Here is a 144,179-nt window from a genome sequence, read left to right as displayed (position 1 = left end):
CAATAGTTAAAGGTATATGAAATACAAATCATAGAGAGAAATAGTCCTATAATTCCTATAATAACTACAACCTAAAACTTCTTACCTGGGAATATTGAAGACTCATGTAAAAAGGAACCACCAGCTTTCATATGTTCTCATGTTCTGAGCACTTTAACTTTCTTCTCCAACACTTTGTTTTTGCATTATCTAAAGCAAATTGTATATGTTTCATTATTTATTTGAGGCTAAATGGATTTTATTGATGTATTATATTAAGTTAAAATAAGTGTTCATTCAGTATTGTTGTAATTGTCATTATTACAAAAAAAATGTAAATTATTTTTTTAAAGAAACAAATCGGCCGATTAATCGGCAGCGACTTTTCAGCCCGCCAATAATCGGTATCGGTATCGGCGTTGAAAAAGCATAATCGGTCGACCTCTATTAGAAATGTCCTTGTTTTAGACATTGTTGATGTTGTAAATGACTATTGTAGCTGGAAATGTCCGATTTTTCATGGAATATCTACATAGGCGTACAAAGGCCTATTATCAGCAACCATCACTCCTGTGTTCCAATGGCTCGTTGTGTTAGCTAATCCAAGTTTATAATTTTAAAAGGCTAATTAATCATTAGAAAACCCTTTTTTAATTATGTTAGCACAGCTGAAAACTGTTGTTCTGGTTAAAGAAGCAATAAAACTGGCCTTCTTTAGATTAGTTGAGTATCTGGAGCATCAGCATTTGTGGGTTCGATTACAGGATCAAAATAGCCAGAAACAAAAACCTTTCTTCTAAAACTCGTCAGTCTATTCTTGTTTTAAGAAATGAAGGCTATTCCATGCAAGAAATTGCCAAGAAATGGAAGATCTCGTACAACGCTGTGTACTACTCCCTTCACAGAAAAGAGCAAACTGGCTCTAACCAGAATAGAAAGAGGAGTGGGAGACCCCGGTGCACAACTGAGCAAGAGGACATGTACATTAGAGTGTCTAGTTTGAGAAACAGACGCCTCACAAGTCCTCAACTGGCAGCTTCATTAAATAGTACCTGCAAAACACCAGTCTCAACGTCAACAGTGAAGAGGCGACTCTGGGATGCTGGCCTTCTAGGCAGAGTTCCTCTGTCCAGTGTCTGTGTTATTTTGCCCAGCTTAATCTTTTCTTTTTATTGGCCAGTCTGAGAAATGTCTTTTTCTTTGCAACTCTGCCTAGAAGGCCAGCATCCCGGATTCGCCTCTTCACTGTTGAAATTGAGACTGGTGTATCCCAAGTGATTCCACACATTAAAACTAGTTAGGTGGAATTTTCCTTTTCCTTCTTCTCTCTTCCTGCAGTCTAGAACTGGAAAGTGGCAAAAATGGGTCACGTGACCTTTCTTTGTGCATAGATAGCTCTGCTCCGTTGTCAGTCAAAGAGCGATTGAGAAATTTGGACAAATTCTTTGTTTTATTGAAAGCATACGGCCAAATGAGCTAATTTTCTCAACAGTACTATCGGTTTTGTCTGAGTTTTTTCCCCATCATTTCCGATTGTATATCTCTTTCGTAGTCATCGTCGATGAAGTGCTTAGGCTACTGCACAAACATAGATTTGCAAGATTGGCTATAGGAGTGTTTAAATCATATTTACAGTTTTTGTATTGCTACTAGCCATCTTTTGCATCTGTCTGTATCTTCCAATGGAAAACAGTAACATGTTGTGCCTTCTTCCCTAGATTTCTTGCAGCCACGTACCGGACACCAGCTTGCTCTTGCTGCCATCTCTTCGGATTTCCACTTTTCAAAACTAACTTTAGGTAACCTGTCTTTCATCTTTTGCACCAGCTCCTTCTCCCTGCCACTAAACTAGCATCTGTGACATCAAGCTCCAAATAAGGGCATATGTCACAGAGTTGCCCCATGAGAGCACACATCCGCAGCTGTTACCCATCTCCGCTGTTGTTGCAGTCGGCCACATAAAATGACATAAATAATCACAATCAAACCGATAGTACTTTTAATAAAAATATCTAATTTGGCCGTATGCTTTCAATTAAGCAAAGAATTTGTCCACAATTCACAGATTTCTCAATTGCTCTTTGACTGACAACATAGCAGAGCTAGTAGCGCACAAAGAAACGTCACAAGTCACATGACCCGTTTTTTCAGCTTTCAAGGTCTAGACTGCAGGGAGAGAGGTGAAGACAAACTACACCTAACTAGTTTCAATGTGTGGAATCACTTGGGAAATCTGGATTTTAGGTAAATTTTCCCTTTAAAGCTAGAATCTTTAATTGAAACAATAACAAAGTGGTCACCACACCTCTGTTTTGGTAAAAAGTTGAGCAATTGTCCAGGAGAAATAGAACCACTCTCAAATGCATTGACAGACCTATGGATGCAAGGACTGACCATCCATGATATCATTTTTTTTTAAGCGAGTAGACAAGATCCTAAGTAATTAAAATGCAACACCACCATTCATTTTTATTCTGTCCATTCTGCAACGTATGACACAATTACTGTTTCTTACAATGTTAGGTGACACAGTTACTGTCTATCTCCTCAACCCCCTTGTCATAAAGACAGGGCACATACTGTATGCTAACTGGTAGAGTGCCTAGGCTATGTCTACATGATATGGTGCAATGGTTACAGCACAATAAGATACACTCAAACTGCTAATTAGTCTACATACCTCTGCACGTTCATAATTTTCTCAAAAGCGCCTCTGTATTTTGGCATGGCACCAGATCCAGTCCACGGGAATACAGAAAGAACAGCTGTGTCTGAGTTTTCAGTGTTTTTTTCTCATATTTTTTTGGTCCCTGACTGTTCGGTCCCTAGCTGCAAGAAACATTTCATGCTTTTAACAACTGTATAGCCTTGAGTGAAATACATGGCCTCAGGAACCTCCTGGGGTAGGCCTATTTGGTTGCATATAGTCTGGTCAATTGTGAATTTGTAACCCCACCTCCACTGTCGATAGTAGCCATGTATCAGGATAAGGTGACAAACTGGCAACAGACAAACAGAGAACACAGGTATAAATACACAGGGGATAATGGGGAAGATGGGCAACACGTGGAGGGGGTGGAGACAATCACAAGGACAGGTGAAACAGATCAGGGTGACACCATGAGCATAAAAAATGTATTACAAATTATAAACATGGTATCACATTATACTTGTGTGTCAGGATGGACGTTTTTCTTTGTCAATACACAAAACAATAATAATTTGGCATATAACTCATACTATATCAACTGTCAATACCTTTCACGTTCAGAATTGTATGTATCAGAAACTCCCATTGTGTCACAAATAACTGTGAGGTCAATTTCCCCATCTCACTTGCAGGTTCTGGCCTCAATAGATTGGTCTTCAAAGTATACTTACAATATAATTACTTTTAGCACAAAGGAGTTAACAAAAACCTGTTTTACAGGTTACTAAACATGGTATCACTTGACATGTGTGTTAGGGTGGAAGTTTGTCTTTGTCAATAGACATAACAATAATAATTTGGCATATAACAATGAAAATATGGGCAGGGAACAAGCTAAAACTGCCTCTGGTACTTGAATAACTTGAATTAACGAATAAACCAAATTGACTGTATATGCAGTACCAGTCAAAAGTTTGGACAAACCTACTCATTCAAGGGATTTTCTACATTGTAGAATAATAGACATCAAATACGAAATAACACATATAGAATCATGTAATAACCAATAGTGTTAAACAAATAAAAAACATATTTTATATTCTTCAAAGTAGCCACCTATTGCCTTGATGACAGCTTTGAACACGCTTGGCATTTTCTCAACCAGCTTCACCTGGAATGCTTTTCCAACAGTCTTGAAGGAGTTCCCACATATGCTGAGCACTTGTTGGCTGCTTTTCCTTCACTCGGTCCAACTCATCCCAAACCATCTCAATTGGGTTGAGGTCGGATGAATGTGGAGGCCAGGTCATCTGATGCAGCACTCCATCACTCCATTCTTGGGACTCCATTCTTGGTCAAATAGTAGCCGTTACACAGCCTGTAGGTGTGTTGGGTCATTGTCCTGTTAAAAAACAAATGATAGTCCCACTAAGCGCAAAACAGATTGCATGGCGCATCGCTGCAGAATGCTGTGCCACCAGGAGAAAATTATTCAGTCACACAAAGCATTGCACAACCAGCAGCTGACCTCCAAACACACAGCATATTGTATTTCAAGGGCCTATATATTTCCCCTTCAGTTGTTATTTTAATAATGTAAAACAATACTACAATGATATCAATTGCAGAATGCAGCACTTGGTCAAAACTACATGCAGTGTATCAGCTATACATAAAGGTTATCATGCGTCTAAATGCCAAGGGTAGCAACAGCCAATGTTGTGAGAAATGTATTTACCATACAACACTGCCCTCTTCTGACAAAAAGGTTGAAAAACATAATTTGTCCACCATGACATCATACAGATCCATATCAGCCACATTGTAAGGCCTACTGTAGTGTTGTAATTGCAAGTTGTGGATAGGATTACAGGACAGAATATCTCTGACTAAATATCCTGATTGAGTGACGACATACAGAAAGGTTGGGACTGTGTTGACATCCCATCTTTAGTGAGTCATGTTTTATTTAACTAGGCAAGTCAGTTAAGAACAAATTCTTATTTACAATGACGGCCTTCCCCAGCCAAACAAAGCTGGTCCAATTGTGTGTCACCCTATGGGACTCCCAATCACAGCCAGATGTGATACAGCCTGGATTTGAACTTGCACTGAGATGCAGTGCCTTACACCACTGCACCACTCAGGAGCCTAATGTTTAGAACATAACCATTTATCCAATCTGGTCTCAGAGCATTTTATATTATTCTGTATGTAAATCCGAGACATTCTATATAGTATGATACAGTATGTTACATTTCATATGGTATGTATTAATTTGTGAATACCCATTAGCTATTTCGTATGATATGTTACAAATTACAATTCGTATTATATGTTATGAATTTGCAAAACGTACAATATGTTACAAATTTGCAAAGCATACAATATGTTAAGAATTTGATAAACCTATAATATGTTACAAATTCTAGCTAGTTGGCTAACGTTAGCTAGGCTAGGGGTTAAGGGTTATTGTTAAGGTTAGGTTGAGGAATTAGGTTAAAGGGTTAAGGTTAGGGTTAGGGTTGGCTAAAAGGGTTAAGGTCATGGGAAGGGTTAGCTAACATGCTAAGTAGTTGCAAAGTAGCTTAAAAGTAGTAAATAGTTGAAAAGTTGCTAATTAGCTAAAATGCTAAAGTTGTTATACATGTGTAACGTTTGCGTTATACATGTGCCCATCCACCATGACCAACCATATCATACTAACTTCAATGTCCCAGATTTACATTTACTCTGTTAAGTCTAGTCTGAGACCAGACTGATCAAATCAATGAGGCAAAACCACTGTAGGCATTATGGCATCTTTGATAAGGAAGAGCGTGACAATCTCTAACCTTGTGCCGACGTTTGAATCGTACCAGATGGAAATGTGACATTTGCACGGCATGTTAACACCAAATGGGCTCCACCCAGTGTTATCATTATCTGCCTGTAGCATTTTGTATCACATCATAGTCTTCAACGCCTTGACTAACTGTATTAGAGAAACCCATGTGCATATCAGAGAATAACCATGTATTTGCTGTGGTTGGGTGTGTTTGTTGGTTAATTGGTCGGATTGTTGTTTGAAAGTTCAGGCCAACTGTGGTGCTGTGGTCCCCGGGCAGTATCAAATCAAATCAAATGTATTTATATAGCCCTTCTTACATCAGCTGATATCACAAAGTGCTGTACAGAAACCCAGCCTAAAACCCCAAACAGCAAGCAATGCAGGTGTAGAAGCACGGTGGCTAGAAAAAACTCCCTAGCAAGGCCAAAACCTAGGAAGAAACCTAGAGAGGAACCAGGCTATGAGGGGTGGCCAGTCCTCTTCTGGCTGTGCCGGGTGGAGATTATAACAGCACATGGCCTAGATGTTCAAATGTTCATAAATGACCAGCATTGTCAAATAATAATAATCATAGTAGTTGTCGAGGGTGCAACAAGTCAGTAACACAAAAGTAAGTGTCAGTTGGCTTTTTCATAGCCGATCTTTGAGAGTATCTCTACCGCTCCTGCTGTCTCTAGAGAGTGCATATCAGTACACTACAGTAGTCAAGGATGACTAGTGTAAGAGCAAATAGTGAGGTGGAATGATCGGCATCATAGTATCCGAGGCCTGACACAGGCACGTGTGCACACGCACACACCATGAAGACACACGTTTGAGCACACAGTACATTACATTCCACCAACACAAATTGTCAAGCAGATAGCACAACACACCAAAACCATTAACACACTCTCACGCAGAGTACATGACAGTCTTTCAAACTCCCAGCCCCCCCTGCATGTCTCTCTCATTTAGCCAGTCTTCCAATTACAGCAGTAACAGAGATGATTAGTGTTGTTGAGAAATCAGTACCATGGACAGCCACATCATATTTAGCTTACGTTGATTGGACTAAATAGTTTTTGGTATATTTTAGTTGTCACTGTATTAGACTAAACATAGGTGATTAGATGATGTTGAAATGGTGCCAGAATAGTGAAGGCAACACCTGTTTTCTTTCCAACTTGAGTTAACTCTCTGTAGTTCTAAATCAATAGTTGTTAATTAAGTAGTCAGAAAATATCTGAAACATTAACTTGCTTGACCATTCTGTAGGTCGTGTAACTGTTTGTTACATGCAATATGGTTTTTGAACTTCACCAGACAGATGTTGCTGTCCGGTTTTGTGATGAAACACAAAATGTTTTCTGCCACTGTCTTCTTATTGTCTTGGCCTTAGGCCTCTATATCATGGTGGCAAGGCATATGAACTAATAGGTTATAGAGCAAACAACGCAATTATATAGGTTGTAATATGCCTTTATTTTCCTGGCTTGGCTTCCCCCTGTGATTTTACACACGCACCGCTACTGATGAGCTTTGCAGGGCTGAGAGTTCTGCTCCTCTCCCTGCTCTGTAGACTACAGACAACCCCAAGGGTAGGTCTCACATAAGATTCATGCTTCTCACTGTCGACTGTGTGCTGTGCGTGTGTGTGGACAAGAACGAGGTGTGTGTGTGTGTGTGTGTGTGTGTGTGTGTGTGTGTGTGTGTGTGTGTGTGTGTGTGTGTGTGTGTGTGTGTGTGTGTGTGTGAATGAGGGAGGGAGAGAGAGAGAGCGAAAGAGAGAGTGGGTGTGCGCATGGATGTCAGTTTGTGTGTGCATACATTTTGTGTGTGCACACATTTTGTGTAAGGTTGAGGAACAGTGTCTCTGAACAGCAAGGCAGCAGAGAAATCGAACAGCTTCCCGTATCCGTCTCACAACCTCTCCGCCTCAAAAAGCATCCCGTCAAGCAGCTCTCTGTTTCTGCTGAAGTGTACAAGTTGTAAATTCTCTCTTTTCGCACTTCATTCATATCCTTCTCAACTGCTGCAGTGCAGAATTCAGAATACTGCCACCTTGTTCCATGTCCTCTGTGCAGCAATTCTTAAAGAATAATGGAATGGAGATGGTGTTTGAAGAGGTGCAACCTGTTGACCTGTTTTGGAAAGATGGTGTATGTGTGCTGAGCTCAAAATGGGTCTTGAAATTAGGTGTTATAGCGATTGTGATTGTTTTTTTTCAAGTGAAAACAGAATGTGGCTCTGCAGTCAAACCACAATAAAAAAAATGCAGTGTTGAGGATAGAGGACACTCAGGACAGTGACTGGATGAATTGTGAATTCCCGCGCTTCCAGTTGTTTACTTTGTATTCTGGTGCTTCGGTTCCGGCGTGATTTGATCTGTGCCAATACAAAGAAAAGCCCAGACAGGCAAGATTCTAAAGACACATCTCTCTGCCAAACTGCAGATAAGATTGCAAGATCTTTTTCCTTATTGGACATTTGACACATTCTTTGAATGCTGGATGGTCTAGGGGTTGAACGTGAGGTTTGATTCCCACATGGGCCACATACAGGGCTCCCGAGTGGCGCAGTGGTCTAAGGCACTGCATCTCAGTGCTAGAGGCGTCACTACAGACCCTGGTTTAATTCCAGGCTGTATCACAACCAGCCGTGATTGTCATGGGGTGAGTGTAGCTGGTGCATGGAAGTCAGGCGCAGGAGAGCAGAGATGAGTGGACAAAGCACTTTACTTAGGCAATCATAATGAACAGTACGCAACCGTGTCACAAAACAAATGCCCAACGAACAAGTAAGGCAGCACAAAGTACAAAACCCAAGTACAACGTACCGGCTGCCACGAAGCACGGGTATAAAAACAAAACTCGGCGCAAACCAGCCGGAAGCGTGCCAACCTTGACAATAAACTATTTCACATACAGACATGGGGGGAACAGAAGGTTAAATACACAATAAGTAATGAGGGAAATGTAAACCAGGTGTGTGGGAAAACAAGACAAAACAAATGGAAAATGAAAGGTGGATCGGCGATGGCTAGAAGACCGGTACCGCCGAACGCCGCCCGAACAAGGAGAGGAACCGACTTCGGCGGAAGTCGTGACAGTGATTGGTAGTCCCATAGGGCAGTGCACAATTGGCCCAGCATCGTCCAGGTTAGGGTTTGGCCGGGGTAGGCCATCATTGTAAATAAGAATTTGTTCATAACTGTCTTGCCTAGTTAAATAAAAAATATAGTACATGTACACCACAGATAATGTTTCACTATGAATTGTAAATACTCACTTTGGATCACTTTGTATAAAAGTGTCTATTAACATGTTAGAACCACCTCTAAGACACAGGCGTTGATTTTTTTCTTTCTGTACTTTCCAGAGCCAAGAGGCTCAAGTGTGACAAATGTAAAACACCTCTCAAATCATCCTATGTTTGGTGGGAAAATGCACTTACACTTTATCTATTGATTGAAGAGTAAATCTCCAACTGCCCTAAAGATTCCCAAATGCCAAGAACATAATACAGATGTATGATCTAAATTGGATCACTCTTTTGTTCCTGAGAATTCTCCTGCAAAGCAGGAAATGCAAACTTGTAGTGTATTTGAGTTTTTAAAAAGCTTCTAAAGTTTGTAATTTCCAATCTGAAACTTCAGACTTGATTTACCCTAACGAAAAAGGTATCAACCCTTACAAAGAATTACATTAATTATAATCCACATAATAATTCACATTTCCTGTTACTGCAGGATTATTTTCCTGCTGTAGAAAACTGGCTAACGAGTGATATACATTTTTACTGACTATTTTACTGGTTTTATTACACTAGGCAAGTTCAATCAAGGGCAGCTAAAGTATCAAAGAAACAAATACTATTTGAACCCAGGTCTGTTACACACACCACATATCGTCTCTTCACATCTGAACCCTAATAGAAAATATGGCATTCAGGAGAGTGCTTTGCGGCATTCGGTGGTGGCCAGGGTTGAATAGGAAACATGGCCGTCCATAATGTGTGCCGACACAGCAGTAACTCAGCACCCCCAGCCTCTCAGTCTAAAATTGTGAAGTCTGATTATCACCCCGGTGAGTGGGAGAGAACATGAATTGCGCTTGACAGGACCATTTCCTCTCCCTGTCATTCACAATGATGCAGCCTCAGGCGCCAGACACTGCTGCATAACGTCAAAACAAAAACAAGAGGGAATGCTTAAAGGAGCGAATGCATAATGAGCCTGCTCTGTCAGGGTTGGGTGTTAAGAGGAAATAAAATGTACCATTTCATCAGAAGACTGTCATGTCTTCTGATGATTTCTCGTCTCCCTGAGAGACCAATGTTGCTACAGTGTATACTAAATCCAATGGAGCGCTATTGTGACTTGCCTGACTCCATTGCAACATTGCCCCTGGTCAATAACAGCAGTAGATATCTGATATGCTAAAATACTGTTTTTGGCCTTTCTACATAAAATAAAATGTTTTCAGCTCTCTGAATGGGAAACACAAAGTTCCACCATCACTTTGAAGTTACTAGAGTCCATGCACCTCCTACATCTGAATCTGTGTGCCCTTGCTGAAGCAGGTGCTCAGCAGTGCCATCATCTCTCCCAGCGTGAGAGATAACTCCCTGTGGCAACCCAACTAGTCAACCAATTAGGACGATAATCTCACATTTCGGCATGGAAGAGAAAATATTATTCTGTTAATATATGTTTATTTGAGACACAATTTCAACACAGTTGATAAGAATCCATTCTTTATAGTATACATGGTGTCACTGCCACTCCTACCCATGCTTTTCCAGACTTAACCTCAGTTGTGCAAAAGTCCCTAACTTCATTGTCCTCTGTGTCTGTCACGTCCTGACCAGTAAAGGGGTTATTTGTTATTGTAGTTTGGTCAGGACGTGGCAGGGGGTGTTTGTTTTATGTGTTTCGTTTTTTTGGGGTTACTGTTCTATGTTAGTATATTTCTATGTTCGTTCTAGTTTTTCTATTTCTATGTTTAGTTTATTGGGTTGACCTTCAATTGGAGACAGCTGTTCCTCGTTGCCTCTAATTGAAGGTCCTATTTAGTAGGGGTGTTTTTCCATGGGTTTTTGTGGGTAGTTGTTCCATGTGTAGCTGTGTGCCTTACAGGACTGTTTCTCGTCGTTGTTTTTGTTTAAGTGTTTATTTTGGTTTTCTTCATAAAGAAGATGAGTATTCACATTCCCACTGCGCCTTGGTCCCATCTTTACGACGAACGTGACAGTGTCATACTGCGACATTTGCTGCCCCTCTACCCATACTGGTTATTCTAATCCACCATCTGTGTGAGGGAATAAAGCCTACATTTTATTGCATATAATCTATCTGCTTCCTCGTGGAGAAAAGTATACGTGATGATGATTTGTCTAGATGGGAGAGTTTGGGTGCCTGAGGGGAGGATTTAGAGGCAGGGAAGTGGAGGATTAGGCCTGGGATTGACACTGACAGAGTGAGCCCTGCAATCACATGCTTTCAGGGCTTCTTCCACCTTCCTCCACAGATAACAACAAACAGCCAACACCCGGGCCAAATATAGACATGAAAAACAACAGCAGCCCAGCGAAGAGAATGAACGTCATACACTGGAGAGATCACACAGACTGGAAGACAATCGCTACAACCCCGATTTAGGAGGACAAGATCCGTCAGAAGACCATTTTTTAAAAATGTTTTCTATGAAGCCTTGTGAACTACAGCATAAAGATGATGACCAAGTTTATAAGTAAATGCTGCAGCGCTCAATGTAAAAGTTAGGTTCATGCTGTCACGTCCTGACCATAGTAAGATGTTATTTTCTATGGTAGAGTAGGTCAGGGCGTGACAGGGGGTGTTTTGTGTTTTTCTATGTTTTATATATCTATGTTTAGTTCTAGTTTTCTATTTCTATGTTGATGTTTTTTGTGATGATCTCCAATTAGAGGCAGCTGGTCCTCGTCTCTAATTGGAGATCATATTTAAGTAGGGTTTTTTTCCACCTGTGTTTGTGGGTAGTTATTTTCTGTTTAGTTATCTGTTACCTGACAGAACTGTTGGCTGTTCATTTGTTATTTTGTCTTTAGTGTTCTGAGTTTAATAAATATTAATTATGACCACTAAACACGCTGCGCTTTGGTCCCCTCTCTACGACAGCCGTTACACATGCGGCTTAATTTGTAATTAAAGCGGGTAAAACAGACAGGTTCTGGAATGCATCCATCAAGTTGGCTTTAATTCTGATTCTTATTAGCATTAACCTCTACAGCATGAAACTCCGCAGCTCTCCTTGCTTATCCAAAGTCCGATCAAGGATATCCTCACTCAACCTGTGCAACCAACTCACTGATCACAAGCATATTTTTGGCTACTATAGTCCTATCTCCATTGTTAATGATGACCTGAATCTATATCCCCGAAAATCCCTTTGGAAAGAGAGCACACTGAAAACTGTATTCACAATGACCCCTCTGTCTGGGAGCTCATCTGGTATTGGTGTTTGTATTAGAGTTTGGCCTCAGTGGAGGACATAGAGAGGATACCTGCACAAGTCTGACATGGTCCTCTGTCTTTGGTCGCGGTAAATTGGCGGAGTGCTCACTCATAGGATGGAAGAGCTCGTACAAGAAGAGCCATTGTGAATTCTTCAAGGGCAATAAATGTCCAAGCCCATTTATTTAATCGAAACCAAAAATGTGTAATGGATTCAAAATCAAACAGACGTCGCATAAAGCTTACTTCATTATTAAATTGTTTTTATTATTTTCACTGCATCAGGGTTAGCGTACTTTTACACACCAGCCAAGCTTCTGGCAGAGCGTGATTGTTCTTTTAATTTTTTGGTTTAATCGAAACCACAAAATTGCCCTGATAGCAGTTTCCTCTAGAATAAATTTTCTTCTTGTCCACTCCTAATTTGCTATTTATGGCCCAAAAATTGCCTACTTTTTCTTATCTACTTACGGGGTCATAACATAAACTACTAGTCAAACGTTTTAGAACACCTACTCATTCAAGGGTTTTTCTTTATTTCTACATTGTAGAATAATAGTGAAGACATCAAAACTATGAAATAACACATGGAATCATGTAGTAACCAAAAAAGTGTTAAACAAATATATTTCATATTCTTCAAATAGCCAACCTTTGCCTTGATGACAGCTTTGCACACTCTTGGCATTCTCTCAACCAGCTTCATAATGTAGTCACCTGGAATGCATTTCAATTAACAGGTGTACCTTCTTAAAAGTTAATTTGTGGAATTTCTTTCCCTCTTAATGCGTTTGAGCCAATCAGCTGTGTTGTGACAAGTTGTGTGGGGGGGTATACAGAAGATAGCCATATTTGGTAAAAGACAAAGTCCATATTATGGCAAGTACAGCTCAAATAAGCAAAGAGAAATGACAGTCCATCATTACTTTAAGACATGAAGGTCAGTCAATGAGGAAAATTTCAAGAACTTTGAAAGTTTCTTCAAGCTCTCATGAGGACCGCCATGAGGCCCAGAGTTACCTCTGCTGCGGAGGATAAGTTCATTGGAGTTACCAGCCTCAGAAATTGCAGCCCAAATAAATGCTTCACGGAGTTCAAGTAACAGACACATCTCAACATCAACTGTTCAGAGGAGACTACGTGAATCAGGCCTTCATGGTCGAATTGCTGCAAAGAAACCCCTACTAAAGGACACCAATAAGAAGAAGAGACTTGCTTGGGCCAAGAAACACGAGCAATGGGCATTAGACCGGTGCAAATGTGTCCTTCGGTCTGGAGTCCAAATTTGAGATTTTTGGTATCTTTGTGAGACTAGTTGTGGGTAAATGGATGATCTATGTGTATTTCGCACCATAAAACATGGAGGAGGAGGTGTTATGGTGTGGGGGTGCTTTGCTGGTGACACTGTCTGTGATTTGTTTAGAATTCACACTTAACCAGCATGGCTACCGCAGCATTCTGTAGTGAAACGCCATCCCATCTGATTTTGGCTTAGTGGGACTATCATTTGTTTTTCACAGGACAATGACCAGGCTGTGTAAGGGTTATTTGACTAAGAAGGAGAGTGATGGAGTGCTGCATCAGATGACCTGGAAAAGCAGCCACCAAGTGCTCACCATATGTGGGAACTCCTTCAAGACTGTTGGAAAAGTATTCAAGGTGAAGCTGGTTGAGAGAATGCCAAGAGTGTGCAAGCTGTCATCAAGGCAAAGGGTGGCTATTTTAAGAATCTCAAATATAAAATATATTTGTTCAACACTTTTTTGGTTACTACATGATTCCATATGTGTTATTTCATAGTTTTGATGTCTTCACTATTATTCTACAATGTAGAAAATAGTAAAAATAAAGAAAAACCCTTGAATGAGTAGGTGTGTCTAAACTTTTGATTGGTACTGTAGTTACTCTTGTATTTTCTCTCAGGGCTTTTCAAAGAGATCTTCAACTGTTTTTAGGGAATTTCATAGACATTGTTCCATTCTGAACCAATTTTTGTTCGACTAACAGATTGTCAACAACATGGTGTGCTAATGACATCCTCCCTCACCTGACAAACTGTTAGAGGTGTTTTGTTTATTCCATCACCCTCTTCAGAGGCTCTGACTCACGTGGTGCAAATTATGTTACGCTGCAGCACACACTGCCGACAACCAGTACAGATGAGCGTTAATCATTCTTCTTGAATAGCGACACAAAAAGCATGAAGCTAATCTTCTACAATCTCAGGAAAGCCCACTGGGGATGTCAAGTGTGCTAGGACCAAACAAGACGCACTAACGCAGAGGGGAATTAAGCTAATTATGGAGGACACATGAAAAAGTCGAAAACATGGTTTATACCTGCAGCGTCCACTAGCTTAAAGCTTCTATTCACTTCTCGTAAACAGGGATTCACTGAGGGCTCTAAGGAATTATGGAATAAGGTATAATGATATTCATACAAAGGTTACAGGTCAAAAGTATTTAGGAGTTTAGGGATAGATAATCTCTAACCTTTTGTTATACAAAGGCTCTTTCCCAATACTGTCCGTTGTCCCTTCCCCTCATTTTTACGTGCCCTTCAGTGGGGGAGTCGCACTCGAAAACAGAGCAAAAGTGGTAGGGAGAGATAAATGGCCCTACGAATAGGGACATCACCATATCACTCGTGAACATCAGAAACCGCAAAAACAGATACCACGCAATTCATTGATGATGAGCCTTGTGTTTTTCCACAATGACTGTACTGGCGGCAGTAATAGCTTTCCTTATATTTCATGCAACAAATACGTACTTACCATATGAGCAACAAATGAGAACAGCAGAACAACAATGTACCCGTAATGAACCCATCCTCTGGCTGTGGTTCAATGTGGAGTTGGAACTGAATCAGGACTTTCATTCCATAATAGCAGTTTCACATGTAAGAGTCACATTCAGTAATTTTCTGCAATTTCTTGGAGATTAATTATTAACTAGTGGAAGCATTATAGAACAACTCAAACCTCTGTTCTGAACAAATTTTTATACCAAATGTTTAGGGTCCATACACAAATCGGCTACATACAGTGCATTTGGAACGTATTCAAACCCTTTTACTTTCTCAAGATTTTGTAACATTACAGCCTTGTTAGAAAATTGATTTAAAAAAAAAATCCTCATCAATCTACACACAATACCCCATAATGACAAAGCAAAAACCTATAAAAATTGAAATATTACATTCAGACCGTTTACTCAGTACTTTGTTGAAGCACCTTTGGAAGCCTGGAGTCTTCTTGGGTATGACACTACAAGCTTGGCACAACTGTATTTGGGGAGTTTCTCCAATTATTCTCTGCAGATCCTCTCAAGCTCTGTCAGGTTGGATGGGGAGCATCGCTGCACATCTATTTTCTCCTCTGATAACCGATCAGGTTTAAGTCCGGGTTATGGCTGGGCCACTCAGAAACTTGTCCCGAAACCCCTCCTGCGTTGCCACCACCATGCTTCACCGTAGGGATGGTGCCTGGTTTCCTCCAGATGTGACACTTGCCATTCAGGCCAAAGTTCAATCTTGATTTCATCAGACCAGAGAATCTTGTTTCACATGGTCTGAGAGTCCTTTAGATGCCTTTTGGCAAACTCCAAACAGGCTGTCATGTGTATTTTACTGTGGAGTGGCTTCCGTCTGGCCACTCTACCATAAAGGCCTGATTGGTGAAGCGCTGCAGAGATGATTGTCCTTCTGGAAGGTTCTCCCATGTCCACAGAGGAACTCTGGAGCTCTCTCAGAGTGACCATCGGGTTCTTGTTCACCTTCCTGACCCTTCTCCCCCGATTGCTCAGTTTGACCGGGCGGCCAGCTCTAGGAAGAGTCTTGGTGGTTCCAAACTTCTTCCATTTAAGAATGATGGAGGCCACTATGTTCTTGGGGACCTTCAATGCTGCATAAATGTTTTGTTAACCTTCCACAGATCTGTGCCTCAACACAATCCTGTCTCTTAGCTCTATGGACAATTCCTTCAACCTTAACGGCTTGGTTTTTTCTCAAACATGCACTGTCAAATGTGGGACCTTATATAGACAGGTGTGTGGCTTTTCAAATCATGTCCAATCAATTTACCACAGGTGGACTCCAATCAAGTTGTAAAAACATCTCAAGGATGATCGATGGAAACAGGATGCCCCTGATGTCATGCTCTGACCTAGGAGAGCTGTGTTTTCTCTGTTTAGCTAGGCCAGGGTGTGATAGGTGGGTGGGCATTCTATGTTTTGTTTTCTATGATTTGGCCGGGTATGGTTTCCAATCAGAGGCAGGTGTCTATCGTTCTCTCTGATTGGAAGCCATACTTAGGCAGCCTTTTTTCCACCTGTGTTTGTGGGATCTTATTTTTGTATTGCTTTGTGTGCCTACAGAACGTGACAGTCGTATTTTCTTTGTTCATTACTTTTTATCGTGTTCTGAGTAAATAAATCAAAAGATGAACATATTCCACGCTGCACCTTGATCTACTCATTTTGACACCTGTGACAGAACTACCCACCACAAGAAGACCAAGCAGCATGCACTCTCCAGGAGGAGGAGCGGGACCAAGCAGTATGGCTCAGAGGAGTGGACCTGGGAGGAGATCCTAGATGGGGCAGGACCCTGGACAAGGCCTGGGGAGTATCGACGTCCGCAATGGGAGATAGAGGCAGTGAAGGCGGAACGACGATACTGGGAGGAACGGCTAGGCAAGCAACAGGAGGCCGAGAGGCAGCGGCAAAAAAAAAAATGGGGGGGGGGGGGCACACGGGTAGATTGGCGAAGGCGAGGTTAAGACCTGAGCCAACTCCCCGTGCTTACCGTGGGGAGCGAGTGACCGAGCAAGCATCATGTTATGCGGTGATACACACTGTGTCGCCAGTGCATACTCACAGCCCGGTGCGCTCGGTGAAAGCTCCTCACCGTTGTCGTGCTAGAGTTGGCCGGCAGCCAGGGAGAAGTGCACCGGCTCAACGTATCTGGTCTCCAGTGCCTCTCTTCGGCCCAGGTTATCCTGCGCCTGCTCTACGCACGGTACCCCTCATTCACCAGCACAGCCCAGTTCGTCCTGTACCAGTGCTCCGCCCTTGCCGGGCTATAGTCAACATCGAGCCAGGACGGGTTGTGCCAGCCCTCAGCGCCAGACCTCCAGTAAGCCTCCAAGGCCCAGTATACCCTGTGCCTGCTCTGCACACTCTCCCTCCAGTGCGCCACCATAGCCCAGTAAGTCATGTGCCTGCTCCGCAAACTCTCCCTCCATGCGCCACCATAGCCCAGTATGGCCGGTGCCTGCTCTGAGCACGCGGTCCTCAGTGCGTCTCCCCAGTCTGGTGAGACCGGTTCCAGCTCCCCGTAGGAAGCCTCCAGTGATAATCAATTGTCCGAAGCCTCCAGTGATAATCCATGGCACGAAGCCTCCAGTGATGATCCATGGCACGAAGCCTCCAGTGATGATCCATGGCCCGGAGCCTGTAGTGATAATCCATGGCACGAAGCCTCCAGTGATAATGCATGGCCCGGAGCCTCCAGTGATGATCCATGGCACAAAGCCTCCAGTGATGATCCATGGCACGGAACCAGTAGTGATGATCCATGGCACGGAGCCTGCAGCGAAGGTCCCCAGTCCGGAACCTACAAAGACGCTCCTCAGCCCGGAGCCTCCAGCGACGCTCCTCAGCCCGGAGCCTCCAGCGACGCTCCTCAGCCCGGAGCCTCCAGCGACACTCCCCAGTCCGGAGCCTCCAGCGACACTCCCCAGTCTGGAGCCTCCAGCGACGCTCCCCAGTCCGGAGCCTTCAGCAACGGTCCTCAGCCCGGAGCCTCCAGCGACGCTCCTCAGCCCAGAGCCTCCAGCGACGCTCCCCAGTCCGGAGCCTCCAGCGACGCTCCCCAGTCCGGAGCCTTCAGCGACGGTCTGCAGCCCAGAGTCTTCAGCGACGGTCTGCAGCCCAGAGTCTTCAGCGACGGCCTGCAGCCCAGAGTCTTCAGCGACGGCCTGCAGCCCAGAGTCTTCAGCGGTGGTCTGCATTTCAGCGGGCTGTGTGGGGGCTACGCCTCGAACCAGAGCCGCCACCAATTATAGATGCCCACCAGGACCCTCCCCAATAGGTTCAGGTTTGCGGCCGGGAGTCCGCACCTTTGGGGTGGGGGGGTACTGTCACGCTCTGACCTAGGAGAGCTGTGTTTTCTCTGTTTAGCTAGGCCAGGGTGTGATAGATGAGTGGGCATTCTATGTTTTGTTTTCAATGATTTGGCCGGGTATGGTTTCCAATCAGAGGCAGGTGTCTATTGTTGTCTCTGATTGGAAGCCATTCTTAGGCAGCCTTTTTTCCACCTGTGTGGAAAAAAGACCAGAGGACATTTCTCCAAAAAGTATGATCTTTGTCCCCATGTGCAGTTGCAAACCGTAGTCTCGCTTTTTATGGTGGTTTTGGAGCAGTGGCTTCTTCCTTGCTGAGCAGCCTTTCAGGTTATGTCGATATAGGACTCGTTTTACTGTGGATATAGATACTTTTGTACCTGTTTCCTTCAGAATCTTCACAAGGTCCTTTGCTGTTGTTCAGGGATTGATTTGCACTTTTCGCAACAAAATACGTTCATCTCTAAGATTGACTCAAATGATGTCAAATAGCCTCACAGAAGCTTCTAAAGCCATGACATCATTTTCTGGAATTTTCCAAGCTGTTTAAAGGCACAGTCAACTTAGTGTTTGCAAACTTCTGACCCACTGGAATTGTGATACAGTGAATTATAAGTGAAATAATCTGTCTGTAAACAATTGTTGGAAAAATTACTTGTTTCATGCACAAAGTAGACCGACTTGCCAAAACTAGAGTTTGTTAACAAGAAATTTGTGGAGTGGTTGGAAAACGAGTTTTAATGACTTCAACCTAAGTGTATGTAAACGTCCAACTTCAACTGTAAATATACAGCTAGTTAGCTAGCTAGCCTGTTAGCTAATGTTAACTATTCATCCAGCATGCTAAATAGCCATTTTCATAAAATGAATATGCATAATCGTGTTCCTCTGCATTAACTAACATATTCCTCTTAACTGTAAAATGTTTGCATGATTTGATATGAAGTTGTAATTACTTACATTTGGATCCATCCTATTATTTTTGGCAGCCATCTTTCCTGCAGAGACTTTCCAGCCTGGGTCGCAGAGCTTCATGGGTAGTTTGATTACAACTCGCTCGGAAGTCTGCAACTCGATTCGCTTCATTTGGAGGGCCAACTAGAGGGCTGAAAATGCACTATACCTAGTTTAAAGTTGAATCGAGACATCACTCCCACTTCAGACGGCTCACAGGATTGCGCAAAATGGAGGGGAGGGGCTAAGGGGGAGGGGCTAATACAGCCCGTTACCAAAGACTGTGGGTTCTCCTTCAACATGGCCGACGTGAGTAAAACATTTAAATGTGTTAACTCGCAAGGCTGCCGGCCCAGACGGCATCCCTAGCCGTGTCCTCAGAGCATGCGCAGACCAGCTGGCTGGTGTGTTTACGGACATATTCAATCAATCCCTATCCCAGTCTGCTGTCCCCACATGCTTCAAGATGGCCACCCAAAAAAGCTAAGGTAACTGAACTGTGAGCTTTGAGAGACTAGTGAATGATCATATCACTTCCACCCTACCTGTTACCCTAGACCCACTCCAATTTGCTTACCGCCCCAATAGGTTCACAGATGATGCAGTCACCATCACACTGCGCACTGCCCTATCCCATCTGGACAAGAGGAATACCTATGTAAGAATGTTTTTCATTGACTACAGCTCAGCATTCAACACCATACTACCCTCCAAACTCATCATTAAGCTTGAGACCCTGGGTCTCGACCCCGCCCTGTGCAACTGGGTCCTGGACTTAATGACGGTCCGCCCCCAGGTGGTGAAGGTAGGAAACAACATCTCCACTCCGCTGATCCTCAACACTAGGGCCCCACAAGGGTGCATTCTCAGCCCTTTCCTGTACTCCCTGTTCACCCATGACTGCGTGGCCATGCACGCCTCCAACTCAATCATCAAGTTTGCAGACGACACTACAGTGGTAGGCTTGATTATCAACAGCAATGAGATGACCTACAGGGAGGAGGTGAGGGCCCTCGGAGTGTGGTGTCAGGAAAATAACCTCTCACTCAATGTCAGTAAAACAAAAGAGATGATCGTGGACTTCAGGAAACAGCAAAGGGAGCACCCCTCTGTCAACATCGACGGGACAGCGGTGGAGAAGGTGGAAAGTTTTAAGTTCCTCTGTGTACATTTCATTAACAAACTGAAATGATCCACGCACACAGACAGTGTTGTGAAGGAGGCTGAATTTTCTTTACTTGTCACCGAAAACCCTCACTAACTTTTACAGGTGCACAATTGAGAGCATCCTGTTGGGCTGTATCACCGCCTGGTACAGCAACTGCACCGCCCCTACAACCGCAGGGCTCTCCAGAGGGTAGTGAGGTCTGCACAACGCATCACCGGGGGCAAACTACTGCCCTCCAGGACACCTACAACACCCGATGTAACAGGAAGGCAAAAAGATCATCAAGGACAATAACCACCCGAGCCACTACCTGTTCACCCCCCTTCCATCCAGAAGGTGAGGTCAGTAGAGATGCATCAAAGCTGGGACAGAGAGATTGAAAAACAGCTTCCATCTCAAGGCCATCAGATTGTTAAACAGCCACCACTAGCACAGAGAGGCGGCTGCCCACCTACAGACTTGATATTATTGGCCACTTTAATAAATGGAACACTTGTCACTTTAATAATACCACTTTAAGAATGTTTACATATCTCGCATTACTCATCTCATCTGTATATACTACATACTGTATCCTTCACTATCTATTGCATCTTAGCTGCTCTGTCACTGCTCATCCATATATTTTATTCTTATATATTCTCATCCCGTTCCTTTACTAGATTGTCTGTATTAGGTTTTGTTATGGAATTTGTTAGATATTAGGTTTTGTTGTGGAATTGTTAGATATTACCTGTTAGATACTGCTGCTCTGTCGGATGTCGAAGCATAAGCATTTCCCTACACTCGCAATAACATCTGCTAACCATGTGTATGTGACCAATAAAATTAGATTTCATTTTAATACACGTGGATGATTTAGTTCCTGTTCTGTTAGTTAATACCCTGATAAATTGACTGATAACCTGAACCAGATTTCAGGCGTTGGTTACAGATTGAAGCTTCTTTTTGAGTACATAGCTTGATGACAACCGGTCAATATTTAGGTCACCCAGAAAATATACCTCTCTGTTGATATCACATACATTATTGAGCATTTCACACATATTGTCCAAATACAGACTTTTAGCACACAGTAGTCTGTAGCAACGTCCTATGAGAATAAGCTTTAGGTGAGGCAGATGAACCTGTAGCCATTTGACATGAGATCCTTTCTCAGCCTAACAGGAATAAGACATGCATAGCAACACCTCCTATATTTGCATTTCTATCTTTCCTGTATATTCTATAACCATGTATAGCTACTAGTGCATAATCAAAGGAATTATCTAAGTGTGTTTCAGAGATGGCCAAGATATGAATGTTTTCTGATGTTAGTAGGTTGTCAATTTCATGGACTTTGTTTCTCAGGCTACATATTTTAATATGGGCTATTTATTGTTCTTTTCTGGGTTGCTTGTTTGTTTTAGATACTCTTCTGAGAGGCTGATCCAAGGTAGTGACATTTGTAAATGTAAATGTCAGTGACATTTAAAAAATAGAAAATAAAAGTAACAAATAATTAAACAGCAGCAGTAAAATATCAAAAGCGAGGCTATTTACAGGGGGTGCCGGTACAGAGTCAAGAAAAGAGTGTTGGTTGCTCTCACAGCAAGTCAAAATTGTCACAAAAGGAGACATTCCTGTCTTTGCAACAACAAAAAAATCAGGAACTTGTTTAGGGAAGTGAGGCAGCTGTAACGTTCCGAACCCCCTCTATAGCACGGTAGGGGGCCAGAGATTATATTTTCTTCCCTGTGTCACTTTCAGCATTAATGTTCAAGTCATTGTGCGTAACACCTACATTATACATTATTTTCTCCTTTCTGCTGTAGCAGCAGCAGACCTGGTGCACAGGAACTTCTGATCCCATGATGGGTGATAGCTAAAGATGAAAACGTTAATTACTGTTCAGACATTACCAGGCAGCGCAACTGTGGATTATTCCACCAGGCGACTGTGTCGACGCATGTGAGGGGGATGGAAAAAATCATCTCTTATTAAAAGAGTTTGCCTTTATCCCAGTCTCTCTTCCGCTCTCTCTCTAAGCTCCGATACAGATATGTAGCAAAGTCTTCAAAGAACACGGATAGAGCAGAGATGCTGTGTTTACAAAGTCAGCCCAATTCTGATATTTTTCCACAAATTGGTGTTTTGACCAATCAGATCAGCTTTTTTGCCAATATTTGTGTAAACGCAGCCACTTGAGACTCACTCAATCACAGTAATGGGAAACTACGTAGAGAATGATGTCACACTCACTTTGGCTGCTTTTACACAGGCAGCCCAATTCTGATTTTTTTATTCACTAATTGGTCTTTTAACGAATCAGATCAGTTCCCGAAAAGACCTGATGTGAAAAGATCTAATGTAATTGGTTAAAAGACCAATTAGTGGGAAAGAAAGATCAAAATTGGGCTGCCTGTGTAAATGCAGCCTAACACAGACAGACACTCAGGCTTACTGCACCAAACACTGGTCGCGTTCCCCTGCTCAGACGTTGCATGCATCAACCAATGGTTGCATGATACGTCATTGACTGTGCCGTCTGGCACCAGATTGTTATAACATGATGTGGTTAGCTGATAGGTAAAATACTTATCCAGGCGTTGTAAGATCTGGCGTGCGTTAGCAATGCCCACTGAGTGATGGGAGATAGGCATTGGAAATTAACCCTGTAAACGCATTTGTTTATTATAAAAGCTAAACATTTTATACAAACCCCTGTCATTTAAATAACAAAATAATATGTGGAATATTAGGTTTCTACATTGTGTAAAACGCACTGTTTCCTATGGAGAAGCATTACTTAGAAAATGGTATACTTTCTCTTTAAGAATGTCAGCGAAGTTCTGAGTGATGACATGCGAATCTGTCTATCATTCATTGCTATGAACATTGATTGAAGCAATCCCTTCTCCATTCTTTCTGTGCCCCCAAATGTTTGTTAGCTAGCTAAGTAATGAGGTAACGTCACTGAACAAGGTGTTAACGGCGTTAACGGCCCAAGAGTAGTTTTAGAACAACAAGCTCTCACAGTCTCACGTCAAAATTAGACGTTCATCCATTTTCTCAAACGTCAAATTTCAAAATTGTTACAAACATCAAATTTCTAAGTGTTTGGTTACTTCTCTGTATCGTTCAAGGTTAAGTTTAGGCATTAACTCAGAATTCTTAAGGTTAGGCATTAACTTCTTATTCTTAAGGTTATGCATTAACTCTGAGCAGTTAAGGTAAGGGTTAAGGTTTGGGATAGGCTTAGAACAAAAAATAACTTTTTATTGCTGGATTTGAATATGAAACCTTTGGAACCTTAGCAAAACCAAAGCCTACTTGAAGGCAACAGCACTCACTGTTGTCTCTAATAGCCGATTGCCAAGTGGCCTGCCAATGGATATGCATCCAGCTGCAGCACCAATGTGCAATTGAACGAAGAAAACGTTGAGCCGGTAATATGGGTCTAGAGACAATGCGTGACTACACTATACGCAAATAAATAACAACAAATAAAATAAGACAAAAGAGGGGGATGTTGTCCTGAGGACAAGCAAACATCAGAATCAAAATATACCTGTGAAAACTCATATGCCACCATAGTCACAGGCAGGTCAGCCATGACCCAGGAACCTGTATGTGTTAGAGGGTTTGTGACAATGTATGACAAAGTTCTGTGGACAGACTTACCCATTCAAGAGGAGTTGACCTAATAAAAACCACTCTGGGGATACAAAACTAAACCAGCAGCATCCCATTATTAGAAGCATGTGCCCACGCACACATAAACACACACACCCACACACCTGACATGTTGTGAAAACAGCACCTCTAACTATCAACACTCCACTAAACCTGTGTCCAAAAAGGTTTTATTCAAGTACTGTGGTGTGGCCTTGAGGTAAAATTTTGCTCCAACAAAATCTGCTTGAAGGAGAGCCTCTTCCCTGTAGTTACTGTAAACAACTGCTATACTTCTTCACAACTGAAAATTGAAAATTTAGAGATGGGTGTCATAAAGATGGCCTGCTTGATGGCATTTTGAACAGACACTCAAAGTGGTGTGCTATTTAAACTGAACAAAAATATAAACACAACATTCAACAATTTTAAATATTTTACTGAGTTATAGTTCATGTAAGGAAATCAGTCAATTGAAATAAATAAATTAGGCCCTAATCTATGGATTTCACATGACTTGGAATACAGATATGCATCTGCATCTGGACGGTTACGCTAACGTGCGCTAATGTGATTAGCATGAGGTTTTTTCCAGGACATAGACATATCTGATATGGCATAAAGCTTCAATTCTTGTTAATCTAACTGCACTGTCCAATTTACAATAGCTATTACAGTGAAATAATATCATGCTATTGTTTGAGGAAAGTGCACAGCTATGAACTTGAAAATGTATTAATTAACCAAGTAGGCACATTTGGGCAGTCTTGATTAAACATTTTGAACAGAAATACAATGGTTCATTGGATCAGTCTAAAACTTTTAACATACACTGCTGCCATCTAGTGGCCAAAATCTAAATTGCACTTAACCTGCAATACTACATTGTGACCTTTCTCTTGCATTTCAAAGATGATGAAAAAAACAAAAAAAATGTTTTGATCTTTTACCAGATCTAATGTGTTATATTCTCCTACATTACTTTCACATTTCCAAAAATTTCAAAAAGGGTTTCCTTTCAAATGGTTTATAGAATATGCATATGCTTGCATCAGGTCCTGAGCTACAGGCAGTTAGATTTGGGTATGTCATTTTAGGTGAAAATGTAAAGAAATTGTCAGATTCTTACATGGGGCCAACACTTTAAATTTTTGTTCACTATACATAAGATGTACAGTGCCTTCAGAAAGTATTCATACCGCTTGACTTATTTCACATTTTGTTGTGTTACCACCTGAATTCAAAATGGATTAAATGGATTTACACATAATACCCCATAATGACAAAGTGAAAATGTATTTTCAGATTTGTTTGCGAATTTATTGAAAATTAAATACAGAAATATCTCATTCATATAAATATTCACCCTCCTGAGTCAATACATGTTAGAATCACCTTTGGGAACGATTACAGCTGTGACTCTTTCTGGGTAAGTCTCTAAGAGCTTTGCACACCTGGATTGTACAAGGTTTGCACATTATTATTTAAAGAATTCTTCAAGTTCTGTCAAGTTCATTGTTGATCATTGCTAGACAGCCATTTTCAAGTCTTGCCATAGATTTTCAAGCCAATTTAAGTCACAACTGTAACTAGGCCACACAGGAACATTCAATGTTGTCTTGGTAAGCAACTCCAGTATAGATTTGGCTGTGTGTTTTAGGTCCTGCTGAAATGTGAATTGGTCTCCCAGTGTCTGTTGGAAAGCAGACTGAACCAGGTTTTCCTCTGGGATTTTGCCTGTCCTTATAGCTGTATTCCGTTTCTTTTCATCCCAAAAAACTCCCTAGTCCTTGCGGATGACAAGCATACCCATAACTTGATGCAGCCACCACCATGCTTGAAAATATGAAGAGGGGTACACAGTGATGTGCTATGTTGGATTTGCCCCAACATAACTCTTTGTATTGAGGACAATAACTTAATTTCTTTACCACATTTTTTCCAGTATTTCTTAAGTGCCTTGTTGCAAACAGAATGCATGTTTTTGAATAATTGTATTCTCTACAGGCTTCCTTCTAGGTTAGTATTGTGAAGTAACTACAATACCATTTTGTTGATCCATCCTCAGTTTTCTCATATCACAACCATTCAACTCTGTAAATGTTTTAAAATCTTTAATGGCTTCATGGTGAAATCCCTGAGCAGTTTCCGTCTTCTCTGGCAACTCAGTTAGGAAGGACCCCTGTATCTTTGTAATGACTGGGTGTATTGATACACCATCCAAAGACTAATTAATAACTTCCCTATGCTCAAGGTTATATTATTATTGTTTGTTTTTTTACACATCTACCAATCTTATTTGCGAGGCATTGAAAAACCTCCCTGGTCAAGTGGTTGAATCTGTGCTTGAAATTCACTACTCGATTGTGTGGGGTACGGAGATGGGGCAATCATTAAAAAATCATATTAACCACTATTATTGAACATGGAAGGAGTCCATGCAGCTTATTACGAGAATTGTTAAGCACATTTTTACTCCTGAACTTATTTAGGCTTGCCAAAACAAAGGGTTAGAATACTTATTGACTCAAGACATTTCAGCTTTTAATTTTTTATTAATTTGGAAACATTTCTAAAAACATAATTCCACTTTGACATTATGGGGTATTGTGTGTAAGCCAGTGACACAAAATCTCAATTTAATCGATTTTAAATTCAGGCTGTAACACACTAAAATGTGGAAAAAGTAAAGTGGTGTGAATACTTTCTGAAGGCATTGTACATGACACATCCATACTGAGGAAAAAAATCACGTTTTGAGAGGACAGGTTTTTCTCTATGTGAATAAAAATCATGGAGACTGATTCGAAGGGGCACATTCTATAGAACACAATCTGAAATCTGTTTCACTGACTAATTTGTATAACTTTGCCTCAGGCTTGTAATTTTCTCTAAGGTTAATTAATTAACACTGTTCCGGTGTCTGATTACTTTTGGTATCTTGTCATATTTTGGTGTCCTTGTTAAAACCGACACCCATTAAAAGGATGAAACAAAAACCAGACAATTTGCAATGTGAGGTTTGCCAGGTTTACAGTGCATTGTTGTACATGATAGCATAACAGTTTTGAAAATTGCAACATTTATATATTTTTGTGTAAACATTGACCCTGCTTTGTAATTTCAAATTACCTGAGGTGTTTTCGAATGGATACGAGAATTATATGACAAGAAAAGGTTGAAAATAAATCCCACTAATTAGTTTAAGTGAAAAAGAACATAGCATTCCTACTGTGTACCATGTTGCCCCTAATGTTGTTGCATTCCGCAGCACATTCCAGCATCAAATCTCATATGTATCTGTATCCACTTCACTAAATAAAGCTTCAGAGTTGCGTCTGGCCATAGACTCACAACAACAATATACAAAAACTCATAACAACAAAAAAACAGCACAGGATCATTAGCATCTCCAATGATTTCTCAACAGCTATTCCATGCTACGCAGACCAGTAAATTATGCATTAAACCTAATTTATACAAAAAAATGACTATAGTCTACATTGCTTGTCATTACTCACAGATAATCCCATCATCTCCCATCAAGAAACACTTCTATGAGTCATTTTTAATACCTTCAAACTAGACAAAAAATGTGAGCGGAAAAAAAAAGTCTGAGTCAGACCTGAGTAAAGCTGAGAGAATGTGTGTGTGTGTGGGGGGTTGATGAAGGCATAACAACCGAAACGTTGATGTAATGTAACAGTGAAATAAATCACACCGCAGTAAAGAATCAGAGTACGACTTTCATGTTTTCATGTGGAGTTTGATACTCACTGGCTTGCATAAGTTGCCCCTGGCGACCAAACACCTGGGAGAAGGTGGTGCTGCTGAGGGTGAGTATGTCCTCCATGGCTCAGGTCTTCAGGGGATGGTCCTCCCGCTGTACCCAGGGAGGGTGTGCCGTAGGTGAGCCTGAGATGCAGGGTGAAAGTGGGTCACGACAGAGCTCCTTTCTTTCACTGCTTTCACACTGGGGTCTGAGAGACACGGGCTCCCGTCTGGTTTACAGCTGCTTCGGACTGGTCTGAAATCAGTGCTGTTTCGCTGTGCACCTGCTGCTGTGTGAAGTACCGCTTTTCTTCATCTGGTCTGAGATCTCTGCCGTCCTGCTCTCATTCCTCGTTTGTACCTCTATAAGCCGCTGCTTCAGAGTGAGTGCACAGCTAAGAAGGCATGAAGAGAGAGAGACTAGAGAACCCTGCTGCAGTCAGCAGACAAACACTCCTCTCTATGGTCTCTGCTGAGAGAAACTCAAAGAACATGTATAAGGAGAGAAAATATGAGTGTGTGTGTGTGTGTGTGTGTGTGTGCGTGCGTGTGTGTGTGATCGGCTCTAATGTTTATGCTGCTGCTGCTGTTATTTATCTCTGTCTCATCTTCATTTATTACTCTTCTTCTGACAGTCTCTCGAGCTGAGCTGAGCAGAAATACTGACTGGCATCCTATATACATAGCGATGGCTACTCCTGTCTCAATCCACATAGCCAATATCTCCCTTTCATTCTCTCTCAACATATAGAGGCACTCAATATTAGCTACAAGTAGTTAGCGCAAATATATATGAGAAAACAATTGACATTTTATAAATACCTATATTTACAGAGCCTTCAGAAAGTATTCATACCCCTTGACATTTTCCAAATTTTGTTGTTTTACAAAATGGGATTAAAATGGATTTAATTGTAATTTTATGTCAACAATCTCCTCAAAATATTCTGTAATGTCAAAGTGTAAGAAAAATGTTAACATTTTTTAAATTACGTATGGAAAATAAAACACTATAATATCTTGATTATATCCTGAGTCAAACAATGTTAGAATCACCTTTGGCAGCGATTACATCTGTGAGTCTTTCTGGGCTTTGCACAAAGTCTTAAAGAGCTTTGCACATCTGGATTGTACAATATTATCCCATTATAATTTTTTTAATTCTCCAAGCTCTGTCAAATTGGTTGTTGATCATTACTAGACAGCCATTTTCAAGTCTTGCCATAGATTTTCAAGACAATTGTGTAACACAGCAAAATTATGAATAAGTATACGGTTGTGAATACTTTCTGAAGGCACTGTATGTCTGTTACATAGGCAGGAGACACATTTTATTTTCATCACACAGAAAGTCAACAAAGTCTGTGTTTTTTTTACATCCGTTGCAAATGACAACAGTTCCTCTCTCAATTCGAAAAATCTTTGAAACATTCTTTCCCTTGATAAGCACCAAGCCTCGGTGTGAAATAGCAAATGATCATGCTCTGATCCCATATCTCCACACAGTTTTGCAAACAGGTAGTTTGCCTTCTGCAGTAGACCTATATTTCCGAGTTCTGTGCTCAGCTGTTTTACCACCAGTTGCTCTCCGTGTATCATACAATGTGTCCATGTGGCAGAGGGAGGAAGACACATTCATAACTACGTAGTGGGGAGGAGGCCTGCCCGCCGTCCCGCCATAGATGGAGCCCCATCTGTGTGACAGCCATTAGATTCCATGGAATATGTTTTTCGTCAATATAGCCACACAGCACACTGAACGGGATGTTCAGGAATCATGTGCGGTTTCATCCTCGGGAATCGTGAGATAGAACAATATGTCCTCGTAAATAGCATCCCCCGACATGTATAGCGAACAAAAGTCAATGCATGGGCATCTCAGCCCTCACAGCTAACGTCCATTTGGAGAGCATAAGCTGGGGAGTTTTTGAGTAGTTCGGTCAGAGTTTTTTCTTGATTGCTAGCAATGGCATCAATTCTTATTTTCGCAGTGTTATCTGACAAAGATATTGTTTAAGTTTATATGTCTTTGTCTCCCCACACTTTTTTTCACCATATAAATTGCGGCCAGTAATATTAAGGCACATTCATTCTACAGTCTTCTGCTGTGTGTGTGTTTTGGTAAGATGAGCAAGATGTTAAAAAAAAAATGTATTATCATGAATTACTTTATTTTCAAACATGAAGTTTAGGAGTCAGGGTTTGGGGCAGCCACCTCTCAATAGAAATAGGTGTATAAACAATACCTTTGTACTATATTAATTAATTAACAATATGTTTGTTATTGCCTTAGATTAAATTAGAACATATCATGATGCAAATACATTTCCTAAGTTTGGAGACTTAACTATTTTTTGTAACCGTTTTCTGGGAGATGGGACTATAATTTGCACCACTTCTGTAGAAAAATAACCGCGAAAAATGTATTTCCAGTCACTGTGACCTTGACCTTCTGCCAAGGACATATTCTTTAGACATTTGGAGTCGGCCCAATGGCCTTGCTTCTTTGTGCCAAATATCATCAAAATACCTTCTGTAAATTCTGAGATAAATAACCACTTATTCAACTGAGAAATGTGTTTTCGGTGATTCACTATTCAATAATGATTCAATATATCAGTGGGTCCGAGGCCATATAGTCTAATGTTACATATTTTAACCAATCATTATAAAATAAAATGCAATTCGGGCTGCTGTAATATTCACAAAAGGTCAAGGCCATAGTGAATGAACATATTTAGGAAGACGCTGAAATAATCAGCATTTCTACTTTATAATAAGCCTTTGTGCCAAATTTGATTGAAATGGGTTCAGTGTGTATTGAGGAAATATCAGGTTGAGGTAACATAGATTGAGGGAAGATAGGGCTGAGAAAAGTAACTGTGAAAAGTGCATACACCACCACCTGAAACAAATGTTTTGGTCCACCAGCCACTGTGGCAGGTACACTGACCAAAAATATCAACACAACATGTTTCATGAGCTGAAAAAAAAGAAGCTTATTTAGCTCAAATTCTGTGCATAAATTTGTTTACATCTCTGTTATTGAGCATTTCTCCTTTGCCAAGATAATCCATCCACCTGACAGTTGTGGCATAACAAGAAACTGATTAAACAGCATGATCATTACACAGGTGCACCTTGTGTTAAGGGACAATACAAGGCCACTCAAAACATTGCAGTTTTGTCACACAACACAATGCCAGTGATGTCTCAAATGTGTAAGGAGCTGCAATTGGCATGCTGACTGCAGGAATGTCCACCAGAGCTGTTGTCAGAGAATTTAATGTTAATTTCTCAATCATAAGCCACCTCCAATGTTGTTTTAGAGAATTTGGCAGTACGTCCAACCGGCCTCACAACTGCAGACCATGTGTATGGCATCGTGTGGACGAGCGGTTTGCGTGATCATAGTGCCCCATGGTGGTGGTGGGGTTATGGTATAGGCAGGCATAAGCTACGGACAGCGAACACAATTGCATGTTCTCGATGGCAATTTGAATGGACAGAGTTTGGGATGCTCTGGATCGACATGTACGACAGCGTGTTCTAGTTCCCACCAATATCCAGCAACTTCGCACAGCCATTGAAGAGGAGTGGGACAACATTCCACAGGCCACAATCAACATCCTGATCAACTCTATGCGAAGGAGATTTGTTGCGCTGCAAGAGGCAAATGGTGGTCACACCAGATACTGACTGGTTTTCTGATCCACACCCTTACCTTTTTTTAAGGTATCTGTGACCAACAGATGCATATCTGTATTCCCAGTCATGTGAAATCCATAGATTAGGCCGTAATTGTAACGTTCGGCGTCAGGTAACGAGGAAGCGGACCAAAACGCAGCTGGGAGCGAACACATGTTTATTCTTTTACACCGAAATAAACACGTACACAAAATCAAGAAAATACCGATACGTTAGCTGCTCAAAATCAAAGAGACAACAACCCACAAACATCGTGGGGGGAAAAGGAACTTAAATATGATTCCCCAATCAGAGGCAACTAGCGACAGCTGTCTCTGATTGGGAATCGACAGAACCCAACATAGAAATACGCCCCAAAGCAAGGCTATACCAAAAACATAGAAAATAAACTATAGAAATGCCACACCCTGACCAAAATAGAAGAGTTCACCTGGTCAGGGCGTGACAGTACCCCCCCTCCAACGGTGCGTACTCCCGGCGCACCAACCTAAAGTCTATTTGGGGGGGGACCCGGGTGGGCGCCTCACCCTCGGTGGAGGCTCTGGCCCCGGGCGTGTTTCTCCCCCTGCCTCCACCCTAGCCCTACCCCTCTGGCCCGGACTGGACCACGGTGTAGCGGCATGCTCAGGCTCCGGAGCGGAGCCGCCGACCGGAACAGGACTGGTCACCGGTGGACCGGACACCGGCCGTGCCGGACTGTGGACACGCGCCGTGGGCCTGGTGCGGGGAACAGGGACGGGCCGGACAGGACCGGGGACACGCACCACCAACCTGGTGCGGGGAGCAGGGACGGGCCGGACTGGCCTGGGGACACGCACCACCAACCTGGTGCGGGGAGCAGGGACGGGCCGGACTGGACTGGGGCCACGCACCACTGGCTTGGTGCGGGGAGCAGGGATGGGCCGGACAGGACTGTGGACACGCACCACTAACCTGGTGCAGGGAGCAGGGACGGGCCGGACAGGACCGGGGACACGCACCACTAACCTGGTGCGGGGAGCAGGAATGGGCCGGACAGGACTGGGGACACGCACCACTAACCTGGTGCGGGGAGCAGGGACGGGCCGGACTGGACTGGGGACACGCACCACTGGCTTGGTGCGGGGAGCAGGGACGGGCCGGACTGGACTGGGGACACGCACCACTGGCTTGGTGCGGGGAGCAGGGATGGGCCGGACAGGACTGTGGACACGCACCACTAACCTGGTGCGGGGAGCAGGGACGGGCCGGACAGGACCGGGGACACGCACCACCAACCTGGTGCGGGGAGCAGGGACGGGCCGGACTGGCCTGGGGACACGCACCACCAACCTGGTGCGGGGAGCAGGGACGGGCCGGACAGGACTGTGGACACGCACCACTAACCTGGTGCGGGGAGCAGGAATGGGCCGGACAGGACTGGGGACACGCACCACTAACCTGGTGCGGGGAGCAGGGACGGGCCGGACTGGACTGGGGACGTCTGGCAGTTCGGGACAGTCTGGGCAGTCTGGCCACTCCGGCAGTTCAGCGCAGTCTGGCCACTCCGGCAGTTCAGCGCAGTCTGGCCACTCCGGCGACTGTTGACTGGCGGGCAGCTCCGACGACTGTTGACTGGCGGGCAGCTCCGACGACTGTTGACTGGCGGGCAGCTCCGACGACTGTTGACTGGCGGGCAGCTCCGACGACTGTTGACTGGCGGGCAGCTCCGACGACTGTTGACTGGCGGGCAGCTCCGACGATTGTTGACTGGCGGGCAGCTCCGACGACTGTTGACTGGCGGGCAGCTCTGACGACTGTCGACAGGCGGACAGCTCTGACGACTGTTGACTGGCGAGGCTGGGTTCACGCACTTGAAGCCTGGTGCGTGGTGCTGGTACCGGATATATAGGACCATGGAGGCTTACTGGCGGTCTCGAGCTTAACCCTGGCATTGCCCTTTCTGGCTGAATGCCTACTACCCCCTGGTAACTGCGGGGCGCTGGTATAGCGCGTACTGGCCTAAAAACACTTGGCCTCGCCATAACACCCATTACCCCGAAGCGTAAGCCCTGTCCATTAACTGGCCTCCCAGAAACAGTCCGGGGATTTGGCCTGGGGCTCCAAACTTGCCCCGCAAAACTCCCCTTGTGCCCCCCGCCCCAAAAAAAATTATTGGGGAGGCCTCTCGAGTTTCCTCAACTCCTCGTTCCTCTGCTGCTTGGTCCTGGTTTAGTGGGTTGTTCTGTAACGTTCGGCGTCAGGTAACGAGGAAGCGGACCAAAACGCAGCTGGGAGCGAACACATGTTTATTCTTTTACACCGAAATAAACACGTACACAAAATCAAGAAAATACCGATACGTTAGCTGCTCAAAATCAAAGAGACAACAACCCACAAACATCGTGGGGGGAAAAGGAACTTAAATATGATTCCCCAATCAGAGGCAACTAGCGACAGCTGTCTCTGATTTGGAATCGACAGAACCCAACATAGAAATACGCCCCAAAGCAAGGCTATACCAAAAACATAGAAAATAAACTATAGAAATGCCACACCCTGACCAAAATAGAAGAGTTCACCTGGTCAGGGCGTGACAGTAATGAATATATTTCCATTGAATGGTTTCCTTATATGAACTGTAACTTAGTAAACTCTTTGAAATTGTTGCATGTTACGTTTATATTTTTGTTCAGTGTATGATTGAAGCCTAGTTTGTCAATCCAATGTAATGTTGAGAACTATCAAAATGTGAAGACAAACACTTATGCAGGGAAGAGGGTCCATAGCTAACAAGCTCTGATTATTTTCTTATCTCCACTTAACTAGGTTGGGTTGACTTTATACCTTTGTTTTTTCCCCAATTATTTTGCAAGCATTGCAAACTGCATTGTGAAACCCAGTGTTGGTGTTCATAATCAGAGTTGAGTGTGACTAAGTCATTTTTATAAAAACACTTAAAATCATGCCCCTCATTTTCATATTTCCATGCTCTATGGCAGGTTGATTTTTAGAATTGATTGTTGCAATATCTGTGTTTTTGCATGTACAGTTGAAGTCGGAAGTTAACATACACTTAGGTTGGAGTCATTAAACTCATTTTTCAACAACTCCACACATTTCTTGTTAACAAACTATAGTTTTGGCAAGTCGGTTAGGACATCTACTTTGGGCATGACACAAGTCATTTTTCCAACAATTGTTTACAGACAGATTATTTCACTTATAATTCACTGTATCATAATTCCAGTGGGTCAGAAGTTTACAAACACTAAATTGACTGTGCCTTTAAACAGCTTGGAATATTCCAGAAAATGATGTCATGGCTTTAGAAGCTTCTGATAGGTTAATTCACATAATTTGAGTCAATTGGAGGTGTACCTGTGGATGTATTTCAAGGACTACCTTCAAACTCAGTGCCTCTTTGCTTGACAACATGGGAAAATCAAAAGAAATCAGCCAAGACCTCAGAAAAAAAACTGTAGACCTCCACAAATCTGATTCATCCTTGGGAAGAATTTCCAAACGCCTGAAGGTGCCACATTCATCTGTACAAACAATAGTATACAAGTATAAACACCATGGGACCACACAGCCGTCATACCGCTCAGGAAGTAGACACGTTCTGTCTCCTAGAGATGAACGTACTTTGGTGCGAAAAGTGCAAATCAATCCCAGAACAACAGCAAAGGACCTTGTGAAGATGCTGGAGGAAACAGGTACAAAAGTATCTATACCCACAGTAAAACGAGTCCTATATTGACATAAACTGAAAGGCCGCTCAGCAAGGAAGAAGCCACTGCTCCAAAACCGGCATAAAAAAGCGAGACTACGGTTTGCAACTGCACATGGTGTCAAGTGTCAATGTGCAGCGGGAAGGACAGAGTCAGGCGCAGGACACAGAACTGAGTAAAAAACGTACTTAACTCAAATAAACCAACAAAAATAATTCCACAAAGGGAAAATACTCCAGCTCACAGAAATAGCGAACATTTAACAACGAACAAACACGCACAAAACCATGTTGGAACCAGAAGGTTAAATAGGGAATAAATAATAATGTAATGGAAACCAGGTGTGTACAATAAAGACAAAACAAATGGACAAGGAAACGTAGATCGGTGGCGGCTAGAAAGCCGGTGATGTCGACCGCCAAACGACGCCCGAACAAGGAGAGGCACCAACTTCGGCGGAAGTCGTGACACATGGGAACAAAGATCGTACTTTTTGGAGAAATGTCCTCTGGTCTGATGAAACAAAAATAGAACTGTTTGGCCATAATGACCATCGTTATGTTTGGAGGAAAAAGGGGGACGCTTGCAAGTCGAAGAATACCATCCCAACCGTGAAGCACGGGTTGGCAGCATCATGTTGTGGGGGTGCTTTGCTGCAGGAGGGACTGGTGCACTTCACAAAATAGATGGCATTGTGAGGAAGGAAAATGATGCGGATATATTGAAGCAACGTCTCAAGACATCAGTCAGGAAGTTCAAGCTTGGTCGCAAATGGGTCTTCAAAATGGACAATGACCCCAAGCATACTTCCAAAGTTGTGGCAAAATGGCTTAAAGACAACAAAGTCAAGGTATTGGAGTGGCCATCACAAAGCCCTGACCTCATTCCTATAGAACATTTGTGGGAAGAACTTAAAAAGCATGTGCGAGCAAGGAGGCCTACAAACCTGACAGTTACTTTAGCTCTGTCAGAAGGAATGGGACAAAATTCACCCAACTTATTGTGGGAAGCTTGTGGAAGGCTACCCAAAACTTTTGACCCAAGTTAAACAATTTAAAGGCAACGCTACCAAATACTAATTGAGTGTATGTAAACTTCTGACCCACTGGGAATGTGATGAAATAAATAAAAGCTGAAATAAATCATTCTCTCTACTATTATTCTGACATTTCACATTCTTAAAATACAGTGGTGATCCTAACTGACCTAAGACAGGGAATTTTTACTAGGATTAAATGTCAGGAATTGTGAAAATCTGAGTTTAAATGTATTCGGCTAAGGTGTATGTAAACTTCTGACTTTAACTGTATATTGATTGATTGATTGATTGAAAAATGACACAGTCACACTCAACTCTGATTATGGACACCAACACTGGGTTTCTTTTACACTCTACTTAAAAACTGATCTGGGACGTTTGTTTTTACACTGCTGCTACTCGCGGTTTATTATCTGTGTATAGTCACTTTACCCCTACCTACATGTACAAAATAACTCGACTAACCTATTGACATTGACATTGACTCAGTACCGGTACCCCCTGTATATAGCCTTGTTATTTTTATTTTGTTACTTTTTATTTAAATTGGACTATTTTTACTTTAGTTTATTTAGTACATTTGTTGTTAACTCTTTCTTGAACTGCATTGTTGGTTAAGGGCTTGTAAGTAAGCATTTCACGGTAAGGTCACCTGCTCTATTCGGAGCATGTGACAAATAAAATGTGATTTTAATTTGATTGATTGATCTTATGCTACACACAAATTAATTGTAAAAAAAAGTATAATATAATCAATTCTGTTAGTAGTTGGATTTATTGCACCCGTTACTGAGATGGTTGTTCCTGTTTCGATGGTTTGAGAACTCAGTTGGAGTCTCAATTTACTGTTGAGAGTTAGAATAGTAGAATACACAAGGTACAATTGGTTGTGCAACAGCAGTTTTCTTTTGTAATTTCACCTTTATTTAACTAGGCAAGTCACTTTAAGAACAAATTCTTATTTACAATGACAACCTACCCCAGCCAAACCCTAAACCAGACGATGCTGGGCCAATCGTGCGCCACCCTATGGGACTCCCAATCACAGCCGGTTGTGATACAGCCTCGAATCGAACCAGGGTATAAAGTCATGCCTCTAGCACTGCCTTAGACCGCTGCGCCACTCGGGAGCTCAATTAGCCATGTCAACAATTTTTTATTGGCAAATTAGTCTAGCCAACTGTCTAAACTTGTAGAAATCATGGCCGAATACCTACCAGGCATGTAGAGCATTGCATACTATGTCACATATGTGCAGATATGTGCACCACGTCATTGTCCTCTCTCTCGCTCTGCTGTGTATGCATCTTGCAAGCCGTCACCCCAATGGGGAGGGGCTGTAGCTCATTGGCTAGAACTCGAATTGCTAGGGGGCTGGCCCACATCGGGGAACATTTTGGGAAAATTGAGCCACAGCTTCCAGAAAAACAGTCACTTTCAATCTAGGGATTTCGTGGCTAATTGAGGTAAAACAGTAATTCAGCTAATAGATTATGCATGTATGAACTTCACATTGACACATCCAGCCCAAAGCGGAGGTTTAAAAAATAATTAGTAGTTGCCACATTTCCAGAGCATGTCTTTGACTTTAAAACGTACATTTTTCTTTCCACTGTCAAGATGGGGGCATCAAAATGATTTGCCCGCAAGGTGGGGGGGTCCCCCAATCAAATCTCTCTTTGGGCCTGCAAAAGGCTAGGCTCAGCCTTGGCTACTGGTATAAAGCATTTCCTTAATAGAGTTAAGTAGTTTAACTGCACAAATGCATAGATTGCACAAATCAGTTGACTGCATGTGTGGGTATGGATGTTCTTACGCAGACCTGCAAGCCACTGCACCCCCTCATGATGACTTCAGATTTTTTTTGTGGCTCCCATCCCCATCAAAGTTGCCCATCCCTGGTTTAGGTAGTCTCATGTATCACTCTTCCCTACCTTGAAAGTCATTCTGAATGTGGGTGGCAGGTGATTAAAAGTTCCAATTGTTGGATATCCTCACTCTATATGCAGGCTACATCAGGTGTGACTTAGCCTGTATTGTTATAAAGAGTTTAAATGTAATGATAACATATTCACTTAGGCACTCACTTGATGAAGGTTACAGGATTGAAAGCCACTGAATGCAACAACCAAGTCTCTGTCACTAACAAACACAGTCATGGGTGGTACAGTAACTCTACAATTCACTCGAAATACACACAGGGAAATATACAAATAAGGCTTTACACCCTTCATAGAGGGCCCTAGAAAAAACCTTCAGAAGATAGAGGGTTCTAGGAAGAACCTTTCATGGGGGGGTCTATGAAGAATCCTTCATAAAGGGTTCTAGGTCTAGGTAGAATCCTCTGCAAAAGGTTCTACCTAGCACCAAAAAGGGCTCCCCTATGGGGACAAACTAAAGCACCTTTTGTTCTAAGAGTGCAGATTTGATACTGAATGTTATGAATTATTCTAATTTCTGTTGATCGTGATTGAGGCCAGACTGGAGGTACAAGGGCCAAGGACACACTGATTATTCACTGTTATATTGCATTGATGACATTCTGTGAACACTGTGTGACTCTGTAGCAGCTGACAGTCACTGCCTTTTTGTTTTGACTTCCTACTCCAGCCTACTCCAGCCTCTCGGGCAAAACATGTACTGCTGTCTGATTAAGACATAAAGGGCATGTCTCCAAGAATAGAATACAACTTTGTTTTCCATGTGTTACAGCGAACAATAGAAATGTGTCTTCTGCTCCGTTCTCATCTCAGAATGATTTTAGATGTATATAGTTTTTTAAAATCTCTTTAAAGCTATAGACTGGGATCTGGGAATCTGTATAATGGTATTTTAAATTCTCTGTATATACCTACTGACATACACCATAAGCCCACAGGTCATATCTCAACATCATACACATAAAACATTTAATTAAATAAAAATAAAGAAAGGGAGGGAGGGAGGGAAAAATCATTGAAAGTCAATTGAAGTTCTTGAACGAAACACACCGTGGCATTGTTTGAACAGGGAACAAATACAAATGGCGGAAGACTAGGGAAAAAACATGTGTTTATCTATATTATACCTTAACGCAGAGCTTTCCATGATTCTAGATTGTCTTTAGCCAAAAGTGTTTAATTTTGAGTAGACTTCGTTGCCAGGTACAGGTGTAGGGCCTAGCCCTCCTTCATTTAAACCGCAATGTCTTTACATATGTTTCATAACAGCCACATTTAGGGCCACTGGTTTACAGTCATTCAAATACAGTTAGAAATTGACCCCAACCCTAGTGGGTACAGAATAACATTCAGACAAGGCTGCCTTTGTTGTGCAATACACAGTATTATGTCACTAGATGGCGCTCTAGACTAATAATTATTATTTCCGTATAAGACATTTTTACAGACACTTTTCCAAGACCTGTTTAGTCACTATTAGTTCATCACCCATTTCACCAAAATAATTAAGATAGTAAGATATGACATCTGGTGGAACCCGCCCATGATAGTCTTCTATGAATCACAAAAGAAAAACAGTCAAATCTAAATCAAATCAACAACAACAAAAAAATGTATATAACTGAATTGTTACAACAACAACACATATTGGGGTTTCTCACAAAAGAAACAAAAATGATTTAGTTCATATGTAGCTTATAAATCTTTAACACTTAATCTTTAACTCATTGGTTAAAATAGTGTGGTTTTGATGCAATGTAATCCATTATTGCTGTTATTATACAGTGACATATTAGCTCACTATTTGGCATGCACCAAAATGGTCATTCCACAATTTGTATGACTTATGTTTGAGTTAAAACTATTAATCAATTATTATAAACGTCATGTTGACTAAAACTGTTTATTGACTAGTCTAGGATAAAACCATAACAATACCCTTAGGGTCCCCCTAGGGATAAAGTAACATCTAACATTTATTGCAGCCATGAGCTTTACGGCTTTATGAAGCACAATTAAAGGGGCATGACCTTTCATTTCATGTCTTACAATCAAATTAACTTCAAAGGGCACACACACTTTTAAAAAGTGTCTTGTGTATCTTACAATATTTACAACAGAAGTCTAATCAGGGCATCTCAGTGATTCACAGTTGTTAGTCTATTTTGCAGAACTTGAATGTAACAAATATCATCATTCCATTCAGCAGCGTCTTGCTGTGCTCACATTGAAGGATGAATGTGTTCCTCCTCGGAAGTCTGATTGGTCAGTGGAGCTGGCCAGGCTGTTTTGTCCATGATGGATGTGATTCAGCTGGAAGAGGGTAGTGCTATTGAACGAAGGCGAGAAAGATGTGTTTGTCTGTCTTGTGATTGGTTTTGGTACAACTGACCTGGCTTGGTTCTTACATTGGTCTATTCATTCTGCAGTTCCACTTGTGTGCCTGTTCAGTCTAGAACTTCATCATCCATTTTCAGAATTCTAGAAGAAACAAATCTCACATTATAAGATACCCAGAAATGCCCTAAAAGTAATATTTAGAAATCCTAAAGTACTTCAAAATGGGGGGGTCAGGAGTGCTAGGGGTGTCATATTGGTTGTGAACAATCAATAGTGTTGTCCTTATAAAGTCTGAATAAGGCTATTGTCTGAAAAACAATACATATCCAAATTCATTGAACACGGCCTGCAATAGCTCTCCACTCCCTCCCTTTCTCGGAAATAGCTCATTGCGAAGGCATAATTTCGCCCGTGATGATCACATGTGTTTTGAATCCGCGGTGCACAGCAGCCAGTCACACACAAACCTATACGACCAGTCGATTGATAGACCATTTGTATTCTGTAAAATAAAGCTCATAACAGAGCATTTTAGATCTGTTTGTTTTTAAGCGTCGATAATAGCCTACAAAAAATTGTATCGTTGAAATTGTTAGAAAAGGCCTACAAACTAACGACTCTGACGTCCTCTACCAGCAAAACTATGCGAGATCTTGTTTCTTGAAATCATATACACTATTGACGTCCTCTACCAGCAAAACTATGCGAGATCTTGTTTCTTGAAATCATATACACTATTGCTTTTGCGAGGATAAATAAACTTCGGACCGTTACAGCAAAGATTACTGGTAACTAACCCAAGATATTTAATCAGGGTCGTTTCTAATGAGAGCAAACGAAGGCAAGCAAGCATAGTGGGGAGAACAAGCAAGGAGGTGGAGAGAGTTAAGCACGAGCTAGCGAGATCCTATTGGCGTAATTTAGCATGTAATTGCATATTTTCGTTAGGGACCGCCTTCTCCGTGAAGCAAAGGCGTTCTCTCGATTCGCCCTTGAAATCCTTCTAAACAACAACATTTCTTGAAACTTTGGCAAAAGGTCGAGTCTACAAACCTTAGTGCAATCTGTTCGTAACAGAATATAGTTTTGGGAACCGAAAATTCCATTGAGATCGAATGTTTAATCGATGAGAAAATTAGTTTCCCGCCACTGGACTTCCTTTCATCACCATATTTGGTGGTGAGTTGATGCTCTAAACGGATGCTTCAGATGTATACATCCTGTGAGACATCTGGCTTCTTTCTATTTTTGTTTATAAACTGTCGGCCAGAACTAAAGTCTCGCATAATTGGTCAAATGCTAGTCTGTCCGGCAGATATTTGCTGTCGATCAACGTTTCGATTAGGCTACAGCTAGCTAAGAAAAACAGTTTGACCATCCGATTGTTGAAGCTATGTTATAATTCCTTACATTTCAGCATCACAACATGGAGACAGAGGCGTTAGTATTCACCAAACCTCCCAGCACCCGGTCTGAACCGGTTCGGGTGATGCGCAAACTCGTGATTCTGAGTCCCCCCCTCTGTGCTGTAGCTTGTATGACATGCACTAAATCACAGCATTAGCGCGCCCACGTTGGCCACACCCCTGTGTTAATTCACGCATTGTCATTGGCTCACTTGTCTTGCGAGCCTCCACAGCGTCGGCATCCTGATTGGACAATAAAACCGATTGCACTCGTTCTCGTCCGGTGCCTCGGATTTCACTTTAGAACCAATAAAATTGTATAAAATACGCAAACTCCGCCCATAGAGCTTAAACGAAAGCACATACTTCAGTGACCGTTGGTTTATAAACTGCGATTGGTCGATATTATGGCATAAACTCGATTATCATTGGCCATATATTGTCCGGGAACGAGGAAAATTGAGTCGTAAACGAGGCGCGTGCTTGAAAGAAAACGCAGGACTGAAAACAAGCGTGCACCTTTTCAGCACCGATCCTCGTGGATAGCGGTACAGGGCCATTCCACCAATTAATCAGACCAGACAAGCGTGGGGATACGAGCAGCATCGGTTTCTTCGATAATCATAGAGCTACCACAATTGTGTTATTCAGCCAAGCGGCTGCCGTGTTCACTGGATAGTAGCTGTTGAGTTCCATGAGCGGTGGATTCGAAGCAAAACGGCACAAGCTTTGTTTGCCCTAAGGGCTGCAAGAGCAAGGAGTCATAGCTAATACTGCTACCAGTATTGTTTTTAGAAGGGAATAATCTGTGGTGCTCATTGTGATTCAGCGGGTTCTTGGATCGAAAGGGACCAGGAATAACGGCCTGCAAATGAAGGGAAGCAAGTGGAAATCGAGTAATTAATCGACCATTAAAAGAACAGCCTTAATCGTGGTGTTTGATTTTTTTAGCCACATTGCTTGTTCGTGTAGCTGCACTCTATTGTGTGAGCATCTTTGTATTATTCGCGTCAATCTCTGACTAGGATCCCGCGCTCTCGTTCGCCCGCCCGCCACCCTCTCGGCCACAGCGGTGTGTATTCGGTACTATTTTCAATCGGCACGACACAGTTTGATATAAATATGTGTTCTCGGGTTTGGTTTGTGACCGACCGGCGTATCCACCAGGAGTATCCGCAAGTCCAAATCCTTCGGGCTCTGAAACAGCGATGCGCCGAGGAGGATGTTGAATTCCGCTCTCTTCTCATGGACCAAATCGTGCTCACCATCAGCGAGGGACAATTAGGCAAGTATCACTAGATTTGAAGTGGCACATCTACCACCGTACTAATAGTCATGTCATTTTTCAACTGTTTTGAATTTGGGTTTAATCGTGTATTCTTGTTGTCTATGGTGGGGTGTATTTCAGTGTAGTATTATAGCACTAGCGAGCCTAGCAATAGCAGGTATTGTTCCGCACTGAAACACACACACAACTTGCTAGCGCGAGCTGCTGGCTAGCTAGCTAACTCTGTGACGTGACCGCCTAAACCTAGGTAAAATGTGTTTACATTGGATTTGTGGCTTTCTTTCGTCAATAGCTATTGAACCAAGCATGCAATGACTATTAGAATTGTATATTATGAACCAGGGAAGGATGGAAAACAATATTACATTTTTTGAATAATAATAAAAAGTAAGTTTCAGATTTAAATCTTCAATAGCTCTTAAACAAAGCGTACCATGACTATGAAAAGTATATATTCTGTATCAGGGGAGGATGGAGAACAATCCACACATTTTATTTTGGGGGAATATCTTGATTCAGAATATATGGTTGTCATAGTGATAGTACACTTAGTTTAAGAGCTATTGAAAGATTGCAATCGTATAATAAAATGTGTGGATTGTTGTTTAAGAGCTACTTAAGATTTAAATCTGAAACCTTACCCATGTTTTATACAAAATAAAATGTTTTGATGGTTCTCCATCCTCCCATGATTCAGAATATACTACCTTTTTCATAGTCATGACATGCTTGGTTCAATAGCTATTGACGAGTGAACCGAATATTCACTATCAAAACCGAATATCCAATATAAAACTAACTTCACTTGGGTATAGCACCAACCCAGTTTCCAGACACCCTCGAATAGTCAGACAGAGATACTCCATGATGCCAAGGCAAAAAAATTGCTAAATCGAATAGCTACTTTATTATATGCCTATGTGGAAAATATTGTCTACATTATGGAAACGTATAATAACTAGCTAGCTAACGTTATGCTGGATAGCTTTTGTGAACAAGTCACGTTTTATTGGTCATATACACATATTTAGCAGATGTTATTGCGCTACACCCGCATCGTAATACAAAGAGAGTGGGTAGCTAGTAGCTAACGTTAGTAGGTTATGGGGTATTCTTCATGGGCCAGCACAGCTATGCTAGCTAACATTAATTCAATAGAAGTATCTAATGACGTTAAGCAATAGAAGAAGATGTAATGCAATTTTCATTGATTTGACTTGTAATTAGCTAAGTGAAGTGTGTAGTGGGTTTAGCTATCTAGCTATATTGATTCACTTTTAGCTGTCTTCTCTTTTTTTTAACTTGAGTCAACACGAGTACAACAATTGCGAATACATAGGAGATATTGGAATTCTCACGAGGCACTTGCATGCAGGGACAACAGACACAGGCATCAGAACACAGACTTTAGCACTGATGGCTGGTGGGACAAGTCCAACAATAGCTACTATAAGTTTATCACTAAACTGTTTATCACATTTTAATATCCTTGGTTGCTTGATTTGAAGAACGTGAGGACCCTTGTGTGGAATTTGGTAGTCAGGCATGAGCTTGTGTAATAGGGGGTGCATTTAGCTCAATGAGGTGGCAGGCTGTCTTATAGCACATCTTACATGATGGCATTGACTGAAGGGAGGGGGCAAGCTGACTCAGACCAGGAGGTGGGGATGGAGCTGTCTCTTTGACATGTGGCAGTGAGATTGGGAACGGCTTCCGAATCCAGTAGCTTCCTCACGTGGGATGGAGCACGTACGATCTAGAAACCAGTGTACATTCTCCTCATCCTTCACGTAGGCTACATGTTGAATCTGTTACTCTACAGCAGTTGGGGGGAAAAACGTATCTTACGAAATGACTTGCCTTACAAAATGGTGGTAAAGTCCAAGCCAGTCAGACAACCACTTTAACAATGGCCTCTTGGTAGATAGCCTAGTCTTCAATGCTGAATAATCTGTGACACACCCAGGAGGAAGAGAGGGTAGGACTATTGGCTAAAGCCATAACTGGAGCACTGCTGTGTGTTGTGTGGCCTGCCTTCTTTTTTCTCACAGGGAGTCATACATGCTCGTGACATGACAGGCCTTACAATGCATTGTAACCACATCATAATGCATTAGGCCTATACCTGCAGTGCTATCTAATAAACAGTATGAAATGACAGCAGGCTTGAAGTGGTTCAGCATGTATCAGCCCTGTATTGTTTAAATAACTTTTGTAGCAACAGACCACGGGGCAAAGTCCATTGTCATAGCCTGTTCCATGCAAAAGGGTTTAATGGATGCTCCATGTCCTCTGAACAGGCTATGTGCTCACTAGCTTGTCTGGAATACCAAAGATGGACCTTCACGTAAGAGGCCAAACCCAGTGATCAGCCAAAGGAATCTCACATCCCATCATTCAGAGATATAGAGTTGTGCAAGAGGTTACACAGGTTACGAATCGACGCCGGATTCTTTGGCCTTCCACGTAGAGGCGACACACACACTTTTCACCGCTAGATGACAAATATAACACGTCCATAATATTATCGAAGGCAACAGGACACAGGAACTCTCGAGCCATGGCCAATTGAGCACATTGTGATTTTCCACCACCGCCAGTAATATGATGCGAGACGCATCAGTAATAGACCAAGGGCTCAGTTCCCTGTCTTTCCTTAATCATAGTCTTGGCACCGGAACACTGAGGAAAGACTCCCCATTGACGAACCATGCTGATCCATCAGTTTCAAGTTTTATTGTCACATGCACAGGATACCGCAGGTGTAAATCAGTACAGTGAAATGCTTACTTGCGAGCTCTTTCCAACAATGCAGAATAAAAGTAATAATATAGTTAATAAAAAAAGAAATACAAGAGAAGAAAAAATAAACACAAGAATGTAAGTTATATACAGGTCAGTGCCAGTACTATTATTACAGTGTGCAGGGATACTGGAGTTATTCAGGTAGGTATATACAGTGGGGTCTATAATTACTGGCACCCTTGATAAATACTGAGCTATGTTGTTTGTTAAAAAAGGAAGGGGAAATTGTATTTTGTACTAATAGAATTGGTCAGAGAAAGATATTTTGTTTAACAAGTAATACAAAAAAATCTCAAAACATGGGGGGCAAGATTACCCATTTTCATAATGACACTGAGCCTTTTTCTAAAATGTTTTATGAGATTGCAGAACACATTGGGAGGGATCTTAGACCATTCCTCCATACAGAATCTTTCCAGATCTGTGATATCCTTCACCTGCCCTCTTCAATTCTTCACAGGTTTTCAATGGGGTTCATGTCTTGAGACTGAAAAGGCCATTGCAAAATGTTGATTTTGTGGTCAATTAACCATTTCATTTTTGATTAGTGATTAGGGTTATTGTCTTGCTGGAAGATAAACTTGGGGCCAAGTGTCAGACTCCTGGCAGAGGCTACCGAGTTTTTGGCTAAATGTCCTGGCTCAGATGCCACTGACCTTAACAAGGGCCCCAGGACCAGTGGAAGCAAAATAGGCCATAACATCAACGATGTTGACTATAGCACCGGTTCCGATCCAAGTGCCAATGCCTCCAGGCGGAGCTATGGTCAGAAAACGTGAAAATAGACGTGAAAATAGAGCGCTTTGGCCGTGCACACCAGTGGTGGGTTTGAAGCATATGCAGAAAAGTACCTCATACCTACGGTAAAATATTGTGGTGCATCATCGATGTTATGGAGCTATTTAGCTTCCACTGGGCCTGTGGCCCATGTTAAAGAGTAACTAGCATGGGAATTTTTTTAGGGATAAACAGATGTTTTCGGCTTAGTTATAGTGAATCGCGTCGATTCTGCTTTTCATTTTGACAGTTAGTTGCAAAAGTGATATATTTTGGGCTTTAAGTTGTAAATCTAGCTCGTTTTGCCCCTAGCGGTTTGACTCTACAATTTAAAAAGTGATGTAGAGGCACCTTGAGAAAGTTCGTCTAGTCTATGTCATCTCAAGGGAGTGATTCGGTATGATATACACTCCCTTCTAGATCTGCTGGGTGGTACCACTTCAAGGCTTACTATTAAAACAGGTGACAGCTCGCTTTACTTGGCAATGGTCTTGGTAAGTGGAGTGTGCCAATAATATATACTAAACGCAACATGTAAAGTGTTTGTGCCCATGTTTCATGAGCTCAAATAAAATATCCCCGAAATGTTCAATACACAAAGAGGTTATTTCTCTCAAATGTTCTGCACAAATTTGTTTACATCCCTGTTAGTGAGCATTTCTCCTTTGCCAGAATAATCCATCCACATGACAGGTGTGGCATATCAAGAAGCTGATTAAACAACATAATCATTACACAGGTGCACCTCTGTGACATTGTGTTGTCACACAACACAATGCCACAGATGTCTCAAGTTTTGAGGGAGTGTGCGTTTCAAATCAAAATCAAATTGTATTTGTCACATGCGCCGAATACAACAGGTGTAGACTTTACAGTGAAACACTTACTTACAAGCCCTAACCCAACAATGCAGTTTTATTTTTTTTTAAATAATAAAACATGTTATGATAAGAAATAAAGTAACAAATAATTAAAGAGCAGCAGTAAAATAACAATAGCGTGGCTATATACAGGGGGTACAGGTACAGAGTCAATGTGTGGGGGCACCGGTTAGTTGAGATAATGAGGTAATATGAGTTATTAAAGTGACTATGCAAAGATAATAAGAGAGAGTAGCAGCAGTGTAAAAGGGGGGGTGGATCTGAGGACCCATGCCAAATCTTTTCACTCTCCTGGGGGGGAATAGGTTTTGTCGTGCCCTCTTCACGACTGTCTTGGTGTGCATGGACCATGTCAGTTTGGTGATGTGGACACCAAGGAACTTGAAGTTCTCAACCTGCTCCACTACAGCCCCGTCGATGAGAATGGGAGCGTGCTCGGTCCTCCTTTTCCTGTATTACACAATCATCTCCTTTGTCTTGATCTCGTTGAGGGAGAGGTTGTTGTCCTTGCACCACACGGCCAGGTCTCTGACCTCCTCGCTATAGGCTGTCTTGTCAGTGATCATGTCTACAACAGTTGTGTCATCGGCAAACTTAATGATGGTGTTGGAGTCGTGCCTGGCCATGCAGTCATGAGTGAATAAGGAGTACAGGAGGGGACTGAGCACGCACACCTGAGGGTCCCCCGTGTTGAGGATCAGCGTGGCGGATGTGTTGTTACCTACCTTTAGCACCTGGGGGCGGCCCATCAGGAAGTCCAGGATCCACTTGCAGAGGGAGGTGTTTAGTCCCAGGGTCCTTAGCTTAGTGATGAGCTTTGAGGGCACTATGGTGTTGAATGCTGAGCTGTAGTCAATGAATAGCATTCTCACATAGGTGTTCCTTTTGTCCAGGTGGGAAAGGGCAGTGTGGCGTGCAATAGAGATTGCATAATCTGTGGATCTGTTGGGGCGGTATGCAAATTGGAGTGGGTCTAGGGTTTCTGGGATGATGTTGTTGATGTGAGCCATGACCAGCCTTTCAAAACACTTCATGGCTACAGACGTGAGTGCTACAGGTCAGTAGTTATTTAGACAGGTTACCTTGGTGTTCTTGGGCACAGGGACTATGGTGGTCTGCTTGAAACATGTTGGTATTACAGACTCAGACAGGGAGAGGTTGACAATTTGGCATGCTGACTGCAGGAATGTCCACCAGAGCTGTTGCCAGATAATTTAATGTTTATTTCTCTACCAAAGCCACCTCCAATGTCGTTTTAGAGAATTTGGCAGTGCGTCCTGTGTTGGCGTGCTACACATCCGTCTTCTTCACCTGCGGGATCGTCTGAGACCAGCCACCCGGACAGTACTTTTGTGGGGGGAAACTCATTTCTATGCCCTCTCAGGCCCCCATGGCTGCACTCCTGCACAGTCATGTGAAATCCATAGATTAGGGCCTAATTAATTTATTTCAATTGACTGATTTCCTTGTATAAACTGTAACTCAGTAAAATCGGTGACATTTTTGCATGTTGTGTTTATATTTTTGTTCAGTATACTTTGCATGATGCTTCCTTAACTAGACTACTGACTTTCTGCATATGACCTACCGTTTCATACACATCTATGTGCTTTTACGGAAAGGAAATGTAGGCTATGCGGATTACACGTTCATATTAATCATAAATATAAATAGATGACAATGGTGGTCATGTCAACTTGTTGTATTTTATCCCAACTGCTATGATTGGTGGTGCAGTCCGTTAAGACAGTTCAATGGTGGTGAGTTCTAAACCCAGATGGGCAGATATGCAGTACCAGTCAAAAGTTTGGACACACCTACTCATTCAAGGGTTTTTCTACATTGTAGAATAATAGACATCAAAAATACGAAATAACACATATAGAATCATGTAGTAACCAATAGTGTTAAAGAAATCAAAATATTTTATATTTGACATTCTTCAAAGTTTCTACCCTTTGCCTTGATGACAGCTTTGCACACTCTTGGCATTCTCTCAACCAGCTTCACCTGGAATGCTTTTCCAACAGTCTTGGAGTTCCCACATATGCTGCGCACTTGTTGGCTGCTTTTCCTTCACTCTGCGATCCAACTCATCCCAAACCATCTCATTTGGGTTGAAGTTGGGTGATTGTGGAGGCCAGGTCATCTGATGCAGCACTCCATCACTCTACTTGGTCAAATATCCCTTACACAGCCTGGAGGTGTGTTGGGTCATTGTCCTGTTGAAAAACCAATGATAGTCCCACTAAGCCTAAACCAGATGGGATGGTGTATCGCTGTGGTAGCCATGCTGGTTAAGTGTGCCTTGAATTCTCAATAAATCACTGACGGTGTCACCAGCAAAGCACCATCACACCTCCTCCTCCATGCTACTCTGCGTCTCACAAAGACACAGCGGTTGGAACCAAAAATCTCAAATTTGGACTCATCAGACCAAAGGACAGATTTCCACCGGTCTAATGTTCATTGGTTGTGTTTCTTGGCACAAGCAAGTCCTTTAGTTGGGGTTTCTTTGCAGCAATTCGACCATGAAGCCTGATTCACGCAGTCTCTTCTGAACAGTTGATGTTGAGATGTGTCTGTTACTTGAACTCCGTGAAGCATTTGTTTGGGCTGCAATTTCTGAGGCTGGTAACTCTAATGAACTTATCCTCTGCAGCAGAGGTAACTCTGGGTCTTCCATTCCTATGTCGGTCCTCATGAGAGCTAGTTTCATCACAGCGCTTGATGGTTTTGCGACTGCACTTGAAGAAACTTTCAAAGTTCTTTACATTTTGACCTTTGCTTATTTGAGCTGTTCTTGCCCTATTATGGACTTGGTCTTTTACCAAATAGGGCTATCTTCTGTATACCACCCCTACCTTGTCACAACACAACTGATTGGCTCAAACGCATTAAGAAGGAAAGAAATTCAATAAATTCACTTTTTAAGACGTTACACCTGTTACTTGTGCAAAACTGTCATCAAGGCAAAGGGTGGCTACTTTGAAGAATCTCAAATATAAAATATATTTTGATTTGTTTAACACTTTGTTGGTTACTACATGATTCCATATGTGTTATTTCATAGTTTGGCGTCTTCACTATTATTCTACAATGTAGAAAATAGTAAAAATAAAGAAAAACCCTTAAATAAGTAGGTGTGCCCAAACTTTTGACTGGTACTGTATGTATTTTTTCTTCTTCAAATATTTAATTTACAATTTTCATCCCGCGCCCACACACTTCTACTTTTTAAAAGTGAAAGCATACCTGTAAGAGGGGTCACCCTGGTAGTACAGTAGATGTAGGTTACCCAAGACCGATCTGTGAGTTAAGTTGACCATTGGAAAAAGAACCACTGTGGAAAGCAGTCTCACAACAACTAATTTGCAAATTTGAGTGGGTCTGAGGTGTCTTGGATGATGAAGTTTATGTGTGCCGTGACCAGCCTTTCAAAAGCACTTCATGATTAAAGATGTGAGCACTACAGGCCGGTAGTCATTGTGGCAGTTTTCCTTCTTTTTTGAGAACAGGATTGGTGGTAGTCCGGTTGAAACATGTGTGGATTACAGACTGGACAAGGAGCGGTTGAAAATGCCTGTGAAGACGCCTGCCAGCTGGTCTGCACATTTTGTGATGACGCGCCCTAGAACTCCGTCTGGCCCCGCGGCCTTACGTGTGTTAACCCGTTTAAAAGACTTAGGCCTACTCACGTCGGCTTCAGAGAGAGTGAGATCACTCAGTCCTCCGGAACAGCAGGGGATATATATATATTTATATATATATATATATATATATATATATATATATATATATATATATATATATATATATATATATATACTGAACAAAACTATAAACACAACATGTAAAGTGTTGGTCCCATGTTTCTTGAGCTGAAGTAAAAGATCAGACATTTTCCATACGCACAAAAAGCTTATATCTCTCAAATTTTGTGCACACATTTGTTTACCTCCCTTTTGGTGAGCATTTCTCCTTTGCCAAGATTATCCATCCACCTGACGGGTGTGGCATATCAAGAAGCTGGTGCACCTTGTGCTGGGCACAATAAAAGGCCACTCTAAAATGTGCAGTTTTGTCACACAACACAATGCCACAGATGTCTCAAGTTTTGAGGGAGCATACAGTTGGCATGCTGACTGCAGGAATGTCCACCAGAGCTGTTGCCAGAGAATTTAATGTTCATTTCTCTACCATAAACCACCTCCAACATCGTTTTAGAGAAATCCATTTACATTGACTGATTTCCTTATATGATCTGTTGTTCTGACAAGAGGACTGGAAGGTTATATGAACGTTTTCTGAATGTTCACATGGTACTATAAGTGCACCCACTCACCCCAAATGAATGAACGGATTCATTGAGGTTTTCAATGTGCTCTGTGTAGTTCCCTTGGAAACTGAGACAAGTGATGTGGACACTGTCTTGGCCGGTGTCCTTTAATACTTGTAGCATGGCTCGCTTAACGGCTGCACAATCAAAAGTGTGATTGGGGAGAAAAGGGTGTGTATGAATTCTCCCTCGATTTGAATACTGAGAGTGAGGGGAGGGCTGACAGACTGTGCTATTCCCAAACAAACGCTTTCCACTTCTGAGTCATCCCCCGCCACACACTCACACACTTTTTCCCCACCGCCCCTGCAGTTCTTTATGCATACATATCCAGCCTTTTTCCATTTTTTATTTCTCTGACCATCGTTTGAATCAAAAATGACCTATGTCCTTCCCTTTTTCTGTGCGCTCCTTTTTAGCATCAGGAGCCAGTATTTGAGAAGCCCGTCACCTATCCTTTGTTTGTGTGCCTCAGTCACTGCGACCTCTGTCGATCCAGCGTTGACGCTGTCGCTTTGGTGAGTGGAGATCTTAAGATGGCTGAAAAGCAGGTCACGGTGGATTGAAGAGTGCTGCGTCAGTGACAAGCCTCTCTCCTCCCTCCCTCCTTCCCCCGCTCCACCTCGCGTACCATCATCACCCCATCTGCCTCTCCTTATTGTTCTTTCTTCCCGAATTAAAATGACTGGTAGTAGGCCAAAATGGACTGTTAGTTGCCAGTTCAAATCTCACAGTGAGTAACCTCGTGCACAACAAAACGTTCAAACACACAAACATATGTGTATTTATGTTGACAATCTATAGATAGGCTATATACATAGCTATCTCTTGTATACTTTCTCAAACATGTGGTGCAACATCATTCAGAGAATTGGTGCTGGTGGTACATCTTGTGTGCATGATCGTAGAAATCTCTTATGTGTATTTAGGTTCAATCTCCCCTATTTGTGCTGATACCTTCCTATATTGGCAGCACGCAATGAACTGTAAGCTGTATTAAGTACACTGCTGGGGATCGGTGCTCCTCCAGGGGCGACGAATCTTGGCCCTGAGGCCAGAGAAGTTGGCAGTGCCACGGGGGAGCATGAGGATGTGGGCAGGGTGTGATGTGAGTGAGCGATGCAGGTAGGACCCAGTCCAAATGAAGCACTTACACCACTATGCTACAGTACCCTACCTGGACCCACGCCTCTGCTACTCACAGCCAGCTCAGAACTCGCACGTCCAGAGCAGCTCCATAATGACGAGCTGCGTACACAAACACAGTAGTAACCGATCGCAGCTAGACTGCCCTACGTTTTTGGTGCAGTGGGAACAGATGTATGGGCGTGGCCTGAATGTTCCAAATGGGCACTAGCTACTCCTAGGTTGTCTGGGCTTCTGTTGTGTGATACAGACAAAGCCAAGCCACTGTCGCCACCTGAGTTGCTCAGAAAAATGTTGATATCGTTAAATGTGTTGTTTCCTTTGGCGTTCGTGAGTGAAAGTGTAGCCTGCATTTCCGTATCTGTAGAAGATTGCGAAACCTGTCTATGTCATCAATCAATAATTGCCAAAGCTGTCTATATGAAGCTATGTGACATTGGGAATATTTTAAGATAGAGGCCTCTCTTTTCTCTCTCCCTCCCTCCTTTCATCCCCAGGTCTGCGGGTGGAGCAGGAGGTGGTGACGTCCTACCCTCAGGTGGCGGTGGTGCGGGTGCCCACCCCCTGGGTGCAGTCGGACAGTGACATCACGGTTCTGCGCCACCTGGAGAAGATGGGCTGCAGGCTGGTCAACCGGCCCCAGGCTATCCTCAACTGCGTCAACAAGTTCTGGACCTTCCAGGAGCTGGCCGGCCACGGGGTCCCCCTCCCGGACACCTTCTCTTACGGTGAGCTGCAAAGCTTGGTCCATATTATTTCTCATTCCTGAGCTTATGAGCTGAAATAAGAGATCCCAGAAATGTTCCATATGCACAAAAAGCTTATTTCTCAAAAATGTTTCTCCTTTGCCAAGATAATCCATCCACCTGACAGGTGTGGCATATCAAGAAGCTGATTAAACAGCAAGATCATTACACAGGTGCACCTTGTGCGCTGGACAAAAAAAGGCACTAAAATGTACAGTTTTGTCACACAACACAATGCCACAGATGTCTCAAGTTTTGAGGGAGTGTGCAATTCGCATGCTGGCTGCAGGAATGTCCACCAGAGCTGTTACCAGATAATTGAATGTTAACCTCTTAAATCTAGATGTTCCGCTAGCGGAACGTCGGCTCCAATATCCAATGATGGGCGTGGCGCGAAATACAAATTCCTCTAAAATCCGAAAACTTCCATTTTTCAAACATATGACTATTTTACAGCTATTTAAAGACAAGACTCTCGTAAATCTAACCACACTGTCCGATTTCAAAAAGGCTTTACAGCGAAAGCAAAACATTAGATTATGTCAGCAGAGTACCCAGCCAGAAATAATCAGACACCCATTTTTCAAGCTAGCATATAATGTCACAAAAACCCAGAAGACAGCTAAATGCAGCACTAACCTTTGATGATCTTCATCAGATGACAACCCTAGGACATTATGTTATACAATGCATGCATGTTTTGTTCCATCAAGTTCATATTTATATCAAAAAACAGCTTTTTACATTAGCATGTGACGTTCAGAACTAGCATACCCCCCGCAAACTTCCGGGGAATTTACTAACAATTTACTAAATTACTCACGATAAACGTTCACAAAAAGCATAACAATTATTTTAAGAATTATAGATACAGAACTCCTCTATGCACTCGATATGTCTGATTTTAAAATAGCTTTTCAGATGAAGCACATTTTGCAATATTCTAAGTACATAGCCCAGCCATCACGGGCTAGCTATTTAGACACCCGGCAAGTTTAGCCTTCACCAAAATCAGATTTACTATAAGAAAAATGGTCTTACCTTTCCTGTTCTTCGTCAGAATGCACTCCCAGGACTTCTACTTCAATAACAAATGTAGGTTTGGTCCCAAATAATCCATCGTTATGTTCCATCAGCGACGTTTTGTTTGTGCGTTCTAGACACTATCAGAATGGTAAATCACGGTCGTGCGCATGGCGCATAATGTGACAAAAAAATTCTAAATATTCCATTACCGTACTTCGAAGCATGTCAACCGCTGTTTAAAATCAATTTTTATGCAATTTATCTCGTAGAAAAGCGATAATATTCCGACCGGGAATCTGCATGTCTGTAAACAGAGGGAAAAACAGAAAGGCGGGGGTGGCCAGTGCCCGCGCCTAAGCCCTTTGTCCTCTGATAGACCACTTAGCAAAAGCGCTCGTGTGTTTCAGCCAGGGCTTTGAATTACGTCATTCAGGTTTTTCCCGGGCTCTGAGAGCCCATTGGAGCCGTAGGAAGTGTCACGTAAAAGGGGAAGAAATGGTCAGACAGGGTACTTCCTGTACAGAATCTTCTCACGTTTTGGCCTGCCAAATGAGTTCTGTTATACCCACAGACACCATTCAAACAGTTTTAGAAACTTTGGAGTGTTTTCTATCCAAAGCTAATAATTATATGCATATTCTAGTTTCTGGCCAGGACTAATAATCAGATTAAATCGGGTACGTTCTTTTATCCAGCCGTGAAAATACTGCCCCCTAGCCATAAGAGGTTAATTTCTCTACCATAAGCCGCCTTGAACATTGTTTTAGCGAATTTGGCAGTACATTCAACCGGCCTCAGACTGCAGACTACGTGTATGGTGTTGTGTGGGCGAGTGGTTTGCTGATGTCAACGTTGTGAACAGAGTGCTCCATGGTGGCGGTAATTGCATTTTATCAATGGCAATTTGAATGCACAGAGATACCGTGATGAGATCCTGAGGCCCATTGTCGTGCCATTCCTCCACCGCCATCACCTCATGTTTTAGCATGATAATGCACGGCCCCATGTCGCAAGGATAAACACAATTCCTGGAAGCTGAAAATGTCCCAGTTTTTCCATGGACTGCATATTCACCAGATACAGTGCATTCGGAAAGTATTCAGACCCCTTTACTTTTTCCATATTTTGTTAGGTTACAGTCTTATTCTAAAATGGATTAAAATGTATTTTTTCCCCTCATCAATCTACACACAACACCTCATAATGACAAGGCAAAAACAGGTTTTTCTAAATGTTTGCAACTGTATATATATTTTTTACTGAAATATGACATTTACATAAGTATTCAGACCCTTTACTCAGTACTTTATTGAAGCACCTTTGGCAGTGATTTTAGCCTCGACTCTTCTTGGGTATGGCACCACAATATTGGCACACCTGTATTTGGAGAGTCTCTCCCATTCTTCTCTGCAGATCCACTCAAGCTCCGTCAGGTTGGATGGGGAGCGTCGCTGCATAGCTATTTTCAGGTCTATCCAGAGATGTTCAATCGGGTTCAAGTGCGGGCTTTGGCTGGGCCACTCAAGGACATTGAGTCTTGTCTCGAAGCCACTCCTGCATTGTCTTGGCTGTGTGCTTAGGGCCTTTGTCCTGTTACTTCGCCCCAGTCTGAGGTCCTGAGCGCTCTGGAGCAGGTTTTCATCAAGGATCTCTCTGTACTTTGCTCTGTACTTTCATCTTTCCCTCGATCCTGACTAGTCTCCCAGTCCCTGCCGCTGAAAAACATCCCCACAGCATGATGCTGCCACCACAATGCTTCACCGTAGGGATGGTGCCTGGTTTCCTCCAGAAGTGACACTTGGCATTCAGGCCAAAGAGTTCAGTCTTGGTTTCATCAGACCAGAGAATGTTGTTGCTTATGGTCTATAGAGTCCTTTAGGTGCCTTTTGGCAAACTCCAAACGGGCTGTCGTGCCTTTATCTGAGGAGTGGCTTCCGTCTGGCCACTCTACTATACATGCCTAATTTGTGGAGTGCTGCAGAGATGGTTGTCCTTCTGGAAGGTTCTCCCATCGCCACAGTAGAACTCTGGAGCTCTGTCAGAGTGACCATCAGGTTCTTGGTCACCTCCCTGACCAAGGCCCTTCTCCCCCGATTGCTCAGTTTGGCCAGGCGGCCAGCTCTAGGAAGAGTCTTGGTGGTTCCAAACTTCTTCAATTTAAAAATGGAGGGCACTGTGTTCTTGGGACCTTCAATGCTGCAGAAATGTTTTGGTACCCATCCCCAGATCTGTGCCTCGACACAATCCTGTCTCAGAGCTCTACAGACAATTCCTTTAACCTCATGGCCAAATGGTGGTCACTCCAGACACTGACTGGTTTCCTGATCCACGCCCCTACCTTTTTTTAAAGGAATCTGTGACCATCAGATGCATATCTGTATTCCCAGTAATGTAAAATGTAATTTAGTTGAATTGATAGATCTCCTTTTATAAACTGTAACTCAGTAAAATCTTTGCAATTTGTTGTATGTTTTTGTTCAGTATATTTAGTTATATACCTTTTTAATTAGCTACTGCACCACTCTTTGCTGTTTCTGTCTATCAGTGCAGGGGCAGGTAATCAACAGGTACAGTATCTTTGTTCAAGTCAGTATACACCCACACTTAAGACAGCTTGTAAGGAGTCGACACAAGGAATCTCAGACAGTTTGTCCAGGTTCAATTGTTTAATTACATTTTAGTCATTTAGCAGATGCTCTTATCCAGAGCAACTTACAGTAGTGAATGCATATATTTCAATATTTTTTTTTCTTTCTCTACTGGCCCCCTGTGGGAATCGAACCCACAACCCTGGCATTGCAAACACCATGCTCTACCAACTGAGCCACAGGGAAGCACTCTCTCTCTGGAAGGGTTGCGCTTCAACTTTTTTGATGCACTTCTTATTGGTCGGTACAGAACTACCCATACTTCAAATATGGCATTAACATGAGGTTAACATAGAGCTGACTGACATGGTACTTAAAAAGAAATGGTTCAAACTGGTCGACAACTCAACTTATCCCCTCCGGGAGAATGTGTCTTGCTCAGCAACCTTACTGCCCAGAATAGGCAGAGCTCTCTACCAGATGAATTCCTCAGCGGAGTGGCCCTTTATAGCACAGACATCTGACCACAAGTGAAGGGTTAAAACACACACACACACACACACACACACACACACACACACACACACACACATTACTTGAGATCTTATATGGATATATATTGGACTATAATAACTAAGGATATACTGCTTCAAATCTCGATCTACAACATTATCACGAATCAAAAGTCCTTACTTACACTCTACCACCGATTGTACGTAAAGCGGAAGAGTACTAAATCAAAGCATAGCTGCTCTCTTTGTTCTTGGAGTGAGGGCAGTGATAATGAATTGGGTGCATCCTTGTATCGGAGATATGCCTTTTTTAAATTTTACTAGGCATGTCAGTTAATAAGAACACATTCTTATTTACAATGACGGCCTACCGAGGAACAGTGGGTTAACTGCCTTGTTCAGGGGTAGAATGACATATTTTTACCTTGTCAGCTCAGGGATTCGATCCAGCAACCTTTCAGTTACTGGCCCAACGCTCTAACCACTAGGCTACCTGCCTTGCAGAGAATGATTCGCCAAGCATGCTTTTAAATGCACTTGAGCTGGTCTGAGTGTAGACGTAGTCTAGACGTAGTCATGACAAACGGTTCCACAACCAGGATTAACATAAGTCACCCGATTAGTTGATCTTAAGAATCAAAACAGAAAGAGCATCTCACATACAATCCCCTCCCCTATCATCATCCCTTTCTCCAAGACAAATAATCTGTGTCATTTTAGAGCATTTGTCACATTTTCCATGGAATGTCTTCCTTCTTTACGTTGGACAAAGCAGGATGTGTAAGAACACAGGCATGCAACAGGGCCTGTACGTCCTAAGCCAAAACCACACACTCTCTGTGTTTTTGTTTTGTTGTAAGACTACATCATCATCATCATCGTTTTGATATTTCTTTTTGCCACTGCAAAAATCTAATGCTGTGTGTTTTGGCAAGGGCAGGGATAATCTTTCCCGAATAGCATTCAGAATAAAGAGGCCAGGCAGACCAGGCGGTGCAGGGAAGCTGGAGCGCTTATGTAATGTGCCTCTCCACCCTCATGACTTTGAAAATAAAAGATCCCTCCCTCCTGCCCCACCCCTCCTCTGGCTCCCCCCACCCCAACCCCCCCCCCCCCCCCGCTGCAGCAGCCATCGAAATGGTAGAACTGAGCTTTAAATTGTATGTGCTGCTCTCTCTCTCTGTGTCTCTCTCTTTTTCTGTCTCCCTCTCTCAATCCCACAGCAGTGTGGACGTGTGCTTTTTGAAAAAGGCATGTGCAGGGCAGCTCACATCTGGTTCTCTGTTAAAATGCCAGACCAGAGACCGAGAGCACAGAAAAAATCTAAATGATCCTGTGTTTCCTTCTCGCTCAAATTTCAGTGTTCAATATTCCAACCAGTTCGGTCCCAGACAGAGCAAACTGAAGCAGAGCTCTCTTTCTCCAGATGATGTTTAAATGTCAACAGTGTTCTTAATGGTCAATTGTATTATCAGATATAGTCACATGAAAAGTCAGAGACGATAAAACAGCCAAGTATTAACACAGAATGACATACCAATGGCAATAATTTCTTATCAGCCATGAGTCATCCGTAAGGCACAATCCATTCTGAAGGACTCCCAGCATCCCTTGTTTGATGAATTTATCTTGCTTCCCTCAGAGGTTCAGATACAGGCTCTCCAAGTTTAAAACGAATACGTCTCAAATACTGTTAGTTGTGTGCATATTGCTCTATTTATTGTTTTGGTGTATATTCAATGTGTTTTTACTACATGCTGCAAAATCAATTGCCACCCTGGGATAATAAAGACTACACTACTCTACATCTTGCTTCACAAGTCACAACATGGATCCTATAGCAACAAACCCCATTCCGCACGGTCAAATGACTGAGGTACACGGAGGGTTAATAGAGAGGGTTTGATCATTGGACAAATTGTAACGTGTATGTGGGTCTGTCTTGTGTGTTTCGTAGGAGGACACGAGAACTTCCGCAAGATGATCGACGAGGCGGAACCACTGGGTTACCCCGTGGTGGTGAAGAACACTCGTGGTCACAGAGGTCAGTCTGACTGCGACCATCCCTCCCTTCTCTCACCGCTGTCTCTTTACAGCCCAGGCTTCTGGGTTTATGCAAACCTGTCTCTCTCTAATCCTCTTCCACCATTTATGGGCTTCTGAGTGGCGCGGCGGTCTAAGCCACTGCATCTCAGTGTAAGAGGTGTTGGTACATTACCTGGTTCGAATCCAGGCTGTATCACATCCGGCCGTGATTGGGATTTCCTTAGGGCGGCGTGTAATTTGCCCAGTGTTGACTGGGTTTGGCCGGGGTAAGCTGTCATTGTAAATAAGAATTTGTTCTTAGCTGACTTGCATAGTTAAATCAAGTTCAAATATGCATTGTGGCCAATAGCACCTTGGTCCACCTAATATAATTTGACAAAGGAGTGCTAATTGTTTGAGGAAAGCACCAAGTATGAATCTTTGACAGCTTATTTAAACCCATATTAATCACGGTCCCTTTCTTTTCATATTTTATAGAAGGATTGCCAGAGACCTTTTTTAGAACCCTACCATTTTGGGAAGAGATTGACCCCGGGCTATTCCACAGAGGCCTACCGGCCCATCAACCTATCTATTCATAGTCATTGACGCTTTAGTTGGTCTCCTAGTTGGTCGTCCATTGTCTCTATGGATAATAGACTTTGGGTAGCGACAGGGCATAGACTATCAAGACAAGGCATTGTTAAGGAAAGAGACCATTGGTGGATATCAGCCAATGAGCCATTTCTTGAGCATTTAACATGACTTAAGATCCAAATACCTAGCCAATAGCAATGCTAACGGGCAGTCGTTCCTTCTTTCCTCACATGTAAAGAAAGCTAAGTGGTCCTCTTTGTTGAGTGTGTAATCTGGTTGGCTGGTTGACACTGGTTTTTAGTGGGTGTGCCCCCTCTCTATCTCATTGGACAGCTGTCTTGCTCCTGTTCCATGGGGCCTTGCTATGTCCTGTTGTTCGATCTCAGCTATGAGGTGTCATGGCTACCATTTTGTCCTGTCTGCGTGGTGTAAGCAACGCAACCTATTCGAATATCTCTAGACACACCCCAACACACTCACATGCTCCTCTCACGGGTCTCCCTCCCTGGTCCCTTAGTCAACGCTGACCTGTGTTGTGGTTAGAGGACATGCCACTGAGCATGAGGACAGAGTCTGCACTAATTAAAATGGGCCCTGGCATTTTTGCTAGCCAGTGCGAGAGGCATTCTGCTCTCCCCACCATGGCTTCTCAGTCAGTGTCCCGAGTGTCTTGAAAGATGACTACATTAAAATTGTTACATGGCCTTTCATGTGAGAGGTGTCAGCGTTCACAATATCACTGTCAGCTTCAGAAAAATACTGAAAGTACGCACAGTGTCTTCAGAAAGTATTCACATCCCTTGACTTTTTCCACATTTTGTTGTGTGACAGCCTGAACTTTAAAATGGATTAACTTGAGATTTTGTGTCACTGGCCTACACACTATTCCTCAATGTCAAAGTGGAATTATGTTTTCACTACATTTTTACAAATTAATTAAAAATGAAAATCTGAAATGTCTTGAGTCAATAACTATTCAGCCCCATTGTTATGGGAAGCCTAAATAAGTTCAGGAGTAAAAATGTGCTTAACAAGTCACATAATAAATATGTACAACTGACTAGGTATCCCGTTTCCCTTACAAGCTCTTAACCATCAATGCAGTTCGAGAAATAGAGTTAAGAAAATATTTACAAAATAAAAAAAATTTAAATAAAAAATCTACAAGTAACACAAGAAAATGACATAACAATAACGAGGCTATATACAGGGGGTACTGGTACCGAGTCAATGTGCGGTGGTACAGGTTAGTTGAGGTCATTTGTAAAGTGACTATGCATACATGTAGATAATAAACAGTGAATAGCAGCTGTGTAAAAACAATGTAAATAGTCCGGGTGGCCATTTGATTAATTGTTCAGCAGTCTTATGGATTGGGGGTAGAAGCTGTTAAGGAGCCTTTTGGTCCTAGACTTGGCGCTCCTGTACTGCTTGCCGTGCGGTAGCAGAGAGAACAGTCTATGACTTGGGTGACTGGAGTCTTTGACAATGTTTTGGGCCTTCCTCTGACACCACCTAGTATATAGGTCCTGGGTGTCAGGAAGCTTGGCCTCAGTGATGTACTGGGCAGATGCCGAGCAGTTGCCATACCAGGCGGTGATGCAACCTGTTAGGATGCTCTCGATGGTGCAGCTGTAGAACTTTTTGAGGATCTGGGGACCCATGCAAAATCTTTTCAGTCGCCTGGGGGAGAAAATGTGTTGTTTAATAGTCTTTAAAAAATTATGTTAATAACTACCTAATCTCTGTACCCCACACATACAATTATCTGTAAGGTCCCTTAGTCGAGCAGTGAATTTCATACACCGATTCAATCACAACGACCAAGGATGTTTTCCAATGCCTCTCAAAGAAAGGAACCTATTGGTAGGTTCCTAAATAATTAACCCGACATTCAATATCCCTTTGAGCATGGTGAAGTTATTAATTACACTTTGGATGGTGTATCAATACACAGAGTCACTACAAAGATAGACATCCTTCCTAACTCAGTACCCGGAGAGTAAGGAAACCATTCAGGGGTTTCACCATGAGGCCAATGGTGGCTTTAAAACAGTGACATAATTTAATGGTTGGGATTGGAGAGAACTGAGGATGGATCAACAACATTGTAGCTACTCAACAATACTAACCTAATTGACAGAGTGAAAAGAAGGAAGCCTGTATAACAAAGCACTAAAGTAATATAGCAAAAAATGTGGCAAAGCAATGAACTTTATGTCCTGAATACGAAGTGTTATGTTTGGAGCGAATCGAATACAGCACATTAATGAGTACCACTCTCCATATTTTCAAGCATAGTGGTGGTTGCATCATGTTATGGGTATGCTTGTAATTCTTAAGGACTGGGGAGCTAAAACCTGGTTCAGTCTGCTTTCTACCAGACACTGGGATATCACATTTTATTTGTCACATGCGCCGAACAGGTGTAGACCTTACAGTGAAATGCTTACTTACAAGGCCTTAACCAACAATGCAGTTTTATGATTAATAAATGTTAGGTAAAAAATAGATAAGAAATAAAAATGGCAAATAATTAAAGAGCAGCTGTAAAATAACAGTAGTGAGGCTATATACAGGGGATACCGGTACAGAGTTAATGTAAAATATTACATTTTGTGCACCAGCTGTTTACAAATATACACAGACCGCCACCGGATATATACACAGACTGGAAATTAATTCATCTTTCAGCAGGACAATAACCTAAAACACAAGACCAAATCTACGCTGGCGAATTACAGTTTTGACTTAAATCTGCTTGAAAATCTATGGCAAGACCTGAAAATGTCTGTCTAGCAATGATCAAGAGACAATTTGACAGCTTGAAGAATTCTTTAAAGAATAATGGGCAAATGTTGTGCAATCCAGGTGACAATTCCGAAAGACTCACAACTGCAATCGTTGCCTAAGTTGATTCTAACATGTATTGACTCAGGGTTTCAATACTTATCTAATCAACATATATTAGTGTTTTATTTAGGGCTCCCGAGTGGCGCAGTGGTCTAAGGCACTGCATCTCAGTGCTAGAAGTGTCACTACAGACCCTGGTTTGATTCCAGGCTGTATCACAACCGGCCGTGATTGGGAGTCCCATTGGGCGGCGAGCAATTGGCCCAGCGTCGTTAGGGTTTGGCCGGGTTATCCCGTCATTGTAAGTAAGAATTATTTCTTACCTGACTTGCCTAATTAAATAAAAGTAACATTTTCCATATTTATTTTTTACGGAGTATTTTGTGTAGATTGTTGACAAAAAAATTACATTTAAATCCATTTTAATCCCACTTTGTAACACAACAGAATGTGGAAAAGGTCAAGGGGTGCGAATACTTTCTGAAGGCACTGTGTGCAGAGTATTACATGGTCAGGAGGGCAAAGGTCAGATGAATGAATGATGACTTTTGTGACTGAAAACCCTTGCTCACTTTCTGTTTAACTCGATCATTGTTCAGGCCATGAACTATCAATAGCCTAGTGTTTATTTTTCTTTTTAAAGCATCTTTGAGATTCTTGCGATGTAATGAAAAGTTCTACATTTCTCCCTACCCTCCACTCCTCAACAACCCCCCACCCCTCTCTCACAGGAAAGGCAGTGTTCCTGGCCAGGGACAAGCACCACCTGGCTGACCTGAGCCACCTGATTCGCCACGACGCTCCCTACCTCTTCCAGGAGTACGTGAAAGAGTCGCACGGTCGCGACGTCCGGGTGGTGCTGGTGGGCGGCCGTGTCATCGGCTCCATGCTGCGCTGCTCCACCGACGGACGCATGCAGAGCAACTGCTCCCTGGGTGAGTGACGCTGGACAGAGGAGAGAAGGATATTATTCTTGGACAATGGAAGTTTTGTTTTTTATGCTTCTTTATTACAACCGACACGTTTCGGCATGTAGCCTTCATCAGGGTTTTACAGACAGAAAATACATTAGGTTTAAGTGATGCTGTTTATGTGATGCTGTCACCACAGTGTCTATAGACTGGTTATCGCTAGAGAAAACCAAGGTCAGAGTCAAATCTGTTTTTTTATGGAGTTCTAATCTCTCGTGGGCAGATTCTCGTGGACAGATAAAAACGGCAATAATCTGTCAAGGCTCACGTAGAATTATGTGATTACGAGCAGGAGTGTTGATTATTTGGATGAATCAGGATTTGGCGAAGGCAGGGCTTAAACTGGTGCAGAGATTTTTAAGCCTGTGTGTGTTTGATAAACGGTTTCCGCTAGAATCCACAGCCACAAAGTCAAAATAGTCTGTATTGTAAAAATGCATGACTACAAAACACGGGCGAAGGGAGGGGTTTGGCCAAGAGATTCCGTTTGCGAGCGAGGAGATTTCGCCTCCTTCCTTTGCACAAAGGTAATCACAGTTAACGGCATTCCCCCCCAGAAGTAAAACAGAAAATTAGAAACTTTCTCAACAGAATTTGACTTCTGAGTAACCGAGATTAATGGAGTTCCATAAAACAAATGTTGCTTTATGTTATTTTCAATGAATGAGAATTTCTTTAGTTGGCTAAGAACCATATTTTTTTTACCCTGAACGTGCTATTTCCATTAGTTTTGTTTATTTTGTGGTTCACAAGAGGATTCCAATGGATTTTGCAGAGTCATAGTTTGTCTATGTTAGGAAACCACACCATATCATAGGGGACAGTAAGAGGAGCAGAGTACTTGAATTTGACCACAGAAGGACAATATAGTTTAGTTGTCTTGAACGTGACTTTGTTGTTGACGACAGACATGATTATGCTTGTCATAACATCTGCAGTTTTAGGCTAGCCGACACACTCATGTCTTGTGACATTTTGGGGTCATCGGTCATCAATTGTTCCACAGTTATATGACAAGTGTCACATGATGTTATAATAAGATTTGGTTTTGTCTTATGCAAGCATAGATTCTCAGTTGCTCTGGCTGGGTCATATAGTATATGATGTATGTGTTTGTCCATCCTATTTCTATCTATTTCGCTAAAATAAATACTAATAATTCCACAAGACATAGTTGGTCACTGTTTTCTCTGTCCTTCCATGATTGTTTTTTATTTTACTAGGTAAGTCAGTTAAGAACAAATTCTTATTTTCAATGACGGCCTAGGAACAGTGGGTTAACTGCCTTGTTCAGGGGCAGAACGACAGATTTGTACCTCGGGGATTCAATCTTGCAACCTTTCGGTTACTAGTCCAACGCTCTAACCACTAGGCTACGCTGCCGCTTCCTCGCTATAGAGGCCTCAGAGAATGTGAATAATGTCCATGTATGGCACACAGTGAACAGTCTACAGTCCACAGATAGCGGTGACTGGCGAGTGTGTGTGTGTGTGTGTGGTGACTGACGTCCCTATCTTTCCGTTGTCCCCTTCTTTCCCGCAGGCGGCGTGGGGATGATGTGCCCGCTGAGCGAGCAGGGGAAGCAGCTGGCGGTGCAGGTGTCCAACATCCTGGGCATGGACGTGTGCGGCATCGACCTGCTGCAGCTCAACGACGGCTCGTTCGTGGTGTGCGAGGCCAACGCCAACGTGGGCTTCATCGCCTTCGACCAGGCGTGCGGCATGGACGTGGCGGGCATCGTGGCCGACCATGCCCTCTCGCTGCTGCCCAGCCGCCTCACGCGCAAGATGTCGCTGCTCTCGGTGGTGTCCAGCGCCAGCGAGACGAGCAGTGAGCCCGAGGTGTGCCCGGCAGTCAGCAGCGTGCTGCCCGAGGCTGTGTGCAACATGAGCGTGGGCTCTACTTCTAGCGAGAGCGACCCCGAGCTGGCCGATACCACCCCGCAGCCCCCGAGCCGCCAAGCTGGTCCCAGCCCGGTGCTACCCAACCTCCCTGACCCGGCCTACAACTTCAACACCCTCCTCGCCAACGAGATCAAATTATTGACTGAGTGAGCTGGACACAGCCAAGGCACGCACGCACACTCACACACACTCAAAGACACACGCACGCACGCACACACACACACACACACACACACAGACACACACACAGGCACACACACTTACAAACACACACCTGAACATTTGGCGGTGGACATTCCTGTTGCAGATCACAAACACAAACTCCTATACACATTACACAGGCAGGATGTTACATGCAAAAGCATGAGCTGAACAAACAAAAATGTAATGAAAAATGCCATGACCACATAAACTGACATGACGAACAGATGTAGACGCACGCGCCTTCTCATACTAACTCCCCCCCATAAACACATAGAGATCTAAGGCTGCTCCCCTGACTCTTCTCCTCTTCTCCCCCACTGCAAACAACCCAGTTAGTTTACAACTGCAGTTGGTGGCAGAAGTGGGATCCAGAAGGTTAGCTGATTTACAGAATCTTTTTGTTTTCAATTGCTTTGTGAGGGTGAGTTGAGCAAGAGTTTTTTTTGTTGGGAGAACCCTAAAGAGCGTTACATACACCAGCACATAGTCATGGAAATCTGTCCATCCTATTGAGCGAGCACACACTACAAAACTGTATATTGGAGAATGAGATTGATGCGTGGTCGTCGTTGTAGATCAACCACTGAGGACGTAGCCAGGCTTGATTTACTGTTGGTGAAATGAATTGTTTTGCATGGGATTTTCACCATGACTGGGAGAGGTACACACAGAGGACTAGACAGACTGCCCACCAGCTCCATGTAGCAGAGGACAGACAGGTTACACTGTCACATGGACTATTAAGTGCAGATTGGGGCCAATTCCATTTTCTACCTCAGTTAATTCTGGAAATGGGATGATTGAAAATCATCAAATACAAATCGTCATCACATTTCATTTGCATTAAATTCATGAATTGTCTGGAATCAAAATGGAACTTACCCCCCCCCCCCCCAACACTGACGAGGAGCTCCTAAACACTGGATCTATGGTCTGACTTCCCTTCCCCTAATTCTTAATTGAAGATGTCAGAACATCTTAGACCTCATTCGAATAACAAAACTGACCTAGGACCATTGCTTAGGGGCACCTTGTATAGTAACAACACTACACTATTTCCTCTCAAGAGAATGCATCTAGAAACACATAAGCGTAGGTCAAGCACAATTGACCCAAAATCGAGCCTACAGTCACTCTGTTTTCAATTTCATGTTTTTAGGGGCTTGTTTTTATTTGCTTTTTTTTAAAGCTTTTTACAGGAACAATAGTCAAACGGAAACTCTCTCTTATGAGACACGGTTTATTTTTCTTCATTTTATAGTTCTCGGGAAGAAAGTTGGATCCGTCTAGGAACAGTGAGTTACAGTGCGGAAGCTGTCACTACACCTACAAGAATAATATACCTCAAAACAGAACTTCTCACTGCCATAGAATAAACTACTTTGAGTCATACATATCTGCCAGCATCCTTGTGGTTTCAAGTGAGCCTTGACTTTACAAGCTTTGATCCCTCCATAGGACGTAAATATAGTCAAGTCAATTTTTTGTAAATAATAATTTTAGAAGCGTTCATGCTTACTAGTATCGGGCTGATATGAAAATCCTAGGGGCTGAAATAACTGTAAACTTTCTAAACTTAAACATTTTGGTAAGCTATTGTGTACAACAGATTGGTTTGTACAGAACATGCAATGTCAAAAATAAAGTTTTAACAAAGAACATGCGTGCTAACATTTCTGTGGATTTGGCTAAATGCGGTTTATCAGCCTAATGTTTTGGCCGATGACAAATTACTGTTTATTCTTCTCAAGTGAGCTAAACTTCATAAACTTGTTGTACAAATAAAATGCAAAACAATACTATCTTTTTTTTACAGTGTGTTTGATAGAATGTTACCGTTTCATTCCTCAAAAGGAAAACTTCTCCAGGGATATCTGTGGCCTAGAGCTTCTCTCTTGAGCTGTTGGTTAATTGCGGTAAATCTTCTACCACTCAGCCTTAAAAAAATACCTATCCACTACGTATCAACTCTGGGGCATCCGCCATCAACCAAAAAGCATTCGCAGCAATCATCCAAAGCACAAGCCACCCTACTTTGTGCCACTTAGTGACTAGCCATTATTGTTGAGGCCCATAACCCATATGTAGAAGGCTTCTATGTCAAACAGTTGACTCTCAAACATAACTCAGGGAAGCAGCCTTGATCTCACCCCCACTCCTAAGGCATGTGACATATCCATCCTAGCTACAGATCTGCCTAAAATGTGTATTGATGACAAACAAAAAAATAAATGTTAAACTATTAAAAAATGTGGTGTACCATGAAGGTTAACGTGCACTTTTTTTCCTTGCTTGTTTTATGATGTTCAGTGTTTTTCCCGCTAATTTATGGTATTTTTTTAAGGAAAAGAGTGGTTTGTGTGCACTAATCTTGTCTCAAATAAAGTGAGGCCGCTGTGAAGCTTGATTTTTGTGGGGGCGATTTACTAACGGTCTGGAATCTAACAGGGGTCTGAGGCAGTAATCACAAGCGTGCCAAATGTGAACGCGGCAAAGAATTTGTGACTTTTTGGGAAAAAGCTGTCAAGTATCTCAGCGTCTCCCCTGGGATTTAACACCATTTACAGTACTGTGATGTGTCCAGCGTTATGAAATATCCCTCTGAGAACTGTGATTCCCCTGTACTTGACATAGGACCACGGGGTCTGTTCATCAATAAGTCTAAGTCACCCTGCTTCCTTCCACAGCTTTTGGGTGACTGGTCTACAATTGTTGTTGTCCCTTTTTTTTTTTTTTAAGGTTACGTTTATTGTGTTTTATATGAAGCCTGTGTCATTCCACATTCATTCTTTTTTAGATGAATGTAAAGCGAACACATCCTTAAGACTAGCCATAGGAAAGAATTAAAGGACGGCCATTTTCTCCAACATATGCATTGTTGAAATAATATCCCTGCTCACTACATTCATATAACCTACAGCATATCTAGGTTAATTTACTCAGTATGGTTCAGTATGTGTCCTAAAATGCCTTATCATCCTAATTCCTTTGTGGACACTGATAGGAAATCACAGTACAAACTGGCCTGGAAGCACCCCCAACTAGTCATTGATTTAATCTATCCGGTCTTTTCCGATCAGTGCCCACCATAGGAAGGAGACAAGGAACCAATTGACGAGAACAGGTTATACTGGCTATTCTATTTATGACATGGCTAAAGCTATCAAATTGGTGCTGGTTTGATGATGTAACACTCCAGCCTGTTCTGTACTGACCTCTGCTGTGTGAAGGGTTTGTGACTATCCTCATTGGTAACTGTGTACACAACACAACTTAAAAGTTACTATTTATTTCTGAATTGCTGCTAATGTATATTTGGCTCATATATTTGAAAGGGAATTGAGGAATCCAATGTGTCTCTGAGTTTCTCTGCCTCTCAACACATAGGAAATGAATCTGAATGCCAAAAACAAGCATTGTTGTAAAAATTCTATACTAATAATACTAGTAGTGAAATGATTTTAACATTTATTCTTTGTGTTTTGATATAAATAATAATAAAGACATGTCAGAAATGACCTGTACATATGTAGGACTTGAAAGAGTTCCTTAGGGTGCTTTCATCCATCCATTGTTTTCAGAAAATAACCTGAATTTGCTCTAAGGTTTACAATATTGATTGATATATTTAGTTGATCAAAAAACTGCTACTGATATGCCCTATTTTTTTTCATGATTTGATTAAACTTTGTGGGTTTAAATACAAATTCATATAATCCATAACACAAGAAATGTTACCTTAAAAACGTATATAAATGATGACGTTTTGGACCGCTAATGCCATGCATCTGCAGGCTCGAGTCATGCAAGAATTTTGCGTGAAGAAATAGGGTCAATCATATCATTATTATGTGAACCATTTTGACAGCATGGCGAAAATGGATCCTAAATTTGGTTCTAGCTGATATATTTACCAATGCAAAAATTATGTAGACACCTTTTTTTTTTATTCAAATAAAATGAGTCATTATTCAAAACAGACATGTGTTCTGTCACTATTCAAATAAAGTTTCACTCACGTACAATGAGATGTCAGCATTATCTTATTAATGAAAACGGGGTGACGCTAATTTTGACAGACCGCCAGTTACCTGGTATTTATTTAGAAACTACATGGCAATAGTGTAACTGCATACTTAATACCCACAAATGGGAATAGAAGATGTCTCAAGTGTGGACATATATGAGCCTGAACCTGAAATGTACCTCTCCCAACATGTCTGCATCATGGGTCTTTGGAATTCTAAACTCAAAAACACATACCGGTATGACATCCTTACTGTTCAGTCACATCCTATCAGAAGTCACCATGGAGAGTCACAGCATCTTTTATTCTGTAATGATTCTACTATGGCCCATTTTTTTCATGTATAGAGCGTGCTTCTTTTGTGTTGAGCTGAGGAGGTAGCCGGCTGGTGGATGGACAGGCAGTCAAGAAGACAGGCGGTCAGGCAGGCGGGCAGTCAGCTTGCGATGGTAAGGTGTGGGCCTCTCTCTGCTGCCAGCTGCAGCAGGCTCTGGATGCGCTCTGTCAGGCTATGGTCTGGGACCAGCTGGCTGGACTGCAGGGCCTTCCTGCCAAACTCCAGTGCCTGACAACACACACATACAGTAAAGCCATTGCACCCACTGCCTGTTGTGTGTATATACACAGTATATTCATTTATATACTTAATATGTATCACTGTAAAACTGGGCTTTGCCCCAACAGTCTCTAAAAGATTCCTTAGTACCATGCTCACTGATCTGAAGGGACAATTGAAAACATATCCTTTAATCTATCAGCGGCTATGAAGGAATGAAGACGAGGAAAGAAAAGTATTTGGAACTACCGAGACACTGCCTGGGACGTTTTACAAACCAGACAAAATAAATACAAATCTTCTGATGTTAATGCACCACGATGAAAGGTATTGAACTGAAATGATTCAGGCAATATCTAAAAATGTTTTGTTTATTGACAAATGTAGCAATGGAAATTAAGTGCAGTCAGTATTTTGGATAGATTCAATAAAACCTGCCACAGTAAGGCTTATTCAGTATCTTCATCCATACCAATGCAGCCAGTTTACACACATGCCTAATTCTGGAAGCATCCAACTGTAAAGGGAATCAAACTTTTTCCAGTTATTACGGACAATGGAGAAAATAGATATGTTTAAACGCCATTACTGAAATATGGGTTTCAATGAAAAATGTGTCCTTGGTTTTCCTGCTTTTTTCATTGTCTGTCATGCCAAGCCAGACTATAGGTGAATTTCAGTCATCTCTAATAGTGGCTTCCTGTCCTCATATTTCTCCTTCAACCACACTGATCTGAAAGAACAGCATTTAAAACCAAGTCTCCTCTCTTTGGCTTCTCCCAATTTCCTTTTCAGATCAGTGCAGATGAGGTATAGGTGACAAGCAACTGTCATTAAGATGCACTGTAATGGCTAGCCAAGCTGAGCTTCATTCAACCCCCATTGAAGGTCGATCAATCATAGCCTGCTCCAGATCTCTACTGCATGTGCTTTAGCCAACCCCTCTTACTATCTTTGTTGTCATGTGACGAGAGCTGTTGCTCCTGATCCCTGCAACAACAGCAAGGGAGGGACTGGAGAGATCGAAGCAGACGTGGGACAGTGGGAGACGTTCGGGGTTTGTGTGTTATTTACTCTCGCCAAGACATTGTGTCCTATTGAACTAAAGACCATAACTCAGGGTTTTCCCAAACTCATTCCTCAGGACCCCAAGTGGTGCACGTTTAGGTTTTTGCCCTAGCATTACTCAGCTGATTCAAATAATCAACTCATCATTAAGCTTTGATCATTTGAATCAGCTGGCACTACTCAGCTGATTAAAATACTAATCTAATCATCAAGCTTTGATCATTTGAATCAGCTGGCACTACTCAGCTGATTAAAATAATAATCTAATCATCAAGCTTTGATCATTTGAATCAGCTGGCACTACTCAGCTGATTCAAATAATAAACTAATCATCAAGCTTTGATCATTTGAATCAGCTGGCACTACTCAGCTGATTCAAATAATCAACTAAAACGTGCACCCCTTGGGGTGCCCAGGACCAAGTTTGGGAAACGCTGCCATAACTATAAATACCTTATCCCCCCTGACTCCCTTTCTGATGCATTAAACTCAGAGACTCCCTCAGGTAATTGGTTGGTCAGTGGGATTGAGTGACCTTCACGAGGTCAACTATTAAACTTCTCCTGGCAAATCATTCTCTCCATTTGCATGACCTTTCTCCTTTCTCATAGATATGCATACTAGCTACATCCCTGGATAACACTCCCAAAATCCCCCACTAAGCACTAGCATACTTGCGAGATCAGAGAGAAGTTGCCTGGCCAGAAGCCCGGGGAGGGCAATTAGAGTATCAGGCCAGTCGCATCGAGTCCAACTAAATCCCGCCAGAGTGATAATCTTTAAAGCTTTATCAATTAGAAGCTAATCCTGTCTCTAGACAGCGCTCCATGGGAAGCACACGGTGGAGGGAAATGTGTCAGGGTGTCACCAGTAACCACCAGATCACTGGTCATCATAACACCTCACCTTGTCTGGGGATCCTCCTAGGAACCACAGCATGGCCAGAGAGTGGGCCACTAGAGTGTTCTGGGCCGCAGCCTGCTTGGGGCTACTCTCCTGAACCTTCAGCATGGCCCTTAGCATCTGGTCCGCTTCCGCCTGCTGAGCTTCATCTGCATGGAGATCAATACAAAACACACACTTCCAGGTCAAAACTAAACCTAAACCGCACAGAACCGCACAGAACTATGGGCCTAAGAGTCATGACTCATGATGTTGAGGTAAGAGTCTCAACATCATGAGTCTTCAGGGCAGAATTATTGACTGTGACCACTGAATACTAACTGAAATATAGCTCATGCTCTGCAGTGGTGGCTTGCCTGAAAATCCTGGGGAATTGCATTGCCGCTAACAAGCTTAGCATCGTCTCTGCTGCTTCCCTAGGGCAGGGAAGCAGCAGAGAGGCGGTGTCGGCTGCTGCGACAGCCAGAGATGTGTCATGAATGGTCTTAGTCAGCCCCCAGCACTGTCGATTTAAAGCTGGGATTTAGCTCTAGGATAGCACGTCAGGGTAAGATGCTAAATTTAGCGCCATTGACCTTATTTTCAGTGATCCACGAATGAAGCCAAATGCTGTTGGGCTGGTAGAGATGATGATGATGCCTACTGATGTCATCAAGCCACTTAGAGCTGGCAGTGGTGTTGTTTATTAAGTGTGTGATTGGCTGTAGCATGTGGCTGTTAGTGAGCCCACAGAATTAAATAGACCAATTTAGTTTAATGTATCTCTGTGTGTCAACAATTTATTATCATCTACCATCAATCTGTTCACAATGGTTCTGGGTATGGACTTTGACTGAAGGAGCTGAAGCTAATTCAACAGCATCATAATCTTTATTTTTTATTTACCTTAATTTAATTAGGCAAGTCAGTTAAGAACAAATTCTTATTTACAATGACGGTCTACCCTGGCCAAACCCTAACCCGGACGACGCTGGGCCAATTGTGCACCGCCCTATGGGACTCTCAATCACAGCCGGTTGTGATACAGCCTGGAATCGAACCAGGGTCTGTAGTGACACCTCTAGCACTGAGATGCAGTGCTTTAGACCGCTGCGCCACTCGGGAGCCATTATCTGATCAAGTTTCCATTTTAATTTAGTCTTGGTTTGAATGATTTGTCAATACATAAACCTGTTGTAGATGCACTACACATATACGCACCACCAAAGAATGTATACATATTTCTCAGCAGTCCTTGGTATCTATTCGATATGAAGCTGTACCCACCAAAAGAGTGCTCCAGCATCATGGATCCTGGAGTATGAGTCTCCAAAAGTTTGGTGAGGTGAGAGTGCCATGTACTTGCTACCTGTAAAGTCAGACACAAAAAAGTAGTCAGGCAAACTAACACACCAAAACACTATGTTTTCATGGACGCATTTGCTGTTCTAATGCTACTAGACCAGTAATATAATCACGATAACACTACAGTATTTTATCTTCAGTTTTACTGTCAGGCACTTATTTAACTTTTACCTCAGTGTATAAGGAACTGGCAATATCCATCTTTTCTTGCTTGATAAAGACATTGGCCATCAGAAAGTAGCCACCACAAGTGACAATGTTATCCAAGCCATATTCCTCACTGGCATAGTACACCTGAAAACCAAAGAAACAGGTTCAGATGTGGAATATTGCAGCATATTATACCTCTATTCAAATAGGTAGTCAAAGTGCATTCATAATTCCTTAGATTCTCCACTGGTACTTATGTTTGGCATGGGGATAGCAACCTTCAGTGAACACGGAGCTAACATTTACTACATGCAAAAGAGCATATGTATCAAGCGTCTCAGAGTAGGAGTGCTCATCTAGGTTCAGGTTAGCCAGCACTTCTACTCTGAGAGGCTTTGTGAATACAGGCCCTGATTGGTTTAAAACAATACTGTAAAACTCCTTATAATCTGCACTGCGATCATTGTGTTTTCAGATTTTTAGGGTTGGGTATGTTACTTTCTAAATGTAATCCATTACAGTTACTAGTTACCTGTCCAAAATTGTAATCTGTAACATAACTTCTGGATTACACAAACTCAGTAATTCAATCTGTTTACTTTCAGTTACATTTTGATTACTTTCCCCTTAAAGGTCCAGTGCAGTCAGAAACTAGATTTCCCTGTGTTTTATATATACTTCCACACTATAAGTTTGAAACAATACTGTGAAATTGTGAAAATGATGATAATGCCTTTTTGGTGTAAGAGCTGTTTAAAAAGACTACCTGAAATGTCAGCCTGTTTTGGTGGGATGGATTTCTGGCCTGCCTGGTGTCTACACCAGGCGCTAAATTAGTTAATAGACCAATAATAAAGACTGCCAATAACAGCTCGCTTTCAGTTTTCCCATCTCCACTCAGACCACTTCCAGACCGCCCTAGCATGATCATTTTCATTTTTTTTTACAATTTTAACTGATAACAATTACAGTAAGGTACTTAATTGTTACCCATAAAGTATTTGATATTGAGATAAAACAGCTGCATTGGACCTTTAAGAGGTGCAGGTTCTGTTTTTCGACATTAACCTTGTTCTGGAGTCAGCTCTGCACAGTGGTTACTAGCTGGCACAGCCACAAAGTCAGGAAATCTGATTTTAAACGGAACCCTAACCTTACCCCTAACCTTAACCAGACTGCTAACCCTAATGCCTAACCTAACCTTAAATTAAGACCAAAAAGCAAATGTTGGTTTTCATACATTTTTACATAGCCAATTTTGGCTTTGCCGCTGGCCCATCTAGCGGAAATCGCTAAGTTCTGCCAGCAGTGTGATTCACATCAATGCGCTATGTAGATATCAATAATAACTGATGTCAGTATCGCCCGTAGGCTACACCACTGCTGTCGTCCTTACCTCCAAGCGTTTATTTAAACTGGATAACCTTTGGATGCAGACAGCAGTTGCACCATTGGAAGACATACTTGGACTGTAGCCTACAAAAGCCTATTCCTGCTCTTTTCCCACGATTCATAAAACACATTTGGTGTGTCATCATAGTGGTCTCTGACTTGTGGTTTAAGTTTGTTCACTCAGGTGAAACAAACTTAAACTTGTGCCTTTTTTCAATGCTGATTTGAGTGTCATTGATAAAACAGAAAGGTGTCAAGTAATCATCTAGTTTTTCAAAAGTATCTATAATCTGATTACAATATTTTGCTGGTAGTGTAACGGATTTCAGGTTTTTTGTTGTTGTAATATGTTACATGTAATCCATTACTCCCTAAGCCTGAAATGAATAAATATGAAGGAGACGCACTAAATCCCATCATTTCACCAAAGAAACAAAGAGAGGAAGCCACTTTCCACAATTGAAATGCACCTCTATAGTTCGACTTCCATAGTAAATCTGTGGTTTTGAAGCACTGGTAGATTTGACCACTGATAAGCTTTGACACTCACGTCGTTGGCAAAGTGCAATAGCGCTCCCTCCAGGTTTTCCGTGGCGGTGTAGAGGCGACCCAGGTTGCGGTGCAGCTGGTGGCGGACGGTCTGGCTACACTCGGGCGTCTTCATCACCGTCCACTCGGCCTGAGACAGGTACCCCTCTGCCTGGGCCAGACTGCCCAGACCTGGGGGGAGGGGAGCAGAGGAATGAGTCATACGCAACACAACAACAGCCTACAGTTCGGTGGCATTGGTCACTCTACAGGTCAGAGTCATGTAGCAGGGTCAAATCCAGGTCAAAACTAAACTTAAACAGGACAGAACTATGGGCCTACAGATCAGAGGTAAGGGTCTCAACATCTAAATCATGAATCTACAGGGCAGGACTACTGACTGTGAACGCTGAACACTAGCTTGAGATCCACGTGCATATCTCTGACTTTTGTATAAATGGGAGATTTGAGAGGGAATTCAAATCAAATCAAATTTTATTGGTCACATACACGTGTTTAACAGATGTTATTGCGGGTGTTATTGCGGGTGTAGCGAAATGAAATTGCACGGTTCCCAAGTAAGATTCGGCCCGAAAGGATTGGATCACAGTGTTTCAACAAAGAGTTCGACACAGATCAGCAATGATTTGAGTTCAACACAATGCTGAAAATGGACGGAAGACACAGTGCAGGTTCTCTAAAATCGAATGTATCCACTACTAACCTTGCACGAATATTGTAAACACAATAGTATCTCATAGCTGCATTTGAATTGATTTGGTCTCTGCCTTCCTGTGGTTCTTTGGTAAAACTGCCAGCTCATGGGGAGTTTCCTCCATCTTGTGACTCACCCACGTTTGCCTCTGCCAGCAGGAGGTATGCAGGGACCAGCTGGACAGCACTGGGGCCGTAGACGTCCATAGCACAGCGCAGGGAGAGCTGGGCGGCAGGCAGTGACTCCTGATACTTCCCCTCAAACAGCTTCTTCTGAGCCACAGCCCTGGAGATCTCAATCAGCTCCTCCTAAACAGGGGTTACACCAGGCAAAGACACTACAGTTACAGTACAGGGCATGTGTTTCAGTAGGTTGTTTCCGCACAAAATCAAAGTTATCAGACATTTCTACAGACATAATTTGTGATTGAGGGCTACAGATTTCTCCAATTTTGTATAGGCTCTTAATTAAAAGATGGCCTGGAATCATCTTGTCCTCAAATAACTCTTTAGGTATGCAAATGTATGACAAAACATTGATTTTGGGTTCAGCTATCTCTATTCAGGTTCATATTCATTAGACAACAAACAGTAGAAAGGGACTGAAAGAGCCTCCCTAACTGGACTTGTCCATAAGAACCGATGGTATTGTTTTCCGTTAGGTGTGCCCTAATGAATGAGACCCTGGTGAGTGTCTGATCCTCACTTGTCTGTGCAGTATCTGGGTGCGGTGGTGGTCTCTGTCCGCCTGCAGGCTGTGGAATGGCGTTGCGGTGCGGATGGGGATGAGCAGCTGGCAGATCTTCTCATGGATTCCTACCCAGTCAGCCTGCTGGTGTTCCATGTCACTGAAAAAAAGGAAAAAAGAGACATGGGCTGCATTCCAATCCCCAAAATGGGCTCCCTTCCCTTTGTCCTAGCTGACCCCGCTGTGCGAATCACACAGGACTGAATGTGAGCAATGTGGTTTCTCACAGTACTTACTTTTACCAAATGGCATTTCTTGTTTTCAGGAACTTTGTTTTGAAGACATTATAGCTGTACCTGTATGCATTGGCATGTCATGCGTAGATCTGTCTACAGAAACATTTTAAGGAACACTAGACTAGATAAGACATCAGACTGTCTGCATAAGTCACATTGCCTTATCTAACAGTTTAATAAGAAGGCATAGGCCTAAGCTATTTTTGAATCCTTCCATGTGCAACATCTTTCAATTCTCCTAAAGGTATCCTAAATTGTGTGCCATTAAATAACAGGTTAATAATGTCATGCATCTTGCTATTTTCCCAATGTGTTGGAACTGTCTGAGTTTCCTCATGTTTTCTTTCTGCGGTGCTTGAACATTCCAATGTGTTTTTACTGGTCTGGAGTTTCAGTCACGTCATGGCAATAACACAGCATATGGGCTGGCTCACAAGGGCTGAAATGTGCATGCACTTACTATGCACTCACACAAGAGTCAAGGGGATTCTAAGGACACAGACCTGTACTTTCTCATTCCTTGAAGGTCCCTAACTCTGAGTCTGTAGACCATAATGTATGGTGTGTTTGGCTAGTTGGGATTGCTCGCTGTTGCTCCGGAGCATGGAAGTGTTTACGCAGCCCCTTGGCACGGAGACGTGTATTAAATCGGGACGTAGGCAGACAGCTGGCCCCAGAAGTAGGCTAGTTTTTCTCTTGTTTTGGAGAATACTTGCAGGGTGAGAGAAATGCATTTTAAAAGAAGAGATGCAGTAAGGGGAATAGAGCCAGGGATATAACACACTTTTAAGCTCCCTCAGAGGGAATGGATTTAGTGTCTCATCCCTTAAAGCTTAGGCCTAGTGGAAAGGCTGTCACCAAGCACTAGGCCATATTATGTACAGTGCCTTCAGAAAGTATTCCTACCCCTTGATTTATTGCACATTTCGTTGTGTTACAGCCTGAATAAAAAAATGTATACAAAATAATAATGTCTCACCCATCTACACACAATACCCCATAATGACAAAGAGAAAACATGTTTTTAGAAATGTATTGAAAATGAAATATCTCATTTACATAAGTATTTACACCCCTGAGTCAATACATGTTAGAATAACATTTGGCAGCAATTACAGCTGTCTTTCTGGGTATGTTTTTAAAAGCTTTGCACACCTACAGTCAAATTGATTCTTGATCATTTCTACATAACCATTTTCAAGTCTTGCCACAGATTGTGAAATAGATTTAAGTCAAAACCTAACCCGGCCACTGGGAATTTAATTACATTTTTTAACCCTTATTTTACCAGGTAAGTTGCTGAGAACAAATTCTCATTTACAGCAACGACCTGGGGAATAGTTACAGGGGAGAGGAATGAGTCAATTAGAACCTGGGGATGATTAAGTGGCCATGATGGTATGAGTACAAGATTGGGAATTTAGCGACACTGGGGTTAACACCACTACTCTTATGATAAATGCCATAGGGTCATTAGTGACCACAGAGAGTCAGGACACCCAGGTCACACCTGTCCCAAACATAGAGCTTGTATTCAAGACAAACTTAATTTCTTTGCCACATTTTTTAAAGTTTTACTTTAGTGCCTTATTGCAAACAGGATACATGTTTTGGAATATTTTTATTGTGTATAGGCTTCCTTATTTTCCCTCTGTCAATTAGGTTAGTGTTGTGGCGTAACTACAAGGTTGTTGATCCATCCTCAGTTTTCTCCTATCACAGACAAACTCTGTAACTATTTTAAATTCACCATTGGTCTCACGGTGAAATCCCTGAGCAGTTTCCTACCTCTCTGCCAACTGAGTTAGGAAGAACGCCTGTATCTTTATAATGACTGGGTGTATTGATACACCATCCAAAGCATAATTAATAACTTCACCATGCTCAAGGGGATATTCAATGTCTGTTTTTGTTTTTTTACCCATCTACCAATAGGTGCCCTTCTTTGGGAGGCATTGGAAAACCTCCCTGGTCTTTGTAATTCACTGCTCGACTGAGGGACCTTACAGATAATTGTATGTGTGGGGTACAGAGATGAGGTAGAGGTCATTCAAAAATCATGTTAAACACTATTATTGCACAGAGTGAGTCCATGCAACTTATTATGTGACTTGTTAAGCACATTTTTACTCCTGCCATAACAAAGGTGTTCCATCCTTATTGACTCAAGACATTTCAGCTTTTCATTTTGTATTAATTTGTAAGAAAAATTAAATAAAAATGAAGACATAATACCACTTTGACATTATGGGATATTGTGTGTAACAATGTGACCCAAAAAATCTCAATCTAATTCATTTTAAATTCAGGCTGTAACACAATTACTTGGGGAAAAAGTCAAGGGGGTGAATACTTTCTGAAGGTACTGTATTAGTAAGAAGCCTAGCTCTCCCAAAAGTGACAAATTCAGCAAATACAGCAAACCAAGTGGCGAGGCTACTGTTTGGATGAAGAACGAATTAAGGATTGTGTTTTTAAATGTATCATATAAAACTAGAAATTCAGTAGGACTTGCTATTACATAAGGGTGCACTCTCAGAGACCACATGATAGGGCTTAGGCATAACTCACTTGACATTCTTCTCTTAAAAATATGCTTCAGAAGAGTTAACTTGCTTTCCAAAATTTTTCCAGTACCACATTTTGACTGAGGCAAACACAAGTCTGTTTTTAGTGTTCTCTGACAGTCTAGTAATACGTTTGTAGCTAGCTAAACACTGCCACCTAGTTTTGAAAATGGTCAGATGTATTTTTCATAAAACTTAAAGTCAGAAGCTTTAAGTTACTTGCTAGTAAGTTACTACTGTAACTTACTAGCAAGTTGTTGTTCTTGTTGTGTATTTAAATACTGGAGTCCACTAGTTACACAACAAAAAAGTGGAGCCATATTAAAACAATGGCAATAATTATTTATGGTCATTTAAGTCCTATCCATGCTAACTAGCTATGTCGACTACTAACGTTACTTCATAAACTTACCAGTAGAAAGTTACTCGACATTTGGTGCATTGCAGGTGCGCAAGGTTTTGACAAAGTTCACATTGCTTTTTCGCTCCTCTTGGGTTTGCAAGTGGATTTATCGCTGATGTCAGTGCCGAAACATGAGATTTACTCCTCGTTATTGAGCTCATGATATAATAAATAAAAGTTTACCCTATTTGCTATTGTTCGGTGAGAACAACGTTTTACAATTTGTTTCCTGAACGCTTCAAGTTGCTATGGAGACGACCTTTGATGGTATTAGTCTTGTTTAAAAAAGAGAACAGCACAGAAACATAGGCATCCAACAAATACAAACAGATCCGCGTATTTAAACGTTTGTTCTGTATAAACATATTTAACTTTTGATCAGAGAGATAAATAATACATTTTATGATACATTTTCCTGAATAAAAAGGTGCTTGCTTCAGCCGTCCAAAAGTATTTTTGTGATAGTGGAATAAAGTTTACTCTCAGAACGTGCAAATACTTGGATTATAAGGTTTTATTTTGGATCATTTAAGACACTGATGATTGTGACAAAACTGAACATTTGTTTTTAATTCTTATACTGGAACCTTTTTGTACAATGAGTGTACAACACATTAAGGACACCTGCTCTTTCCATGACATAGACTGACCAGGTGAATCCAGGTGACTACTATGATCCCTTATTGATGTCACTTGTTAAATCCACTTCAATCAGTGTAGATGAAGGGGAGGAGACGGGTTAATGAAGGATGTTTAAGCCTTGAGACAATTGAGACATGGATTGTGTTGGTGTGCCATTCAGAGGGTGAATGGACAAGACAAAATATTTAAGTGCCTTTGAACAGGGTGTGGTAGTAGGTGCCATGTCAACTAAGTCACACATAGCAGTCATTGTGGGTTTTGACAATTTTGACTCATCTTGCTGAGCTCCACTGAGCATTTGACCTCTTTAACCTTCTCCATTATCTCCTGGATCATCTGCTGCATTTCTGACTTCACTTTCTTAACTGAAACAAAAATACATTTACAAAGAGATGTCTCATTGGTTTGTTCCTTACTAATGCATGGGTCCATCATCCACACACAGTACATACCAACTTTTCTCCCCACTCCCCCAGTGGTTTGTCAGGCTCCAAGTGAATATGTGGTTACAGGTTACCAGGGTGATGAGATTCCATCCAGTGAAAACACTGCCAGGCTCTTCTTCTCCATGTCTAGCTGTGGCTGGGGCTGAGGTTAAGACTTCACATTGGGCAGTATGTCTAGCTTTAGATTTCTCAACAACCTCTCTGAGTGTTGTGTTGACATCTACCTCATGTCTTTTCTGGAATCTCTTATTACAGAGTGGACACCGGTACTGGTCACTGCTTCCCCAGTATCTACCAATACAAGCCAAGTGGAAGCTGTGTCCACATGTGGTGGTGACTGGGTCTGAGAACATCTTCAGGCAGATGGAGCACACTGGTGGACTGCTGGTGGCTGCCATAGCCTGGCAACAAAGACACATGTTGCTGTTATTGTCATTGTTGTTGTTATTGTTGTTGCTGTTATTGTTGTCGTTGTTGTGTCTACCCCTAGATTTCAATGACTCCGAGACAAGTTCCAAAGATGATGAAACCAGTGTTTTCCATGTATTGTTTTATTGCTTGCACATTGAACAGTTCAAAGTATGACAGCTTGCTTGCGTTGAAGGATCAGTAGATAGCTGTATTCAGACCTTTGAAGGGGTGTCAGTAGACAAAGATGTTGTCAACAGAAAGTGATCAAACAAGTGATAGAAATACAATAGTGTTTTGTTTGAAGTTTGAGTCATTATTTGAAGATCTACTCTGTGGACCAATTACATATTCAATTAAATTGAAATAAAATGTTATTTGTCACATGCTTCGTAAACAACAGATGTGCACTAACAGTGAACTGCTTATTTACGGGCCCTTCCCAACAATGTAGAGAGAAAGAAAATAGAGAAGAAAAGTTAGTGCAAAAAGGGTCAATGCAGATAGTCCGGGTAGCTATTTGGTTAACTATTTAGCAGTCTTATGCTGTGGGGTAGAAGCTGTTCAGGGTCCTGTTGGTTCCAGACTTGGTGCATCGGTACCACTTGCCTTGCAGAAGCAGAGAGAACATTCTATGACTGAACAGTCTATGTGTCTATTAGCACTCTACCCCTCTATCTTTTCCCCCTCCTTCTCTCCCTTTCCCCTCTTTTCCTTTCTCAATTGGAAAAAAGTCTGTCCTCTCCTCGACTCCTCCGTCCTCTTCTCCTACCCGGAAACCGATAAGCGGTCGCCATAATAGGAGTGTCAATTTGTTAATAAGCGAACGGAGGAGTTTTCTCCTCTCCTTGATAGCCTCCTTCGGCTAAGGATTCTCACGTTTATCCCGAGGCTCCCTATCGAGGAAGCATTTTGAAATCCGACACACCCTCTTTGAATCAGCTGTTGTTTTTCGCAGAAGAGAAAAGCGTGCACACGTTCAAAAACAAAACGCTACTTATCTTTTATGTATGCTATGTCTGGCACCACAATAAAACTTTACTGTAACTCTATATCCAATCTGCATCCCTTATGCCCTTTTGGCACATTGAATGTCGAGTATCTAGAGTGGGCTTGCATGCACACTAATGATTCAACTCTGTCTTTGATCCTTTCCTGACATAAGTCCATTGAGTTGAATTGTGTAGTGTTATCTGTTATCCTAGGTCTAGGAAGACAACTTTGACCTTGCTGCTATCTTCATGTGTGGATAGATCATTTCGGGGGGAAAAAACTACAGGATATGATCACTACTGGTAACTGTTACTGAATTCAATATAAAAGATGTATGTGGCGTGTTTTGTCCTGCAAACTGAAATAAGAGCATTTCAATCAAATAAATAAAAGAGAATATAATAAGAAACAACTTCAACGCATATTCTATGTGTTTTATTTAGGAAAGTTAGAGCAGCTCTAGCTGATAGGACTACATATTGCAAGTACAAAAATATATTTCCCTATTCATATACATACATTTCAAATCAAAACAAGCTTGATTCTGCAATATATCAGGAACACTTCTTTGGCAGTTGTCATCATTGGCTTCATAAGTCACCCAGATTTACAATAAATACTGACTTGGAGCTTTCAGACTTTTTCAGACATAGATATTTTGGAAATAGGAAAAATATATATAATTGCCTGTAGCACTGTATACCGATGCTCTATAGGCTACTAAACATGCTATATTTAAAAGCTTCACCAGATTCGCTTTTATCCAAGATCCAATCAATATTTGGATTGACCAGAAATAGCTGCTTCTAAATGCCGACAAAGTAACAGACCCAGATCTGTACTCATGTGATTGAGCTCCATCGCCTCTGATATTATTATAGCTCAATGTCAACAACTATGCTTTTCTGTTTGTGCTCAGTATTCACCTCTCTTCCATGGTCACTCTTTCTTACGTAGGTGGATGTACATGACTCCACTGATGAGTAGCAGCGGCACACACACCCAGGCCAGTATAAAACAGTAGCCAAAATGTCCCTCGGTCAGCTTTCGTGAGTCCTGGAGGATCTCTTGGTTGTGCAGCGTGTAGATGAGAGCAGCCGCAAATGCAGTGAGACCTAAGAGAATCAAAAGCCAGAGCTAAATTAGGGGTGTACTCACTGCTTAACTTGGACTGAAATAGGTGCCGCTACTCATTTTGGGTGGTGTTACTGGTTATATTTAGGTGCAGGAGCTCCACAATAGTTTGTAGCTAATATTCTGTAAGAGGCGCAGGAGCTCAAGCAGTAGAAAAGTTGAGGTGCCAGCTCCAGTGAGATCCTGCCCAAGTCAAGCACTGGGTGTACTGTGACAGCAAAATGACACATTTCCGTTGAACAATAGACAATAAAGCATCTATTCTATTCTTTCCTGTAACCCTCTTAAATGAGTCACATCAAGATAGCTCTACTGTATACTGTGTTATGTTGTTGTCCCTGCCTGTTTAGGAGTTAAATTATTCTGTGTGCATTACCTCCCCATAATCAACGAAAAGGAGCATCAGGTGTGAGTATGTGCCCACACCAATCAGAGTGCTGAATTGGCGCCTCCCATCAGGTATAAAGAGCCTGAGTATGGACTGTTCTGATGAGCTGTCAATCAGTGACTGAACCAGCATAAAGACATTTGCCTATTCATAGCCACCGGAAGTAGGGGTGCTGAGGGTGCTGCAGCACCCCCTGATAAATAAATAAATACACTACAGCCCCCCCAGCCCAAAACATCTTCCCGCGGCCATGCGTCTATTCCAAGTTCGCATAAATCATCAGTACGAATTTGCTTCCAGCTGAAAACGATCATTTGGATGAAAAAGTCACTAAATCAGAATCGCCACACTAAAATGATATGCTGGATGTCAGCATGCATGGCAACGAAATGCCATGCACAATTTAGGCTCACTGATAATTTTATAGTGTCAAGAAAAGTCAAATTAAGCAAAGAAAGAATGAAATTAAGGAATTAAAGGGGAAGTTAAGCACCCCTATGATTTGATTGATTTCATACTGAAGAGGGCTTTGCTGAAGAGGCATTTGTTATTGATGTTGTCGTAGGCCTACCGTGGCATGTACTCATGAACAAGCTAATGGTTCGTCTTCTGGTTATTGCAAAGCGGTTGACTTGGGCTGTAACAACTGACACTCTATATGAGTGTTGAAATAATCCTATACTAGACTTTCATCAAATTGCTATATTACAACAACCGTAAAAAAGCACTGAAAAAACTTTCAGAGGTAGGCTGAAAGGATTTGAAGGAGACTGCAGTATTTCACCATAAGGGGAGCTCGTTGGTCTTTCACAGCACGTGTGAATGTTTGTAAACATTATCTAGCACTGGTGGTTAGGACCATGCGCTTTTTCTGACCACATGACCTTTTTAAAATAAACTACAACAGTCCTAGTGGCAGATAGAGATGGTTCATTGTTTCACTTCATTACCTGCAAAGACTTGACATAACCCGGTGAAGTAGAATAGCCCCCCTTTGGACATTGTGAAGAGCTGCCCAAGGAAAACCAGAAAGGAAACCGAAGAGAAGACCACAGACAGCACCATCAACACCTGGACTGATTGGAGCCACTCTGAGGAAGAACAAGGAACGATGTATCAATATGCACCTCAAACTGTCAGGGAAGGGAAGATTTCAATGATTTCATAGGGTAAAAAAATATGTTTACCAGTCTCCTTGGAGGAGGCACACAACCAGGTTCCAGTGTCATTGTCAAATCTACAGTTATACCAGAGATCTGAGTTCTCCATCCCATCCCATACCCACCAGGACTAAGAAGGAAAGAGAGGCATTAAGTAAGTAAATGTGTTGTATGGTAAACACCTATTGTTTAAGAAAGGCTGAACTACTTTTATCACACATTTACATCTTAACTAACAATAATGGAAAGATATATTGGTGAAGTAGAGCTCTCACCTTCTCCATGGTGGCAATGAAGAGCATGGCCAAGGTGATTAGATGCAGCAGGGTCACAAACATCAGCAAGTACGCCATCTGAACAGGGTCCCTGTCCGAAAATGGAGATTGAAATGTGGTTGAAATCACAGATGGTTTACACACAATAGGCAACATGTACTGTTTCAGTTTTGGCTTGGTTGGTGTTTTTATTGGTTTGAGGGCAGCCAAAACAATATTTTGATTATGGCAAAAAGAAACATGTGGTCTAGCATTTGTTTTTAACTGACTTGACTAGTTAAATGAAGGTTAAATTAAAAAACTTTAAACATTTTTTAAATATAAAGTAATATTTGCAAATGTATGTTTTTCATCAGGTTCACATGACTGCCCCACCCCCACATCCACTTCATAACATAGGTTTACTATGCTTTCAGGGGTGTAACGTGTTTAAGTAAAAATACTTTAAAGTAAAGTTTTTGGTGGTATCTGTACTTTTCCTTTATTATTAATATTTTTTACTTTTACTCTACTACAGTCCTAAAAAAAATGGCCTACTTTTTACTCTGATACATTTTCTCTGACACCAAGAGTACTCATTAAATATCGAATGCTCAGACAAGACAGCAATATGGTCCAATTCACACACCTATCAATATAACGTGTTGTCATCCCTACTGCCTCTGATCTGGTGGACTCACTAAATACAAATATAAATACTGCGTTTGTAAATTATGTCTGAGTATTGAAAGGTGCCCTATCTGTCTGTAAATAATAAAAACAAGAAAATTGTGCAGCCTGGTTTGCTTAACATAATGAATTCACAATTTAGAATGTTTTCAACTACTGTACTTAAGTACATTTAAAACAAGTTACCTTTAGACTTTTACTCAAGTAGTATTTTACTGGGGTGACTTTTACTTGAGTCATTTTCTATTAAGGTATCTTTGCTCTTACTCAACTGTGACAATTGTGTACTTTTTCCACCACTGTGTGCTTCTGAGCTCGAATAAATGTCACCCCAAACGCAAATGGAAAGTCTGAGCCGGTGAAAATACAGGATACTCTCTTACATAAGGCCACAAAACAGAGAGCTATTTAACTATTTCTAAAACTGCTCTTTGACTGGTCTGTGTCACAGTAATAAACATGTATTTAAATGAGAGGGCGGGGCTGGTTGAAATAAAAATTGTGGCAAGTTGTTTACTGAAGTAACCTCAAACTTCTGCTATGATGGAAAAAGAGAATAAGTGCTTCATAATTTGGAGGAGAAAACCGTTTGCGACTGGGCTAACAAATGGTTTTAACATTATAACATTTAAACTTGTAACGAGCAAATCCAGGTTAATAGATCATACTCACATTATTACAACAACAACACCAACAACACTGCAAACATTGAACATAGTCATAATATAGTAGTTCTGTAGTAGTTTGCTAGTCATAAACATAAAAATATAATTTTACCACAGGGGACATGATGAGTTAGCCCAACAAAAAGGGTAGAAGGATGAACACGTCTGTATAGATCTCTATCTTTAGGAGGGGCCCAATTTGGGGTGGGTATATCGTGATTGTCAAATTATACTATTAAATGAAACCAATTCCATCTGACAACTGAATGAAGGCCTTAGATGTGACGTAATGGTTGAATTGAATGAGAATTAGCATGGAAATCAAAACATTAATAGAAAATGGTTAAAGTCACAAGCTTTCTCAATTCCATGCGTTATGCTCTGATTACTTCAGTCTGGTGATTTAAGAACGTGTTTTTATTGAATCTGAATCTGACAAATAGGCCTATAAAACATGTATATAACAAACCTCTCTGGTGAATGTACTCCAGAAAGTCAGAATTATCATTGAAGAATCTCTACGCACCTTAGTTTGTGTATTTCACGCTCCTCTGAATCAAGCCTCTCTGTAAAAGTTTCCCCTCTGGTGGTCCTCTCCTTTCCTCTCTTGCCACTCCCCCTTTATTTTTTTCAATCACTCCATTTCCAAAGTTTCCATGAGGAGGAAAGGAGTAGGAATGCTGTAGAGCTTTAAAAAAAAAAAAACCCAAACGCCCATTTCCTTTTAGTTGAACAGAGCTCCCTTTGCTCTGCTGACTCCCTTCAGTCCAAAATCTCCATCTAAAAAAGACTCAAACCAGACCCACCCTTGAGCGGTAGAACAGCAAGCCACATGAAAGGATGTCTACTGTAAACCTTTCACTTTGAGTTAAAACCACATCTGGTGTCTGTCTATATGATCATAGTGCACTACTTATGCTCACCCCATCTTTAACTCCCAAAGAAAGATATATAACAAAAAAGAAAAAAAAAGAAGCTATTTTAGAGGGGGAGTGTGCTAGGCCAAAATGCGGCTGTACAGTACACAAACCATTATGTTAATTTGTATGGGCGTGTGGTGAGTTACAAAGTTGACTGGCAACAATGAAATAGAAATGCAAATCACGCCAGAAAGCAATTCAATTAAATGACACACAGAAGGCTAAATACAGTTATAAGGCATTCATTTTCAGAGGAATTTACTGTACACACCGAAATAAACGTGGGTGCATTCTGGCCCTGCTATTCCACATGTTGGTGTTTTCAGGTTTATACAGATATAGAACAACTAAATATATAGAACGTAGTTTTTTTTCTACATAGTTTTATTGTTACCATTTCCTGTTTTGCATAAAATGATAAGAGCCACATATTTCTCCCCATCATACAATATATAGATTTTCCCATTTATCCCCTGTATCGCCTGAATGGTATATTCCGTTGCCTAGGTGCTTGTAGAAGCGACCAAACTTGTCCACCCCTGCTGGCTACTGGATACACCAGTGAGTGTCTGCTGCACCTGAGCTTCGGCGCTAGCTAGCTAAGTAGGTAGGTAGGTAGGTAGGTAGATAGGTAGGTATGTATGTATGTATGTATGTATGTATTGCCTGGTGCTGGAAGTGGCGGTACAATAAGTTTGATCGGGCCAAGCGTCCAAGATTTGAAGTCGCTCAATTGTGTCTACAACTATTAATTAATAACTTTTTGGCATGTATGCAGTCAACGATAATTCGTTTTGCTGGCGTTAGCAATCGCTAACTCTCTGTGATTGCTAACGTTAGCAAGTCTTTCTTCTGGCGTTGTCAGACATTTTGGGCAGGCTTAGGAATTTTATTCAACACCAACTGGCTAACGTTGCACTGCCTCTATTTTATAGCTAGCTAGTTAACTAAGGTTGTCTGCCTACTTGTTGTGAGACATTGCACCCTGAAATGTTATCCGTCAGACAGATATTAGTGCAAGCTTCAGAGTTTCGTTCTCTGTAGTAGCTAACGTAACGTCAGTAGACTATTCCATAGACGCTAGCTAGTTAACTAGAGTCTAGGGATAAAGGCAGTAGAATGCCAACTTGGGTTTCTCTAGAGCAACTAACGTTGTAGCTGCTGCTGGACCATCATGACAGCTCCTCAATATATGTTTTTAGGGGGCTAACGTTAGCTAGCTAACTATAATCGTCTCGACTAAGCCTTGCTTAGCTGTAATCGTTTGCTTATTCCTTGCTCTGTTTATAGTTGCCCTGTCATCTTTTTCAGGTGATTGACTTGGGATGGAAGTTCTAAACTACTGTCTATGGATTTCGCTGGCTTGCATCCGTCCTTGTCATGCCTTTCAAACCTCAATCTGTTCAACAGTGTACCATGTAGCCTGCTACTTGGTAACTTTTTACTGAAGGAAACAGTTCATCACTTGCAGATGCAACTCCCTTGGATCTAGCTAGTGTATGGACATGGATTATGATGAGGTAAACTCAACTCTGAATTTGCTTATTTAAACGAGATAGGCATATGTATGAAGTCAGCCAGCTTGATAAGATGCTCATTTTAAACCTGCATGTCATGCAATGCAAATGTTTTAGTTGCTAATCTTCAGTAGCAATTTCTTAGTCTAGCCCAGGGCCCTATTTGCCCTTATCATGACTCCAATTGCATTTGAGTCATTCCACATTCCTTTTGATTAGCTGAAGGGATTCAAGTGTGAAATGCTCTATCTAGAAACATGAGTCCTTGATTGCGATACACTTTTGCAAACCTTGATTGAACACAACGTAATTATCATCCAAAAATAACTTTACAAATACAAAAGATACACTCACCTCTTAGCTTTTTTTTTACAGATTTCCCATAAGGTTTTTTGTGTAATACAGCTACACGAGCCAACGTTTTTGTTGTTGTTTCCATTAACTCAAGAAGTGTTTTTGTAGTTCAGGTAAATGTGCAATGCAAAACACTTCTGTGGGATTCTATAAAAAAAAAAAAACAGAATGTTTTTGTAAAATTATTTTTCTGTGATATGAAAGTTAAGTTCCAAAGGTTTTCAAAACCGAATCGCAAGCAAGTTTTATTAGCGTTTCTAAATGTTAAAACAGTCGGGATTGTAGTTCACATTGCCCAGGTGAGGTCCATAGTTTCAACTGAGAACCCTAGGGCTGGCTGTATGCCCTCTTGGGTACTCTAGAGATAGGGCCCTATGTGATAGCAAAGTATGAGAACAACTGACAGTTCAATTCCATTGCAGTTTAGTCATTGTGAACTCACAACTAGCCTAACAGAACAATTTTGACTTGGCAGTAATAATTTCTGTTAGATCACAACAACAGGTGGGGGTGGATGAGACCTGATGCTCTGTGGCAGTTTGTTGAGCCATTCTATCTACTAGCATGTTGAACAATGTCTTAGCCTTGTAGTCTCATCGTTGAATGATGAGCCGTCTCAGGTTACGGGGCTTGCAAATTACAGTATTGAATTCTATGTTAGGCAGTGTTTAGCGTTGGCAGGGGTCTCTTTGCACGTCTTCCCATGTGTCACAAAGGAGATCACATTACAGTTAAACTGACTGCTTTGCCGTTAAATCATTCAATCACACCAAATTGTACGACATGACATCACCTATAAAAAGGAAATAACTATGACATCATTTTGTTTGTGTTTTGTTATGGCGCTCAGGTCCCGTCGGAGCTGGATCAAATTGCCCTGCGTCTGCAGGAGGGCGGCCTGGCTTCCTCGGCAAGTGCGGAGGAGTGTCAGCGGCACCTGTGGCGTCAGCTCCTGCATTGTGAGGGAGACCTGCGCACAGCTACCCAGGAGCTGCACACACTGCGCACACAGCAGGCCACCGAGATGAAAGAGGTGAGGCACGGAGCTCAGCAGACACCACACTCTAATTACTATGAACTGACTTGGGATCAGCAATTCTCACCACATTTATCCCACTAACCGTTTTGAAGTAAATTACTCAACTGGTTCTGGAACAGTTGCCTAACATGTAATGCACATAATAACACACCAGTCGCCACAGATGGTAGGCTAGGATCTGTTATCTGATGCCTAGTTCTAAAGAATGGTTAATGAGGCATTCATATAACATTTGTGGTGAACCTCTGGTGAATAGTTTTGCCCACAGCTATCTTGTTTTAAATCAAAACTATGACCTACTGTATTCAGTCCACAAATTGCATTCTACATTTATTTTACATTTAACTCATGGTAGCAGTGTTTAGAACTGAAAACAGGCACCAAAAGTTCCAATTGGATTCAGTCAGCTCTGTCCAATTTAATACTGGTACTAGGAAAGTATTGGTCCGGTTCTCAATACCATCCCTAATGGGGGGTAGCCTCATCCATGGTCCAATGTCATTCATGGATGGCTGTCGGTCTGTCTCAGGTGGAGAACTATGTGGAGCACATCCGTGGCCTGCTGGAGGAGCGTGAGTCTCTGACAGCCGAGTATGAGCAGGACAACGAGCAGCTCCATGCAGACCTCCAGCAGATTAGGCTCCAGCAAGGTATTTAGGCAAGACCAATGGAAGATGTCTTCACTGGCACGCATTGTTGTCACTTAGCACACTCTGTAAAAAGCTGGCTGAACAACAGTGTAGACACAGAATCTTGCTTATGTCTATCTCCACAAATACCTGGGCGGTTGGGATTAATATCCGTTTGGGATTGGGCAAGATACTGCATTGACCCAATTGCTCTCCTTTCCACTGTCTGACAGATTCCCAGAGGAAGGAGGTAGTGGAGATGCTGGCCCAGGAGGACTTGGGTGAAATTGGCCTCAGTAGCACCAGTGAGCAGGTGGCCTACCTGCTGGTGGAGAGGGCCACGCTGTTGGAGAGACTGGAGGCTGCAGAGAAGAGGCTGGACACGCAGAGCCTCACAGGCAACCTCAGGGAGGTCCACCTGCAGGTAACGGACTATGTTTTTATTGGTTATTTTCTACCTCGTTTTGTTACACAATGAAGGATATAAGGAAAGCTGTTTTCGAATACAGTCAATAAAATGTATTTCCAATTCACGGAGTGCAGTTTTACATGTATGCGACTGTCTTGGGGTGTGGGGTTGCTGTGTTTCACAGGACGAGCTGGATCATATTCGCCACACTATGGAGGAAGAGTTAAGGCAGCAGAGGGAGACCATGCAGTGTACCAAAGAAAGCATGAACCAGGTAAAAAGGGATAACTAGATATCTGGGTGGAAAACCTCCTCTTGCTTTAGACTGGTCAGCATCTCTCTCAGGTTGTGAAAGAAAAGAGATAATGAAGTGAAGTCTGACTTTTAAAGGGCCAATTTGCAATTGCTACATCAATTTTGAGTTTTAAATTCATTATATATACACTCATTGATTATTGAACGATATAAGTTATAAATGCCTCATTAGCTTAGTTCAATTGTCATACCCCATCAGAACCCAAAAATACATTCTCCTTAGTTTGTAAACAATTTGATTGTAAGCTAACACTGTATAGCCTAAAAACATGGTTAAAACCATAATATTGATATCATGGATGGTCAGTTTAAATGGTTACATTTCTGGGTGTTACTTTCTTTATTGTTGAAACTCCAGATTGATCCTTTAATTTAAAAAAAATTCTCCCAAACTCGGTCCTCTGGACCCCAAGGGGTACACGTTTTGGTTTTTGCCCTAACCCCACACAGCCGATTTCAAATAATCAACTAATCATCAAGCGTCGATCATTTGAATCAGCTGTGTAGTGTTAGGGCAAAAATCCCCCTTGGGGTCCTGAGGACCGAGTTTGGGAAATGCTGATTTAGCGTTTAAGTTGATACCGCTTTGACGCAGCTGGCATTGATCCTGGACAGTGGGGATACCCTCATAGGATCTCTTGTCAATCCTTCTGCCCCGTGGTCTTTCTTCCCAAGGAGCAGCAGTCTCCAGCTCCGAGGCCTTGGAAGAAGCTGTTTGGCCTACGCAAGTCCTCACAGAGCACACACAATGGTGTACCTGTAGGTCCCCATCTTATCTGCCATATCAACTAACCATGATACTGTAATATCTTGAGGCAAGACTGCATGGGTCAACTTTTCTGTGGTTCTTGCCTTTCAAGTCCTATTTCAGAGCCGTACTACTGTTGGCAAGGCATCCACGAATCTGCTCACATTGCTAACCCCGGAGCCTCACTAACTGTTTAAATTATTTTCCTTTTAAGACTGGCATTTTGAATGGCATGGGCATGGAGAGTTATGGGTCCGGTGGAAATTGTACACTTTATATGAAGCTCTGTAAATGTAATTATTACCAAGAGAAACAAAGTGTCAATATGTGTTTTTTTGTTGGGTTTCAGCTTTAGTACATTTATATACTCTATCAGATGCAAATTTTATCCAATATTTTTACCACATGCATTTGTTTAAAGTTCTAACACAGACATGGTATCTTGACTCAATCTTGACTCTGTAGTCTTTGCTCTCCCTCTGTCTCAGGTCCACAATGAGGATGTATACCAGGAGCGCTCTGAGCGCCAGCGGCTGGAGAGGGATCTGGAGGAGGCATCTCGGAGGCTCTCCATGGCCCACGAGGACATCCGCAGACTGACAGACAAGCTGGAATCTGCCAAGAAGACCCAGGCCATGTGTGGTATGAGAAAACAATATTGTATAATTATCTTTCTCATTATATTGTACATGTAACTGCCCATATAAAATAAAACACCAACATAAAGTGTCTTAAAACTTCTTACGGCTGAAATCCCGTTAACGGGATCGATATGACAACAGCCAGTGAAAGTGCAGAGCGCCAAATTCAAAACAGCAAAAATCTCAGAATTAAAATTTCTCAAACATACAAGTATTATACACCATTTTTAAAGATAAGATTCTCATTAATCCAACCACAGTGTCCGATTTCAAAAAGGCTTTACAGCGAAAGCACACCAAACGATTATGTTAGGTAAGCACCTAGTCACAAAAAAACATACAGCCATTTTCCAGCCAAAGAGAGGAGTCACAAAAAGCAGAAATAGAGATAAAATTAATCACTAACCTTTGATGGTCTTCATCAGATGGCACTCATAGAACTTCATGTTACACAAAATATATATGATTTGTTCGATAAAGTTCATATTTATATCCAAAAATCTCAGTTTACATTGGCGCGTTATGTTCAGTAATGTTTTGCCTCCAAAACCCCCGGTGACTTTGCAGAGAGCCACATCAATTTACAGAAATACTTATCAGAAACTTTGATAAGTGTTATGCACAGAATTAAAGATGCACTTCTCCTTAATGCAACCGCTGTGTCAGATTTCAAAAAAGCTTTACGGCGAAAGCAAACTTTGCAATAATCTGAGTACAGCGCTCACATCAAAACAATCCATACATATACCTGCCATTTGAGTCAACAGAAGTCACAATACCATTATAAATATTCACTTACCTTTGATGATCTTCATCGGAATGCACTCCCAGGTATCCCAGTTCCACAATAAATGTTTGTTTTGTTCGATAAAGTCCATCCATTATGTCCCCATCCTTTATGTCCAAATACCTCCTTTTTGTTTGCGCGTTCCGTCGAGTAATCCAAATGCACTGTGCTCGCGCAGTTAGTTCAGACGAATAGTCAAAAAAGTGATATTACAGTTCGTAGAAACATGTCAAACGATGTATAGAATGAATCTTTAGGATGTTTTTATCATAAATCTTCCATAATATTCCAACCGGACGATTCCTTTGTCTTCAGAAATGAAAAGGAACACACCTAACTCTCACGGGTGTGTGCGCCACTAAACTCATGTCATTTTCTCAGTCATCTGATTCCAATGGCTCTTAATCTCTCCCCATTCACAGTAGAAGCATGAAACAACGTTCTAAAGACTATTGACATCTAGCGGAAGCCTTGAGAAGTGCAAAATGACCCCACAGACACTGTATACTGGATAGGCAATCACTTGAAAAACTACAAACCAAAGATTTCCACACTTCCTGGTTGGATTTTTTCTCAGGTTTTTGCCTGCCATGAGTTATGTTATACTCACAGACATCATTCAAACAGTTTTAGAAACTTCAGAGTGTTTTCTATCCAAATCTACTAATAATATGCATATCTTAGCTTCTGGGACTGAGTAGCAGGCAGTTTACTCTGGGCACCTTCTTCATCCAAGCTACTCAATACTGCCACCCATCCATAAGAAGTTAAAACCTCTTCGGGCTAGGGGGCGGTATTTTCACATCCGGATGAAAAGCATGCCCAAAGTAAACTGCCTGCTACTCAGGCCCAGAAGCTAGGATATGCATATACTTGGTAGATTTGGATAGAAAACACTCTGAAAACACTCTAAAATTATGTCTGTGAGTATAACAGAACTTATTTGGCAGGCGAAACCCTGAGGACAAACCATCCAACTTTCAGGAATTCTTTTGTTGTTGAGGTGGCTGTGTTTTCAATTGGTTTTCTATGTGAATCTAGAATTCTGAGGCATCTGGTTGCAGTTCATATGGCTTCCACTAGATGTCAACAGTTTTTAGAAATTGGTTGTTGTTTTTCCTTTGAGAAATGAAGAAGTAGCCATTTCCTTTCTGGGTGTATAGCCAAGTGGACTGTTTTGTTTGGGGCGCGCGACCTGAAGCTCTCTCCACTTTCATTTTATCCGCTATTGATCACAGTTTATCCCATCTTAAATTTTATCGATTATTTACATTTTAAAATATCTAAAGTTTGATTAGGAAAGTTGTTTTGAAATGTTTGGACAAAGTTTACAGGTAACTTATTACATATTTTGTAGTCATGTTGGGCGAGTTGGAACCGGTGTTTTTCTGAATCAAACGCGCCAAATAAATTGACATTTTGGAGATATAATGACGGAATTAATCGAACAAAAGGACCATTTGTGATGTTTATGGGACATATTGGAGTACCAACAGAAGAAGCTCTTCAAAGGTAAGGCATGAATTATATCGTTATTTCTGAGTTTTGTGTCGCACCTGGTGGGTTGAAATACAGTATGATTGTCATGTGTTTGTTTGGGGTACTGTCCTCAGATAATCGCATGGTTTGCTTTCACCATAAAGCCTTTTTGAAATCTGACACGGTGGCTAGATTAACAAGAAGTTGAGCTTTAATTTGGTGTGTTGCACTTGTGAATGTATGAAAGTTAAATATTTCAATTATTTTTTTGAGTTTCACGCTCTGAAATTTCACCGGATGTTGTGGAAACGTTCCGCTAGCAGAATCCCTAGCCATTACAGGTTTTAATAGGGTGTTGGGCCACCACGAGCCAGAACAGCTTCAATGCACCTTGGCATAGATTCTACAAGTGTCTGGAACTCTGTTGGAAGGATGTGACACCATTCTTCCATGAGAAATTCCATCATTTGGTGTTTTGTTGATGGTGGTAGAAAGTGCTGTCTCAGGTGCTGCTGCAGAATCTTCCATAAGTGTTCAATTGGGTTGAGTTCTGGTGACTGAGACGGCCATTGCATCAAACCATTCAGTGACCACTCGTGCCCTGTGGAGAAGGGGGCATTTTCATCCTATGGGAGCCATGGTAGCCAAAATAATGGCCTGCCCAGCATTTTTATACATGATCCTAAGCATGATGTGATGTTAATTAAGCAATTAACTCAGGAACCACAGCTGTGTGGAATCACTTGCTTTCAATATATTTTGTGTTCTTCACTTACTCAAGTGTTTCCATAATTACCTTTAGTACCAAGCAATAACATGAACATCTTCTCAATTCTGAGGATTAATATAAATGATATTCCCCTACACACTGTCTTAGTACACTATTTGCTTGGCAGTTCAGGGTGTAATCCTGCAGTCACACAAATAAAATTAGCATTTGATCTTATCAATCTGTGTTATGGCCCAACAATAACCGGAAGAGATACCATTAGTCAAACACATCAATACGTCAGAATTTTGGCTTCTTGTCATCAGATGATTGTTGGAAGGGTGGATGGTGTAAGTTGTTTGGCGTGAGTGGTGGTGGAAGCCAGAGTACAGAGTAGGAGAAAGTGGTTGAGTTTCCACCCTGGCTGCACATTTGTGGTACCTGAAAAAGGCAGAACCCCCATAGTGGACAGATGGGTAAGCCAGCAAATGACTGAGGATAAACAGGAGAATGCAGCAGGAAACTCCGGAAAGGAGGCGAGGCCTATAAAATGTACAAATATTGATTATAACAGGCAGGCTTATGTTTGATGCAGTGCTAAATGTGTGCATGTATAACCTACTTGTAATGTTTTATAATACCATTCCACAAATAGTGCCTTTTGGATAGTGTATTTTTGTCAAATAATTATTTCACCTAATTTTAACATTGTTTAGAGAGCACGTCTTCAACTTCATAACAAACATGTTTTCTCATCTCAAGAGGTTAAATTAGTGATATTACAGAGATGTTGTCTAAATTCAGCCAGCAGTTTTGAAACTAGCACTCACGAGCCAAAATGATCCCTGAAAAATGTGTACAACGTCATATAATGTGTATCACATAATTTTTCTCGAGCCCTGCAGCATGTGCACGAAGAGAGTAAAAATAACTGTGGTGTGCTTGGGCCCACTCTGCAACCTCATTGGACAATACTGGGCTGACCTGATCCCGTCTCCTAATCTGGGGATTTTCAGAGAAAACAAATTTTGGTAACATGTTTAGTTTGTGTAGATGTATGTGATCCAACTGATAAATTGACTGTTTTATCAAAATGTACACATCTGAGGGATATAAGACACGGCCCACCTAGTGTTTATTTGCTCAAATGGAAACTGATGCATGGCCATTATAAAAGACCTGCGTGTGTTAGTCAATGATGTACAGTACCAGTCAAAAGTTTGGACACCTACTCATTGTAGAATAATATTGAATACATCAAAACAATGAAATAACAAATATGGAATCATGTAGTAACCAAAAAAGTGTTAAACAAATCAAAATATATTTTAGATTTGAGATTCAAGTCACAAAAACCGTCAAGTGCTATGATGAAACTGGCTCTCATGAGGACCACCTCATGAAACCAGGAAAGGAAGACCCAGAGTTACCTCTGCTGCCGAGGGTGAGGATTAGAGTTAACTGCACCTCAGATTGCAGCCCAAATAAATGCTTCACAAAGTTCAAGTAACAGACACATCTCAACACCAACTGTTCAGAGGAGACTGTGTCAATCAGCCCTTCATGGTCGAATTGCTGCAAAGAAACCACTACTAAAGGACACCAATAAGAAGAGACTTGCTTGGGCCAAGAAACATGAGCATTGGAAATTAGACCGGTGGAAATCTGTCCTTTGGTCTGATGAGTCCAAATTTGAGATTTTTGGTTCCAACTGCCGTGTCGTTGTGAGACGCAGGGTAGGTGAATGGATGATCTCTGCATGTATGGTTCCCACCGTGAAGCATGGAGGTGTGATGGTGTTGGGGTGCTTTGCTGGTAACATTGTTGGTGATTTATTTAGAATTCAAGGCGCACTTAACCAGCATGGCTACCACAGCATTTTGCAGCGATACGCCATCCCATCTGGCTTGTGCTTAGTGGGACTATCATTTGTTTTTCAACAGGACAATGACCCAACACACCTCCAGGCTGAGTAAGGGCTATTTGACCAAGAAGGAGAGTGAGGGAGTGCTGCATCAGATGACCTGGCCTCCACAATCACTCGACCTGAGATGGTTTGGCATGAGTTGGACTGCAGAGTAAAGGAAAGGCAGCCAACAAGTACTCAGCATATGTGTGAACTCCTTCAAGACTGTTTGAAAAGCATTCCTCATGAAGCTGGTTGAGAGAGTGCCAGGAGTGTGCAAAGCTGTCGTCAAGGCAAAGGGTGGCTACTTTGAAGAATCTCAAATATAAAATATATTTTGATTTGTTTAACACTGTTTTGTTTACTACATGATTCCATATGTGTTATTTCATAGTTTTGATGTCTTCACTATTATTCTACACTGTACAAAATAATAAAAATAAAGGAAAACCCTTAAATGAGTAGCCGTGTCCAAACTTTTGACTGGTACTGTATCTATACCCTAGATGACTGACGGGGCGATGTTTTTAAGCCACTGTGCAGCCATTTTTGTACTCACCATTGGCAGAAAAAAAAAGTGTATGGAAGCTATAGAAATGCATTAACAGTGCATTTGGAAAGTATTCAGACCCCTTGACTTTTTCAACATTTTGTTAAGTTACAGCCTTATTCTAAAATTGATTAAATTAATGTTTTTCTCATTAATCTATACACAATACCCCATAAAACAAAGTGAAAACAGGTTTAAAAACAATTAAAAAACAGATACCTTATTTACAATTCGTACAATATGTTACGAATTTGTAAGTGCTTAAGATCCCATTCAATCTCTAAGTACATAACATTTTGTCCTTGAATCGTTTAATTGAAATACTGTACAATTCCATTCATTGCTATGGAGGACTGCTCCTTCTGAGGAGGAGTACCAATATGGCGGACAGTGGCTTGATAGTCTCATTGGCCAGTACATATGAGTAATATAGGGTTTATTTACAGTCCGATGTTATGGGGCTATTTTGCTTCCACTGGTCCTGGGGCCCTTGTTAAGGTGAACTTTACCAAGTACCAGGACATTTTAACCAAACCTGGCTGCCTCTGTCAGAAGGCTGAAACTTGGCTGCAAGTGGATCTTCCAGCAAGACAATAACCCTAAGCATACCACAAAATCCCCCTCCAAAAAAATCTTAATTGACCACAAAATCAACATTTTGAAATGGCCATCTGTCTCGGGACTTGAACCCCATTGAAAACCTGTGGTTTGAATTGAAGAAGGCAGTCCATAAGAGCAGACGAAGGACATCGAGGATATGGAAAGATTCTTTATGGAGGAATGGTCTAAGATCACTCACAACATATTCTCCAATCTCCTAAAACATTTTAGAAAAAGGCTCAGTGTCGTTATCCTTGCAAAGGAGAGGGTGCTGGAGTATTGAAAACAGGGGATACAATCATTTTTACCCATCTTAATAAAAATAATTATACAAAAAATTACTTAAGATCGCTTTCTCTGAGCAATTGTGTAAGTATAAAATAATACTTTTTAGATTTTATGGAGCATACAATATCTCAGTATTTGTATGTATAATGAACAAAAATATAAAACGCAACGTGTAAAAAGTGTTGGTCCCATGTTTCATGAGCTGAAGTTAAAGATCACAGAAATGTTCCATATGCACTGAAAGCTTTTTTTCTAAAATTTTGTGCACAAATGAGTTTACTTCCCTTTTTGTGAGCATTTCTCCTTTGCCAAGATACTCCATTCACCTGACAGGTGTGGCATATCAAGAAACTGATTAAACAGCATCATTACACAGGTGCACCTTGTGCTGGGGAATAATAAAAGGCTAATCTACAATGTGCGGTTTTGTCACACAACACAATGCCACAGATGTCTCAAGTTGAGGGTACTGTGCAATTGGCATGCTGACTGCAGGAATGTCCACAGAGCTGTTGCCAGAGAATTGAATGTTAATTTGTCTATCATAAGCTGCCTCCAACATTGTTAGTGAATTTGGCAGTACGTCCAACCGGCCTCACAACTGCAGACCATGTGAAGGTCCTGGGCTGGAGTGGATACACATCTGGCTTTTTCACCTGCAGGATCATCTGAGACCAGCCACCCGGAAGCTGATGAAACTGGGTTTGCACAACTGTCAGAAACCGTCTCAGGGAAGCTCATCTGCATGCTCGTCGTCCTCAATGGGATCTGACTGCAGTTCGGCGTTGTAACCGATTTCAGTGGGCAAATGGTCACCTTCGATGGCCTCTGGCACGCTGGAGAAGTGTGCTCTTCACGGATGAATCCCGGTTTCAACTGTACCAGGCAGATGGCAGACAGCGTGTATGGCTTTGTGTGGGTGAGCGGTTTGCTGGTGTCAATGTTGTGAACAGGGTGTCCCATGGTGGCGGTGGGGTTATGGTATGGGCAGGCATAAGCTACAGACAATGAACACAATTTAATTTTATCGATGCACAGAGATATCGTGACAAGATCCTGAGGCCCGTTGTTGTGCCATTCATCTGCTGCCATTACCTCATGTTTCACCATGATAATGCACAGCCCCATGTCGCAAGGATCTGTACACAATTCTTGGAAGCTGAAAATGACCCAGTTTTTCCATGGATGTGTCATCCACTGAGCAGGTTTGGGATGCTTTGAATCAATGTGTACGACAGCGTGTTCCAGTTCCCGCCAATATCCAGCAACTTCCCACAGCCATTGAAGAGGAGTGGGACAACATTCCACAGGCCTCAATCATCAGCTTATGCTAAGAAGATGTTGCGCTGCATGAGGTCACGCGAGATACTGACTGGTTTTCTGATCCACACACCTACCTTTTTTTAAGGTATCTGTGACCAACAGATGCATATCTGTATTCCCAGTAATGTGAAATCCATAGATTAGGGTCTAATGAATTTATTTAAGTTGACTGATTTCCTTTTATATGAACTGTAACTCAGTCAAATCTTTGAAATTGTTGCATTTTGTATTTTATACACGCTTTTTGCTCATCTTTATCAAGGGATTCGGTCATTCTGGACCCCACTGTATATATCAAAAAGGGCTATAACATAGACTAGGAATTTAGGTAGCATAATGTATAATTAAGCAGTAAGGCCCGGGGGGGGGGGGGGGGGGGGTTGTGAGATATATATATATATATATATATATATATATATATATATATATATATACCACTGCTAATGGCTGTTCTTAGTGCCTGGACACAGCCCTCAGCTGTGGTATATTGGCCATATACTACAAACCCCCGAGATGCCTTGTTGCTATTATAAACTTAATTAGTGCAGTAAAAATAAACTTTCTGTCATACCTATGGTATACAGTCTGATATACCATGGCTGTCAGCCAATCAGCATTCAGTGCTCAAACCACCCAGTTTATAATACATGTTTAACACTTTTAAATGCTCCCACAATATTATAATAATAACACATTTATTTCTTATGATTTTCACACACAACGGGAAAGGAGAATATGCCGCAGTGTTGCATCACCATGAAAGGATTGCTAATGTTCAGGAGGGAAGTTCATCCCTTTACACCATAACATGAGAAATGTTGGGAATTTTTTACAATTATTTTTAAACAATTTAATCAAGTGTGATATTAGTGAGAAAAATGCTGGCGTAATAGAAGTGTGTAGCCTGCTCTTAAAATCATGTCACAATTTTGTCATTTGTAAAAAAAAATGTAGGACCTGAGCTTGAGCGAACTGGTCAAGAGGTGGAGAGCCTGAGGAAGGAGGTGGACAAGCTGAAGCAATGTGGTGAGATACTTGTGTTGCCTTGACCTTGATAGCTCCTCTTCCATCAAATTTTTTTCACAATCCATATTAACGCTGAGTCTCAATAAGCTCCGTTATTGACTGAAGCCAGTTGGTGACTTATGCACACAAAGTGTGTAAGGTAGGCTAACTTAAACTACTGTTAGGAAACAAACTAGCCAGTCTACAGAAAACTCTTGCTATGTCTAGGGGTTCTGTGTGTGTGTGTGTGTATATAATATAATATATACACACACTACCGTTCAAAAGTTTGGTGTCACTTAGAAATGTCCTTGTTTTTGAAAGAAATCACTTTTTGTCCATTTTTAAAATAACATCAAATTGATAAGAAATACAGTGTATACATTGTTAATGTTGTAGATGACTATTGTAGCTGGAAACGGCTGATTTTTAATGGAATAGCAACATAGGCGTACAGAGGCCCATTATCAGCAACCATCACTCCTGTGTTCCAATGGCACGTTGTGTTAGCGAATCCAAGTTAATCATTTTAAAAGGCCAATTGATCATTAGAAAACCCTTTTGCAATTATGTTAGCACAGCTGAAAACTGTTGTCCTGATTTAAAGAAGCAATACAACTTGCCTTCTTTAGACTAGTTGAGTATCTGGAGCGTCAGCATTTGTGGGTTCGATTACAGGCTCAAAATGTCCATAAACAAGGACCTTTCTTCTGAAACTCGTCAGTCTATTCTTGTTTTGAGAAATGAAGGCTACTCCATGTGAGAATTTACCAAGAAACTGAAGATCTCGTACAACGCTGTGTACTACTCCCTTCACAGAACAGCGCAAATTGACTCTTAACCAGAATAGTAGGAGGCCACGGTGCACAACTCGGCAAGAGGACAAGTACATTAGAGTGTCTAGTTTGAGCCTCACAAGTCCTCAACTGGCAGCTTCATTAAATAGTACCCGCAAACACCAGTCTCAAGGTCAACGGTGAAGAGGCGACTCCGGCATGCTGGCCTTCTAGGCAGAGTTGCAAAGAAAAAGCCATATCTCAGACTGGCCAATAAAAAGATAAGATTAAGATGGGCAAAAGAACACAGACACTGGACAGAGGAACTCTGCCTAGAAGGCCAGCATCCCGGAGTCGCCTCTTCACTGTTGACGTTGAGACTGGTGTTTTGCGGGTACTATTTAATGAAGCTGCCAGTTGAGGACTTGAGGCGTCTGTTTCTCAAACTAGACACGCTAATGTTCATGTCCCCTTGCTCAGTTGTGCACCGGGGACTCCCACTCTTTCTATTCTTGTTCGAGCCAGTTTGCGCTGTTCTGTGAAGGGAGTAGTACACAGCGTTGTACGAGATCTTTCAACCACTCCACAAATTTCTTGTCAACAAACTATAGTTTTGGCAATTCGGTTAGGACATCAACTTTGTGCATGACACAAGTAATTTTTCCAACAATTGTTTACAGACAGATTATTTCACTTATAATTCACTGTATCACAATTCCAGTGGGTCAGAAGTTTACATACATTAGGTTGACAGTGCCTTTAAACAGCTTGGAAAATTCCAGAAAATAATGTAATGGCTTTAGAACCTTCTGATAGGCTAATTCACATAATTTGAGTCAATTGGAGGTGTACCCGTGGATGTATTTCAAGGCCTACTTTCAAACTCGGTGCCTCTTTGCTTGACATCATGGGAAAATCAAAAGAAATCAGCCAAGACCTCAGAAAAACAATTGTAGACCTCCACAAGTCGTGTTCATCCTTGGGAGCAATTTCCAAATGCCTGAAGGTACCACGTTCATCTGTACAAACAATAGTATGCAAGTATAAACACCATGGGACCACGCAGCCGTCATACCGCTCAGGAAGGAGACGCGTTCTGTCTCCTAGAGATGAACATGCTTTGGTGCGAAAAGTGCAAATCAATCCCAGAATAACAGAAAAGGACCTTGTGAAGATGCTGGAGGACACAGGTACAAAAGTATCTATATCCACAGTAAAACAAGTCCTATATCGACATAACCTGAAAGGAAGAAGCTCAGCAAGGAAGAAGCCACTGCTCCAAAACCGCCATAAAAAAGCCAGACTACGGTTTGCAACTGCACATGGGGACAAAGATCGGACTTTTTGGAGAAATATCCTCTGGTCTGATGAAACAAAAATAGAACTGTTTGGCCATAATGACCATCGTTATGTTTGGAGGAAAAAGGGGAGGCTTGCAAGTCGAAGAACACCATCCCAACCGTGAAGCACTGGTTGGCAGCATCATGTTGTGGGGGTGCTTTGCTGCAGGAGGGACTGGTGCACTTCACAAAATAGATGGCATCATGAGGGAGGAAAATTATGTGGATATATTGAAGCAACATCAACACATCAGTCAGGAATTTAAAGCTTGGTCGCACATGGGTCTTCCAAATGGACAATGACCCCAAGAATACTTCCAAAGTTGTGGCAAAAGGGCTTAAGGACAACAAAGTCAAGGTATTGGAGTGGCCATCACAAAGCCTAACCTCAACCCTATAAAACATTTGTGGGCAGATCTTAAAAAGCGTGTGCGAGCAAAGAGGCCTACACACCTGACTCAGTTACACCAGCTCTGTCAGGAGGAATTTGCCAAAATTCAACCAACTTATTGTGGAAGGCTACCTGAAACGTTTCACCCAAGTTAAACAATTTAAAGGCAATGCTACCAAATACTAATTGAGTGTATGTAAACTTCTGACCCACTGGGAATGTGATGAAAGAAATAAAAGCTGAAATAAATAATTATCTCTACTATTATTCTGACATTTCACATTCTTCATATAAAGTGGTGATCCTAACTGACCTAAAACAGGGAATTTTTGCTAGGATTAAATGTCAGGAATTGTGAAAAACTGAGTTTAAATGTATTTGGCTAATGTGTATGTAAACTTCCGACTTCAACTGTACATACATACAGTACCAGTCAAAAGTTTGGACACACCTACTAATTTAAGAGTTTTTATTTGTTTTTACAAACTTTTTGATTTGTTTACTACATGATTTCATGTTATTTCATGGTGTTGATGTCTTTTATTATTCTACAATGTAGAAAATAGTAAAAAAAAAAATGAAAATACCTTGTCCAAATTTTTGACTGGTTCTGTACATGCACCTATTCAGACCCCTTTACTTTTTCTGCATTTTGTTACATTAGTCTTATTCTAAAATTGATTAAATACATTTTTTCCTAATCCACACACAATATCCCCCAAAAAACATGAAATATCACATTTACATAAATATTCAGTCCCCTTACTCAGTACTTTGCTGAATCACCATTGGCTGCGATTACAGCTTTGAGTCTTCTTGGCTATGACGGTACAAGCTTGGCACACTTGTATTTGGGAAGTTTCTCCCATTCTTCTCTGCAGATCCTCTCAAGCTCGGTCAGGTTGGATGGGGAGCGTCGATTCACAGATATTTTCAGGCCTCTGCAGAGATGTTCGATCGGGTTCAAGTCTGGTCTCTGGCTGGGCCACTCAAGGACATTCAGAGACTTGTCCCGAAGCCACTCCTGTGTGGTCTTGGCTGTGTGCTTAGGATTGTTGTCCTGTTGGTAGGTGAACCTTCGCCCCAGTCTGGGGTCCTGAGCACTCTGGAGCAGGTTTTCATCAAGGATCTCTCTGTACTTTGCTCCGTTCATCTTTCCCTCAATCCTGACTAGTCTCCCAGTCCCTTCCGCTGAAAACATCCCCACAGCATGATGCTGCCACCACCGTGCTTCACCATGGGGATTGTGCCAGGTTTCCCCCAGACGTGACACTTGGCATTCAGGCCAAACAGTTCAATCTTGGTTTCATCAGACCAGATTATCTTGTTTCACATGGTATGTGGAGTGCCTTTTGGCAACTCCAAGCGGGCTGTCATGTGCCTTTTACTGAGGAATAGTTTCCTTCTGGCCACTCTACCATAAAGGCCTGATTGGTGGAGTGATACAGAGATGGTTGTCCTTCTGGAAGGTTCTCCCATCTCCACAGAGGAACTCTGGAGCTCTGTCAGAGTGTCCATTGGGTTCTTTGTCACCTCTCTTACCAAGGCCCTTCTCCCTCGATTGTTCAGTTTGGCCGGGTGGCCAGCTCTGGGAAGAGTCTTTGTGCTTCCAAACTTTTTCTATTTAAGAATGATGGAGGCCACTGTGTTCTTGGGGACCTTTAATGATGCGGAAATTCTTTGGTACCCTTGTGCCTCGACACAATCCTGTCTCAGAGCTCTACGGACAATTCCTTTGACCTCATTGCTTGGTTTTTGCTCTGACTGTCAACTGTGGGACCTTATATAGACGGGTGTGTGCCATTCCAAATCATGTCCAATCAATTGAATTTACCACAGGTGGACTCCAATCAAGTTGTAGAAATATCTCAAGGATGATCAATGGAAACAGGATGAAACCTGAACTCAATTTCGAGTCTCATAGCAAAGGGTCTGAATGCTTATGTAAATAAGATATCCATATTTTATTTTTAATACATTTTGAGAAATTTCAAAAAAAACTGTTTTCGCTTTGGCATTCCACGCTAAAAATAAGCCACACAGCTGATCTCAATTGCAACCTTTATTGGCCACTGATTTACTGCACCCTAAAGCTGTCTGTGTTAACTTGTAGTGCTGATTACTGGCAAAGTCTTTGAAGACATTTTCACACTCTGAAGGGTATTATCATTGGTATAAATTAAATCTGCATTTTGAGCAGACCAAGGGTAGATGTAACTATTTGACAATCATTCCATACGACTGAAATAAAGCATTTTCTCGTTTACCACAGCAAATCTAATGTGGCAATTTAAAGTACACCTTTTATGAATGGAAAAAATATTTTGGTGTAGCCTACTCTAATACATTTTTGTTTCCATTTATGTAATCCATTAATTCTATTAAATACCATAAAAAAATTGTATGGTCATTCCTTATCAAGATCGGGGGGGGGAAATATCCCTGCACTGTCCATATTTGAAATATGTCAATAAATCAAGCCAATCATGATTTGTATACAGTCTATCAGCTTTACAGTTTCCAATCGTTATGTCATTGGGGGCTGGATGACAACATTTTCAACGGTCTAGTATCAACGTGAGAATTTTACTACACAGGTGCATGTAATCTCCCGTTAGCACTGGTTTTCTCAAAACAATACTAATACAGTGTTTCGTGCAAAGTTCAGCTTCTTCGTTTTAATCGACCTAAGATGTCTAGGTTCAGAGGTCAATGGACAAGGTTCTCTGGTCTGATGAAATCAAGATTGAACTCCTTGGCCTGAATGCCAAGCGTCACTTCTGGAGGAAACCTGGCACCATCCCTACAGTGAAGCATGGTGGTGGCAGCATCATGCTGTGGGGATGTTTTTCATCAGCAGGGACTGGGAGACTAGTCAGCATCGAGGGAAAGATGAACGGAGCAAAGTACAGAGAGATCATTGATGAAAACCTGCTCCAGTGTGCTCAGGACGTCCGACTGGGGTGAAGGTTCACCTTCCAACAGGACAACGACCCTAAGCACACAGCCAAGACAATGCAGGAGTCTCTGAATGTCCTTGATTGGCCCAACCACAGCCTGGACTTGAACCCAATCGAACATCTCTGGAGACAACTGAAAATAGCTGTGCAGCGTGTCTACCCATCCAACCTGACAGGCTTGAGAGAATCTGCAGAGAAGAATGGGAGAAACTTCCCAAATACAGGTGTGCCCACGCTTGTAGCGTCATACCGAAGAAGACTGGTGCTTCAACAAAGGACAGAGTAAAGGGTCTGAATACTTATGTCAAATGTGATATTTCAGTACATTTTTTATACATTTGCAAAAATTTCTAAAAACCCGTTTTTGCTTTGTCAGTATGGGGTAATATGTGTAGATTGATGGGGAGGGACAATTTAATCTGTTTTAGAATAAGGCTGGAACGTATCAAAATGAGTAAAAAGTGAAGGGTTCTGAACTTTCCCAATGCACTCTAATAGCACTTATTAAGTAGCACTTTATTTGTGGAGGTCCATGTGAAGCCCCTTTATACAATGCCTGTTTGTTTTCCTTAGATACGCTGGAGCTGCAGAAGGCGAAGGAGCACAACGAAAGACTGGATGGGGAAATCCGGGTTCTGAGAGAGCGAGTACGCTCCCTGGACTCTGAGAAGAAAACCCTCTTACAGATGGTGCGCGTTGACTAAACATATAAGCCTACTTTTGGGCCCTAAAATATTGGGTTACCACATATTACCTAGCTGATCCTTTGTAAGCTCGAACAGTAATGTCACAGACTGACAGACAAACTCTCATCACTATGGGATGTGGTTAGTACTTTTATGAGCCTTGTGAAGTAGAGTGAGGCTGTTTCCTATACAGAAGGAATGATGTGTGTACAACAATGTTTGTATTTGTCAGGGGGAGGGCAATAGCAGTGAGCACCCTAAAGATCTGCCTACGCTGTTGTTGACAACATCGAAACCTGAGGAGCAGGAACAGATTCATAAAAGGTATGGATGCACACTCAGCCCCATTGCAATAAATACGTTTATCCTGCATCTGTAGAATCATTTTGTTCAGAGGTCTTTCTCTGGTTGTGCTGACCAGGAGTCACCTCATGTCAGTCATAAGAAGTAGCATTCACTCTGTTCAATCAAATGTATTTAATGAAGCCCTTTTACGTCAGCAGTTGCCGTTCACCAATGATCTGACATCTTTCTTGTTCTCTGTAGTGGCTTCCTTTCCTCTTTACCATAGCCGCTGCCCAAGCATGAAGCGGGATTGTTTGGTACGCATACAGTCCACACTCAAGGTTTCCAAACGGCCAAACATTCAATGAGATCCAGGGATATGGTGCAACAAAAAAATGTATTCTTCTTATATCTAACAAAAAAATGATTATCCAATCAACTTAAAGCATAGATTACTTGATATGGAAAATACATATGACCTGTTTTTTATGTCTGTGTGGTCAAAAAACTATTCCTGCTCCTGCGTCTAGCAAGGACTCCTCTCCCCATAGGCCCAACTTCCTGCCTTTATCCTAACACACTTATCACAGTACAAAGAATGGGCAAGAGGGGGGGGGGCAAAAACTAAGTTGCACTAACAACAAATGAATACATCTCAATCAGGTAAATATAAATCATGAAGGTACGTACCTAATATTTCATCATATATATGAATATTTAATACACAGGTTCCCTGTGGCTCAGTTGGTAGAGCATGGTGTTTGCAACGCCAGCATGGTGTGTGCAATGCCAGGGTTGTGGGTTCGATTCCCACGGGGGGCCAGTACAAAAAAAAAATGCATGAAATTAAATGTATGCATTCACTACTGTAAGTCGCTCTGGATAAGAGCGTCTGCTAAATGACTAAAATGTAAATGTAAATTTACACAAATGTACATGGAGCTCTGTATATTCTGTCTTTAATACAAATATGTCCAAATCGGCTCTAACATACCGGCCCCTAATTGTTGACTGCACTGAATGCACAACAATTACTTAATTTTCAAACGTAGAGCCAATACACAAAACATTCTATACCAGAGTATTATTACAGTTCATAGCTATATACAAGGTACCATATAGGAAAATAGTCCATAGATCTCAGTCTGAGTTGAAGTGTTCAGGTGTTCAACTTCCAAAAATGTCAAGAGTTTGACATCCAAAAATGTATGACTACGACATCAAAGAATGTAAGAGTACGACATCAACGAATCAGAGGTGCACGTGATTCAAAGATGGAGCACTGTGTATGTGTGTGTGTGTATATGTATGTGTATATGTATGTGTATATCTCACTCCGTCACCTCAAGGAGCAGACAGAGTTTATTGATAGGTCTCTGTAAGATATTGGTCTTGGTCTTAGCCATGATGCTCCGGACAAGACATTTGGCCCCTGGCAAAGCCTCCACCACACGCCCCATTAGCCAAGAGTTCCTTGGGGCGGTGTCATCGACGATGACCACAAGGTCACCAGGACTGAAGTTTCTCTTAATTTTGTTCCACTTGTTCCGCTCCTGCATAAGTGGAAGATACTCCCTGATCCATCTCTGATCTCAAGAGGTCAGTAATATATTGTACTTGCTTCCATCTCCTTCGTGAGTATAGGTCGCTTCTCTGGAATATTCCTGGTGGCAGGACTGGCTTTGCTTTCAGATGAAGCAGATGTTTCGGGGTCAGGGGTTCTAGATCATTAGGGTCATTTGTTACAGTTGTGATTGGTCTGTCGTTCATAATCGCCTCAACTTCACACAAGGCTGTCTGCAAAGCCTCATCATCTAATACTTGCTCTTTAAGGACTGAATAGAGGATCCTTTTGACCAGTCGGATCAACCTCTCCCATACCCCCCCCCCCCCCATGGTGGGCTCCAGAGGGAGGATTGAATGACCATGTCACTCCTTCCTTCAGTAATTCATTTTGAATCTTGTTGTGATCCAGCTCTTTCAGAACTTCTCCTAGCTCTCTGTGTGTTCCAACAAAGTTGGTGCCATTGTCTGTTCTGATACTTGTTACTGGGCCCCTTCGACAGATGAACCAGCGCAGGGCATTGATGCAGGAATGAGTATCCAGATAACTAGCAACTTCTAGATGGACAGCTCGACTCACAAGGCAAGTAGAGATCACACCATACCGCTTCAGATGAACGCGGCCTCGCTTCACCTCTATGGGGCCGAAGTAATCTATGCCCACATGGGTGAAAGGTGGCAAATCAGGTGACACCCGATCTTGTGGAAGGTCGGCCATCTTCTGTTCTCCAGCTCTAGCTTGCATCCGCCTGCAGAAGACACAGCTCTTAAGGATCTTCCTTGCTAAGGAGTTGGCACAGGGTATCCAATATCGCTGGTGAAGTCTAGAAAGCATGCTCATGGATGTGGAGTAAGATCAGTCTGGAGATGTAGGAGTCTTTGGGCAGGATCATAGGATTCTTTAGTTCCGTAGGCATAGCAGCTTTGCTTAACCTTCCTCCCACTCTCAGAATGCCATTGTCAACAATTGGATCAAGCTTACAGATTGAGCCGCTTCTCTTGGCACATTGTTTTCCTTTCACAACTAGTGCAATTTCTTGTTTAAAGTGCTGTCGTTGCTCAAATCGAATGATGACCTTTTCTGCTTCATCTAGGTCATCCACAGACAGACTTTCTTTTCCAAACGGCAGTTTGAACTTGTCAATTTGTTCCTTAAATGAGTTTATCAGACTCTGATCTGATCCTGGATCAGTTTGTGTGAGAACTTTCCTTTTCTGGCTTAACTGTAGAAGAAGTCTCTTCAGTTTCAGCATCCAGGCAACTGCTTTCTTCAAGCTGTTCCATGTTGAATAGTACTCAATCAGTTTGCTGGTCGGACTCTTTTCTTCCACACATGTACTGTTTACGATGACGTCTTTTCTCACCTCTGGATCACCCGAAGGGATGGAGCCAAGCTCCTCGGGGACTTTCGGCCATTTTGTTTCTGTTTTCTCCAGGAATTCTGGTCCTTTGCGCCATCTCTTTGAGTTCAGGAAAATTTCAACATGTAATCCTCTTGAGGCATCATCGGCTGGGTTGTGTTTGGAGTTCAAATACCTCCACTGTTTTGCTTTCGATAGGTCACGGATCATAGCAACCCTATTAGCCACAAAGGTATGGAATCTCTTGGTATCGTTGTGGATGTATTTTAGCACAGACTGGCTGTCTGTCCAGAAAGTTGACTCCTCAAGTTCAATCTGGAGCTCCAGCCTTAACATCCTGTCCACTCGCACTGCCAATGTTGCTGCAGCACGTTCCAGTCTGGGGATCGTCATCTGCTTGAGTGGAGTCACCCTTGATTTCCCCAGTATGAATGCGATGTGGACCTTTTCCATACCGTTTGTGAACCTAAGGTAGCTTGCCGTGCCATAACCTTGTTCACTTGCGTCACCGAAGTGATGCAGCTGTGCGATCTTGACTTGACCAAAGTTCTCAGGCATCATACACCTGTCTATCTGGAATCTGGAGAGCTGGTCTAGCTCTGAGAGCCATCTCTTCCATGAAATAGAGTGTTCTTCGGGGATGACTTCGTCCCATCCACACTTTAGCTTGCAGAGCACTTCAAGAATTTGCTTTGCCTTTAATACGAATGGGGCGAGGAAACCTAATGGATCATAAACAGAGCTGACAGTTGAGAGAATACCTCTTTTTGTAAGGGGTCTGTTCTTCTCAGTGACTCAGAAGGTAAACGCATCACTTTCAATGTTCCATCGGATTCCAAGTGCTCTTTCAACAGGCAGCTTTTCTCTGTCCAGGTCCAGTTATTTTATCTGCTTGGCTTTGTGTTCATCAGGGATAGAAGCCAGCACAGCATGGCTGTTGCTGACCCACTTAGTCAATTTGAACCCACCCTGAGAGCACACATCCCTGAGGTTTTTTGTGAGAGCTATGGCTTGTTCTTTTGTGGCCACTGACTTGAGGCAGTCATCAACATAGAAGTTGGACTTCACTGTTTGAAGTACCTGTCACAGTTGTCTTCTGCAGTCTTTCGCAGTGCAAAGTTTGCACAACTTGGAGAGGATATAGCACCGAAAAGATGTACCTTCATTCTGTACTCCTCCAATCTTTTGTTAGTATCACCATCCGGCCACCATAGGAATCGCAGGAAGTCTAAGTCATCTTCATGGACACGTACTTGATGGAACATTCCTTTAAATGTCTGCCTTCATGGCAATGTGCTCTTGCCGAAATCTTAGCAATACTCCTATAAGCGTGTTTGCCAGGTCAGGGCCTTGAAGGAGTTCACTGTTGAGAGATGTGCCTTTATAGGATGATGAACAGTCAAACACCACTCGTATTGTTCCTTTGCGCTTATGGTGAACGCCATGGTGTGGTATGTACCATACCTTGCCTTTCTCTCTGAGAAGCTGTTCTTGTGGTACCTTCTCGGCATAACCTTTTGTTATCATCTCTTCCATGAAGCCTTTGTACTCTGCAGCGTAACCTTAATCCTTCTTGAACTTTCTGATGATATTTAGAGCCCGCTGCTTTGCCATGTCACGATTGTTCGGCAGGACTACATGTTTGTTGCGAAAGGGCAACGGTAAGTAGTAGTGACGGTCTTTGAGGGTTATGGAGCTTGATACTATCTCCACAAACTTACGCTCCTCAGCTGACATCTCACTTTTCTCTTCATACTCTCTCTCAGGGAAGTCATGGTTGTACTGATTTACAAGAAGAACCCCCAGGTCAGCCATTGACATACGATTGGCAATCACTGTAGGACATCCAGATTCTTCTGCCATGGTACAATTGTTATGAGGACCGTTCATCACCCATCCAAAGAGGGTTTTCACTGCATACGGTCCGTTGCCTTGGCTATTTATGATTTGCCAGGGTTCCATTGCCTTTGGAGCATTTACGCCAATCAGGAGTTTGACGTCGCCATCAATTTCCTTCAACTGAACCTCTTTCAGGTATGGCCACCTTTTGAGATCTTTCTGAGTGGGAATGTTCTCTCTTTTCACTGGGATCTTATTTTGAGTGTAGACCTTTGGTAATGCAAGAAATGTGTTGCCTTCCACGTTGCCAATCTCTAATCCAGATATCTCAAAGCTCTTGGTAGGACTCTCCTGCCCCATTGTGCGTAGCAGAATTTCAGCCTCACTGCATTTAGCTTTCAGCTGCCTCATGAGTCTCTCCGTACAAAATGTTGCTGAGCTACCAGAATTGAGAAACGCATAGGTTTGCTTCCATTTGCCACCTTTACTTGAACTGGCACAATTGCAAGTGCACAATCTGTCCCGGTATCGTCACCAGCTTCCAGTGAAACAAGAGCACTGCTGACAGTCTCCTCCCGCTTTACTGCTACACCACTCATATCTGCCTTTTGAGAACTAAATCTCTCTCTTCCTTCAATGTGCAGGATAGTGGGGTGCTTTCTTTGACAGCTCTGACGGGTCATCCTTCTTTTACATTCTTTGCTTAAGTGTCCTCTCATCAAACAGCCAAAACAAAGGCCTTTTGATCTCAGAAACTCAACCTTGGATTCGTGTGGCTGTGCCTTCACCTGTTGACAGTCAACCAATAAATGCTCTCCAGCACAAAATACACGAGATACTGGGAGCATCAGAAGGGTAGGTACCTGGTCTCTTTACTTTTAATGTTTGTTCTTTTAGAGGTTTTTCAGTCACAATCTGCCACTACAGCTACTGCAGTGGCAAAGCTGCTTCCCCTACTCTTGGACTTGAACTGCTGTTTAAAGTCAGCATCTGTTTTGGTTTTTAAAAAAAAAAAGTTTTGTTGGACAGGGGATCTTGAATATCTCCATACAACGGATCCTGCAGTATTTTGGCCTGTTTTTCCATGAACGTCACAAGGTCACTGAACTGGGCCCTCAGGTGGCTTCTTTCTAAAATATCACATGCCGTAGACCTCCATTTTTCCCTTAGTTTGTAGGGAAGTTTTGACATGATCAACTTCATGTTGGAGGGAAGATTAAGCTCTTCCATGTTCTGTAGGTCTTGCATAGCATTACAGCAACCTCTTAGAGTGCATAACCACCCAGTCCCTTTCCATCATCTGGTTTGATGTTTGTCCAGTTCCAAGCTTTTTCCATGTAAGCAGTGGTGACTTTGATTTCATTGCCAAAGTGTTCCTTTAGCAACCTCTTAGCCTCTACATAGCCTCTTCTGGCTTCCATATGCAGACAACTACGTACCAGATCCTTGGGCTGACCAGTGGTGTACTGTTCCAGGTAATAGAGCCTATTCTGGTGACTGCTTGTCTTATCTTCTATACCATGCTCAAATGCACGCATGAATGGCCTAAAGTTTAGAGGATCACCGTCAAACATAGGTGGGAGTGTGGCCTGTTTGAGCTGTAGTACAAGGAGGTCAGCAATTTCATTCTGCCTTTGCATGACAGTAGAGAGGTTATCATGGCTGGTATTGTGGCTGATACCCGCAGTGTTGATTCTGTGTTGATTGCTAGACCTTGCTGTTGGCTGCTGAAGCGTGTGGTTTATGACTGTTTTCGGAATAGGTTTTGATGGCTTTGTGGTCGGTTGTTGTAAAACTCTTTGTAGTGGGGTCTTTGGAACTGCACCTAATGCAGCAAACTCAACAGGTGATGGTTCAGATTCCTCATAGACCTCGGGTTCCTGGTTCTCAAAATAAGAGGTCATTCCATATTCTTGGCTTAGTAAATGGTCTGCCACAGCATGGGATTGAGAAGTTGACTCAACACTCTCCGGGACCTTCAGTTTGGCATTATATGCTGCTATGTCCGTTTCCAGTGCCATTTTCTCCATCCTAACATTCAGTTGCACATTCTGTTGTTCCAGTTGAGCTTTCTCCAGTTCCAATGCATGCTTGTCCTGTAATGATGCTTGGCGAGCTAGTAGAGCTGCTTGTTCTGCCTCAGCTTTTAGGCGTGCAGAGGACACTGAGGAAGCAGTCTTAGAATACTTTGTTTTACTTGTTTTTGACACATTGGAAATGCTGTCGTGTGGTTCAATGAGCGTTTGTGGCTCAACTTCAGCTTTTTTCCATATTTCCACCTTTTTCAGGAAATGTTAATAAGTTGTCATTCTTGGTTGATAATAGTTCATGCTTTCCTGTTCCTCCTCTGTGACTGACTATCTCTAGCACAGATTCGTGAGCATTCTTAAAGTCATTGAGAACAGCATCAAATGCTTCAAAACTCTCATTCACAGTTTCAATATTTCCTCCATCAACAAGAAGGACTTTTATTTCATTAATTTTGTGTGTACACACTCCAAGTTTGCCTCTCTGGGCTGCATAGAGTGAATTTAGATGCTCCTCTGCCATCTCCAGTGGAGTCTTATTTGGGATTTCATCCTCCATCATTCACTTTTAGTTCACTCAATTTACAATGACACAGTTGTTGGTTTGATTGTTAAACGTAATGCCCCTTTAGACCTCCTTTAATGCTTTAAAAACAGTCATCCATTTCAGAAAATTGATCCATTTTGAATTGAACATGTGCAAGTTCGGCATTTTAGATGCGTTTTAAACATTTCATCCCATTTATAAGTTTTGTCCCTTTAATGAAGTTTAAACACGAAGTATCTTTAGATCCTTAAGTTGCATTCGTTGCGTTGATGCATTGCATTTCCACGTTAGGCCAAATATTAGACATATGATTAGGCTACATTGTGCATAGGATCTCGGTGTTTCCCAAACTTAAACTTCCTAATTGTTTTCGCAGCGCTGTGTTTTGAATTCCATTCCCAAGTTTATCAAACATTCCAATTATAAGCACATTTGCGCTTCCATAATATGCATGATCAATGATCACATTGAACAGGGCAGCTCATTCATTCGCAGTGATTACTCACAGCTGGCGAATTCTAGGAGTTCAAGTCCTTCCAAGCGAGCTGTCCTTATGGTCCGAATGCAATTACTAATGGAACAATATCCAGCGTGTGTCCGAACCGGAGATTTCCTTCCGATAGCAATCCTTCACTGAGTTTTTTGACTTGATTGTAGTGGTTTCCTTTCCTCTTTACCATAGCCGCTGCCCAAGCCTGAAGCGGGGTTGTTTGGTACGCATACAGTCCACACTCAAGGTTTCCAAATGGCCAAACATTCAATGAGATCCAGGGATCTGGTGCAACAAAAATGTTTATTCTTCTTATATCTAACAAAAAAATGATTATCCAATCAACTTAAAGCATAGATTACTTGATATGGAAAATACATAATATGACCTGTTTGTATGTCTGTATGGTCAAAAAACTATACCGCTCCTGCGTCTAGCACGGATTCCTCTCCCCAAAGGCCCAACTTCCTGCCTTTATCCTAACACACTTACCACAGTACAATGAATGGGCAAGAGGGGGGGCCAAAAAAGAAATTACACTAACAACAAATTTATACATCTCAATCAGGTAAATATAAATCATAAAGGTACGTACCTAATATGTCATCATATACATTAATATTTAATATATTTACCCAAATGTACATGGAGCTCTGTATATTCTGTCTTTAATACAAATATGTCCAAATAACATTCTCTCTTTCTCACACTCTCTCTCCCTCTCACACATTTATCTTACTCCCTTGTGCCGTCTTTCTCTCTCCCTCCCCTTAACTTACTCGCATATCTCACACTTTTTCTTTCTTTCTCTCCCTCCCTCTCTTTTACACACTTTTCTCACACGATCTCACTCTCTCCCTGACACTCTCACCCTGTCCTGCAGGTGTCGCGAGGCTGTGGAGGACGTGGGCTGCCAGCTGCGGGAGCTGCAGCGGCGCATGCAGAGGCAGCAGCGGGAGCAGGAGGAGCTGGTGGAGAGGAACGAAGAGCTGGAGGCGCTACTGGGAGATGCCCAGAATGCCAGCAAGGAGGAGTGTCAGCGCCACGAGGGTGAACTCGAGGGACTGCACCGCAAGGTGGGAGAGGGGGTTGAACGAGGAGGGACAGAAATTACATAATCAAGAGTAATTTTCTCTGAACTTTTTCTTCTTAACTTTTTGCTAACAAAACATAGAACATCTCTTCACAGATTTAGACACTGTTATGGTGCTGGAGATAATGAATATGAGGTTATAAATCATAATAAAGTGTTCCTTTAAATGTCCACTCACAGATTAAAACCCTAGAGGCAGACCTGAAGAAGATTTGTGCTCAGGACCAGGTACTGAAGGATGGAGGTGTCGTCGGCAGAGAGACCGAGACGTACTTACATCAGGTAGGAAAACGTTGTGCTGTTAGCGTTTAAATTTCCACTGTAAACTAACTTGCCTGTGCCATTGTTTTGTCTCATCCAACTACTTTCTCAAAAGTGTCAGGCACCCATGAATGGTAATCATTTAAAACCAATGTAGCAGGCCAATTAAGTTCTTCCCAGGCACCCAGAGACACCCAGACTGGCCATCACCTAGAGCTATTTGATTGCCAGTGACCTATTGTACATCTTAACGGTTTGTGATTTGTGAACTTTGAGAACAGGAGCTGTGCTTTAGTTACAAGTTGCCCCTAACCACAAAACAGGAAGGACTATAAAAAATAACTGAACTTTCATCAGTGAATAAGGACTTTTATCAACTGTAATATGTTTTTCTGCCTCCCCTACCTAGTTGAGGGACAGCAGCCAGGAGAGGGTGGCCCTGCTGGAGGCTCGTCTGACCGAAGAGAAGGATTGGAGAAGACAGCTGGAGGTAGACCTTGGCGCTGCCCAGGCTGCACTCAAAAATAACAAAGAGGTACACTGCAAGGCATGCTAGGTAGAATAATGGGTTTTGAGAAGTCCAATGATGTTCAGTACCCGTCAAAAGTTTGGACATACGTACTCATTCAAGGGTTTTTCTTTATTTTTACTATTTTCTACATTGTAGAAGAATAGTGAAGACGTCAAAGCTATGAAATAACACATGGAATCATGTAGTAACAAAAAGTATTAAACAAATCAAAAAACAATTTTATATTTAAGATTCTTCAAAGTAGCCACCGTGACAGCTTTGCACACGCTTGGCATTCTCTCAGCAAGCTTCAACAGTGTTGAAGGAGTTCACACATATGCTGAGCACCTGTTGGCTGCTTTTCCTTTACTCTGTGGTCCAACTTATCCCAAACCATCTCAATTGGGTTGAGGTCAGCTGATTGTGGAGGCCAGGTCATCTGATGCAGCACTCCATCACTCTCCTTCTTGATCAAATAGACCCTACACAGCCTGGAGGTGTGTTTTGGGTCATTGTCCTGTTGAAAAACAAATGATAGTCCCACTAAGCGCAAACCAGATGGGATGGCGTATCGCTGCAGAATGCTGTGGTGGCCATGCTGGTTAAGTGTGCCTTGAATTCTAAAGTAATCACCAACAGTGTCACCAGCAAAGCACCCCCACACCATCACATCTCCTTTTCCATGCTTCACGTTGGAACCACACATGCAGAGATCATCCTTTCACCAACTCTGCATTTCACAAAGACACAGTGGTTGGAACCAAAAATCTCAAATTTGGACTCCTCAGACCGAAGGACAGATTTCCACCAGTCTCATCTTGATCGCTCGTGTTTCTTGGCCCAAGCAAGTCTCTTCTTATTGGTGTCCTTTAGTAGTGGTTTCTTTGCAGACATTTTGCAGATTTTTTTTTTTATATTTTATTTTTAATGTTTAGTTCACACAATATAATTTAAAAGTATGCTTTAAGGTGTCTGTAGTAGAATATACTTGGCAAAAATGTATGTAGACCTAAATGCATTTCTATAGCTTCCAAATTCTTTTTTACAATGGCGAACCAAGATGGCTGTGCGGTGGGTTCAATACAGCGCTCCCTGTCAGTCATCCAGGGTTTATACACATCATTGGTTACCTCCAATGGTTGAATTTGTCAGACTCCTCCATTGGATAGCTATCTATCAGGGGCCTACTTTGTCCCCTGAATACATCTCGCATGGTTTTAGCCTAAAGCATGTGGAAAGGTTACAACAGCCTATCTCATTCATTTGGAAATACACAACAGCAAGATATTTTTCCTTTGGTTTCATAGCTGTAGTTTTATCTGTAGTAGTATAGCTTTAGCAACTATAGTTGTTTATTGATAATACTGTCATTGTCTGTCACCTCAAGACACTGCAGAGAGATGAGAGGGAGCTGAGGAAGTTGCGATTGGAGCTGCAGGGCCTGCAAACTGAATGTCAACAAGGGAAAACGCTCATCAAGAGCCTAACGCAAGTTAAAGGGGAAAAGGGAATCTTGGAAGAGAAAGTGAGTTGAATTTACCAAATTGCCCCTGCCATTGTTCATCACTGAATACAGTCTGTACACCATTGTTATACGTTCATCAAAAACAGAAACTCTGAATCACACTATAGGGCCAAGCCGAGATATACTGGGCTGGCTGACCTGGTAAAATGCTGAAAAGGACAAGATAAAAGTACAGTTTGGGCCAGCAAAGTACGGTTTGAGACGGCCCTATAGTGCGACTTGGGCAATAGTGTTCGGTTTGTGATGAATTTCAAATCTATCCTTCATTGTATTCGACTGCACTGATCAAGAGACTATTGTGTCGTAGGACTGAAGCTGCCAAACAGAAGACAATGTACTGACCTAATATAATTTTCTATTGATCTGAATAGACAACATGTCCAGTGAAAGTGTTTTTCATTCACTTTGTGCTCACGGCAGGTGGCCCAGTTGGAGCGAGCTCAGAGCAGACTCTTGAGTGACCGGGAGCACCAGACAGAGAGCAGCAAGACCCAGGAGGACCTGAGGGAGAGCAGGACGCAGGTGGCGGAGCTGGGAGCCAAAGTGGAGCGACTCACTTCGGTGCTCTCCTGCTTGGAGGAAGAGCATTGCACACTGCGGTCATTATCTAGACAATAGATTGTGTGTGTGTGTGTGTGTGTGTGTGTGTGTGTGTGTGTGTGTGTGTGTGTGTGTGTGTGTGTGTGTGTGTGTGTGTGTGTGTGTGTGTGTGTGTGTGTGTGTGTGTGTGTGTGTGTGTGTGTGTGGTCATTATCTAGACCAGTGGTCACCAACCGGTCGATCTTATAGACATTCCTAGTTGATCACCAAACATTTCTGTAGAAAAGCCAACGATAAAGGCTTGCGTTCCTTTATTTATTTTTTATTTCGACTTTGCGCTTTTGGCAGAAGTGCACTTGATTCAGAAGCCCTGCCCTCCGGTTAGGCAAAGTGTTCCCATTTTGAACCATTTCATTTGTCTGAAGGGGCAAACTCCGCCTAATCAAGTGCGCCTACTGACCTGGCCAATCGCATAGCTCAAATCAACGTGCCTAGTACAGCAAAGTTTGATACCAGCCTACCAGAGAGAAACTGTCAAAGAATACAGCAAAGAGCTGCTGTTTTTATGAGTGAGTTCATGTTGAAGTTTTTATTCAGCACTATCAAATCAAATGTATTTATATAGCCCTTCTTACATCAGCTGATATCTCAAAGTGCTGTACAGAACCCAGCCTAAAACCCCAAACAGCAAGTAATGCAGGTGTAGAAGCACAGTGGCTAGGAAAAACTCCCTAGAAAGGCCAAAACCTAGGAAGAAACCCAGAAAGGAACCAGGCTATGAGGGGTGGCCAGTCCTCTTCTGGCTGTGCCGGGTGGAGATTATAACAGAACATGGCCAAGATGTTCAAATGTTCATAAATGGCCAGCATGGTCAAATAATAATAATCACAGTAGTTGTCGAGGGTGCAACAAGTCAGCACCTCGAGTAAATGTCAGTTGGCTTTTCATAGCCAATCATTGAGAGGATCTCTACCGCTCCTGCTGTCTCTAGAGAGTTGAAAACAGCAGGTCTGGGACAGGTAGCATGTCCGGTGAACAGGTCAGGGTTCCATAGCCGCAGGAAGAACAGTTGAAACTGGAGCAGCAGCACGGCCAGGTGGACTGGGGACAGCAAGGAGCCATCATGCCAGGTAGTCCTGAGGCATGGTTCTAGGGCTCAGGTCCTTCGAGAGAGAGAGAGAGAAAGAAAGAGAGAATTAGAGAGAGCATACTTAAATTCACACAGGACACCGGATAAGACAGGAGAAATACTCCAGATATAACAGACTGACCCTAGACCCCCGACACAAACTACTGCAGCATAAATACTGGAGGCTGAGACAGGAGGGGTCAGGAGACACTGTGGCCCCATCCGATGATACCCCCGGACAGGGCCAAACAGGCAGGATATAACCCCACCCACTTTGCCAAAGCACAGCCCCCACACCACTAGAGGGATTTCTTCAACCACCAACTTACCATCCTGAGACAAGGCCGAGTATAGCCCACAAAGATCTCCGCCGCGGCACAACCCAAAGGGGGGCGCCAACCCAGACAGGAAGGCCACGTCAGTGACTCAACCCACTCAAGTGACGCACCCCTCCTAGGGACGGCATGGAAGAACACCAGTAAGCCAGTGACTCAGCCCCTGTAATAGGGTTAGAGGCAGAGAATCCCAGTGGAGAGAGGGGAACCGGCCAGGCAAAGACAGCAAGGACGGTTCGTTGCTCCAGAGCCTTTCCGTTCACCTTCACACTCCTGGGCCAGACTACACTCAATCATAGGACCTATTGAAGAGATGAGTCTTCAGTAAAGACTTAAAGGTTGAGACCGAGTCTGCGTCTCTCACATGGGTAGGCAGACCATTCCATAAAAATTGAGCTCTATAGGAGAAAGCCCTGCCTCCAGCTGTTTGCTTAGAAATTCTAGGGACAATTAGGAGGCCTGCGTCTTGTGACCGTAGCGTACGTGTAGGTATGTACGGCAGCACCAAATCAGAAAGATAGGTAGGAGCAAGCCCATGTAATGCTTTGTAGGTTAGCAGTAAAACCTTGAAATCAGCCCTTGCCTTAACAGGAAGAGCCAGTGTAGGGAGGCTAGCACTGGAGTAATATGATCACATTTTTTGGTTCTAGTCAAGATCCTAGCAGCTGTATTTAGCACTAACTGAAGTTTATTTAGTGCTTTATCCGGGTAGCCGGAAAGTAGAGCATTGCAGTAGTCCAAACTAGAAGTAACAAAAGCATGGATTAATTTTTCTGCTTCATTTTTGGACAGAAAGTTTCTGATTTTTGCAATGTTACGTAGATGGAAAAAAGCTGTCCTTGAAACAGTCTTGATATGTTCTTCAAAAGAGAGATCAGGGTCCAGAGTAACGCCGAGGTCCTTCACAGTTTTATTTGAGACGACTGTACAACCATCAAGATGAACTGTCAGATTCAACAGAAGATCTCTTTGTTTCTTGGGACCTAGAACAAGCATCTCTGTTTTGTCCGAGTTTAAAAGTAGAAAGTTTGCAGCCATCCACTTCCTTATGTCTGAAACACAGGCTTCTAGCGAGGGGAATTTTGGGGCTTCACCATGTTTCAACAATGTTTTTATTAAACATAAAACGCGCTTCTCCTGACTCTCGCGGTGCAGCTGCACTGAATTAGCAGCCAATTGTATCGATAGGCCTGCGTTTTTATTGTTATCAGCTCGTTATGTCTATTTTAATATCAAGGAATATTTCACTTTCTCTGGTCATAGAAACAACGTTCATTTGTGCATGCGGCAGAAATAATGCGGTGCGACTCGAGTTTCACCATCAGTAGGAGGACGGTGTCCCTCTGGTCAATAAAAAATACAATTATTTCAATTTATGCTCCGCTGTGCCTCACAAGTAATACAACAGATCTGTTTTGTTGTCAAAGCTCAAGGTTTGAAATCTAATATGGCCTGAGAATAACAATATTAGCAGGCCAGGCAAATAGCCAATATTATGTGATAATGTATTAGGCCTACTGCACAAAGTTTATTCCTACAGAACTGGTTTTATTAATGTTGCATAGGCTTACATTTTTCACGTAAAAAAAAAAGAAAATCTGAGCGGTAGATCTCGGCTTGCTTTTTGACTGCGAAAGTGATCTTGACTCAAAAGGTTGGTGACCACCAATCTAGACTTTAGACTGACTTTTTCTTTACCTAGTCATTTTGTGACTGGAGGTTTGAAATGGGATTTTCTTTTGTTATGTGGTACACATGATTATACAGTGAGCCTTGTTGCGGCAGCGGTTGATGTAATTGTCCTCTACAGAGTGCAGCTCTATCCCTATGATTCCTTGTACCGTTCCCTCCAATCTGTTGTCCTCACACTCCCCCGTATGACCTTGCGGTTGTGTACTGTTAGGTTGCCATACAGTCATGCGTCCTAGTCAGGTCACACTCAATGATGCCACGGTAACAGTTCCCACTTCTGCTTGTCCATGCCAAATTTCAGGGATGAGATGGTGCAGGAGAGGAGGCGGGCCGCAGACCTCCAGGCCCAGCTGAGTGAGCGGGTCCGGGAGAAGCTGACGGCTGAAGGGGAGAAGGAGAGACTGGGCATCGAGCTACTCCGGCTCAGGGAACAACTCCAACTCTCCACCCAGACCCGGCAGGAGACCGCAAGACCCACCAGGCCCAGACAGGACACCACAGAATCAGACCACAGCTTCCTCCTAGCAGAGAGGACCAAAGACGAATGCCTCAACCAGGTACCTGGATAAGCATTCACATAGAAACATAAGGTGAACATGGTTACTTTCATAGGGTCTTAAATAGAAAAACATCTTATCTGATTTATGACAAGCCAAACGATGTATGAATATCGAATTGTGTTGGCACATACATCAATTATCAGTAGATTGTTTATGTATCTTCCCTAACAAAGATTGTGTCTGTCTCTGTGTGTTCTGTGTGTGTGCTCTGCGCTCCCCTCCTAGCTGGTGTCTCTGAAGTGTGAGCTGAGTCGTCTGCACGCCACCCTGGAGGAGGAGCGGCAGCTGGCCAATCAGCACCAGCTAGCCCTGCAGGCCCAGATCAACGAGGCCCAGGCCCGCACTAAGGTCAGTACCCAATGTCCCCTCAACGGCCTGTCAGTGTAACTCAATCAATACTGTCATGCATAATGCACTGAACAACGATAAGCCAATATTACTCTACGTTATCCCTCGATAATAAGCCAACATTACTCAATCAAAATACTGTCACACCTAATGCACTAAAGACAAAGAAACAAAAAGTCTAGTCCCTAATATAAACACAAATATAAAGCCATATAAAGCACTTTTTGAAATATTGGCTGATATGATATTCTCCTTTTTTGAGGTGAACCAGCCCTTCCAATTCAGTGGCGTATCTGTTCCCCTACCATCCCTCTTCCCCAATGCCTCCCCAGTCCCAGGACTCTGTGCTGGGGCAGAAAGCTGAGGAGAGCAAGCAGCTGAAGCAGGACCTCCAGAGAGCCCAGAGTCTGTTCACCTCGGCTGAGAGGGAGCTACGCTACGAGAGAGAGAAGAACCTGGACCTCAAGAGACACAACGCCCTCCTGGACCAGGAGAAGATCAAGGTACACTTAACACAACCACATGTTCACTGACGGCCAATTCTAACTTTCACTGACAGTTTCACTTAGTCATGCATTGGGACTGAGACTTAAGTGCTTAAGTGGAAGTTAGGATTCGCCCGTTAAATCGTACCACCATCGAGCCTAGACATCATCTTGTTATCCTCTTAAAACATTGTTTTATTTATTTATATATATATCATATACAGTCGTGGCCAAAAGTTTTGTGAATGACACAAATATTAATTTCCACAAAGTTTGCTGCTTCAGTGTCTTTAGATATTTTTGTCAGATATTACTATGGAATACTGAAGTATAATTACAAGCATTTCATAAGTGTCAAAGGCTTTTATTGACAATTACATGAAGTTGATGCAAAGAGTCAATATTTGCAGTGTTGACCCTTCTTTTTCAAGACATCTGCAATCCGCCCTGGCATGCTGCCAATCAACTTCTGGGCCACATCCAGACTGATGGCAGCCCATTCTTGCATAATCAATGCTTGGAGTTTGTCAGAATTTGTGGGGTTTTGTTTGTCTACCCACCTCTTGAGGATTGACCACATGTTCTCAATGGGATTAAGGTCTGGGGAGTTTCCTGGCCATGGACCCAAAATATCAATGTTTAGTTCCCCAAGCCACTTAGTTATCATATTTGCCTTATGGCAAGGTGCTCCATCATGCTGGAAAAGGCATTATTCATCACCAAACTGTTCCTGGATGGTTGGGAGAAGTTGCTCTCGGAGGATGTGTTGGTACCATTCTTTATTCATGGCTGTGTTCTTAGGCAAAATTGTGAGTGAGCCCACTCCCTTGGCTAAGAAGCAACCCCACACATGAATGGTCTCAGGATGCTTTACTGTTGGCATGGCACAGGACTGATGGTAGCACTCACCTTGTCTTCTCCGGACAAGCTTTTTTCCGGATGCCCCAAACAATCGGAAAGGGGATTCATCAGAGAAAATGACTTTACCCCAGTCCTCAGCAGTCCAATCCCTGTACCTTTTGCAGAATATCAGTCTGTCCCTGGTGTTTTTCCTGGAGATAAGTGGCTTCTCTGCTGCCCTTCTTGACATCAGGCCATCCTCCAAAAGTCTACGCCTCACTGTGCGTGCAGATGCACTCACACCTGCCTGACCGCCAAGAGATGGTCCAGGCACTTGCTGGACTTTCTTGGGCGCCCTGAAGCCTTCTTCACAACAATTGAACCGCTGTCCTTGCAGTTCTTGATGATCCGATAAATGGTTGATTTAGGTGCAATCTTACTGGCAGCAATATCCTTGCCTGTGAAGCCCTTTTTGTGCAAAGCAATGATGACGGCATGTGTTTCCTTGCAGGTAACCATGGTTGACAGAGGAAGAACAATGATTCCAAGCACCACGCTCCTTTTGAAGCTTCCAGTCTGTTATTTGAACTCAATCAGCGTGACAGAGTGATCGCCAGCCTTGTCCTTGTCAACACTCACACCGGTGTTAACGAGAGAATCACTGACATGATGTTAGCTGGTCCTTTTGTGGCAGGGCTGAAATACAGTGGAATTTTTGGGGGGGATTCAGTTCATTTGCATGGCAAAGAGGGACTTTGCAATTAATTGCAATTCATCTAATCACTCTTCATAACATTCTGGAGTATATGCAAATTGCCATCATACAAACTGAGGTAGCAGACTTTGTGAAAATTAATATTTGTGTCATTCTCAAAACTTTTGGCCAGGACTGTACACTACCGTTCAAAAGTTTGGGGTCACTTAGAAATGCCCTTCTTTTTGAAAGAACACTTTCAAAAACACTAACATCAAACTGCCAGCTTCATTAAATAGTATCCGCAAAACACCAGTCTCAATGTCAACAGTGAAGAGGTGACTCCGGGATGCTGGCCTTCTAGGCAGAGTTGCAAAGAAAAAGCCAAATCTCAGACTGGCCAATAAAAAGAAAAGATTAAGATGAGCAAAAGAACACAGACACTGGACAGAGGAACTCTGCCTAGAAGGCCAGCATCCCGGAGTCACCTCTTCACTGTTGACGTTGAGACTGGTGTTTTGCGGGTACTATTTAATGAAGCTGCCATTGAGGACTTATTTGTCAAACTAGACACTCTAATGTACTTGTCCTCTTGCTCAGTTGTGCACCGGGGCCTCCCACTCCTCTTTCTATTCTGGTTAGGGGCAGTTTGTGCTGTTCTGTGAAGGGAGTAGTACACAGCGTTGTACGAGATCTTCAGTTTCTTGGTAATTTCTCACATGGAATAGCCTTCATTTCTCAAAACAAGAATAGACTGACGAGTTTCAGAAGAAAGGTTTTTGTTTCTGGCCATTTTGAGCCTGTAATCGAACCCACAAATGCTGATGCTCCAGATACTCAACTAGTCTAAAGAAGTTAAGTTGTATTGCTTCTTTAAACAGGACAACAGTTTTCAGCTGTGCTAACATAATTGCAAAAGGGTTTTCTAATGATCAATTAGCCTTTTAAAATGATAAACTTGGATTAGCTAAAACAATGTGCCATTGGAACACAGGAGTGATGGTTGCTGATAATGGGCCTCTGTACACCTATGTAGATATTCCATCAAAAATCAGCTGTTTCCAGATACAATAGTCATTTACAACATTAACAATGTCTACACTGTATTTCTGATCAATTTGATGTTATTTTAATGGAGAAAAATGTGCTTTTCTTTCAAAAACAAGGACATTTCTAAGTGACCCCAAACTTTTGAACAGTACTGTATATTTTTTAACAATACAAAACATACACATACAAACGACAACATACAGACGCATACAAACATTTACATCACCACCCCTGCCCAGATCCATCTGCTCATCCACTTATTGTCATTGTGTGTTTGTGTGTGAGAGGTAATTATCTTCACCAAACTTACATTTGGAGTTTCAGTACAGTCATTTTGTGCTTGGGGGTTTCGAAATGTGGACTTCTTTTCCCAGGTGTGTGCGGAGCTAAAGCAGGCCCAGGCAAAGCTTTCCCAGGCAGAGCAGAGTGGATTGGGGCAGGCTGCGGAGACGGAGCGGCTGCAGCACAAGCTCCGAGAGCTGGAACTGGAGCTGGCCAGAAGTGGGCAGAGCCGCAACACCAACGCCAGCCTGCAGGAGGAGCTCCAAGCAGAGAGAGTCCGCGTCATCTCCGCAGACAAGAAGGTTCCTCAGTTCTCACTCAATACTGAGCCAACATGATTGCTTAGCGGTAGTGGAACATGCCGTTAGCGATAGTGGAACATGCCGTTTAGGGTTTTTGATTCATCATATTTTACAGAAACATTTGTCCTCTCAGTGCAAACACATCAACACATCCTGCTCTTCAACAGTTTAAGCTAGACACACCAATCTAACTTTATAATATGCTGCTTGCCTCAACTTAGTTTGCCATTAAGGTTTTTTGCTAATATTTATACTTTTGAAACTATAAAGCTTTTTGGACCCTCCCAAAGGTATGTATATTCTTTCATGTAAGTGAACCCCTTGCTGTGGCCTGGCTGTGTTCTGTAGGTGTTGGAGCTGCAGCAGAAGCTGAAGAGTGCCCACCACCAGCTCCGTCTGGAGGAGGCCCGGGCCGGGGAGACCAACCGGCTAGAGAGGGACAGTAGAGACATGTCCGACACCCTCTCCTCTCTCCGAGCCAGACAGCTGGAGGACCAGCTCCAGAGGTGATTACTAGTGTAAAGAAAGCAGAGGCATTGGATAGCTGAATATCCCATTGACCCGCACTCGTCAAGGGACGATTGTTAACTTCCACATCAATCGTCCATCTGCATTGGCCGTGCAGAATTTACGGTAATATGTCCTCTGCAGAAATCAGGGCATTCATACTGTACTACTTTCTGTTGTCAAGGAAGTGAGTTTGTGTTTATACAGGACCTCCCGCCCTCACCTACCACCAACCAATCATGTCAATGCAGAGCTATACGGAGCCCTCCACATTGTTACAAAATTTGAGAGTCGGTGCGGAGCTCAATTTGGCCTCTGCGTGCCTCCGGAGGCTCCCAATTGCATCACAACCGTCCATACGGCGCTTTAGACCACATTTTCTGATCAAGCATAAATTGGCTTTTACACAGTTATCAAAACATCACGCCAGGGTAAGCCTACATGAGAAGCAGCTCTAATTTTAAGTGTTTTTAAAATCCACTATGGAAAAAATGAATGGTGGAAAAATGGTTGACCGCTATGTTTTATGGGTATTATGACTCATACTGTGGTACTCTAGAGTCAGAGAATAATAGTCTGCTGAGGCACACCAGGGCACTTTATAAAATATACTACTTTGGATCTTTTCTCTTTCACTCACTACTATATTGCTTTTACCCCCGCAGCCTTTAAAGATCATTGAGTGAGCTGTAGGACAGAAGAAAAGGCCTCGAGGGATCACATTGAAACAGAGACTCGTATCTCAATCAGATTTTATTTGTCACATGCTCCAAATACAACAGGTGTAGACGTGAAATGGTTATTTACGAGCCCTTTCTCAACAGTGCAGTGTTAAAAAGTAAGAAAAGTTTAGCAAGGAAATGGTAACACAATAAAATATCATTAACAAGGCTATATACAAGGAGTACCTGTACCGACTCAATGTGCAGGGGTACGAGGTAATTATATATATATTTTTGAATATTTTATTTTTGCATTTTCCAATTAAGAACATTCAAAACAAAAGTGAAAATATGTTAGACAACAAAGGACAAAGTGACGGTAACAGACGAGCGTAATAAAAAATAAAATGTATATATACGGACATACATAATACATAAAAAACATACATGATACATAAGTCATAATAAAGAGTAAAATAAAAAATAATAATAATGAGACATTGAATCATATGGTCACCTGCTGTAAGCTACATATTATACATTACGTGTGAAACATTATATAAAAATTATATAGAGATTCAATCAATGTGATGTGAGGGGAGATTCTCCATATAGTCAATAAAAGGTTGACAAATTCTGTAAAATGTCTTTAACTTATTCCTCAAGCAGTAAGTGATTTTCTCCAGTGGGATACAACTATTAACTTCCGATAGCCACATTGCAACTGGCAGGGAGGAATCCGATTTCCATTTCAAGGCAATACATTTCTTGGCAATCGCTAGCAATATTTCTGTTAGCTTTATAGTATGACTTTGCCTAAGATTGGTGTTTGGGTACAAGGTAATTGAGGTAATATGTACATGTAGGTAGGGGTAAAAGTGACTAGGCAATCAGGATAGATGACAAACAGTAGTCGCAGCATATGTGAGGAGTGTGTGAGTGAGTGGCATCAATATGTTTGTCTGTGAGCGTATGTAGTGTGCATCTATGTTTGTTGGAGTGTCAGTGTAGTGTGTGTGTGGGTAGAGTCCAATGAGTGTGCCTCGAGCCAGTGCGAGAATATCAGTGCAAAAATAAAGTGGGTCAATGCAAATTATTTATATTAAAAAGGATGCCACTTTTAAAAGTACCATCACCTAACACAGAGTGCCTGATCTCACTATGGCTGTATCTCATGTCCCCACATCCCTGCCCCCTTGAACAGGAAGCTGTTGGAGCAGAGGGAGGAGGAGCTGCAGCAGCAGGTGCGTTCTCTGAGGGGGAAGGAGGTATCGCTGGGACGCAGCAACTCAGAGCTCAGACACCTCACACAGCAGCTGGAGACACGCCTAGCTGTCCTGGAAGCCGAGCATGGCAAGGCCAGAGAGGAGGTCAGTAGATACTGGGCCCAGACGTGGGTTCAAATACTATTTGATATTTTTCAAAAACTTTGAGCGTTTGTTTTAGTCTGTCTAGAATGCCAGGGGGTGGGGTTTGAACTTTTGGGACTTTTGTATTTGTTCCATGGCAACAGGGAAGCTCACTGGTGACCAGCTAATGTTTTTGAAATTATCTCAAATAGTATACCTACAGGATCTACCTCTGAAGCGAGTTTCCAATCCCATAGTTCTTTTACTTTTCTCTGCCCTCATTCACTTTTACTGGGTCTCTGCGCCCAGAACGGTGGAAACAATTTGGCCAACACTTTAACTAAGCTAATGTTTTGATTAGTGTATGTATTTTTAAAGGCCGAGCTTCATGTTAAAAATGTCATTTCGCCACCATTCAAATCAGATAATTTGTATAATTTGATATTCATCAATTCGACTCCATGGGGTCAACCCTAGTATTAAGAATAAAGATTGAACGTTGTGTTTTGCGTATGCATGCTCTGGTCTGCAGCAGAGAGAGAGCCAGAGGTCGTGTCTTCAGCTGGGAGAGGAGCTGGTGGCCAGTCAGCAGGAGAGAGAACGGCTCCAGGAGGAGCTCCAGCAGGTCATCACACAGCTGGACACTTACATCAGGTCAGAGCCTGTTCATCAAGTAGCCTATAAAAGGATTTTCACACAACTGTACCAAACTGGCCTGGCTACGCATCCCACCACAGTTGCTGGAACTGCGCTGGAAAGGAAATATCAGTCAGCACAGTTCGGGTTGTTTGTGCACAATAGTGTGAAAAGGGAAATATATATATATATAAATAAATATATATATATATATATATATATATATGGGCACATTTGCTCACACACACACACACCACCAACCTCTCCAACAACTTACTGTACACATACACAAACATTAAGATGACTTCCTCCATGAATACCATAAACACTATAGACTAATATTAAACTATAGACCACAATGACACATCATGAACGCTCTAACATCTCTCCCACCTCCCTGTTCCACATACAGGAAGTACAATGAGAAACAGTCGCAGCACAAGACCAAGCTGAGGAAGGCCAAGCAGATCTTCCTGATGGCCACGGCCCAGAGAGACCGTACAATCCAGAAACTGGAGAACGACCTTGCCCTGGCCTCCAGCCTCTCCCACAAGGTCAGTCTGTCTGTCAATCAGTCTGTCCGTTTGTCAGTCATTTCATTGGTTTCATGGTTCATTTCATGAATAGGGACAGGTACAAACACATTGATGTAACAATCATCCGATGCTATATGCTAGTTTTCAACATCCCTAGATGGGTTTGTCTGCCCTTTTTGAAAGAGTGCCATCTGTAGTGTCCTGGTGTCTGTTGTCTGAGAGGGCATTGAGATGTGGCATGAGCAGTTGCTGTAGTAGTAATAATAGTGATGATAGCCTTGAAGGACTCTACCTCTCTGCTTCTCTTATGGTATGCAGGAGAAAGACTGGATCAGGACAGTTATGGAGGAGAATGAAAAATTGCTGGTAGAGAAGAGAGAACTTCTGAGGAGGATGAGCGAGGCAGAGGAGATGGGGAGCAACGGCCTGAGAAAGGCCTCCAATGTTCAGCACAGGTACTGAGTACTCTATCTATGAATTTGAGTGTGGTTACATTTCTCCAGCCCCATTCCTTATTTTTGTAATAAGTAGCTAAAGCAAGGTGGGGCTGCCAAATTAAGGAGTGTGTCTTTCGGTCAAGTGTTGATGTGAATGTGTTCACCACACGCAACTCAGGCTGTAACATAGTCACCTGGGTAAAGGTATAGTTCAGCGAAATTAGGGAAAGTTCCACAAAACCAACGTGTGGATTTCAGTCTCTGCTTCTCCATAGACTGCTTTCAGGGTAAGGAAACAAATATCTAAATACCGTAAAACTTCAACTAAACGCGAATAGCCGCTTGTTCCTTTTTAAAAGCCGGGCAACCACACACATTTCAGCAAATAAATGCCTGTTTCAAATAAACACAGGATCTTAATGAATTGTTTGAGGTTTGATTTGTTACATTAAATAATTCAGTATTGACTCAAAAAAAATGTAAATCATCCATAGCCTAACATGCTGACCAGATCACTCGTGCACCGTCATCGTGCATATGTTGATTTTGTCCACCCACAGCAGACGCGATCAGGACACGCAGGTTGAAATAACGAAACGAACTCTGAACCATCTGTATTAATTTGGGGACAGGTCGAAAAGCATTAAAGATTTATGGCAATTTAGCTAGCTAGCTTGCTGTTGCTAGAAAATTTGTCCTGGGATATAAACATTGGGTTGTAATTTTACCTGAAATGCACAAGGTCCTCTACTCCGACAATTAATCCACAGGTAAAAGGGTAAAAGTGTGTTTCTAGAAATCTCTCCTGCTTCAGGATTCTTCTTCTTTGGACTTTATATGACGGTTGGCAACCAACTTTAAGGTGCATTACCACTACCAACTGGTCTGGAGGGTGGACCTCAGGTCATCTTTCAAACATCCATGAGGGTATATGCTCTTAAAACCAATGAGGAGATGGGAGAGGCGGTACATGCTGCGCATCAAGCGTCACAAATAGAACCAAGTTCTATTTTAGCGCCTGGCTACACCGACGCTCGTTGACGCGCGCGAGCATTGTGAGTGCAATGATTGAATAATATGTATGACTACATTTATTTTGCAACGCAAGCGTTGTGGTCAGCATTTTTTGGGGGTCATATGGCAGTCAAGCATGGAACATGTCAGTAAAATAAGACCCTAGATATTTATTGGAAAGGAGCATCAAGACCACCATTCACTTTCACCACCCTATGAAATTCATCATGACTTATTTCTTCTGTAGCCTAAAACTGCATGTTTTCCCGAGTCGTAATGGGAGAACCACACACCATATCGTCGCGTGCCTCAAAGCTTACTTCTATATGATTATTTTTTTCAATATTTGCACATGAAGGTGTTTCCACCACCATTTTTCGCACAATTCATTTTACAGACATAAAGATATTGAACAAACAAATTCTTTCAGCATTTAAAAAAATTATACTGAAACTTTTGTGATTGTTTTTAAATATGGTATGACTCGCATAAACTCTGGATGGAAACGTGGTTACAGTGTGTAAATGATAACACATTAGTGCAGGAAATGAAGAAATGTATTAAAATGCTGGAAGTGAATGCTGGAATTAAACAAATTACTATGCAAATGAGAAAAAGCCGTGTGCATTAAGGAAATGGAAGAATGGCTCAAATAGAAGCCTGTCTCTAATAAATGCCTGTTGTGTTCAGTGATTTAAGCATGTAAGCTCCTGGGCTATTAATACCATTTTTACAGTATGTTATTTTGCCGAACTGTCCCTTTTTAAGGTACAGTACCAGTCCAAAGTTTGGACACAGCTACTCATTTAAGGGTTTTTCTTTTCTTTTTACTATTTTCTACATTGTAGAATAATAGTGAAGACATCCAAACTATGAAATAACACATGGAATCATGTACGGTAGTAACAAAAAAAGGAGTTAAACAAATAAAAATGTATTTTATATTTGAGATTCTTCAAAGAAGCCACCTTGATGACAGCGTTGCACACTCTTGGCATTCTCTCAACCAGCTTTACCTGGAATGCTTTTGCAACAGTCTTGAAGGAGTTCCCACAAATGCTGAGCACTTGTTGGATGCTTTTCCTTCACTCTGCTGTCCAACACATCCCAAACCATCTCAATTGGGTTGAGGTCGGGTGATTGTGGAATCCAGGTCATCTGATGCAGCACTCCATCACTCTCCTTCTTGGTCAAATAGCCCTTACACAGCCTGGAGGTGTGTTTTGGGTCATTGTCCTGTTGAAAAACAAATGATAGTCCCACTAAGCGCAAGCCAGATGGGATAGCGTATTGCTGCAGAATGCTGTGGTAGACATACTGGTTAAGTGTGCCTGAATTCTAAATAAATCAACGTGTCACCAGCAAAGCACCATCACACTTTCTCTTCCTTGCTTCACGTTGGGAACTACACATGCAGAGATCATCCGTTCATCGACTCTGCATCTCGCAAAGATACGGCGGTTGGAACCAAAAATCTCAAATTTGGAGATCAGGCCAAAAGACAGATTTCAATTGGTCTAATGTCCATTGCTCGTGTTTCTTGGCCCAAGCTAGTCTCTTCTTATTATTGGTGTCCTTTAGTAGTGGTTTCTTTGCAGCAATTCGACCATGAAGGCCTGATTTGACGTCTCCTCTGAACAGTTGATGTTGATGTGTCTGTTACTTGAACTCTAAAGCATTTATTTGGGCTGCAATTTCTGAGGCTGGTAACTCTAATGAACTTATCCTCTGCAGCAGAGGTAACTCTGGGTCTTCCTTTCCTGTGGCGGTCCTCATGAGAGCCAGTTTCATCATAGCGCTTGATGGTTTTTGTGACTGCACTTCAAGAAACTTTCAAAGTTCTTGAAATTTTCCGCATTGACTGACTTTCATGTCTTAAAGGAATGATAGACTGTCATTTCTCTTTGCTTATTTGAGCTGTTCTTGCCATGCTATGGACTTGGGTCTTTTACCAAATTGGGCAATCTTCTGTATACCACCCCTACCTTATCACAACACAACTGATTGGCTCAAACGCATTAAGAAAGAAAGAAATTCCACAAATTAACTTTTAACAAGGCACACCTGTTAATTGAAATGCATTCCAGGTGATTACCTCATAAAGCTGGTTGAGAGAATGCCAAGAGTGTGCAAAGCTGTCAAGGCAAAGGGTGGCTACTTTGAAGAATATAAAATATATTTTGATTTGTTTAACACTTTTTTGGTTACTACATGTGTTATTTTATAGTTTTGAGAAGTTATGTAGCCAGAGCCGGTAGAACAGCGACTGCAGAGATGACGGTGTTTTCCAGCTCCTGTCCACACGGATCATGTGTCTCTTTCAGGGTCAACTTTCTGGAGGTGGAGAACAGACAACTTCAGGAAAGAACTTTAAAGTTGGCCAATCAAGTCGGAACGCTAGAGCGGGCTCTGAGGAACGTTCAATCACAATCGCTCTGCAACCTAGAGGTACCAATCCCATGGTCCCTGACATTGGAGCAGAAGAGCATCATGTTTTCCTAACTAATTTTTCATCTGCTTTCCCCCCCTCAGGATATCAAGAAAATGTTTCCTTCTGAAAGTCTTGCGAACGACAGCGTCCTTCATAAGTCAACATTAAGGTACAAATTGCATAGATGCATACAATATATTGCATATATTTATAGTTCATATATTATATATGGAACAAAAATATAAATGCAACATGCAACAATTTCATTGATTTTACGGAGTTAGTTCATATGAGGAAGTCAGCCAATTGAAAAAAATTCATTAGGCCCTAATATATGGATTTCACATGACTGGGAATAAAGATATGCATCTGCTGGTCACAGATACCTTTAAAAAATGGGTCTCACAGTATCTCGTCACGTTATTTTTGTGCATTCAAATTGCCATCGATAAAATGCAGTTGTGCTCGTTGTCCGTAGCTTATGCCTGCCCATACCATAACCCCACCGCCACCATGGGGCACTCTGCTCACAATGTTGACATCAGGAAACCACTCGCCCCCACACGACGCCATGCACGTGGTCTGCGGGTGTGAGGCCGGTTGGACATACTACCAAATTCTATAAAATGATGGTAGAGAAATGAACATTCAATTATCTGGCAATAGCTGTGGTGGTCATTCCTGCAGTCAACATGCCAATTGCACGCTCCCTCAACTTGAGACATCTATAGTGTTGTGTGACAAAACTGCAAATTTTTGTGGCCTTTTATTGTCCCCAGCACAAGGTGCACCTGTGTAATGATCATGCTGTTTAATCAGCTTCTTGATAATCCAGCCACCTGACAGGGGTGGCATATCTTGGCAAAGGAGAAATGCTCACTAACAGGGATGTAAACAAATGTGTACACAACATTTGAGAGAAATAAGCTTTTTGTGCGTATGGAATATTTCTGGGATCTTTTATTTCAGATCATGAAACATGGGACCAACACTTGTGTAAAGTGTTGGTCCCATGTTTCTTTTATATTTTTGTTCATAAATATACTCAGGGCATACTACATTATTTGCTTGTATGTTCTTATTTGAAGCTGCTCTTCAACATTGTGACTGCTCTGGGCTTGAACAACATTTTAACTGCACTTGTAGCAAGGTCATTCATAACTTCTTGCACCATTCATCCATTGTTCTTACAGTAACCACCTGTCTGTCTGCAGTCTGACATCAGGTGCGTGTGACCCTCTGGGCATCCTCAATGCCATCTGCCGGGTGAAGGTGGGCGAGCGCGTGGAGGGCATCCAGACGTCGTCCTCCACGCCCCATTCCCAGTTGCAGTCCTTTGAACTGGGCTACCTGAACCTCACCTCCCCTGTAGCTCCCCCAGACACCAAAGACCCAGAGGAGAGTGACCAGTGACCAGAAAGTGATCAGTGTGGGGAGTGACTAGGTATGAAGAAGGGGTTAAAGGGTGGTGAGGACCCTGGTATACAAAATGACTGCTCCATTGACCACAGGAGAATCTGTCACTGTTACTCTAGTCTTGCGTTACCATTCTTCCAAGTCTCTAAGGAAGCCTGGAAGCTGAGGCTACTGTTACTTACCTTTGAGGTGTTGACCTGAGTGGTGATTTTACAAGACAATCATGTCATTGTGTACAAAATAGACAGTTGTGAGAATTTTTTATGCGATGCCTCCACTGTAACGACAATTCATGGTCTTTTCTGCTTTTCCTGTGGAACAGTTTGAATTGTGAAATTATACCACTGACTCCCTCATTTGGCTTGCAGCTGCTGCCTTATCTCCCTTGTGTTCACAGTGGGATGTTTGAAAACTGAGCTTTTGGGGGTTTGGCTGGTTAAGTCTGTGGGAGTGTGTGAATGGCAAACATTGAAAATAGTATTTTTAACAGTGACTTGCGTGATTTGAGCTTCAGTGCAACTATTCGATTGGAAGTGGAAGTAACTAGTTAACTAAGATATGGTATTTTTTGGATGCACTAAATGTGGATGCTCTTAATTTGAAATCTTCCAAATGCTACGATGGTCTTTATATTCAGAAAATAAGTCCAAACTGAACATGGAGCCTTATGAAGGTCTGGAGGTGGTATGACTACATTTACATTGAATCAAATATGTGTTTTTGTATTCAAGGAAAAGACCGGTAACTTTTTAAAAATTGTTCTAGATACTAGCATCACAATTTCTACACTAATACAGTGAGGTCCAAAAGTATTTGTACAGTGACTCATATTTTGTTGTTTTGGCTCTGTACTCCGGCACTTTGGATTTGAAATGGTACAATGACTAAGGTTAAAGTGCAAACTCTCAGCTTTAATTTTATGGTATTTTCATCCATATCAAGTGAATCGTTTAGAAATTACAATTACTTGTTGTACACAGTCCCCCCATTTTAGGGAACCAAATGTATTTGGACAAATTCACTTGTGTGTAGTCAAAAGTTTAGTATTTGATCCCATATTCCTAGCACGCAATGGACCATCAAGCTTGTGACTCTACACACTTGTTGGATGCATTTGCAGTTTGTTTTGGTTGTGTTTCAGAAAATGTTGTGCCTAATAGAAATTCGTGGTAAATAATGTGTTGGTTCATTTTGGATTCACTTTTATTGTAAATAAGAATAGAATATGTTTCTAAATACTTTTACATTCATGTGGATGCTACCATGATTACGGATAATAATTTAATGAATCATGAATAATGATGAGTGAGAAAGAGGCATAAATATCATAAGTACATTTTCCCCAAAACTTTTGATTCCCTAGAATCATGGGACTAAGTACAAAAAGTGCTGTAATTTCTAAACGGTTCACCCAATATGGATGAAAATACCCTCAAATCCAAAGTGCTAGAGTACAGAGGCAAAACAACAAAACATTTCACTGTCCAAATACTTTTGTACCTTACTGCATGTGTCTGACATCACTGTACAATTGTGACAATTAAATGACAGTGGTGTGAAAGAGCCTTTGAAAATTATCACTTTTTTTAGAACATGCTCCAGTTGGTTTACATTCTGAGGAATGTGGCAGTGAAACGGTAGCTGTAGGATTTAACTTAAATCCATTGTTGGCATTTTATTTTCTATGAAAAACGCATGCCTTTTGGGATTGTAATATGTTTTAGGATGTTTTCTGAGATTAAGTCTTAACGTGGTTCAAGGCGTATCTGTTAAGTTTACAAACGTGTTTTCTATCGAGTGGAACATTGGTGTTACGAGGGTGAGAATGTTACATACAACTGGAGGTGTTGTAATGAGGCAGATACAGTATGTGTGTGTAGCCTAATGCTAAGAAACAGATTGTTGGCTTTCAAATAGCCATTATTAGCAATCCTAATATCACTCAAACCACTACAAACCTGTACTCTGGTATAGGCTATACTATACCTCTGTCATTATGTTCTTAACTAAAACACGTTTTAATATGGCGGACAATACAGTGTGTTGTCTCTTATGTAAGAGATTCTCCCGAGTGGCGCAGCAGTCTAAGGCACTGCATCTCAGTGCTAGAGGTGTCACTACAGACCCTGGTTCGATCCCGGGCTGTATCACAACCTGCCGTGATCGGGAGTCCCATAGGACGGTGCTCAATTGGCCCAGCGTCGTCCGGGGTAGGCCATCATTGTAAAATAAGAATTTGTTCTTAACTGACTTGCCTAGTTAAATAAAGGTTAAACATTTTAAGAAAGATAGCAAGTTTTACAATAGTTTGTTTTGCTTTGAATGGGATTGACTTGCATGCCCGTTTAGAGGTCAGGGTTTTTAGGTACTTTATCATTAAAAATAAAAAAAGCTGCTTATTTTTTACGTAACTTTTGTGGGAGTGACATTAATATCTTGTCGAGGTTAGGGACTGCTTGGTAGTCTTGGAAAATACCATATTCACAGTATACACAGCATTTGATCACCTGTTACAGTAATGCATTTCTTTTTCACTATAGATTTTTTAAGTTTGTGTAGTATGACTCTTAGATGTTTTAACCACAAAGCGATTATTTAATTTAGCAATGTTTTATAATCTTGGAATTTTAACCTTTTATTTAGCCACTAACAACTTACAATCATTCACTGTAGCCTTTAGAGATTGATTCAGCAAGGAATGTACATTAAATAACATGGTATGATATTCTTTGTAATCATCCATTTTGTCTTCAACGTGCCTGTAATGATAAAGTGTAATGCTCTGTCCTGCTGCTAAACTGAGAGGGAATATCAATCTACAAATAATGCTTTCTATTAAGTCATATTCATTAGAGTAATTAACATTAACTTTTAGGTACTAATGTAAATGCGTTTTTTTTTTATAAAGATAATAAACATGTATTTTCATAAATAAAGGTCATTCAATCTTCCCATGTGTATTTGATTCCTTTGTTTAGTTTAAGCGCACCTGGGGTGTATTCATTAGTGCCAAACAGAAGCTACAATTTGGACAACTGAAAATTTGAGTTTCTTATTGGACAAGTTCAGGTTAGTCCCTCCCCGGTTCGGCTGTTTGCTTCTCTCTGGTTCCTAATGAATAAACTCCAGGTCATATCTTGGAACAGAAGGTCAAACAATCATGTTGTTGATGATAAATGTTGCAATATTGAATGGCGAATACAATATTCAACCCATGTTTTACATGCTGTGGCTGCAAACTGTTGTTTGGTTCTAAATTATTCATCAAAGTTATGCAGTACAATTTTTTGTTTAACTGTCTGTTTATTAAACAAGGTAAAGATAAAGTTTTTTTAAACATTGATATTCTTAGTTTTACTTCTCAGTCTTGTGTGCACATTAAGTTGTCTAAAAACTTATGAAATCACAAAGAAAGAGGTAATAAATCTACACATAATATCTTTTCATAGAGAATATGGGTTAACAGTTCATTAATATACAGATTACAGTTTGGATATTCCATGCGGAAAAATAAAAATGTTTACTAGACTGAATACTGAAGAACACAATACAGAATATGGAAATAAAATGGTTGTTCAATGATAAAATAGTTAAGGCTTATACGTAAACTGAAAACATTAATATTAATAACAAATGATCAATATTTGGATAGACTAAAATCATTACAATAAGTTCATACATAAACATACCTGTACAAAACTCTAACCCAAAACAACAGTTTATGAAAATGGTACTAGAATGAGGATCATTACAATACAGCAACATGTACATTTCCCTATCATTTTTCTCAGAAGAGACTAAATTGAAGAGGCAGGATCTGTTGGCATAAATGTTTGTTTCCAGGCCAGTGGCTTGAATTATAGTTTTTATTTTATTTTATTTTTTTACATACTATAAATGTATTTAACAATATTCTCAGCTCCATCTCAAATAAACATCTAGCCTTAGCACCTTTTCTTAAGCAACTTGGAAGAATACAAGCTACTAGTACCATCCAGAGCAACCAGAAGGTAAAATTACAGTAAAAATACAACAAACAATACTGTGTATACCATGATGAAAGAAACACTTGCAGTAACACTGCCAGTTCATAGGAAGTTATATATGGTATGAACCTTTGAACAAATTCAAACTGACTGTACTTTATGGTAATTAAATGTAAACCTGTTGAAAATCAAGATTAATCTATCCTGAATGTAGTGGGCTTAGGGGTTAATATTGGTTCACTTTTTGGTCCACTTTCAAATACTATTGTCATGTTTAAACTGTTCTATTGACTGACTTTCTATTGATAAAGCAGCACGGGCCTCTGTTACCAGGCTGGGCAATAGCTTTAAGTTGACTTGATAAGAATTTTAAGTCTAATGTGACACAAGTGAGAGTATAACAAACTAGAAGTCAACATAAATACCAAATACTTAACCTCCAATAAATGTATGCTCGCTATATATTTCTCTATATTTGGAGTAGAAATGTTCTACTCAAGTAACATAGACCTAACAGCATTACCAACGTGGCAACACTTAACTTGATGCCCCCTGTCAAGGCCTGCCTGACTCGGTCACAATCATGAGAGCCATCATCAGCTGTTGTGACTTATTATAGAACTATCGTGACAAAAGCATTACTCTCTGTTATTAGCACCTTAGCTAACAGTAGCTTGTATTATGAGGGCCATCGGAAGTTATTTGACAAAAGCTGGCATGACTGTAAATGACAGTTGTAATGCTCATCGTGATATCTTTGCGTATGCCTATTGAGGGCAGTGCCAACTAATACCGTAAAGCTGGCACACTAGCTAATGTTAGCTTGCTTTCCTAATGAATCTTGACTTGGCTCAAATAGCTGCAAAGCTACCATCTGTACTACCTGGCCGCAAGGAAAACCGGTGAAATGTTCTGTTGATTTGAACAGTTCAGTTGATTGAATTAGTGTCTAGTCATATAACCCATATGATCTTGATTTGATTAACCATAAACAATGATTGAAATGATCTAGACAAAACAAACATTCATTCCTTTTTTACATTTTGGTGCAATTTAGTTTGTTTCATCATTCCTCTGAGAGAAACAACCTTACAATCGAATTGTCCACATTGTTCCAATTGCTTTCCACTTAAATACCGCTTTTATAGTTTGACCCTGTATACTTTGCTTGAACAAAAAATATATATATATATATAAAAAAAAAAAAAGACTTTCGATTAGACACAGTCAATACTCTTAGCTGCCTCAAGCAATGCTTTTGCATTTCCATTGGAAAAGATGGAAACATTTGGAGCCAAAACCACAAAGCCTGAAAGTGCTTTAAAGGGACAATCCGCAGTTGAAACAATAACAAAATGTATTCCCCGCCACTGTTTTGGTAAAAAGTTGAGGGATGGGGCTGGAGAAATGTAACCACTCTCAAATTCATAGACCGGGCTATAGATGCAATGACTGACCACCCATGATATCAAACGGATAGTTTTAACCATGTTTTAAGGGTATACAGTGTTTGTTTACATTTACCTTGTTTACAAACATTGGTGTAAAACAAGCTTATATTTCGGGTTCTGATGCGGTATAAAAGTTGACCTAAACTTATGAAGCATTTCTAAGTTATAATCTTCAAGAATCAATGGGGACATTGAATACATTTATACGTCCAGAAATGTATGAAGCAACTGCATATTGACCCTTTAAGATGGTCTTTGGATGTCACCAGAACACACCCATATTTTTTCAAATCTATTTATTTTCCGTATAAGGGTAAATATTGTCTGGCACATTTTGGAAATCCATTTAATGGAATATATACAGTACCAGTCAAATGTTTGGACTCAACTACTCATTACAGGGTTTTTCTTTATTTTTACTATTTTCTACATTTTAGAATAATAGTGAAGACATCAAAACTATGAAATAACACATATGGAATCATGTAGTAACCAAAAAATAAATCCAAATATATTTTATATTTGAGATTCTTCAAAGTAGCCACCCTTTGCCTTAATGACAGTTTTGCACTCTTGACATTCTCTCAACAAACTTCATGAGGTAGTCACCTGGAATGCATTTCAATTAACAGGGGTGTCTTGTTAAAAGTTAATTTGGGGAATTTCATTGTTAATGCGTATGAGCTGAGCTTGTGTTGTGACAAGGTAGGGGTGGTGTACAGAAGATAGCCCTATTTGGTAAAAGACCAAGTCCATATTATGGCAAGAACAGCTCAAATAAGCAAAGAGAAACGAAACTCCGTCATTACTTTAAG

The 144,179-nt window shown here is 41.9% G+C and overlaps 4 protein-coding genes and 1 long non-coding RNA gene across 9 annotated transcripts; 2 read left to right on the top strand and 3 right to left on the bottom strand.

Annotated features, from left to right (window-relative positions):
• Positions 1-39,133: 39,133 nt before the first annotated feature.
• On the bottom strand, positions 39,134-41,827 carry LOC115166050 (uncharacterized). Its single transcript, XR_003870265.1, has 2 exons — positions 41,735-41,827; positions 39,134-40,465 (listed from the first exon to the last, which is right to left on the bottom strand). It is a non-coding gene; the product is annotated as an uncharacterized LOC115166050 (long non-coding RNA).
• Positions 41,828-42,087: 260 nt separating this feature from the next.
• rimkla (ribosomal modification protein rimK-like family member A) lies at positions 42,088-68,797 on the top strand. Its single transcript, XM_029719680.1, has 5 exons — positions 42,088-43,015; positions 53,464-53,694; positions 59,796-59,882; positions 64,045-64,248; positions 65,827-68,797. The coding sequence occupies exons 1-5, from the start codon at positions 42,853-42,855 to the stop codon at positions 66,336-66,338; spliced, it is 1,197 nt and encodes a 398-aa protein (XP_029575540.1). The 5' UTR covers positions 42,088-42,852; the 3' UTR covers positions 66,339-68,797.
• Positions 68,798-70,320: 1,523 nt separating this feature from the next.
• Positions 70,321-81,316, bottom strand: zmynd12 (zinc finger, MYND-type containing 12). The gene is made up of 8 exons (XM_029719681.1): positions 81,038-81,316; positions 77,781-77,922; positions 77,212-77,383; positions 76,383-76,552; positions 74,462-74,584; positions 74,213-74,294; positions 72,950-73,095; positions 70,321-70,984 (listed from the first exon to the last, which is right to left on the bottom strand). Exons 1-8 carry the CDS (start codon positions 81,187-81,189, stop codon positions 70,856-70,858), a joined length of 1,116 nt encoding a protein of 371 aa, XP_029575541.1. The 5' UTR covers positions 81,190-81,316; the 3' UTR covers positions 70,321-70,855.
• Positions 81,317-83,933: 2,617 nt separating this feature from the next.
• Positions 83,934-88,482, bottom strand: LOC115166046 (epithelial membrane protein 3). Its single transcript, XM_029719679.1, has 5 exons — positions 88,335-88,482; positions 86,475-86,565; positions 86,227-86,329; positions 85,990-86,130; positions 83,934-84,632 (listed from the first exon to the last, which is right to left on the bottom strand). Exons 2-5 carry the CDS (start codon positions 86,550-86,552, stop codon positions 84,457-84,459), a joined length of 498 nt encoding a protein of 165 aa, XP_029575539.1. The 5' UTR covers positions 86,553-86,565; positions 88,335-88,482; the 3' UTR covers positions 83,934-84,456.
• Positions 88,483-89,099: 617 nt separating this feature from the next.
• On the top strand, positions 89,100-139,140 carry ccdc30 (coiled-coil domain containing 30). 5 transcript variants are annotated; one of them, XM_029719675.1, is made up of 28 exons: positions 89,100-89,331; positions 90,040-90,248; positions 91,450-91,632; positions 92,168-92,288; positions 92,501-92,691; positions 92,861-92,950; positions 93,667-93,750; positions 94,228-94,381; positions 102,977-103,048; positions 109,068-109,183; positions 109,413-109,504; positions 118,176-118,368; positions 118,566-118,667; positions 119,056-119,181; positions 120,545-120,682; positions 121,103-121,281; positions 124,680-124,935; positions 125,164-125,286; positions 125,619-125,789; positions 128,730-128,939; positions 129,288-129,445; positions 131,313-131,478; positions 131,990-132,111; positions 132,506-132,647; positions 132,948-133,084; positions 136,405-136,528; positions 136,613-136,680; positions 137,705-139,140. In XM_029719675.1, the coding sequence occupies exons 2-28, from the start codon at positions 90,228-90,230 to the stop codon at positions 137,922-137,924; spliced, it is 3,759 nt and encodes a 1,252-aa protein (XP_029575535.1). In that variant the 5' UTR covers positions 89,100-89,331; positions 90,040-90,227; the 3' UTR covers positions 137,925-139,140. The 5 variants fall into 5 exon arrangements, with proteins under 5 accessions (XP_029575535.1, XP_029575537.1, XP_029575534.1 ...); XM_029719677.1 differs by having other exon boundaries at positions 89,100-89,335; positions 137,726-139,140; XM_029719674.1 differs by having other exon boundaries at positions 89,100-89,335.
• The last annotated feature ends 5,039 nt before the right edge of the window (positions 139,141-144,179 follow it).

The sequence above is a fragment of the Salmo trutta genome, chromosome 28 (assembly GCF_901001165.1).
Source record: "Salmo trutta chromosome 28, fSalTru1.1, whole genome shotgun sequence".
Taxonomy (NCBI): Eukaryota; Metazoa; Chordata; class Actinopteri; order Salmoniformes; family Salmonidae; genus Salmo; species Salmo trutta.
This window is presented reverse-complemented; position numbering and strand designations above follow the sequence as displayed.

Bases quoted from the DNA above. Each gene is read 5' to 3' on its own strand.
- rimkla (XM_029719680.1), top strand. From the start codon at position 42,853: ATGTGTTCTCGGGTTTGGTTTGTGACCGACCGGCGTATCCACCAGGAG. The intron at 43,016-53,463 runs GCAAGTATCACT...TTTCATCCCCAG, and splicing joins CATCAGCGAGGGACAATTAG to GTCTGCGGGTGGAGCAGGAG. The intron at 64,249-65,826 runs GTGAGTGACGCT...TCTTTCCCGCAG, and splicing joins GCAGAGCAACTGCTCCCTGG to GCGGCGTGGGGATGATGTGC.
- zmynd12 (XM_029719681.1), bottom strand. From the start codon at position 81,189: ATGAGCTCAATAACGAGGAGTAAATCTCATGTTTCGGCACTGACATCA. The intron at 74,585-76,382 runs GTGAGTGTCAAA...TTTGGTTTTCAG, and splicing joins TATTGCACTTTGCCAACGAC to GTGTACTATGCCAGTGAGGA. The intron at 74,295-74,461 runs GTAAAAGTTAAA...CTGACTTTACAG, and splicing joins CCAGTTCCTTATACACTGAG to GTAGCAAGTACATGGCACTC.
- LOC115166046 (XM_029719679.1), bottom strand. From the start codon at position 86,552: ATGGCGTACTTGCTGATGTTTGTGACCCTGCTGCATCTAATCACCTTG. The intron at 86,330-86,474 runs GTGAGAGCTCTA...TTTCCTTCTTAG, and splicing joins TCATTGCCACCATGGAGAAG to TCCTGGTGGGTATGGGATGG. The intron at 84,633-85,989 runs GTAATGAAGTGA...TGATTCTCTTAG, and splicing joins GTTATGTCAAGTCTTTGCAG to GTCTCACTGCATTTGCGGCT.
- ccdc30 (XM_029719675.1), top strand. From the start codon at position 90,228: ATGGACATGGATTATGATGAG. The intron at 92,951-93,666 runs GTAAAAAGGGAT...TTTCTTCCCAAG, and splicing joins CCAAAGAAAGCATGAACCAG to GAGCAGCAGTCTCCAGCTCC. The intron at 133,085-136,404 runs GTACTGAGTACT...TGTCTCTTTCAG, and splicing joins GCCTCCAATGTTCAGCACAG to GGTCAACTTTCTGGAGGTGG.